Source organism: Phocoena sinus, chromosome 2 (assembly GCF_008692025.1).
Source record: "Phocoena sinus isolate mPhoSin1 chromosome 2, mPhoSin1.pri, whole genome shotgun sequence".
Taxonomy (NCBI): Eukaryota; Metazoa; Chordata; class Mammalia; order Artiodactyla; family Phocoenidae; genus Phocoena; species Phocoena sinus.
This window is the reverse complement of record NC_045764.1, coordinates 123,723,983-123,868,161: the sequence shown is the minus strand read 5'-3', so window position 1 is coordinate 123,868,161 and position 144,179 is coordinate 123,723,983.

Here is a 144,179-nt window from a genome sequence, read left to right as displayed (position 1 = left end):
TCTCTGAGACACAGTGAGTTATATTAAGATAACTATACCATAGGGCCTGCCCTTCAGGGGCTCAATATCTAGTTTTATGAAGACCATCATACAATGTCTGCATGTGACTCCTGAAGAAAGGTATTGGTTGAATGGGGGAGTGGAGCCCCTAGCCACCTCTATGATTTCTGATCTGTAAGGCATGGCTGGAGAAATGCTGTGGGGGGTATGTGCTAATTGCTTATAAAACAAAGCCTTCACTGAGACTAAGCACTCTGCCCATAATTCATCTATGGCTTCCTTTTAGCCTCTTACCTAGGATAGGCAGAGCTTACCAAGTGCAATGGAGAAAAAAAATCAAAAACAGCTGCTTCTATGTTATTTCATACTAGAACTCTAAATTATATCATACTAGAGTCGATGCATAGATATAGGTCCTCAGAAATCTTCCCCAAAAGTACTCTTCTATTTCTTTACATTAGTAACCATTACATTAGTAACATTAGTTACTAAATACATTAGTAACCATTACATTACATTAGTAACCATTACCATCAAATGCATATTTTGAGTTACATACTTGAGATGTACTTATGATTTACCTTAGTGCTATGAAAATCTGGATGATAATGTTGTCCCCTAGATTCTCATTCTGCATAGTTGCCTAATTTCTGGTCTATATGCATGGCAGTTTTCTCCATCATGTAACGAAAAGGCATTACACAAATTCCCTCTGGAAGTTAAATAGAAAAGCCGTGCTTCTACATACTTGGCATATTTCATGGAATTGATGTCTACTAACACACTGCATTTTAAGCCAATTATTCTAATGGTTCTCAAAGAATGTGTTTGAATATCATCACTCTGCATTATTCTCAAGAGCCAGTCTTTATGTACAGTGACTACATATATTCTTAAACAACAGATGCCTTAGGTGGAAGATGAGCTTGTCGAAAAGTATCTGCCACCTATTTTTGCCCACTATTATTCCCTTAACAGCTTACTGTCTGTGGGCACTGTGAGCCACCAAAGAAAAGTGTCATTCCCTAAAGTACCACCACAATAGCAATACTTATGAGGTTGGCGTCAGAAAGCCAGCTGAAAAGCATTTCCCAGTACACTGATGCAATATGTCATTTTTGAAAATCCCATGTTAGTGAATATGACTTTGGGAATTGACTTAATAACAATGATAACAATAAAAATGGTTAGCACTTAGCAAGGAAAGTGTTTTTCATCTCAAAGGGCCCACAAGTGCTTCAGACTCAAAAATGCAGTCATCTCTAAGAAGGGTGATGGCACTCAGCAGAGTAAAGCTCAGAAAATGATCATCAAGGAGAGCAGCACAAACTCTCATCTTAAAGGGATATCATAAGCTTTTTATTTTCCATGTGGAGTGATATAACCTTGGATTTCCATCTTGTAGAAGGGTGCCAATACATCAAAAGTAAGCTTTTGTGTCCCACTCTAGGCAGAAACTATTGAGTGGTAAGGAAAATTGACCTTGCAGCTATGGAACTCAGGTTTAGAAGGTAACAAAATGGATCCAAATCACCTTGGCATACATTTTTACTACATAGGATCTCAATGTAGCCATCCTATTATAGAGATGTACTGTTAAAATATGAGTCAAGTGGGTTTCTACTTTAAAGAAAGGTAATGAAGGTTGAATTGCTGGGTAATTCTGAGCCTTGCAGATCATGTTCACAGAAAAGGTTTCATCATGCTGGCAAATGGCTTTTTGATCTTGCTGAATGAAACTGCCATAGTTGAGACTGGCTGACTTCTTAGGCTCATCTATTATATTCATGTACAATACTGGCTCTGAGGATATTTCTCTGATACAAACCAAGAAATGTTTGTCTGTAAATGATTGTCAAGAATATGCTTTTCTTAAGCCATGAATAGTTATTTTCTTTTATTCAACATAAACTTGCCTTAAGTACTGATTTTTGCAGTACCTATTGGCAAATTTGATCTGAAATTACTTTGATTTAGTACATATCTTACTATTAAAATAACTTAGTTGGCCCTCTGACTTTGTTGATAACCACAAACTAACCATATTAAATGAATTTCTTTGGGTAGGTTTGACATTTGCCAATAGGTTTCCAAATTTCAGGAATATTCCATTATTCTGGCAAAATAAAACCTTATTTTTCTTTCCTGCCCAACCCCCATCTCGTAAAACTGAAAATCCATCCAATATTTTTTTCCTCCAAATACAAATTTTCATCTTGAAAATGTAGCTATTGACCCATTGGCGGTGGAACAGGAATGGTTTTTCTCTCTGAGTAATGCATACATGATGTTCCACACGCTAGTTCCTTTCACTGTCCCTCTGACACTTGACAGGAATTTGTCTCTGGAACTGACAAAGCTAATTTGTATCCTGGGAATAAAATTCCATGACCCAGAGACCTAAAGCATTATACTCTAGTAGAGTTGTTCCAAACTTAGTTGGCCTTGGACCTTGTCCAGTGAATGAAAATCTCTGGAGCTGGGGGCCTATATCTTCAAAGCTCTCCATAAGAGGTGATCTATCAGTTAAAATTTATATACAGCTTCTAGCAATAAAAACTTGAAATAACTGTGCTTAAACAATATGAAAGTTTACTTTTTTCTGTTTTTCTTTTAGAAGTTAGGAAAAAGGCAAGGCCAAGTTGGTATAGAAGCACCACCAAGTCAGCAGAGCCCCAGGCTCCTTCCTCCTGCTCTGCCATTTTTAATTATGGCTTCCATCCTCAAAGTCACTTAGAGGATCAAAATAGCAACTCAAACTCTTTCTCACTACAGGCAAGAAACAGGAGAGTAAGAGATGAGGAAAAAATGAAGCACTTCCAAGTTGAGGAATTTCCATTTAAGTATCCCTCCCAGTATTCCAGACAATATTTATACATACGTCTAATCACAGAATTTATAGAAGGTACTTTATCCAGGATACATTTTGTCACACCTGGCCACTCTTAAATCCCAAATAATATTGGGTCCTCTTTCTAGGGAAGACAAAGAGAATGAATACTGGATAGGCAATTAGTAATCACTCCTCCAAATTATTATCAGATTTGAAAATTAGAGGAGATTCCAGTCCAAGATGATGACAAAGGGGCTTCCTGAAATCACCTCCTCCCACGGATACACTGAATCTAAAGTTATACATGAAGCAATTCCCTCTGAAAGAAATCCAGAAACAAGCTGAGTGGACCCTCCAAAGCAAGTGAAAGAGAAAGTACACACATCACTCACAAAACAAAACCAGCAGGAAAAACTGAGACACATTCTCACCAAAAACGCCATCCCCAGCATATTGCCGTACAATTTGGAGGGAACTCCCAACTCCCAGCTTCTCCCTGAGGAGTAAAGGGGGTTTGAACCTCATATCTAGTATTCCAACTTTAAAGACTCCTCCTGAGTGATGGGTCCCCAAAACAACTAGCTCTGAAAGCCAATGGAGCTTGGAGTCCACAAGACTCACAAGACTATATCAAAAAAACAAAAAACAAAACAAAAATCAGTTCTAATTTAACAGGCATCTAAAGACTAACTGTGATCCTCCTTGGAGACTGGGGAAGGCAGCAGATACTATGTCCGCCTTTTTATTTAAGCACACTACAAATTGCCAATATCATCCTGAAAGGACCTTGTACAGACATCTGGGAACCAAGCTTTTTCGACTGCTGCAAAAGGACAGCACCTGGATTACCTGGCTCTAATAACAAAAAGGCTTACATTCATGAGTCCCACAGGAATATAACAAAAAAGAAGTTATTAACTGACACAGGAGCACCTCTCCATGTGCTCCTGGGTCCAGCACAGAGTTGCAAAAAAGCCCATCTCCCAGTTTCTCCTAGGAAGGGCACTAATTACATACTTTCCCTGCTGTTGCCTGAGGGTTCAGCTTCCATCAGCCTGTAGCAAAATGCTGACTGAAATCCTCCCCTTTGGGACACTGACAGGTCTTAGCATACCCTCCTCAGCTACTGGAAGCCACTAAGAACAAAGAAGGCATCTTTGACAATCATAGAGGTTTGAGAGATAACCAAGAGTTTGGGCTAGACTAATTGATAAGGTTCATCTCCTACACAAGGTTGCTCTATGAAGACTGAGAGAGATAGTTATGTTATCTAATGCACAGAAACCAACATAGAGAGTCAAGGAAAATGAAGAAACAGAAAAATATGTTCCCAAAAAAAGAACAAGATAAAATTCTAAAAACAAGACAATGAAATGGGAAAATCATTTACCTAATAAGAGTTCAAATAACAGTTATAAAGATACTCACTGAGGTCAGGAGAACAATGCATGAACAAAGTGAGAATTTCAACAAAGAGATGGAAAATATAAGAAAGTACCAAATGAAAACACTAAGCTGAAGAATAGAATAACTGAGCTGAAAAATTCAACAGAGGGATTCAGAGCAGACTAGATCAAGCAGAAGAAAGGAGCAGCAAACTCAAAGGCAGGGAAGTAGAATTCATTCAAGCAGAGAAGCAAAAAAAATCAACAAAAAGCAAATAACAAACGTTGGCGAGGACGTGGAGAAAAGGGAACACTTTGTACACTCTTGGTGGGAAGGTAAATTGGAGAGCCACTATGGAAAACAGTATGGATTTTTCCTCAAGAAACTAAAAATAGAATCATCACATGTTTCAGCAATTCCTCTCCTGGGTATGGCCAGAAAAAAATGAAAACACTGATTCAAAAAGATACATGTACCCCATTGTTCATAGCAGCACTATTTACAATAGCCAGGACATGGAAAGAACACAAGTACCAATGAACATATGACTGGATAAAAAGATGTGGTAAATATATACAAGGGTATATGACACAGCCGTAAAAATGAAATTTTGCCATTTGCGGCAACGTGGATGGACCTAAAGAATATTATGCTTAGTGAAGTAAATCAGACAGAAAAGAATACTGTATGATAATCACGTATATGTGGAATGTATATGCAAAACAGAATGTATATGCAAAACAGACACAGATTCACAGATATAGAAAATAAACTAGTGGTTACCAATGGGGATAGGGAAGAGAGGAGGGGCAAATTAGGGGTATGGGATTAAGAGATACAAACTACTATGTATAAAATAGATAAGCAACAGGAGATACTGTATAGCACTGGGAATTACAGCTATTATCTTATAATAAGTTTTAATTGAGTATAACCTGTAAATATACTGAATCACTATGCTGTATACCTGAAATTAATATAGTACTATAAATCAACTATACCTGAATAAAAAAATGAGTGAAACAGAATACAGAGGCCAAAAATAAACCCAATCATCAATTATTTTATGACAGAGGAACTAAGAACAAACAACAGGGAACGGAGAATCCCTTCAATAAATTGTGTTGGAAAAACAGGATAGCCACATGCAAAAGAATGAAACCCCATCTTACACCATACACAAAAATCAACCAAAAATGAATTAAAAACTTGAATGTGAGACATGAAACCATAAAACTCCTAGAAGAAAACATAGGTGGTAAGCTCCTTGACATCTGTCTTGGTGATGATTTTTGGATCTGACATCAAAATCAAAGGCAAAACAGAAAAAAGTACATGGGATTACATCCAACTAAAATGCTCTGCACAGCAAACAAAACCATCAACAGCAAAATAAAAAGGCAACCTACCAAGTGGGAGAAAATATTTTCAAATTGCATATATGATGTGGGTTAATATCCAAAAAATATAACAAAGTCGTAGAACTCAATAACAAAAACATAATCCAATTTAAAAATGGGCAGAGAACTGCACAGTTTTACAAATGGCCATTAGGTACATGAAAAGATGTTCAATGTAACTAATCATCATGGAAATGCATATCAAAGCCATAATGAGATATTACCTCATACCTGTTAGAATGGTTATTATCAGACAAGAAATAACAAATGTTGGGGAGGATGTGGAGAAAAGGGAACACTTGTGCACTCCTGGTAAATGTAAACTGGTGCAGCCACTGTGGAAAACTCTATGGAGGGTCCTTAAAATTTTTTAAATAAAATTACTCTATGAACCATCAAATCCCTTTTCTGGGTATATATCCAAAAGAAATGAAAACAGGAAACATACTGAAGAGATATCTGCACTCCCATGTTCACTACAGTGTTATTCACAGTAGACAAGATGTGGAAACAACCTAAATGTTGACAACAGATGAATAGATAAAGAAGATGTGCCACATACACACACACACACACACACACACACACACACACAATGGATTATTGTTCAGTCATGAGAAAAAAGATAATCCTGCCATTTACTACAACACAGATGGAACTTGTGGGCATTATGCTAAGTGAAATGAGCCAGAGATAAATACTGCATGGTATCATTCATATGTGGAATCTGGAAAAAAGCAAAATTCAAACTCATAGAAACAGAGAGTAGATTGGTGGTTACCAGGGGATGGAGGGTAGGGGAATTACGGGGAGGTTGGTAAAGGGTACTAACTTTCAGCTATAAGATAAATAAGGTCTAAGGATCTAATGTATAACATGGTGACTACTGATAACTTTTTATTGTAAAATTGAAATTTCCTGAGACAGAACTTAAATGTTTTCAGAAAAAAAAGATTAATATGTGAGGTGATACATGCATTAATAAACTAAATGGGAGGAATCCTTTCTCAGTGTACACATATGTCAAATCATCACAATGTACATTTTAAATATCTTACAATTGTTTGTCAATTATACCTCAGTAAAATTGGGGGGAGAAAAGAAAATTAGTGCTCTAGTTCACTTAGCTAATAGTGATTAGCTAATGGATTTTTCTATCATAAATTGTTATATTGTTGAATCAGACAATATTAAGTAGTAATGAACACTTACTAACTAGTACTGACCAGTTTGCCAAGTACTGGCCTAAGAACTTTACATGATGTCATTTAATCCTCACCCAAATCTTATGAAATAGCTTCCAATATTAGCCTCATTTACCTGCTGAGGAAACAGACACAGAGAGGTTTAGTAACATATCTCAGATACTCAGCTAGTAATTCGTAGAGGCCAGGGCCTCAGATATCCATCAAACTACGCAGCTTCACTTACTTTATTTCCAAATTACACACATTTTTCTTATGACAGGCATTGCAAAAGTTTTGAGTATTTTTCATATAACTAAGAGCAAGTTTACTGCTTTTCTAGTCACTGGCTATTTGCTGCCTTAAAACTTTCATTTTGAAATCTCAAAAAGGCAAAACTGTAATTTATCTTGATAGAGAAAATTCCCCTAAGAAAAACTGACAACTTTACAGAGTTATTAAGATATTTGCATGTCAAAATACTTTTTATCCCACAGAAATTGCCTTTTCTAGTAAAACCCCCAAGGTGAATCTGCCAGTTATTTAGGTTTCTAATGCATGCTTTCTTACTACTCCCCTATCTGTAAAACCTTTTTTTTCACAGCACTTAAGGATGGACCTGAATGTAGCAGAGTTAGATGTTACTGAAAAATTCAATGGATTCAGTCCACTGTGGCTAGAAAATGACTTTTTATAAATATAGGGAAGCACAATTCTATTATCACTCACATGGCAGTCTTTCACTATTGCAGTAGATGGAGCCCAGTGAATAATCTTGTTATATCAAGTCTGTCCATATGACCCATCACATACAACATGAGAAAACTAAATTCTTAGATATGTTTCTCTGTCATTAAAAACTTTGTGATCACAGGTAAACTGCCTAATCTCTTGAGACTCAGGGTAATCATTTATAAAAAATAGGTTAGGGTAAATGAGCCTCAAGATTTTTTTGAGTTCCACACTTCTGTGTTTTTGCGACCTTGCCATAAACACTATATTCTCCAGTGATCTGCACACCATCTTAGAGTTGTGAGGGCTCAGTATATATTGCATTGTTGGACAAATAGATGTTTGAATGCAAAAATAAATGAACAGAGGTGGACAGAGAGATGGAAACATATTTATTTACAAAGTAGTTTTCTTTCCCAGAATAAATGTATATTAACTTAGCTTTTATATTTTTTATCCCTTAACACATAACTTCCTCAAATACAGCTTTATATAGTTTTAACTTTTTATTATGGAATTTAAACACAGAGGGAAAAAAAAAAGAATACAATGAGTGTCCACATACCTATCACCCAAGTCAAAAGCACTACGTTGCTGCCATTCTTTATCTATCCTCATCACTTTTTACATTAAAACAAAGCAAAACTCAGCTATATCATGTCACTCATAAATAAAAGTTAAAATAAACCACATTGATGATAAATTCTGCTTTCCAGTTTACTATAGAAACTGGAATATTCTACCCCAGTTGAATTGTTGGTGGTTCACCTATTATTTTCTGCTTATTTTAAATGTAGTCAGAATCCTAATGAAAAAAAAATCCTTATCCACCTTTTATAATTGACCATATTTCTGTTTCTATTTATCTTCAAGGAAAACAGTAAAATTAACTAAACTCTGTGGGTACACTTTTTCCTTTCCCTACTCCTCCACATCCTTATCTATCTGTTCTTTCTTGGGGTGCTTTTATTTGCAGCCCCAAATTTGGTTTAATCATTAAAACATGCCTCAATCCCCCATAAACTCAGACACATCCTTTTCTTATTGATTTCTAAATTGTCTTTGATTAACTCATTTATTTCTTCCTGAACTGTGCAGATCAGCACAGTATCAAATGAAATGGACTTGAATTTATATTTCATTGTAAATCTAGCTTTCTGGCCCACCTGATATTAAATCTCCATTCCTAAGAATGTCTTCAGCATTTCCTCAAAGATCATTGCCAGAAGTCCTACTTTGTTTTTTCCTTTTTGGTTTTTTTTCATCAAACTCTTAGGTAAATAAGGATGGGGGAAGGACAATTTTAATTTGAAATGAATCAATTCCAGATGGATCAAAGGTAGAACCAAATAAGTACCTCAAAACTACAAAGTACTGGAAGATAATACAGGAGAGTATTTTCATAACATCTGTGTAGGGAAAGATTTCTAGACAAGACAAAAAAGTTATAAACCATAAACAAAACAATTAATAAATTTGGATAAAAATTAAGGACTTCTCATTAAAATACACTTTAAAGAAAAGTTAAAAATAAGCACCACAATGGGAAAAGAATGTTGCAAGATATATGTCTAACAAAGACCCTAGTAATCAGAAAACATAAAAATACTTTGTCAGTAAACAAAAAAAAAATCCAAACACCCCAAAAGAAAAATGCACAAAAGACATACACGGGAATATTTAAAAAGTGTAAATCTAGTGACCCATAAACACTTGAAATTGGGCTCAACCTCATTACTAATGAGGGAAACAATAATTTTGCTTGCAAAGAGATACTACTAGATGCTCACTCCGTTGGTGAAAATTTTTAAATATGATTACAACAAATGTTGGTGAAGATGTAAAGAAATTGGAACTTTGATAACGTTCTGGTAGGAGTACAAACTGGTACTACCAGCTTGGAAGGCAGTTTAGTAAAATAGTGGAGTTAAAGATAACTATTCTCTATGACCTTTAATCTCATTCCTAAGCATTTGCCTTAAAGAAACTCCTTCATGTGTACACTAGGATGCACACATATGTTTATACACTATATAAATTTGCTGAGCAGCATTCCTCATGTAGCCAAAACTGAAAACAACCCAAATGTCCATTAACAGGTGAGTGGATAAATACCATCTGGCAATAGAAATGAGATGACACCTAATGCAACATCATATAGATAATTGTACAAACACAAATATTGAACTAAAGCAGAAACAAAAGAATACATGTATATATAAATACATGTATATACACAAAAATATAATTTCATTAACAAAAAATTCAAAAATAGGAAAACCTAACCTCATTTTAATTCTAGCTGCTATAATGTTCTATTTCTTGACCTGAACAGTGATTTTCTGGGCATTTACTTAATAACTACTTGCTAACCTGTGCATATGTACTTTATGTTCTTTTCATTATACATACTTTATTTCACTGTAAAACTTTTAAATTATGTTGACTTCAGATGCTCCAGTATATGTCTTCCTTGTTATTCCTTAAGTAATAATACCCATGTGGTTATGAGTCAACATTTTTAATATAAGAATTTTCAAATGTACTTTAAAAAATATTTTAACGTACAGAATAGTATAAAGGGTACAAGATTAAATAGTGTTAATTTTTTATCGTATTTACTTCAGATTAATCTGTTTAAAAAATAAAATCATATGGACTTCCCTGGCACTCCAGTGGTTAAGACTCTGCGCTTCCAATGCAGGGGGTGGGGGTTCGATCCCTGGCTGGGGGACTAAGATACTACATGCCCTGGGGCACAGCCAAAAAATAAATAAATTTGCTTTTCTTTAAAAAATAAATAAATAAAATTATAAATATAGCTAAAGCCACTGCTTTATCCATTTCTCTTCCCTCCCTCCCCTAAGATAATCATTTTTCATTTTTCTGAAACTAGGGATAATCATTATAGCATGTAATTTTTAAAATTCATATATATAATTTTAACTATAAATAATATAGAATACTGTTTTTTGGGGTTTTTTTAGAATACTGTTTTTTAAATTTATATAAGCTATAATATTATAGCTACATTTTTGCATCTAACTTTACTTTGCTTCCAAATTATACTTTTAATATTTATGTATGTTAATGAATGCTCTAATTTCTTTTTTCCATTTGATTTGATGCAGAATATTCTATTGTACCAATAAAACAGTCTATTAATCCATTCCCTTATTGAGCAATAATTAGTTTTATTCTACTTGTTTGCTATGACAATGCAGCATCAAAATTTTTACATGTCTCTTGCATACATGTTAGAATACCTCAAAAATTAAAAAAAATAAACAGCACTAAAATAAAATTTAAATCACTCATAATCTTACTACAGATAATTGCTTTAAATATATCTATATAGCTTATTTTTTCAGACGTAATGAAATTGGGAAATTATATAACACATATACATACACATATGGTGATTTTATATCCTGCTTTTTACTTATTATGAATAATTTCAAATACCATAAAATAGCCTTCAGAAACATGTTCACTAGTGGCTACCTAGTGTTCTTTTATACAAATGGACCATAATTTATAAAACTGTTTCTCCTCATTAGACATGTAGCTGCTTTTAGTTATTCTATTGTCTCTCCTGTTTTCTAGGCCTATCTAGCTTTCTTCTAGACCTCACATATAACTGCTTCTTTCACACATCATAGCATTTATACATATGGTTCACTCTTCTTTCCTACACTTTTCACATGTCTGATTTTTCCTCGTCTTTGAGATCTCAATGTCAATATCCCCTGGCAAAAGGGACATTCTAATAGCTCTTTTGAAATTATTATTCTCTTTTTCATGTGCTTTTTTTTCTTCCCCCAAATAATTTAATCAGACCATATAACTATTTCTTTCTTTTTTTTTTTTTTTTTTTTTTTTTGGGGTACGCGGGCCTCTCACTGTTGTGGCCTCTTCCCCTTGCGGAGCACAGGCTCTGGACATGCAGGCTCAGCGGCCATGGCTCACGGGCCCAGCCGCTCCGCGGCATGCGTGATCTTCCCGGACTGGGGCACGAACCTGTGTCCCCTGCATCGGCAGGCGGACTCCCAACCACTGCGCTACCAGGGAGCGCAATTTCTTTATATATTTTTATTTTTGTGTCTCTCCAAGAGGGCAAGGACATAATTGTTCTTGATCACCTTCAGTGTTGAACAGGTTGTGCACTATACAATTATAGGAGAAACATTCATATCGTAGCTGTTATAAATTTGTGTATTTATTACAACAGTGTTCAAGCAGAAGGCTATAAAGTATCTTGAGGAAGATGTCCCTTTAAATTTCATTCAATGTTAGCTCTGTGATACTCAGTAAATAGCTATTCAATGAATAAATGAACTCATAACTTATTGGTTGTCCCTAGTATCAATGTTTTTCATGTCTTCTTTCTCTCTACAGTTTCCCAGAATTCCCTGTTGCTCTGATGTTCACCACACAAGATGTTCACCACAAAATCTTTGTGGCAATTAGCTCAAGGTCAGTAATTTGATATACGAAAAGACTGAATGCAACACCATGTATTTTTGATACTTAAAAAATATGAGGCATAAACCACCACAAATATTTAATTAACTCAGTAAAAAGAACTTAAGCAGGTGATCAACATGTAAAGAGAACTTAAGAATTCTGTTTAGCTTGCACAAGACTAAGAATATAGTGTTTTTTTTTTTTGAGGGCATTATTTTCACACTGCTTATCTAAAAATTAAATGTTATTATCTATAAAGAAAAATATCAAATATTTTTTGGTTAATATTGAAATTATAAATTCTCCCAATTCTGAAAAGACTATGCACTGACACTTTTTTAAACCACAAGAATCTACTCCACTTTCATTAAAGCAAACACCATACACTATGCTTGTAAACCAAGAACAGTGTAAGTATATGTGGCACACTAAGAATAAGATTCTTTCTACATCTGACAGTATGAAGAATAAACTTTGGCAGCTATATTTCAGCTATGATACAAGAACTTTCTGACAGCTTTCCTCTCTATTGCAGATAAGTAGAGGACTTAAATGAATTAATGTCAGGTGGATTAGTCAGATTCTGTTCAAACTGACAGAAGATCATGTCTGTACAGCTACTTTAAACTCTCAACATTAGTCTAAAGAACAGGAGAATGTCCTGTATTTAAAATTGAGTGAATGTTTTAATATCAAATGTATTTCTTTGAGAAAGTCAGCATTACCTCTAATTTGGGGGGAAAAATGGTACAGCTCAGTCAATTATAGCACTAGGTTTATCAGATAAAATCAGGTCAGAGTTTACATACTTATGCATTTGAGTTTTTACCTTATAGACTCATAATTGATTTGGATCAAATGCAAAAAAAATAGCAGTTTCAGTGATAAAAATGTAGTTTCAGTCATGAAAATGTAGTTTTTAAGAGTGACAAAGACCCTTTAAGATCGAATAAAGCAATTGCTTTATTTTATAGATAAGGGATGAGGCGAGGAACAGAGAAGTAAAGTGTTATCTGAAGAAATATGGCTAGTTAATTTCAGAGTCAGAAGAATAAAAAGTTTGATTATATACTAGTGAAGAAATTTTATTTATTTTGGAGCCTCTACAACAGCCAATGGGCACCAAAGTGCAAAGAATACCATACGTACAATTATGGAGTCATTTCATTATTTTTGAAATAGTTACTTTTAACAATTTGTGTGATGGTATTAAAACCTGAAGAGGAAAAATAAAGATAGGGAAAGGAATTGAAGGGAGTAAAAATAGTTTAAAATATTCCTTATCAACTTGACATATCACACTGTAATAGTAACTTTTTCCATAGAGAAAGTCCCTTACATATGAAAAGAAATAATAATGGAAGAGAGACTCCAAGATGGCCCCAATGATCCTCACCTCCTGGTATTTACGCCTTTGTGTAATCCCTTCCCTTTGAGAGTGGATAGGACATGTGACTTGATTCTAATGAATATAACTAAGCGGGACAGGATGTCACTTCTGTGATTACATTACACAAGACTGTAACTTCTATCATTCTAACAGTCTGTCTCTCTTGTTGGCATTAATGAAAAAAGCTACCATTTGGCGAGCTGCACTTTGGAGAGGCCCACTTGTTAAGGGTGGCCTCTTTCAGCTTATCAGTTATACTTCTTTGAAAATTATTTTAGTGGTTACTGTAGAGTTTACAGTATAGTTTTTAAACATCTTTATTGGAGTATAATTGCTTTACAATAGTGTGTTAGTTTCTGCTTTATAACAAAGTGAATCAGCTATATGTATACATATATCCCCATATCCCCTCCCTCTTGCGTCTCCCTCCCACCCTCCCTATCGCACCGCTCTAGGTAGTCACAAAGCACTGAGCTGATCTCCCTGTGCTATGTGGCTGCTTCCCACTATCTATTTTACATTTCGTAGTGTATATATGTCCATGACACTTTCTCACTTCTACCCAGCTTACCCTTCCCCCTCCCTGTGTCCTCAAGTCAGTTCTCTACATCTGCTTCTTTATTCCTGTCCTGGCCCTATGTTCGTCAGAACCTTTTTTTTTTTTAGATTCCATATATATGTGTTAGCATAAGGTATTTGTTTTTCTCTTTCTCACTTATTTCACTCTGTATGACAGACTCTAGTTCCATCCACCTCACTACAAATGATTCAATTTTGTTTCTTAAAATGACTCAATTTTGTTTCTTTTTATGGCTGAGTAACATTCCATTGTATATATGTGCCACATCTTCTTTATCCATTCATCTGTCAGTAGACACTTAGGTTGCTTCCATGTCCTGGCTATTGTAAATAGAGCTGCAATGAACATTGTGGTACATGACTCTTTGAATTATGGTTTTCTCAGGGTATATGCCCAGTAGTGGGATTGCTGGGTCATGGAACAGGATAGAAAGCCCAGAGATAAACCCACACACATATAGTCACCTTATTTTTGATAAAGGAGGCAAGAATATACAATGGAGAAAAGACAGCCTCTTCAATAAGTGGTGCTGGGAAAACTGGACAGCTACAGTATACATTTTTAACTAATGAAAGTCCACTTTCAAATAATGCTATTCCTCCCCACATGTAGTGCAAGTACCTAATACAGAGTGTTCCAGTTCCTCCCTCCTATCCCTTGCACTAATTACCCAATACATTGTTACTATTATTACTTTAAGTAAAGAGTTATCTTTCAGATTAATCAAGAATTAAAAACCCAAAAGATTTTATCATATCTCCATTTATTTCTTCTGATGCTTGTTTTGAGATCCAAGTTTGTAATATATCATTTTCCTTCTCCCTCAGGAACTTCTGTTTACAACACTTGCTGGGCAGCTCTGCTAGATATGAAGTCCCTCAATTTTTGTTTGAGAATGCCTTAATCCTCCTTCACTTTTGAAGGATTATTTCAGTGGATACAGAATTCTAGATAGGTAGTATTTTTTCTTTCATCACTTAAAATATTTCACTCCACTCTCCTCTCACTTGCATGGCTTCTGAATTAATTCTTGTCCCTCTATGAGTAAGGTATTATTTTCCTCTGACTTCTTTCAAGATCTTCTCGTCTCTGGTTTTCTGCAGTCTGAATATGATACATCTAGGTATAATTTTGTTTTGTTTTGTTGGTATGCAATCTTTTTGCTGTACTCTGAACTTCCTGGATCAGTGGTTTTATGTCGGCCATTAATTTTCAAAGTTCTCAGACCATACTACTTCAAATATTTCTTCTGCTCTTTTCCCTCTTCTCCACATGGTATACAGTTATGCATATGTTACACCTTTTGAAAATTTCCCACAGTTCTGGCATGTGTATTTTCTTTTTTTTTTATTCTTTTCCTCTTCGCATTTCATTTTGGGAAGTTTCTTAGACCCATCATTAAACACACTGATTCTTTCCTCAGCTGTATCATGTCTTCTAATGAACTCATCATAGGCATGATTCATTATATTTATATATATATATAATATATATTCATTTGTTTTATATGCATATTTTATACATACATATATAATTACTACCATTTTCCTTCAGATCCTTTCTGAGAATTTCCATTTATCTATTTACATTATCTGTTCTTGCATTTTGTATGTTTGTTTCCATTAGATCCCTTCATGTAATCATAGATTTTAAAATTTCCTGTCAATTCCAACATCTGTGTCATATCTGAGTCGGACTTCTCATGCTTGTTTTATGTCTTCTAACTTTGTTTTTTCTGGGCTTTTAGGGTGCCCTGTGGTTTTTTGTTGAAAGCTAGGCATGTTATTGAGCAATAGGAACTGAGGTAAACAGACCTCTAATGTAAAGATTTACATTCATCTGGCTAATAATTGGGCTTTGTTTAATTTTTTATATAGCTGTAGGTGCCAGAAGTTTCAATTTCCCTAGCATTTTTGTTTTTGTCTCCTGTTTGGGGGATTCCCTAAGTACTCTTCCTCAGAAACAGTCTGTGTCTCAGCTCAATCAAATATAATCTGTTATTATTATTCTGGAGCCCTATTGGGGTGATTATGGTAAAGTGTTGGGGAGAGGGCAATTCTGCAATCTTTCATTTAGATCTCAGTCTTTTCATGGGTGTGTATGTCTGGTCAGTGACCTTGACAAATGTTTCTTTTTGTGTAGCTTCCCCTCAGGTGAGACAGGAAGCTTTTGAGGGCTGGAATGAGGTAAATGCTCTTCATTCACAGCTCTGGGACATGCGTCTGCTAAAATTTTTTCCCTGGAGACTGGACCTCTATTATGGAGAAGGTTCGGATTGCTTTTCACAAAGATTACTCTTCCTTCTTCTCCCACTGCCAGATCAACAAGGGATATTTCTCAGATCTTCATCATGAAAATATGGTAGGCTTCCTGGAAGTAAAGTCCATGTAAGTTTGAGAACCCCTCTAAAACCAGAAGTTTCTCACTTTCATGCTGGTCCACACTAAACCTCTAGCAATTCAACAAAATCACCACTGTTCCTAACAGTTTATACCTTCTGTTCCAGGTAAAGCAGATCTTGGGTATGCCTCTCTGGATTCACCTGTCACTCCAAGTTTCTGAGTGGCAGTTTACTGAATGAACTCAGTTCTCTGAAAAGTCCAAAAAAAGTTGTTGGTTTTCAATTTGTACAGCTTTTTTCTTGTTGTAAATATAGGAGAGACAATTTCCAACCTTTTAGCATGTTGGAGAGGAATAGGAAGTCAATGTGTATTGTTTTAAGTCACTAAGTTTGCAGTAATTTGTTTTACAGCAGCAGATAACTAATACAGTGACATGCAAAAACTAAAAATAGACATATAAACCATAGTTTTCCAAGCACCCAATCACTGTGAAAGGCTAAATAATCTTTTAGACCTGACAAAAGATTACATGGTGCCATAATAGGACTCTATGAAATTTCATTTCCAGTGACAAGTAAAAAAGTCCACACATAACATCTTTTAGTGCTGGCCTGTAATTTGAAAAATATTCAAATTTAGATTCAGCTTGTAAAGCTGGCATTGGGGCACAGTCCCTCATATGTTGGTAATGTAAAGCCAGATAACAGAACTGGAGATTTATCACATACTTTCTACTAGCCAAATCCAAAGTCCTTTTCTCAGTTTTCATCCCCTTTATAGTATATGACATTTAACTCCCTTATTGAAATGTTCAACTCCCCTGGCTTATGTGCCATTTTTGTCCTTATTCTTTTCCAGTCATTCTAACTTCTCACTTCAACTGCATTTCACCTAGCTTCTATTGCTGTAAATAGACTACCTCTACTATTTAGTGAACTTTCAAAGTTAATATAAAATATTCTCGCTTTTAAAACACAAAATCAAGACAGTCCTACTGTAGAGCACAGGTAACTATACTCAACATCTTGTAATAACCTATAATGGAAGAGAATGAAAAAAAAGAATATATATATTTATAGAATACTTGAATCACTTTGCTGTACATCTGAAACTAACATAATATTGTATATCAACTATATTTCAATAAAAATTTTTAAAAACTCTGCTATAATATCAAGTAACAAGAAGAAAGCAAGAAAGCAAGAAAGCAAGAAAGAAAGAAAGAAAAGAAAGAAGAGAAAGAAAGAAAAGAAAGAAAAGAAAGAAAAGAAAAGAAAGAAAAGAAAGAAAAGGAAAGAAAGAAAGAAAGAAAGAAGGAAAGAAAGAAAGAAAAACACAAAAATCTAGTTAACATCTACATACTCCCTTCCTTTTGGTTTACTTCTCAAAAGGTAATTGAATTTAGTTTTTCTCTTAGGATTAAGACTTTAGAAATTTTTCTAGAATGTATTACCTATTTAGTATATTATCAGTAGAGTTGCACATTCTTCCAAGAGGGCTTAATGAAGCACTAAACTGCAGAATAAGCATTAACCTTCAAAATACCCCTAAGAAGTATATAAACTACTTTAGAATAAGATTCCTTCCAAGGTTTAGATCCACTAAAAAGGCAAACCAGGCAGTTCATTATTAAAAGCAATACTTATACATTATCACACAAGTTAAATCACTACACAAATCCAGGACTTCTAACAGCATTTATGGTTATGACTAATTTGACCCTCATTTCAACAAGGAATCATCTTTCCCTATAATCTGCCCCCAAATTACCCATCCACATACTTTCTTGAATTCTTTACACTAGACTTGGGGTATACACAGGATTTTTAATCTGATACTCCTTTCTTAACCTCACCTTAGCTGTTTTCTTTATCTCCCTTATAGATAATCAGTATTTCTTTTTGTTAGGTTCTACCTCCTGTGGTAATGATTTGACATCATTCAGTTTGGTTTTATTTGACAGAAATGCTTTAGCTATAAATGTTGGGAAGGAATATATTCTAATTTGGATAATTTTTTCCAGTAGGTATTCCCCTATTCCTCAAAAAATGGTACCCTCAGTGAGAATTCTGGCTACAGCCAAGTAATGAGAATAGCAATTTCATTTTCTAAAGGCACTATAAACCTAGTCAAATATGATCCCCCCACAAAAAAAAGAAAGAAAGAAAAAAAAAAAGAATGTAAGAAAACCAATGTTCCTGGAAACCAACCACAGGGATACAATAATCTAAGAAGCATTTATGTTTGAAAAACTGCTGAAATTCAGGTAAGAACCATAAAAATTTGTGACACTCTGGGGGAAGCTCTCATACACTCACTCCTCCCCAAGCTCTGTCAGAGTGAGTTTTAGCTCTGCTCTACTAGGTGAAGCTGTGGTACTGATTCAACTAAGTATTTTCCTGGATGAAGCTCTGCACATGCACAGTTGTGTCAGAGAGGCCCCAAGCTATTCTCACACTCCTGGTTTCCCATAAGGCTGTAAACATGCACATTGGGATTTGAAATGACTGAGCATAAGGTAAAACCCAGAACAGATACAAAAACAGCCTAAACTATTAATGTGTTATACCAACACACAAATCCATTGTCAGATGATGGAAACCTCACTGGCTGAAAGGTAGAAATGGCAGAAATCCACAGGAATGTGAAGAGCACCAAAAATGGTAAATATGTGGGTTAATTTAGAAGACTCTATAAATAGTTTTTTCATTTCTTCTCTTAACTTCAAGAAGAAACATAAGATTGTACAAAGCAACAATTATAATACTATAATGCCAAGTTTTAACAGATCTTGATGTAATATATATGATAATAACAGCATAAAAGAATGTGGAAGAAGCAGAATTATATTGGAGAAAAGTTCTCTATTTTACTGGAATTAAGTTAGTATCAATCTAAGGTAAATTGTATAAATTAAGATGCATATTGTATTCCACAGAATAACCACTAAAAATATTAAAATAATAACTAAAAAGTGTTTATAACACAAAAGAGAGCAGTCAAGAAGGAACACAGTAATACAAAAGAAAGAAGACATAAAGAAAACAAATAGCAAAATGGCAAAGGTAAATCTAGAGATATCAATAATAACATTAATGTGAGTGGTCTAAGCATTCCAAAGACAAAGCAGAGACATTCAGACTGGATTACAAATGCAATATCCAATTACATGCTGCCTACAAGAGAAAAGACTTTAGATTCAAGATACAAATTAGTTGACATCAAAAGGAAGAAAAAATATGTACTATGCAGATAGTAACAAGAACTACAGACTGGCTAGAGAAATGTAAGGCAAAAATAGAATTTACAGCAAAAAATAGAGACAAAAAGAGAATTTTATAACAGTAATAACATGATTCAATATATCAGGAAAATATAACAACTATAAATGTTTATTCACCCAATAATATCAACTTGAACACAGCAAAAACTGATAAAACAATTCAACAATTTTAATTTGAGATCTCAATACCTCACTCTCAATAATTAATAAAACACCTAGAGAGAACATTGCAAGTATAAGAAAACTGGAACAACACTATCACCTAACCTTGTTCTCCCTGCAGAATGCACTTTTTTGTAAAGTGCACATGGATTATTCTTTAGGATAGAACATATGTTAAGTTATAAAACAAGTCTCAGTTAACTTAAAAGGACTGGCATAATACAAAGTTTGTTCTTCAACCACAACAGAATTAAATTAAAAATCAACAACAGAAAGAAATCTGGAAAATCACCAAATATTTGAAAATTAAGCAACACACTTGCAAATAACTCATGGGTCAAGGAAGAAATCACAAAGAAAATTAGAAAATATTTTGGACTGAAAAAATGAAAGCACAGTACATAAACAAACACAATAAATAATAAATGAAAACACAATATATCAAAATTTATTGACTGCAGCTAAAGCAGTGCTTAGTGGAAAATTTATAGTTTTTCATACCTATATCAGAAAAGGAAGATCTTAAATCAATAACTGAGTTTCCACCTAAAAAGTTGAATAAGATGAGCAAATAAACCCAAAATAAATAGAAAAAGAAATATTAAAGATTAAGTCAGAAAGAAATAATAAAAAAACATAAAAGTAATAGAGACTATCAATAAAACCAAAAGTTGTCTCTCTGAAAAGATCAACAAAATTGGCAAGCCTTTAGCTAGACTGAAAAAAAAAGACAGAAGACATAAATTACCAAAATTAGGAGTGAATGAAAAGAACAGACCTAAAAGAAATAAATTGAATTAGGAATTATAAAATTTTCCATAAATATACTGGCACAAAAAAGACACAGCGATTAATGGACCAGAATAGAGAACCCAGAAATAAACCCACGTACCTATGGTCAATTAATCTATAACAAAGGAAGCAATAATATACAATGGAGAAAAGACTGTCTCTTCAACAAGTGATGCTGGGAAAACTGGACAGGCATAGTTAAGACAATGAGATTAGAACATTCCCTTACACCATATACAAAAATAAACTCAAAATGGGTTAAAGACCTACATGTAAGACATGAAACCATAAAATTCCTAGAAAAGAACATAGGAGGAACAATCTTTGACATAAATTGCAGCAATATTTTCTTGGATCAGTATCCCAAAAGAAATAAAAGCAAAAATAAACAAAGGGGACCTAATTAAACTTAAAAGCTTTTGCACAGCAAAGGAAATCATTGACAAAACAAAAATACAACCTACAGAATTGGAGAAGATATTTACAAATGATGTGACTGACAGGGGCTTAATATCCAAAATATATAAACAGCTCACACAACTCAATATAAAAAAAAATCCAATAAAAAAATGGACAGAAGATTTGAATAGATATTTCTCCAAAGAAGTCATATCAGTGGCTAAGAGGTACATGAAAAGATGCTCAACATCGCTAATTATTAAAGAAATGCAAATCAAAACCACAATGAGGTATCACCTCATACCTGTCAGAATGACTATCATCAAAAAAACCTACGAATAACAAATGTTGAAGAGGATGTGGAGAAAAGGGAACCTTTGTACACTGTTAGTGGGAATGTAAATTGGTACAGCCATTATGGAAAACAGTATGGAGGTTCCTCAAAAAACTAAAAGTAGGACTACCATAAGATCCAGCAACTTCATTCCTGGGTATATAGCCAGAAAAAAACAGAAACACTAATTTAAAAAGATACGTGCAGCCCAGTGTTCATAGAAGTACTATTTACAATAGCCAAGACATGGAAGCAACCCAAGTGCCATCAACAGATGACTGAATTAAGAAGATGTGGGGTGTGTGTGTGTGTGTGTGTGTGTGTGGCGTGTATATATATATATATATATATATATATATATAGGAATATATATATATAATGGAATATATATATATTCCATTATATATATATATAATGGAATATTACTCAGCCATAAAGAGAAATGAAATACTGCCATTTGCAGCAATATGGATGGACCTAGAGAATATTATGCATAGTGAAATAAGTCAGACAGAGTAAGACAAATACTATATATCACTTACATGTGGAATCTCAAAAATAGTACCAATGAATGTATATACAAAACAGAAACAGACTCACAGACGTAGAAAACAAACTCGTGGTCACCAAAGGAGAGAGGGAAGGGGGAAGGACAAAGTAGGGGTATAGGATTAACAGATACAAACTACTATATATAAAATAAATAAACAAAAAGGATATACTGTATAGCACAAGGAATTGTACCCATTATCTTGTAAAAACCTATAATGGAGTATAATCTGTAAAAATACTGAATTACTATGCTATACATCTGCTGTACACCTGAAACTAACACAACTATATGTCAGTAAAAAAATTCCATAAATTAAAGCCCAGACCCATATGGCTTTACTGGTGAATTCTATCAAATATTTAAAGGAAAAATAATATCAATTCTTCACAAACTCTCCCAAAGAATAGAGAAGGAGAAAACACTTTACAATTCATCCTAATAGTCCAGTATTACCTTAGTGCCAAAGCCTAACAAAGAGTTCACAAGAAAACTACAGACAAACATTCCTCATGAACATAGATACAAATATTCTTAACAAAATATCAACAAATAAAATCCAACAACATATAAAATTTATTATATACTATAACCACGAGGGCATTTTCCCAAAAGAACAAGGTTGGTTAACAACTGAAAATCAACTAATGTAGCACGCTAAGTTAATAAAGGACAAAAGCTGTATGATGGTATCAAAAGATGCAGAAAAGGCATTTGACAACATCCAATGCCCATTCACAAATAAAAACTCTCAAAAAGTCAAGGAATAGCAGGAAATATTCTCAATCTAATAAAAGACTTCTTTTTAAAAGAAAAAAATACCCACAACTAACCATGTATTTAATTATGAAAGATTGAGTTCTTTCTCCCATAAGATCAGGAAAAAAGCAAAGTTATACTCCTATAACTGCAATTTAACATTTTACTGAAAGTTCTAGTTAGTGCGGGACAGTAACAAAATCAGGAAGGAATAAGTAAAATTGTCTTTATTCATAGATGATGATCATCTATATAGAAAAGTCCAAGAAATCTACAAAACACTACTAGAACTAATAAAAGAATGCAGCAGATTGCAGGGTATAAGAACCATATGAGAAATTTCATTGTAATTCTATATTCCAGCAAAAACAAACAAAGACAAAAAAACAACAGAAATTGAAAGATTGGCCAAGATGTAGAAATACCCTAAGCTCACCTCCTCTCACAGGCACATCAAAATCCCAACTATTTACAGAATGACCATTGATGAAAAACTATGGAACTTACAAGAAAATATGTACAACTAAAGATATGATGAAGAAACCATGACAAGACAGCCTGGAGGGGCAAAGTCAGGTCCCATACACTCAGGTGGGCAACCCACAAATGGGGGAATAATTACAATTGCAGAGGTTCACCCAAATGAGTGAGAGGTCTGAGCCTTACATCAGGCTCTCCAGGCTGTGGGTCCTGCACTGGGAAGATGAGCCCCCAAGGCATTCAGTTTGAAGGCCAGAGGGACTTATTTTTGGGGGTCCCAAAGGGCTGAGGGAAATAGAGACTTCACTCTTAAAGGGCACACACAAACTCTCACATACTCCAGAACCCAGGGCAGAAGCGGCAATTTGAAAGAAGCCTGGGTCAGACCTGCCTGCTAACCTTGGAAAGCTTCCCAGAGAGGGAAAAGGCAACTGGAGGTCACCCTGGGGACACAGACACTGGCAGCAGGCATTTTGGGGAGCTCCTTCTACCACGTGGACACTGGTGCTGGCAAGCACAATTCTGGAATCCTCCCTCTAGCTTATTAGCCCCAAAACCCAGCACCATCCTATCCAATGGTCTGTAGGTGTCAGTGCTGGGATGCCTTAAGACTCCCTGAGGCCCCAGCCACTTCTTGATGTAGCCCTGCCCACTAGAGGACCAAGGCCCTGGCCTCACATACCAGTACACAGGCATTAGAACCGAGGACTCCAGGGCTCTCCAGCTAGAGACACTGGGACCCACCTCCACCCACTAGCAGCCCAGACTCTGAATGGGACTGGCTGGACCCTTGCCATGCCCACCAGCAAGCCAACTCACCCACAAGTGGGCAGACACGAGCCACAAGAAAACCATAGTCCTGCAGCCTGCAGAACCAGCCCACCCACTAGCACACCAGATCCTGCCCCAGGACAAGTTGGGCCACAGCCTTGTCTACTAGAAGGCCAATACAACTTTCAAGACACCCCAGGACTTATAGCCATGTCAGGAACCAGCCCCACCCACCAGCAATCCAGCACCAGCTCTGGGAACCCTGGGCCCTACAAACAAATCCCAGGACCCAGTTCTGCTGCCAGTAGGCCAGCACTAGCCCCAGTACCAAGCTTAACTCACCAGTGGGCAGGAAACAGCATTGGAATCTCCTGGACCTAGACTCCACCCACCAGTATCCTAGCACTAGACCTATAGCCCCCCAGGGTTCTGCACCCAGCTGACTCTTGACCTGGTCCTACCAACCAGCAGCTGGCAGCCTCCACACAAGGCAAGACCTGGCAACCAACCAGACTGGGGACCAACAAGCCTAAAAGATCCCTCCCTCCACCACACAATCAGCCTGCCACAACAGAAAGACCCAAGCAGCCTTCACTGGAGCAACCCCTAGAGCATATAGCTCTGGTGATGAGGGCAATGTGTGCTATAATACATAGGCCACAAAAGGCCACTTCTCCAAGGTCAGGAAACCTAACAAACCCGCCAGATACATAAAAATAAAAACAGCAAGTTAGGCAAAATGAGTTGACGGAGAAACATGTTCCAAACGAAGGAACAAGAAAAAAACCCAGAAAAAGAACTAAGTGAATAGGAGATAGGCAATCTACCCATGAGAGTTCAGGGCAGTGATTGTAAAGACGTTTAAAGAAATCAGGAGAAGAATGGATGCACAGAGTGAGAAGATAGAGGTTTTTAACAAAGAGTTAGAAAATAAAAAGAACAACCAAACAGAGGTGAAGAATACAATAACTGAAATGAAAAATACATTAGAAGGACTCAACGGTAGATAAAATGATACAGAGGAACGGATCAGTGAGCTGGAAGAAAGAGTAGTGGAAATCATTGATGTTGAACGTGAAAAAAGAAAAAAAGAATGAAAAGATATGAGGACAGTTTAAGAGACTTCTGAAGCAACATAGAGCACACTAATGTTAGCATTATAGGGATCCCAGAAGGAGAAGAGACAGAGAATGGGGCTGAGAACATAACTGAAGACATAATAGCTGAAAATTTCCCTAACCTAGGAAAGGAAACAGACGTCCAAGTCCAGGAAGTACAAGAGTTCCATATAGGATTAACCCAAAGAGGAACACACCAAGACACATTGTAATTAAAATGGCAGAAATTAAAGATAAAGAGAGATTATTCAAAGCAGCAAGGGAAAAGCAACATGCTACATACAAGGAAACTCCTGTAAGCCTATCAGCTGACTTTTCAGCAGAAACTCTGCAGGCCAGAAGGGAGTGACATGATATATTTAAAAGCCTACAACCAATAATACTCCACCCTGCAAGGTTCTCATTCAGATTTGATGGACAGATCAAAACCTTCACAAGCTAAAAGACTTCAGCACCACCAAACCACCTTTATGACAAATGTTAAAAGAACTTCTCTAAGTGAAAAAGAAAAGAACACAACAAGAAACATGAAAATCGCAACAGAGAAAACTCACTGGTAAATGCAAACATACAGTAAAGGTACAAAATCATCCATTCACAAAGCTAGTAGGAAGGTTAAAAAACAAAATAAGTAAAACCATCTATATCCACAATAAGCTGTTAAGAGATACAGAAACCAATTAGATGGAAAATATGATATCAAAAATAGCAATGATGAAGGGAGGAGAGTAAAAATGCATGTTTCTTAAAATGCATTTGAAATTAAGAGCAGCTTAAAACAATCACATATATATACAGATTGCTATATATAAACCTCATGGTAACAACAAACCAAAAATCTATAATATATACACATACAAAAAAGAAAAAGGAATCCAAGCATAACACTAAAGATAGTCATCAGATCCAAGGACAAAAGAAGAAAGAAACAAAAGAGACCTAAAAAAAAAACCTCAAAACAATTTTAAAAATGGCAATAAGAACATACGTATCAATAATTACTTTAAATGTAAATGGACTAAATGCTCCAATCAAAACATAAAGAGTGGGTGAATGGATATAAAAACAAGACCCATTCGTGCAATGCCTACAAGAGACTTCAGATGTAAAGAAACATACAGACTGAAAGTGAGGGGATGGAAAAATGTATTCCATAAAAATGGAAATCAAATAAAGCCAGGATAGCAATACTTATATCAGACAAAATAGACTTTATTTTTTTTTGATGGACACTTGATTTATTTTCAGTTTCTGGCTGTTATGAATAAGTCTGTTATGATTATTCTTATATATTTTCCTAAACCCCAATGCATTTATATTTTAAGTATAAAATATATACAGAACAGTTCAGGGATTATTACAGACATTCATGTATCACCACCCATATTTAATAAAAGTTAACATTTTGCCATATTCAGTTTTTTTCTAAAGAAAGTTTACAGATTTAGTTGAAAGTCACTCTGTAACCCTCCTCACTTCTATTCTTCACCTCTCATACTTCAGAAGTAACCACTCCGAAGTTTGAATCCTTTCTGTGCTTTTATGTGTTTGATAATATGTATGTATGAATGGATTTCTTTTCATTAATATGCTAGATATTTGTTGGGCATTTTCCATCTGGAAAGTCATGTCTTACTTCCAAGAATTCTTTCTTGGATTATTTAACTGAGAAGTTGCTCTCTTCAGTTTTCTCCATTCTCTCCTTCTGGAATTCCTGTTATTCAGATGTTGGACCTCCTGGATTCATCCTCTTATAAAATAGATTTTAAAATAAAGACTGTTACAAGAGACAAAGAAGGACATTACAAAACGATCAAGGGATCAACCCAAGAAGAAGATATAACAATTATAAATATATATATATATATATATATGTATCCAACAAAGGAACACCTAAATACATAAAGCAAATATTAATAGACATAAAGGGAGAGATAAATATGAACACAATAATAGCAGGCAACTTTAACACCCTACTTACATCAATGGACAGATGATCCAGAGAGAAAATCAATAAGGAAACTGGCCTTAAATGACATATTAGAACAAATGGAGTTAAAAGATATATAGAGAAAGAACACTGCACTTAAAAGCAGCATAATACACATCCTTTTTAAGAGCACATGCAACATTTTCCACGACAGATCACATGCTAGGCCACAGAATAAGCCTCAGTAAATTTAAATAATTTGAAATCATATTAAGCATTTTTTCTGACTACAATGAGACTAGAAATCAACTACAAGAAAAAAATGCAAAAATCACAAACATGTGGAGGCTAAACAATATGCTAGTAAACAACCAATGAATCACTGAAGAAATCAAAGTGGAAATCAAAAAATATCTGGAGACAAATGAAAACTAAAATACAATGATCCAAAATCTATGGAATGCAGCAAAAGCCATTCTAAGAAGGAAACTTATAGCAATACAAGGTTACCTCAGGAAACAAGAAAAATCTCAAATAAACAACCTAACCTTACACCTAAAGGAGCTAGAAAAAGAACAAAAAATCCCCAAAGTTAGTAGAAGGAAAGCAATCATAAAGATCAGAGCAGAAAGAAATGAAGTAGAGGGAAAAAAAAACCACACACACAATAGAAAAGATCAATGAAACTAAGAGGCGATTGTTTGAAATGATGAACAAAATTGATAAACCTTTAGCCAGACCCATCAATAAAAATAAAGAGAAGGCCACAATCAATAAAATCTGAAATGAAAAAAGAGAAGTGACAACTAACACCAAAGAAATACAAAGGATCATAAGAGTACTATGAACATCTATATGTCAATAAAATAGACAACCTAGAAGAAATGGAAAATTCCGAGAAATGTGCAATCTCCTAAGACTGAATCAGGAAGAAATAGAAAATATGAACAGACCAATTACCAGTAATGAAACTGAACCAGTAACAAAAAACTCCTAACAAACAAAAATCTAGGACCAGATGGCTTCACAGGTGAATTCTACCAAGCATTTAGAGGAGAGTTAACACCCGTCCTTCTCAAACTATTCCAAAAAATGGCAGAGGAAGGAACACTTCTGAACTCCTTCAGTGAGATCAGCATTACCCTGATACCAAAACCAAAGATATCACCAAAAAAAGGAAATTACAGGCCAATATCACTGATGAACATTGATTCAAAAATCCACTACAAACCAAATCCAAAAATAGATCAAAAGGATCATACACCATGTCAAGTGGGATTTATGCCAGGGATGCAAGGATTTTTTAATATCCACAAATAGATCAAGATCAATGTGATATACCACATTAAAAAATTGAAGAATAAAAGCCATATAATCACTTCAATAGATGCAGAAAAACGTTTTGACAAATTTCAGCATCAATTTTTGATAAAAACTCTCCAGAAAGTGGGCATAGAAGGAGCATACCTGAAATAATAAAGGCCATATGACAAGCCCACAGCTAACATCATACTTAATGGTGAAAATCTTAAAGCATTTCTTCTAACATCAGGAGAAAGACAAGGATGCCCACTCCTGCCACTTTAATTCAACATAGGATTGGAAACCCTGGCTACAGAAATTAGACAAGAAAAAGAAATAAATAGAATGCAAATTGTAAAGGAAGAAGTGGAATAGTCATTGTTTGCAGATGACATGATACTATACATAGAAAATACTAAAGACACCAGCAAAAAACTGCTACAGTTCATCAATGAATTAAAGTTGCAGGTTACAAAATTAATAAACAGAAATCTATTGTATTTCTATACACTAACAATGAACTATCAGAAAAAGAAATTAAGAAAATGATCTCATTTACAACTGCATCAAAAAGAATTAAATGCCTAGGAATGAACATTCCTAAGGTGGTAAATGACCTGCATTCAGAAAACTATAAGAAACATGAAAGAAATTAAAGGTGACACAAACAGAGGTAAAGCTACACTGTGTTCTTGAATTGGAAGAATTAATATCGTTAAAGTGACCAGACTTCCCAAGACTCAATACATCCCTATCAAAATACCAAGAGCATTTTTCACAGAACAAATAATTTTAAAATTTGTATGGAACCACAAAAGACCCTGAAGAGCCAAAACAATCCTGAGAAAGAAAAACAGCTGGAGGAATCATGCTCCCTGACTTCAGACTATACTACAAAGCTACAGTAATCAAGACAGTATAATACTGGCACAAAAACAGACACAGATCAATGGAACAGAATAGAGAGCCCAGAAATAAACCCATGCACTTATGGCCAATTAATCTACTACAAAGGAGGCAAGAATATACAATGGAGAAAAGACAGTCTCATCAATAAGTACTGCTGGTAAACCTGAACAGTTCCATGTAAAGGAATGAAATTAGAACATTCTCCAATAACATATACCAAAATAAACTAAAAATGAATTAAAGACCTAAATGTAATACCAGAAACCATGAAACTCCTAGAAGAAAACATAGGCATAACACTCGTGAAAAAAATCATAGCAATATTTTTTTGGATCTGTCTCCCAAGGCAAAAGAAATAAAAGCAAAAATAAACAAATGGGACCTAATTAAACTTAAAAGCTTTTGCACAGCAGAGGAAACCATCAACAAACAAAAAGACAACCTACAGAATGGGAGAAAATAATTTCAAATGATGCAACAAATAAGGGAATAATATCCAAAATATACAAACAGCTCTAACAACTCAACGTCAAAAAAACAAAGGACCCAATTTAAAAAATGGGCAGAAGTCCTCTATAGACATTTTTCCAAAGAATATGTACAGAGGGCTAACAGGCACATGGAAAGATGCTAAACATCATTAATGATCAAAGAACTGCAAAATAAAACCACAATGAGATATTACCTCACACCTATAAAAATGGCTATCTTCAAAAAGTGTACAAATAACAAATGTTGAAGAGGTTATGGAGAAAAGGGAACCCTCTTACACTGCTGGTGGGAATGTAAATTGGTGAAGCCACTGTGGAAAACAGTATGGAGGGTTCTCAAATACAATGAATAGAACTACCATACAACCCAGCAATTCCACTCCTGGTTATTTATCTGAAAAAACAAAAGCAGAAATTCAAAAAGAGACATGCACTCCATGTAATAAAGATACATAGCAGCATTATTTACAATTGCTAAGATATGAAGCAACCTCAGTGTCCATCAACAGATGAATGAATAAAGAAGATGTGGTAATATACATAGAATGGAATACTACTCAGCCATAAAAAAGAATGAAATAATGCCATTTTCAACAACATGGATGGACTTGGAGGGTATTATGCTAAGTGAAATAAGTCAGACAGAGAAGACAAACACTGTAGGATATCATTTATATGTGGAATCTAAAAAATAAAACTAGTGAATATAACAATAAAGAAACAGACTCACACATATAGTGAACATATTAGTGGTTACTAGTGGAGAGAAAGAAGGGCAGAGGGGCAAGTACAGGTAAGGAAATAAGGGGTACAAACTACTATGTATAAATTAAATAAGATACAAGGAGATATTGTACAACACAGGAATATAGCCAATACTTCATAATAACTACAGATGGAATATAACCTTTAAAAATTGTGAAACACTATGTTGTTCATCTGAAACTTATATAATATTGTATATCAACTATACTTCAATAAAAAAGTAAAATAAAAATAAACAGATATTGAAATTAAGAAAGCAATTCCATTTACAGTAACACTGAAAAATGTACTTAGGAAAAAAAATTTTAAAAACAAGTATAGGTTTCAACACTGAAACTATAAAATACCGCTGAAAGAAGTTAAAGAAGATCTACATAAATAAAGACTCATTTCATGTTCTTAGACTGGAAGACTCAATATAGTCAAAATGGCAATTCTTCTAAAACTGATCCATTAAAAAAACTACGTAATCTCTATCAAAATACCAGGTTTTTTTGGTAGAAATTGGAAGTTAATCCTAAAATTTATGTAGAAGTGCAAAGCACAGAATAGTCAAAAACTTTTGAAAAAGTATAATAAAGTTAGATGACAAACTATCCAAGTTCAAAATTAACTATAAAGTCACACTAATCAAAACAGTGTGGTATCGGCAAAAGAAAAGGCATACAGATCAATAGAACAGAAATGAGGGCATAGGTATGAGAGTCCAGGAATAGATTAATTGATCTTCAACAAAGATATCAAGTCAGTTCAATGCAGGAAATGATAATCTCGTCAACAAACAGTGCTGAGACAATTGCATGTCCATATGAAAGAACAAAGCGAACTTAATTAGACCCTTATGCATCATACAATATACATGTTAATTCAAAATGGATAATTACCTAAATGTAAGATATAAAACAAAAGCTTCTAGAAGAAAACACAGGAGAAAAGCTTTGTGAGCTTTGAGAAAAAGTTCTTAGGTAAGACACCAAAAACACAATTCATAACAAAAAAATTAATAAATTGGATTTCATAAAAATTAAAAACTTCTATACTTCAAAATACTCCATTTAGAAAATTAAAAGGTAAGTCAAAGACTGGAAAAAAATATTTGCAAATCAAATATTTAATCAAAAATCTGTACGAAAAATTTATAAAGAACTATTACAACTCAAGAATAAGAAAACAATTCAATTTTTTAAATGGGCAAATGATTTAAACAGACATTTCACCAGAAGAAGATATATGAATGGATAGTAAGCACAAGAAAAGATGTTAGCCATCATTAGTCATTAGAGAAATGCAAATTAAAACCACAGTGAAATATCATGGCACACCCACAATAATGGTTATAACAGAAAGACAGATAATACCCAGCGTCAGAAAGGATACAAAAAAACTAAATCCTTGTTCATTGCCGACATGATATTATGATGTAAGGAATGTAAAGTGGCATAGTCACTTTGGAAATCAGTATGTCAGTATCTTCCAGGATTTAAAAATACACTTACAGTATGACCCAGCAATTTCACTCCTAGGGATCTAGCCAAAGAATTAAAAACATATGTCCATAAAAGGACACGTACATGAATGTTCACAGCACCATTATTCAAAATAATCCCAACCTGGAAACTATCTAAATGTCCAACAACTTGTAAATGGATAAACAAAATACTATTCAGAGATATAAAGGTACAAAATACGGATACATGCTAAAACATGGGTTAACAGCCCATCCAAATTCATCAAATGCAAAAGACTACATTTTATATGATTCCCGTTATATAATGTCTAGAAAAGCCAAATCTGTAGAGACAGAAAGCAGAATATCATTGTCTACTGTACATTTTGATGTAATACCACTGACAAAAATTCTTTAAAATCCAACTTAATGTTATACGGTAGAAATGGCCACTTTGCACTTGCAACTGCCATTGTCATTGTGAAAAGGTATCAGATTAAAACATAAATCAGTATTTTCAGATGATTTGCCCAATAGAATGATATTTAAATAAAAGACAGTTTTTAGTTTTAAAAATAACATGTTTTTTACTACTTTCTACTATAGAACATTTTTCAAAAATTGAAAAGCTTTTTTAAAAATTCCTGTAATATTATCACTCTGAAAACTAGTATTTCCTTCCATGTCTTATGTTTTGAATAAAACTTGGTAATATTAATAACTAGAATTTAATCCTACTATATTTTTATCCTTAATATCATATTTTAAGCATTTTTCCCATGCCTTTAAACATGCTTCAAACCTTATTTTTAATAGTCATATAACAACATAGCAGGCTCTGATTTCATTGAAAAATTTCTAAAAGTGGGATTTCTATTATGAAGAGTGTGAATATTTGCAAAGTTATTCATACACATGGTCAGTCTCCAAAAATAAGTAGACAGATAGATAAATACAGACTGTAACAGTTTATATTCCCACCAGAAATTAAAGTATTCATTTCTCCTTAAAATTATGTTTTTTTAAATCACTGATAATTTAATAAGGGAAAGTTATTGCCTATTTTTAATTAACATTTAATTATTATATGATGGAATTTTGATGATCTAGCTAAGCAAGTATTACTCTGATGACAGTCTTGAAAACTTTCAAGTTTTAACTCTTGCCTGTTTAATTTTGTGACCGAGAATTTTAGATACATCTTTTGTTAAAAATTCTGCAAACACAGAAAGACAACTAAATGCACGAATGATTGAGCCTGGAAGAAAGTGTAAAATCCTTCTACTATACTCATAACTTCCCTTCAAGGCACAGTCAATTACTTTCTTGAAGACTCTGGAAGCAATCTGCTCTTCCACTTTATATATCCCTGAAATTTTTATCTGTTCCTTTCTTGTTATACCAGATTCACTTTAAAAAATACATATTTTAGAGGAAAAGTTGACATGAATTACCAGAAATGCAGACACTTGATGTGCTCTCTTTTAAGACTATCTTCCCTCTAAACTGTTCCCCACAAAGATATGTATTGAATTTCTGTGGTAAATACTGATCCAATTAGTAAGTCAGGGTTACATACCTAACAAAAGTAGAAAAGCAAATGTTTAACACAAATCTTAAGGTATGTAGAAATACAGATCCATCGCCATTTCAAAAGTCCCCAGATGGGGCTTCCCTGGTGGCGCAGTGGTTGAGAGTCCGCCTGCCGATGCAGGGGACACGGGTTCGTGCCCCGGTCTGGGAAGATCCCACATGCCGCGGAGCGGCTGGGCCCGTGAGCCATGGCCGCTGAGCCTGCGCGTCCGGAGCCTGTCCTCCGCAACGGGAGAGGCCACAACAGTGAGAGGCCCGCGTAACGCATAAAAAAAAAAAAAAAAAAAAAAAAAGTCCCCAGATGCATAAGCAAGGAAAACATGTGTTCAGGGGATAGTATGATGTATTTTTTTAGCTACTTCTTATATTGACTATCTTTTGCCTCTTATTGTTGCCAGTTGAGTGAAACTCGGTGAAATACAAGAGTTAGTGTACTTTTCAAAGGTAAGAAAATTTCCAGTGGTAATTTTCCATTATTCTATAATTCTCTTTTTAAAATAAGGGTTAGTATAGTACTATATATGATGCAGTTTTATTTCAATTATTCCACACAAACTTACTGAATATCAGGAACTGCCTGAAGCATTAAATACAAAGATAAGTAAGACATGGTTCCAGCCATTTAGGGAACTTATAGTCTATAAGTTTAATATTTATATTAGCAAATATCCTGCTGATTTCAAGAGGGTCTTGTCTGGGTCAAAAAAGAAAAAAAAAAGAAAGAAAAAGGATGTCATTCTGTTTCTTATTGCAATGTTCCTGTGAAAGGAGTCAGTTCACTTGCTCTTGGCTGCTTTATGCCAAGTTTCTTAAAATTGCAGCATATTATTCTATTTAGGTAATTTCTCATTGTAACTACACTAGTCAGATTATTTGCTTAATAATTATTTGACAATATTTTAAATTTGCTATTGGGAAATAGATTGAAGCAATATTTAAAACAAAATTTCAGAGAACATCATTACATTTTGTCTTATTAGTAATTGCTCTAAGTTCTACATTGCAGAAATAATTTTAGTACAACTAATTTAGTTTGCTACTCTTATTTTATTCTTTTCTTAGCAAAATTAAAACCAAAATTTTTCCAATATAGCTCCCCTTAGTAAATTTTTACTCTTAGTACAGCCAGATTTAAAATATATGTAAAAAATATATATATGTAAAATATATGTAACAATGTTAAGATGCAATGTCTTAAGAATAATTGAAATTTTCATGAATTTTGTATAGTTTAAATTTTTGCTTGATAGCTTTTGTTTATAAGTTGTATTTGTATTTTATAAGTTCATCTTGATGTTTTAAGTTTCCACCTTAACACCAAGGAAAGAATCTGAGTAAGTACAATCCCATTTGCTAAAAGTTTAGATAAACAATACTAATCTTGACAACTAAAAGTCTAAAGGAATAGACTCGTTGATTCACAAATATTTTCCTTCTTTCACTTAAGCCTTTTACCAATATCAAAAGGTTTTTTTTCTTACAAGAAAGAAAATTCTCCCAGAAAAATAAGTTATGACATAAAATAAGTATCAAGATAAGTATCATGAATAATTGACAGCTAAGCATTCTCTCAAAGGAAAATTCAATTATATATTTTAGTAAAGAGTTACTCTATTTATACATCTAATATCAATTCTAAACATGAATGTTTGCTTGAATCATCTACTTTTATTATTAATTAAACATTATGCAATTGAAATTCCCACATCTTACATTCTACAACAGAAAAGGACTGGTCATATTTTGAGCAGCCAAAATCAAGGTGCTAAGACTAATTTAAGCTAATAACTGAGAATAGTGATAAGATATTACTAGTTTCTGAATATGGAAATAACATGGCACTCCCTGGATACATGCTAAGAGTTAAGGAATTTCTGCTCTTTTAAATACTATAAGTGTTCTTAGGTAACAGTAATAAGAGAATATTGAGCAGGGAAAATGCTATTCTATTAAAAAGAAATAATTCGTTAGTTTCATTGGAATGTCCATTTAGATAAACTGTGAAATATTTACTGTAAAAGATTAGTGTATAACCTAAAAATAGAAATGGTTCCTTAATAATGCAAACAGAGGTAGCCAAAGTTTAAAAGGAATTAATATAGGAAACTTGATTTTTGAAATTTAAGTAATTCAGGCCATTACTTTTACATTTTCTTTTCAATGACGTAACTATCTTTTTCTTACCAAATATGAGAGGTGACTTGTGGTAAAGACATTAAGATCTGGAGTAGCCTGTCAGAGTTCAACCAGCTTGGTGAATTTGAGAAGCCACTTAATTCTCTATAACTCAGTTTCCTTCTTATTAACACTGAATGATAATAGCACCTATTCCATCTATTTGTGGTGAAGATGAAATATGTTATTACATGTAAAACATTTAGATTAGTGCCTCAGCACATAGTAAGTACTCAATAAAAATAGTATCAAACATATACATATACTGTTTTAGCTTGCTCAGGCTGCTGTAACAAAATATGACAGACTGGGTGGTTTAAACAGATGTGAGTTTATTTCTCACAGTTCCAGAGTCTGGGAAGTCCAAAATCAAGGTGCTCATAGGTTAAGGGTCTGGTAAGGGCCCTCTTCCTGGTTTGCAGAGGCCTGTCTTCTCCTTACATCCTCATGTATCCTTTCCTTGGTATGAGGGAAGAGACAGAGATCCCCTATCTCTTTCTCTTTTTACAAGGGCATTAATTTCATCATGAGGGCCCTACCTTCATGACCTAATCTAACCTTAACTACTTCTCAGAGGTCCCACCCGCAAATACAATTACATTGCTAATTAGGGCTTCAACATATGAATTTGAGGTGGCTAAACGTTCAGTCCATGGCATATACATATATGTGATGTATGTATATAACACATAAATAGTAAGATATGTAAATAAGAATGAAGGAATATTCCTTTGAACTAGAAAGTACAATTTCATTAATGTGTATGCACTTAGTACAATATGTAGAATAATTGTTATTCTTCAATAACAATTATTGAACAAAATGTATAACAAGTATATATTTGTATATAATTCTCATAATCTGACTCAGTTTTGCTCTTAAATTTTAGTTTAAAACTTTATTGGACTTCCCTGGTGGCACAGTGGTTAAGAATCCATCCACCAATGCAAGGGACACGGGTTTGAGCCCTGGTCTGGGAAGATTCCACGTTCCGTGGAGCAACTAAGCCTGTGCGCCACAACTACTGAGCCTGTGCTCTAGAGCCCACAAGCCACAACTACTGAGCCCGCGTGCCACAACTACTGAAGCCCGCGCACCTAGAGCCAGTGCTCCACAACAAGAGAAGTCACCACAATGAGAAGCCAGCACACCACAACAAAGAGTAGCCCCCACTCTCCACAACTAGAGAAAAGCCCACATGCAGCAATGAAGACCCAATGCAGCCAAAAATAAATAAATAAATTTATAAAACAAACCAAAAAGAAAACTTTATTAAAAATATTAATTTAACTGACTTAAAAATACTTCTATTGAATCATCCTCTTAAGGCTTATAAAAGATGATACCCACATGGTTGACCAAATATCTGACTTTCCACTGGATAATCTAAGTTCCATAAAAAGATAAAAAATATACACTTGTATCAAAATAACTGTACTTGCACAAGATAAGTATGATACATTGTGGCATCTTCTATACAGGACATTTCATTAATATGGTTACAAGTAAAATTCAATCTTCAAAGCACAAAAAAAGTTATAAATATATCATGACGGATTATGCTATTAAATCACACTTACAGAGCGTTCAGCAATCCACAGGCCAGACAGAAGTAATGACACTTGGCATCGAAGTGTCAAAAGATTCACCTGATAAGGAAAAAATAACTCCATTTTATTTAAGCAGGGGGTCAATGTTCAGCAAGCTTTTCCTCCCTGGAAGGGTAATGATTTCAATGCAATTACCCCTCAGCTGTCAGAATCCAAAGGTCAGATTTGACCATTTGCTATTTTTAAATGCACTTACTGGGCCTACCAGCTAGACTGAAATTTGCAGTAACTATACAACTAATTTTGAGTGCTGGTAAGAAAGGAGGAAATCATGAAACAGAAACTGTAAGTTAACCTGTGAAATGGAAGTCAGTAGCAAATGTAATAAGCTAGGTAGTTTTGAAATATTAAAGTTTGGAAACTAAAATTCTATTAATACTTATCTCCAGTTAATAAGAAGGCAAACAACTTTATCTAATCTACCAGAGAACCAGAAAAAATTATATTTTCCCCAAATTACTCTTAACTTTCAAAGAACTTTTGTTTTATTGTTTCATTGTCTTTTTCTTTCTGTAACCACAAGCAGATTGCTTATTCCTTCTCCTAGTTAATTTCTCTATGTAGCCCATAAAGAATTTCAATCTCCTTCACAAATTTCCTGAGGTATTAATTCCATAAGATACTTAGGTTATTAGGTTGTATCCAATTTTTTTCAACCAATAATTTGAAGGGTCCCTCCTCTTCAAGGGTTAAGGTGTAATTAGCCCTTCCACTGAGACACAAACATCTATCTGACCCAAACTTTTAGTTTCCCACAGGTGAAGGGGTTCCCTACCCTCTTTTTCTTGCTGGACTTATTTACAGCTTTATTGAGGTATAACTTACATTAGATAAAATTCACTTCTTATATGTGTATAAATTGATGGATTTAGGGAATTGCACACAGTTATGTAAACATCCTTATCAAGATACAGAATAATTCCAGCACCGTAAAACATTTCCTTTGTCCCTTAGAGTCAATCACCTCCCCTGACTGTGACCCCAGGTAAATAGGATGCAGATTGAAAATGGTATAATGTTAGTGGAAAAGGTATGATCTTAGCCTAAGGCTTCATGTTTTCTAACTCTTGCTTTACATTGGAAAGAGTGCATGTGTTTGTTAAATCCTTTGAGTTGAAATGAAGAGAAAGACTGGATAAATAATAGGGGTTTACTGAAAGGGTAAACAGCAGCTCTCCTCGAATATTTGGCCATCTGGGTATCTCCCTCTACATCCATCCCTCTCATGGTGCTTTGGTCAGTGACACTGCTAGCAGCATTGTCTTTTACTCCTCTCGATATGTATTGATGTTGAGGTTGCTTGGTTTCTTCTCTCATTACTGGTTCAGATGCTGTCAGGTCTTGGGTTTCTTTGGACTGACTGGCCAGTGGGAAGAGTGAGGAGAGTTTGCTGCAATCTTTGACTTTACATTAACTGCTTCCATTACATTCCTGGCTATTTCTCTCTACACTCTTCTCCACCAACCAGCCAGTCTTCTCTGCACTTTCCAGTCTTAATTCCAAGGGAAAATAGGCTGATTGATTTAACTAAATATGTTCCACACTTAAAATATTTGAAGGAATACAAATTCTTGATAGGTTAGGTGGTATTTCTAAAATAAAAAGAAATCTTTTCAACTACATTTTTCTTACAATGATTCTGTATAAGAAACATTTTTGCTTTTTCACATCTGGAAAGTTCTCAAACAATGTCATGTATCTAGAACCTGTCATACCAGGATACCTCACATATCACTGTCCAGTATATAGTCTGCCTTAAGGTAAAGTCCATATTCTTAGTCCACCAGTGACCAACACTGCCCAAATCATACTGTAGGACCTCTTCTCTGAACAAAGAGGCTGTTTGTGAGGAAGAGCACTGAGTACTATTGAATATCTGATACAATAAATATTTATGTGTGTTTGCACATGTACACACATATGACACCACACCACCACATGCTGGAAACTGATAGCACTTTGCCTGCTCATTTTAATGCATGGAGAAATGTTCTAAGTGAAAGTGGAGACCTAACCTACAGTAAGTGACAGTAATCTACACCTTCGTAAAGCCTGGACATTTGTCACCTTGATACTTCTATTCTGAATTATGAAAATCATGCCTGAAAAAATAAATCATGGTGTATATTCAATGGTAAACATATACAATAATATGTCAAAACCTAACTTTGTACAGTTCTAGTTAGAGAAATTGTGATATAGTAGGTACTAACCAGCGGTCTTGACAATCATTTCTTAATTAATAGATCTGTAGGTTCATGTCTAGCAGACTCTAAGAGAACTGTTCCCGGACATACAGTTTGGGTAAATGTAGAGTGGGGCCTGAGGTTCTATATTTGTAAAAATTTTCAAAGTGACTCAAGTGTGTAGCCATGTTTGCATATCACTGGCCTAGGAAATCATTGCCGTCACTTGGACTCATTTCATTCACTTTTACCTGGTTTGAACTCCCCAAATGAAGCTAAATCATGGCTTAATCTTTCTGGTGATCAGCCCCAGTCTAGGATCCCACCAAGAGTTGCCTCATTAGAACAAAAAATTCTATCACTCAGAAAATGTCAAGGGATTTACAAGCCCTGTGTCAGATGTGCCTATAATATAGGAAATTATAAGGGTTCTAGGAGCTCTATGTCAAGATCAAATATTAGAACAAAAGATTCTCCTAGTACCCCTACTCATAAGGTTTTAGGAGAGCTATATCAGAAATGAGGGGCAGAGATCAATAAATATTTATTATTTCACAGCTCATTAACTCTGGGCATTATAAATGAGAATAAGCTTAAAATAATTTAAACAGTATATGGATAAGCTACATTTGCCTAACTGTTTACTAATAATTACTTTCATTTATTTAATGATTTTACTATATTCAGGGCACTTTAATTAAGAGCTTTACTTATACTACCTTATTTAAATTTCACACAACCCTATGACTAAGCCATATTTATTATCTTTACATTACAGATGGAAAACAAAGACATGAAAAATTAAGAAACTGTCCCAAGGTCACATAACTAAGGCATGACAGGGCCAGGCAGTCTGACGCCAGGGCTCATACTCATACAAAGATGCTGCCTCAATTTATATAATACTTATTAACAATGTTACATACCTAACAATTAACTTGGGCACCGAGGTAATTAATTAAATTTACTACATAAAACTGAAAAGCAGTCTTGTTTCATCACAAAGCATAGCCCTCTTCACTAACAACTAATAAACACATCTAGTCAATATGGTTAGAGTGGAGTTTCTACCCAACGTCCTGGATCCCATACGCCTTCTGTCTCTGACTTGCACTGTCTGCTTATTGAACCACATGTTAACTTTTGATGATAGTCAACAGGAGCTTTCAGATCTCCTCTGCAGTGCTCACTTCAGATTATTAATGGGTAAGGTTTGCAATTCTTACCAAGAAAAGTTTCCACAACTGCTGCAATTACTGTCTTATTGTCATTATGGTTAATTTTGATTAAGTGTTGGTAAGGGTTAATAAAACCCATCCCCTTCTGCATGAAAATCTGATATTTGGTTAACTTTCTAGCTCAGTTTTTTTTTTAAAACTGATAAATATAGAATATTGACATTGTTATTAGGATATTTTACTTGTAGTAAAAATGATCTCTGACTGGTAGATTGCATCTGGACTTTATAAATACTTCGTGGAAAGCCATAATTTTAGGCATGTTCTGGTTCTCATAATTAGGCATGTCACATGTTCCACACGACACTCCAGTTCAGAGTCTCATCTGATCTAGAGAACTGCCCAACCCTGAAGGAATTTGGATTTGCCATTACAAGTTGTCTTTCATCCATGGTAGGGATTTTATTATACTATCTGACTTGAGATTGGAGTCAGACTTAGTGGAGCACTCTTATCAAAACTAGACCCCAAGAGAAAAAAAAAGTTTTAAGAAACTTTTTCTTTCCTTTCTCTTTTTTAGACATACATTTGCCATATCTAATGACTTCATTATCTTACACATATAAAGCTACAGCATGAACTTTAGAATGGTTTAGAATAGCAAGAATTGGTATAAATGGTCATATTAAAAAGTTAAAGTATAGCATGTTTCAAAGCTTTTAAAAATTACTTTGACATGTCTGAGATGAATTCAGTTACTTTTAATAAAATTTATTTTTCTCATAGTGAGTTCTCAATATAAATCCAGAATGAAATAGCAGTTAAACACATTTTTGTCTGATTTCATCAAATACTCCTAATAAATTTTAAATAAGAAGAAGCTTAGGGTTAGGACTAGTGAATTCAGCAAAATTACACTGAGTAGATCCAGTTACTCTCAATAGAACAGCATTTCAAGGGACAGAAGTAACAAAAAGTACCCTGCTATTTAGAGAACAGTATAAATTCATAGTGGAAAAAAATCAGACCCATCCATTCTATCAGTTGTTGTAATTCTATCACTTTGCATATATTCACCTAGTCTTAGACAACTGTAAGACTATTTATCTTAGAAATAGAATTCAAATTACTAAACAGAGTATTTCCCTCCAGTATAAATCAATTCAATACTTATGAACTCCATTTTAATAAGTAAATTTGTTCAATATGCAGATTAAATTCCAATGTTAACATCTTTCTAGAAAACCCTGAATAATACTATTCAGAGTTTAAATTATAATTTATATGAACACTGATTTCTATTTTGATAAATTATTTTCTCATAGCAACTTGCATTTTAATTGGGAGGGTAATGGTTTTATGTAACCAAGAATTTTAGCTGTGGAAAATTGAGCCACTAAAACTTAAAACATAAAAGGGAAGTACAAGGTTTGAGTTGAATTAACTAAGGGAGGCGATGACTGGCTAGAAGTAGAAGGATTAAAGAGAGAGAGAAACAGAAAGAGGTTTTTGGTAAGAGACAAAAAGAACCAGAGATGCATGCAGGTTGCCCAGCAGTGGGACTGTGAGAGGGGAATAGTTTTAAATTCCTTACTCCTGAGCAAAATATACACTATGGACAAAGCCAAGAGCATCATTAAATTGGCTAAGGCAATGGACTCTCTTTGGTCTGTCCTAGAATCTGGGCACAAGCAGCTAGTGATGAAGAACAGGAAGGAGAAAATATAAAAAAAAGAAAAAGTTGACTACTCCAGTTTAAACAATGGCCATAAAAAAGGGCTGAAATAATGCCATTTGCAGCAACATGGATTGACCTAGAGATAATCATACTAAGTGAAGTAAGTCAGACAGAGAAAGACAAACATCATATGATATCACTTATCTGTGGAATCTAAAAAAATGATATAAATGAACTTACAAAACAGAAACAGGCTCACAGACATAGAAAACAATCTTATGGTTACCAAAGGAGTAAAGCGGGGGAGAGGTAAATTAGGAGTCTAGGATTAAGAGATACACACTACTGTATACAAAATAGATAAACAAGAACTGACTGTATAGCACACCTGAAACTAACACAACATTGTAATTCAACTATTCATCAATAAAAAAAATTTAAAAGAATAAAATAAAAACAATGGCCCAGCTCAGAGGCTGCTTGCTTAAAATCAACAGAGGTGAAGCTGGCAGATTTTCAGCTAGGAAGCATCAGTGTTGGGGTTGATGATACTATGCTAAAGGCATCTTTCAGGCAGTTGCCTAGAGCATTGAGGAAAGTGGCCCTCAACTGGGGCAATAGCTAGAAGCTAAGAGTGGAAACAGCATTACGAGAGAAATAATATATTTATTAATAGTTAACACTGCAGCAGCACTCGCCAAATTAATGCAATTTATGGAATTTTTGTTATTTATGACTTTTCCCCACAGATTCCAGGTATAATCAATTAATTAGGTCAGAGATCTTTTTAATTCCCTGACTCCTAACATGCTAATAATTCCCAGCATGAGCAGATATGTAACATGAGACAGGCACAGGTTGATAATGGAGCATAGGAAGGCAAGGATAATAACAGATTTAGAGCAGCAGTTCCCAAACTTTAATATGCATAAGGATAAACTGGAGATCTTGGTGAAAAGCAGATTTTTTAATTTAATTTTTATTTTATATTGGAGTATAGCTGATTTACAATATTGTGTTAGTTTCAAGTATACAGCAAAGTGATTATTATACATGTACGTATATCCATTCTTTTCCAGAAACTTTTCACATATAGGTTATTACAGAATATTGAGTAGAGTTCCGTGTGTTATACAATAAGTCTTTGTTGATTATCTATTTTGTATATAGTAGTATGTATATGTTATTCCTGATCTACTAATTTATTCCTCCCACCACCAGCACATTTCCCCTTTGGTAACCTTAAGTTTGTTTTCAAAGTATGTGGCTCTGCTTCTGTTTTGTAAATAAGTTCATTTGTATCATTTTTAGATTCCACAAATAAGTGATATCAAATGATACTTGTCTTCTTCTGACTTACTCGACATAGTGTGATAATCTCTAGGTCCATCCATGTTGCCGCAAATGGCACTGCTTCATTTTCTATGGCTGTGTAGTATTCCATTGTATATATGTACCACATTTTCTTTATCCATTCCTCTGTCTATGGACATTTAGGTTGCTTCCATGTCTTGGCTACTGTAAACACTGCTGCATTAAACATTGGGGTGCAGGTATGTTTTCGAATTATGGCTTCTTCTGGATATATGCCTAGGAGTGGGATTGCTGGATCATTTGGTAGTTCTATTTTTAGCTTTTTAAGAAACCCCCATACTGTAGTGGTTGTACCAATTTACATTCCCACCAAAACTGTAGGCGGGTTCCCTTTTCTCTATACCCTCTTCAGCATTTATTGTTTGTAGAATTTTTGATGATGGCCATTATGACTCATGTGAGGTGATACCTCACTGCAGTTTTGACTTACATTTCTCTAATAATTAGCAATGTTAAGCATTTTTCATGTGCTTTTTGGCCATCTGTGCATCTTCTTTGGAGAAAGGTTTATTTAGAACTTCTACCCATTTTTTGATTGGGTTGCTTTGTTTTTTTTATATTGAGTTGTTTGTATATTTTGGAGACCAATTACTTGTCGGTCATTTCACTTTCAAATATTTTCTCCCATTCTGTGGGTTATCTTTTTGTTTTGTTTATAGTTTCCTTTTCTGTGCAAAATTTTTTAAGTTTAATTAAGCCCCATTTGTTTATTTTTGTTTTAATTTCGTTACTCAAGGATGTGGATCCAAAAGGCTGTTGCTGCGATTCATGTCAAAAAGTGTTATGCCTATGCTTTCCTCTAAGAGTTTTATAGTATCCAGACTTATATTTAGGTCTTTAATCCATTTTGAGTTTATTTCTGTATATGGTGTTTGGAAGTGTTCTAATTTCATTCGTTTCCATGTAGCTATCCAGTTTTCCCAGCACCACTTATTGAAGAGACTGTCTTTTCTCCATTGTATATTCTTGCCCCTTTGTCATAGATTAATTGACTAGATGTGTGTGAGTTTATCTCTGGACTTTCTATCCTGTTCCATTGATCTATATTTCTGTTTTTGTGCCAGTACCATAATATTTTGATGACTGTAGCTTTATAGTATAGTCTGACGTCAGGAGCCAGATACCTCCAGCTCTGTTTTTCTTTCTTGAGATTGCTTTGGCTATGTGTGTGTGGTCTTTTGTGGTTCCATACAAATTGTAAAATTTTTGTTCTAATTATGTGAAAAATGCCATTGGTTATTTGATAGGAATTGCACTGAATCTGAAGATTGCTTTGGTTAGTATAGTCATTTTCACAATATTTATTCTTCCAATCCAAGAACATGGTATATTTCTCCATATGTTTGTGTCATCTTTGATTTCTTTCATCCGTATCTTATAGTTTTCTGAGTACAGGTCTTTTGCCTCCTTAGGTAGGTTTATTACTAGGTATTTTATTATTTTTGGTGTGATGGTAAATGGGCTGGTTTCTTTTTTTTGTGTGTGTGGTACGCAGGCCTCTCACTGTTGTGGCCTCTCCTGTTGCAGAACACAGGCTCCAGATGCGCAGGCTCAGTGGCCATGGCTCACAGGCCCAGCCGCTCCACAGCACGTGGGATCTTCCCAGACCAGGGCACGAACCCGTGTCCACTGCACTGGCAGGCGGACTCTCGACCACTGCGCCACCAGGGAAGCCCGGGATGGTTTCTTTAATTTCTCTTTCTGAACTTTCATTGTTACTGTATAGATATGGAAGACATTTCTGTGTATTAATTTTATATCCTGCAACTTTACCAAATGCATTGAAGAGCTCTAGTAGTTTTCTGGTAGCATCTTTAGGATTTTCTAAGTATAATATCATGTCATCTGCAAACAGTGACAGTTTTACTTCTTTTCCAATTTGGATTCCTTTTATTTCTTTTTCTTCTCTGATTGCTGTGGCTAGGACTTCCAAAACTACGTTGAATAATAGTAGCAAGAGTGGACATCTTGTCTTGTTCCTGATCTTAGAGGAAATGCTTTCAATTTTTCACCATTGAGAATAATGTTTACTGTGGGTTTGTTGTATATGGCCTTTATTAAATTTGAGGTAGGTTCCCTCTATGCCCACTTACTGGAGAGTTTTTATCATAAATGGGTGTTGAATTCTGTCAATAGCTTTTTCTGCTTCTATTGAGATGATCGTATGGTTTTTATTCTTCAATTTGTTAATATGGTGTATCACATTGATTGATTTACGTATACTGAAGAATCCTTCCACCCATGGGATAAATCCCACTTGATCATGGTGTATGATCCTTTTAATGTGTTGTTGGATTCTGTTTGCAGGTATTTTGTTGAGAATTTTTGTATCTATATTCATCAGTGATATTGGTCTGTAATTTTCTTTTTTTGTAGTATCTCTGTCTGGTTTTGGTATCAGGGTGATGGTGGCCTCATAGAACGAGTTTGGGAGTGTTCCTTCCTCTGCAACTTTTTGGAAGACTTTGAGAAGGATGGGTGTTAGCTCTTCTCTAAATGTTTGATAGAATTCAACTGTGAAGCCATCTGGTCCTGGGCTTTTGTTTGTTGGAATATTTTTAATCACAGTTTTGTATACATTACTTGTGATTGGTCTGTTCATATTTTCTATTTCTTCCTGGTTCAATCTTGGAAGGTTGTACCTCTCTAAGAATTTGTCCATTTCTTCCAAGTTGTCCATTTTATTTGAATAGAGTTGGTTGTAGTAGTCTCGTAGGATGCTTTGTATTTCTGCGGTGTCTGTTGTAACTTTTCATTTCTAATTTTATTGATTTGGGTCTTCTCCCTCTTTTTGTTGATGAGTCTGGCTAATGGTTTATCAATTTTGTTTATCTTTTCAAAGAATAGCTTTTAGCTTTATTGATCTTTATTGATCTCTAGGTATTTTTTGACTTCCTCTTTGATTTCTTCAGTGATCTCTTGGTTATTTAGTAACGTATTGTTTAGCCTCCATGTGTCTGTGTGTTTTACGGTTTTTTCCCTGTAATTGATTTCTAATCTCATAGCACTGAGGTCAGAAAAGATGCTTGATATGATTTCAATTTTCTTAAATTTACTGAGGCTTGATTTATGACCCAAGATGTGACCTATCCTGGAGAATATTCCATGAGCACTTGAGAAGAAAGTGTAATCTGCTGTTTCTGGATGGAATGTCCTATAAATATCAATTAAATCTATCTGGTCTATTGTGTCATTGAAAGCTTGTGTTTCCTTATTAACTTTCTGTTTGGATGATCTGTCCATTGGTGTAAGTGAGGTGTTAAAATCCCCCATTCTTACTGTGTTACTGTCAATTTCCCCTTTCATAGCCGTTAGCAGTTGCCTTATGTATTGAGGTGCTCCTATGTTGGGTGCATATATATTTATGATTGTTATATCTTGTTCTTGGTTTGACCCCTTGATCATTATGTAATGTCCTGCTTTGTCTCTTGTAGCATACTTTATTTTAAAGTCTATTTTATCTGATGTGAGTATTGCTACCGCAGCTTTCTTCTGATTTCCATTTGCATGGAATATGTTTTTCCATCCCCTTGCTTTCATTCTGTATGTGTTCCTAGGTCTGAAGTGGGTATCTTGTAGATAGCATATATATGGGTCTTGGTTTTGTATCCATTCAGCAAGCCTGTGTCTTTTGATGGAGCATTTAATCCATTCACGTTTAAAGTAATTATCAATATGCATGTTCCTATTACCATTTTCTTAATTGTTTTTTTTTTTTTTTTTTTTTGCTGTACGTGGGCCTCTCACTGTTGTGGCCTCTCCCATTGCAGAGCATAGCCTCCGGATGCGCAGGCTCAGCGGACATGGCTCACGGGCCCAGCCACTCCGTGGCATGTGGGATCTTCCCAGACCGGGGCATGAACCTATATCCCCTGCATTGGAGGACAGACTCTCAACCACTCGCCACCAGGGAAGCCCTGGGTTTGTTTTTGTAGGTCCTTTTCTTCTCTTGTGTTTCCCAGCTAGAGAAGTTCCTTTAGCATTTGTTGTAAAGCTCATTTAGTGGTGCTGAATTCTCTTAGCTTGTCTGTAAAACTTTTGATTTCTCCATCAAATCTGAATGAGATCCTTGCCAGGTAGAGTAATCTTGGTTGTAGGTTCTTCCCTTTCATCACTTTTAGTATATCATGCCACTCCCTTCTGGTTTGTAGAGTTTCTGCTGAGAAATCAGCTGTTAACCTTATGGGAGTTCCCTTGTATGTTATTTGTCGTTTTTCCCTTGCTGCTTTCAATAATATTTCTTTGTCTCTAATTTTTGCCAATTTGATTACTATGTGTCTCAGTGTGTTTATCCTTGGGTTTATCCTGTATGGCACTCTCTGCACTTCCTGGACTTGGGTGGCTATTTCCTTTCCCATGTTAGGGAAGTTTTTGACTATAATCTCTTCAAATATTTTCTCAGGTCCTTTCTCTCTCTCTTCTCCTTCTGGGACCCCTATAATGCGAATGTTGTTGCGTTTAATGTTGTCCCAGAAGTCTCTTTGGCTGTCTCCATTTCTTTTCATTATTTTTTCTTTATTCTGTTCCACAGCAGTGAATTCCACCATTCTGTTTTCCAGGTCAGTTATCCGTTCTTCTGCCTCAGTTATTCTGCTATTGATTCCTTCCAGTGTAGTTTTCATTTCAGTTATTGTATTGTTCATCTCTGTTTGTTTGTTCTTTAATTCTTCTAGGTCTTTGTTAAACATTTCTTGCATCTTCTCGATGTTTGCCTCCATTCTTTTTCTGAGGTCCTGGATCATCTTCACTATCATTATTCTGAATTCTTTTTCTGGAAGGTTGCCTATCTCCACTTTATTTAGTTGTTTTTCTGGGGTTTTATCTTGTTCCTTCATCTCGTTCATAGCGCTCTGCCTTTTCATCTTGTCTATCTTTCTGTGAATGTAGTTTTAGTTCCACAGGCTGCAGGATTGTAGTTCTTCTTGCTTCTGCTGTCTGCACTCTGGTGGATGAGGCTATCTAAGAGCCTTGTGCAAGTTTCTTGATGGGAGGGCCTGGTCGTGGGTGTTGCTCTGATGGGCAGAGCTCAGTAAAACTTTAATCCAATTGACTGCTGATGGGTGGGGCTGGGTTCACTCCTTGTTGGTTGTTTGGCCTGAGGCAACCCAATACTGGAGCCTACCTGGGCTCTTTGGTGGTGCTAATGGCGGACTCTGGGAGGGCTCATGCCAAAGAGTACTTACCAGAACTTCTGCTGCCAGTGTCCTTGTTCTCATGGTGAGACAGAGCCACCCCCTGCCATTGCAGGAGACCCTCCAATACTAGAGGTAGGTCTGGTTCAGTCTCCTATGGGGTCACTGCTCTTTCCCCTGGGTCCCGATGTGCACACTACTTTGTGTGTGTCTTTCAAGAGTGGAGTCTCTGTTTCCCCCAGTCCTGTCGAAGTCCTGAAATCAAATCCCACTAGGCTTCAAAGTCTGATTCTCTAGGAATTCCTCCTCCTATTGCCGGACCCCCAGGTTCGGAAGCCTGACATGGGGCTCAGAACCTTCACTCCAGTGGGTGGACTTTTGTGGTATAAGTGTTCTCCAGTTTGTGAGTCACCTGCCCAACAATTACGGGATTTGATTTTATTGTGATTGCGCCCCTCCTACCATCTCATTTTGGTTTCTCCGTCGTCTTTGGATGTGGGGTATCTTTTTTGGTCAGTTCCAGTGTCTTCTTGTCAATGATTGTTCAGCAGTTAGCTGTGATTCCGGTGTTCTCCCAAGATGGTGTGAGAGCACGTCCTACTCCACCATCTTGAACCAATCCCCTCTCTTTGTCTTTAATTTTTGTCAATTTGATTAATATTTGTCTTGGCATGTTACTCCCTGGATTTATCCTGTATGGGATTCTCTGTGCTTCTTGGACTTGAGTGGCTGTTTCCTCTCTCATGATAGGGAAGTTTTTGGCTATTATCTCTTCAACTATTTTCTCAGGCCATTTCTCTCAGTCTTTTCCTCCTGCGATCCCTATAATGTGAATGTTCATGCATATAATGTTGTCCCAGAGGTCTCTGAGACTGTCTTTATTTCTTTTCATTCTTTTTTCTTTATTCTGTTTTGTGGCAGTGATTTCTTGCAGTCTGTCTTCCAGCTCACTTATTTGTTCTTCTGCCTCATTTACTCTGCTACTGATTCCTTCTAGTGTATTTTTCATTTCAGTTACTGTATTGTTCATCACCGTTTGTTTTTTTCTTTAAATCTTCTAGCTCTTTGTTAAACATGTCTTGTATCTTCTTGGTCTGTGCGTCCACTCTTTTTCTGAGATCTTAGATCATTTTTACTATCATTACTCTGAATTCATTTTCAGGTAGAATTGCTTATCTTTACTTCACTTAGATGTTCTTCTGGGGTTTTATCTTGTTCCTTGTTCTCGAACATATTTCTCTGCCACCTGATTTTGTCTAACTTTCTGTGTTTATGGTCTCCGTTCTGCAGGCTACAGAATTGTGGTTCATCTTACTTCTGGTGTCTGCTCCCTGGTGGGTGAGGTTGGTCCTGGGGCTTGTGCAGGCTTTCTGTTGGGATGGACTGATGTCTGCCCACTGGTGGGTGGAGCTGGGTCTTGTCCCTCTGGTGAGCAGGGCCATGTCAAGGGGTATGTTTAGAGGTGGATGTGGGCTCAGGACGACTTTAGCCAGACTGTCTGCTGATGGGTGGGGCTTGTTCCCACCCTGTTGGTTTTTTGGATTGAGGTGTCCCAGCACTGGGGCCTCCAGGCTGTTGAATGGGGCTAGGTCTTAGTGCCACAATGGTGACCTCTGGGAGAGGTCACACTAATGAACATTCCCTGGGGCCTCCACCACCAGTGTCCTTGCCCCACAGTGAGCCACAGACAACCCCTGTCAACAAAGGAGACTCTCCAAGACCCTCAGGTAGGTCTGTCCCAGGCTTCTATGTAGTCAGTGCTTTACCCTGAGTCCCAGTACATGTGAAAACTTGTGTGCACCATCCAAGAGTGAAGTCTCTATTTCCCCCAGTCCTGTGGAGCTCCTGCACTCAAGCCTCACTGCCCTTCAAAGCCAAATGCTCTGGGGGCTCCTCCTTCTGATGCCACACCCTCAGGCTGGGGAGCCTAATGTGGGGCTCAGAACTCTTACTCCTGTGGGAGAACCTCTGTGATATAATTATTTTCCAGTTTGTGGGTCACCCACCCGGTGGGTATGGGATTTGATTATATCACAAAAGCACAACTACTATTGTCTCATTGTGGCTTCTTCTTTGTCTTTGGATGTAGAATATCTTTTTTGCTAGGCTCCAGTCATTTTTGTAGATGATTGTTCAGCAGTTAGTTGTGATTTTGGTGTTTCCATGAGAGGAGATGAGCTCAAATCCTTCTACTCTGCCATTTTGTCTCCTCCTTTCCAATTAAATTTCCCCGTGATGAATGAATTATTTCACTGGAAAAGTGAGTTGCATGATCCTTCTTGCCTGATTCCAGTGGTGTCTCCGTGACCCTCAGCCAGGCAGCAGTGGAAACAGAAGGGACCCAAGCAGCAGCAAGTGCTGGGCATGGATGGCCTCGAGGATAAAGTGCAAACTGACCCAGATGCAGACCTATGACCCAGAGGGTTTCAAGAAGTGGGCAGTGTTGGTCTCCTCTTACATGGTTAATTTTTATATTAGACTGGGCTCATTCAGCTGCAAGTGATAGAATTCCAACATTTTCAGATAATCCAAATAAAGGGGATTGTGTCAGCATGAGGCATCCATGCTAGCTCCAGGCTCTCGGCACACACGGTCCACTTAAGCAGGTTCTTATTCAGCAGTTTTGGGGATAGGTCTCAGATTCTGTGTTTCTAACAAACTCCCAGGTAATCCCAATATTACTGGTTCATGGAACACATTTTCAATAATATGGGCTCAGAGAATAGAAACAATTTCTAGGAATAAAAAAGATAAAAAATTCTTGGCTTTGAGTATGGAGTAATACATAAGATAGGGCAATATACAAATTCTTTTGATAAAATACAGCAAGACCACAGCCAAACAACAGTCTGATGCATCACAGTTCTGGCCACCACAGCCTTCTAAGCAATTTCTATTAGTATGGGAAAATCAATGCACAACAATGCAACACTGGTCCAATAAAAGAAAAAATATGCCTGTGTACATTTCTTTACAGTGTAAGCTGTTACTAAATAATACATTTCCACACTATGATTATTTTAACTAACAATAATTCTTTATGATCTTTCATTAAATTTTATAACTTCCCATTAATATTATTTTTTAACTCCAATCGGAAATATTGTAAACTCTTGGTTGATTTATGCATTGTTAGGAAGGTAAATTACAACCTTACATAAAAAGGCATTTCAAAGTGAAGGATGATTTTCCCATTAACCTTCAAGGAAACTTAGATATGACATGAGATCAATATGTAGTAACTAGAGAAGAGATTAGAAGAAAGAATGGAACACAAGATATAATTCCACAAAATCCAAGCTTGGCCAAATATGTCCTGAAACAAGAGCACTGTTTGAAAAAGAATGAAAAACTATGATGACCCAAAAGTACAAAAAGTCAAGAGTCTGTGACACCATGTATAAATCAAATGACAGCCACACCTATACAGATAATAGGTTGCTTCAGAATATATTACATAAAGAATAAATTAGCACAAAGAACCAGGAAACAAAGGATGATCTATAAATTCTATTATTGCCACTGTGCAGAAGAGTTATACGTCCTTAGAAAGGCTTGCCTGTGAAGTTGACCCTTGGCTGGCACCTGGGAACTTGATTTAAAGAGGATATTTTTCCACCATTCTGAGAATTGATAAGAGTCACTCATTATGCCTAAACTCTGTTAAAACAATGTGGTTTATGCTGAATATCTACGTCACTCCTGGGAGACTAGAAATTTGGTACAGACTAGGCAGAGGGTGACAAAATGACCAGCTCCCAGTAAAAATTTTGGACACTGAGTCACTAATGAGTTTCCCTGGTAGACAGCATTTCAAACTTGTCATCACAATTCAGTGCTGGGGAATTAGATGCCTCCTCTGTGACTCTACTAGGACTCTTTAGAAGCTTCCATCTGGTTGCGTTGAGACTTTGACCCATGCACATTTCCCTTTGCTGTTTTTTTTAAATCCTTTTGCTGTAAGAAAATGTAGCTGTGCGTACAACTCTATGTTGAGTTCTGTGAGTCCTCCTAGAGAATCACCAAACTAGGGAATATTCTTGGGGATCCCTGACATGTCATTCACAGTCATAATGTATAAAATAATTATGGAGAAAAGCCAGGCACTGAGTTTGGTTAATGCAAACATCCTTCAGCTTTGCAGCCCAATAGCACTAGCAGTCATCTGTGTTTAACACAATTATAGCTTCTTGAGAGTCTTCACTTTTCTCACTACAAATCTCTGCTCTATTTTCAAACCCTGCCCTTCAAACACTGCCTATCTTCTTAACACCTTACATCATGGATCCCATTTCTAATTCAATCTAATTCCCTAAATCTCACCTAGTTAATCATTTTTACTGGGTTAGTTCTATCCTCATTGCTTACTAAAATACTCAGATTTGTTCTTTAAGTAAATACCTATTAGAAACATATTATATATGTTTATTAATTATACATTAATTGGATAAAGACTAAAGTATTTTTATTTTTTATTGAAATATAGTTGATTTACAATGTTTCAGATGTACAGCAAAGTGATTCATTTATATATTCTTTTTCAGGTTCTTTTCCATTATAAATTATTACAAGGTATTGAATATAGTTCCCTGTGCTATATAGTCAGTCCTTGTTTATATATTTTATATATAGTAGTGTGTACTTACTAATCCTAAATTTCTAATTGATCCCTTCCCACTTTTCCCCTTTGGTAACCATAAGTTTGTTTTCTATGTCTGTGAGTCTATTTCTGTTTGGTAAATAAGTTCATTTGTATCAGTTTTTTAGACTCCACATATAAGTGATATCATATGATATTTGTCTTTTTCTGTCTGACTTACTTCACTTAATGTGATAATCTCTAGATCCATCCATATTGCTGCAATGGCATTATTTCATTTTTTATGGCTGAGTAATATTCCATTGTGTGTATATATGAATATATATATATATATATCACATCTTCTTTATGCATTCATCTGTCAATGGACATTTAGGTTGCTTCCATGTCTTGGCTATTGTAAATAGTGCTGCTATGAACACTGGGGTGCATATATCTTTTTGAATTAGAGTTGTTCTTTCCAGATATATGCCCAGGAGTTGGACTGCAGGACCATATGGTAACTCTATTTTTAGCTTTTTAAGGAACCTCCATACTGTTCTCCATAGTGACTGTACCAATTTACTTTCCCACCAACAGTGTAGGATGGTCCCTTTTTCTCCACACTCTCTCCAGCATTTTTTATTTGTAGACTTTTTGAAAGACTAAAATCTTAACATGACTTATAAAGGCCCTAAATTGCCTAGAACTGGCCTACTGTCCCAGCTTTACCTTACATCTCCTTCTCTGGGCTCCAGCTATGTTGGCCTTCTTTCTATTGCTCAGATGCATCTAGTTGTTCCTGCCACAAGATCAATACATCTCTCTGCTTGAAATGTCTTCTCTCCCTTGTTTAAAGCTAATTCTTAGCTCAATAGGAAGACTATCTTATTATATGGTCTCATAGTACTATGGATGCTCTATGACATGGAGCCCATTACACTTATAGTTGGCATTAATTTGCATTTTTGTCAGATAAATGCCTTTATGGGATGAGACACTCTACAGAAGCAGGGATTATGTCTTTTGTTCTCGGTAGTTACTCTACAGTGCTTAAATAACCTGAAACATGTTAAGAGCTAAGTATCTGTAAATGAACAAATGAACCAATAAATGAATGAATGTAGTCACTGTCCTAGATAACATAGCAGATAAGAAGGTAAATAAAATACATAGTGTTTCCTTAAGAGAATTCTACTTCAGAGGTTAAATAAGTACATATACATTACTGAAACATAAATAGACAATATTTGTAAATGGAGAGAGAAGAAAATAGAAAAATTTTAGTAAGGTGATCAAAGGACGGAAATGGTGCAATGTAAATGGTCCCTTGTCCTAGTTCTTTCCAGATCAAACATTCTATTCAGAGCTGCAAGATTCTAGCCTGCACTCAAGCATCTTAACTAACCTTCTAACTTTCATTCTTGCCTCCCACCCCTTCAAAAATTTCCCCTAAGTTCAATAAGGGATATCTTAATAAAATGTGATTCTAATATTACCTCCTACTTACAAAAACTAACAGCTTTGTGGGCCAGAAGGCGACTAAGTTTGTAAGACTATGTTAAGTAGGTAAGAATTAAAAGAAAGATTAACACAGTCCCACAATTCTGCATTGTTACATGCTTATGTCCACAAATGACTGGCATTCTGTCAATTATAAGGACAAGAGCAATATGAGCAGAATCTATGACCCCTTTCAAGCTCTGTTGTACCATTAAAGTTCCACCTCCAGGAATAACAGTTTGAAGAGTGGAGAGAGAGGTTGTCTAACAGTCCTAGAGCCTGCTAGCAAATTGGGTGACAGATTTGAGGTAACCTACAGGCTTCTCTTTGCGCTCAGGACAAAATCCAAAAGTGTCATTATAACCTACAGGGCCTGCATTTGACTCTATGGTAATTTACCATCCCATCATTCACGACTTACTTGTTACTGTACTCTAGGCTCACTGGCTACTTTCGGTTACTGCAAAACCATGTTCCTTCCTTCCTTGGGGCTGTCTCTCAAGCTGTTCTTTCTGCCTAGAAAGATGTCCTCCACCTGTGTTTCATCCAGCTTACTTTTATTACTGCTTAGGTACTCAAATCTAATTCCCCAGGTAAATGCATTCTAAAGTCTAGGTGAAGGCTGCATAGTAAATACACTTAAGACACAGTGTACTTCTCTACTGTTGCTCCTAACACAAGCATAATTAATATTTATGTGAATTTTTCCTTCAATTTCTATCTTCTCCCCTCAATTTTAAGTTCTGTAATGTGATGGAAGCTGTCTAAACTATTCATTCCTGCAATCCTATAAATTAAAATGATGTCTGGCACACCTTAGGCACTTAATAAATATTTTTTGAAAAAAATAATTTTGAAGAATCAAAGCCTTCTATGTAAGATAAATAATATAAGCAAACTAAGGAATCACACATTCTAGCAACTATGGTATATATGTGGGAATTGTAGTAGAAAAAGCTGAAATATCACATAGAGATAATTTGAGGAAGAACTGAGTTTTCTGATTAAACAGTATAGATTAAGTAATTAGTAAAGAATTTATGTTAAAAAATGATATAATTAAAGCCATATCAACTGTACGAGACTAGTTAGAAAGATATAGATGTCATAGAAGTTTGGGGAATTGATGGTGTCAGGATGGTAGACAATGATCACAGAAATGATTGGATAGACATAAACAGTTTTGAGAAGGAAGAATTAAAGGATTTAGTTTGGATTGGAAGCCTGAATATGAGAAAGGAGTCAAAAAAGATTTTAAGGTTTTAAGACTTCTGGCTTTGATGGAATAACTATTACCAAACTAGCCCTCCTCCTATAAACTACCTCTTCCTGTAAAACTGTAGTATTAGAAAAATACATACAACTCTTTTCAGACACTGGACAATAGTCAGTTCAATCCTATGATTCCTGAGAGATGGGAAACTACACTTGCCCTCTCTCTGTCTAGGGACAATTTCCCAATCACAACATAATGAGCTAGAGGCCAAGCAGAGTACAGCAATTCCACTGAGCTAAGGATAAAGATCAGAGTTCATGGCAGCTGGGGAGTGGCCAGAATTTGTGGGACAGGGCATCTGAGAGGAGGGACCTGTGCATAAAATGGAACACAGCATTCCATGTGGGACTCCCACACAGTCCTTGGCTGAAGAATGGGCGGCACATACAGAGGGAAAGACTAAAGTTTATCAGAGTACCTCTGCCATGGGTTAAAAGTGAAGAGAGGTACGAGAGATCAAGCAATGCAAGGGGACACTGGAGTTCAAGTCAACCATAAAGGAATGACCAGGGCTTCCCTGGTGGTGCAGTGGTTAAGAATCCACCTGCCAGTGCAGGGGACATGCATTCGAGCCCTGGTCCGGGAAGATCCCACATGCCGCGGAGCAACTAAGCCTGTGTGCCACAACTATTAAGCCTGTGCTCTAGAGCCCGCGAGCCACAACTACTGAGCCCACGTGCTGCAACTACTGAAGCCTGCACACCTAGAACCCATGCTCCACAACAAGAGAAGCCACTGCAATGAGAAGCCCAAGCACCGCAACTAAGAGGAGCCCACACTCGCCACAACTACAGGCCTGCATGCAGCAACGAGGAACCAACACAGCCAAAAATGAATAAATAAAATAAAGAAAATTTTTTAAAAAAGTGTTACCCTTGTAGTTCTATTATACTAGGAAAGAACTCAGACATATCAACTGCATAAAACAAGTGTTAAGGCCTACAATCCAAACCTTACAAAACTGTCTGCAGTGTATAGCACAGTTTTAAAAAATAATAAAAAATTTTAAAAATTAAAAAAAATAAAGGAATGACCAAGTTGATACTTCATTAACACCTTGAACAAACCAATGAGACATGAGAAAACTTGTGCTTCAAGAGTAAGAACCACACCATAAAGTAGATCCTACTTGCAGCATGCCATAACAAATCTTAAAACCAAGCCATGAAAGATCTTCAGGAGAAAGAGTTTAGAGGTTAGTTCTGCCAAGATATAGAGGCTTGGGAAACAACTTGGACTTTTCATAAATCCGTACTAACAAAGTGTAAAATAAATCCTACACAAGTTTAAAGTGATCATCCAGTAATTAAATCACCTAATAGAAAAAAAAGCAACACTTTTCAGAGGAATATAGATATATAATATATAGTTCACAATGTCAAGTATAAAATAAAAGTCACATATAGAGAAATAGGAAATGTGCCCCAGGGTCAAGCAAAACAAAACGAATCAAAACAATGAATAAAATCTAAACCTATCATGGTCCAGGTTTCAGACTTAACACTCAAGGATTTTAAACAGCTGTTAAAATTTTGTTCAAAGAATTAAATATAACCATAATGAATGAGAAGACAGGGACTCTGTAAGAAATGGAAATTATTTTAAAACATTGTATAAAAATTAAATAACTGAAAATTAAAATTTAAATAAAAATTCACTGGATGGGCTTATCAACCAAAAGAATCAACAAATTTAAACATAGATCAATACAAATTGTCCAATTTGAAGAACAGAGTGAAAATAGAATGAAAGATAAAAATCGTTGAATGAATTTAAATGGGGGAAATGGTAAACATTAACAGAAACAACATCAAAAGGAATGAATAGTATTTTTGAGAAGACAGTTAAAAAGTTTAAAAAAAAACAGGAAAAAATATACTTAACAGTATGTTGGAAAGATACAGAAGTCAGCACATTGATCAGAAGTGAGACAGGAATATTTGAATATTTGAAGTATGTCTAAACTAAGGCAAGTCTTTATGTGAGTAAATTAGTTCCCAGAGAGATAAAGAAAAAATAATGAGAGGAAAGAACAGAATCTTGGGGAATTCCCTTTATAAAAACATCTAAAGAGTGAGAAGAGACAAAAGAATTAAGCAAAGAAACAGGAGGCAAATCACATAAAACAAAGCATCAAGTACACTAAGGAAGGCTAGGGTGTCAAGAAAAAGAAAGCTCCTGACAAGCCAGGAAAAAGAAAGAGGGTTACTAATAAGAAGAATTAATATTGGTTTTAAAAGTGAGGAAGTCATTGATGACATCTGAATAGTTAAGTAAAGGGGGAAAAAGGTAAGAAGTAGGAAGATTTTAAGGGAGTAAAACAGTAAGAGAGTAAAATGCAGCAAATAGAGTATAAAGAATTCTACAGATGAAACTGGAGAGGATTATAATTTAAGACGTTCACAGGAATGATAGAAAATTTGGGAATTTGTTGGTTATAAGAATTCTGAACATACTAGTTGTCTGAGAAGAAGGAATGAGTTTATGAGAATGAAAATTCAAAAGAAAAAGGATTTATTAATGAAACAATATTTGGTAGTAAACAAGTGACTGGATGACTAAAAGCAGAGCAAGGCAATTAGTTTTATAAAGGAAGAGAGGTCCTTCTTTAATACAGAGAATGAGAAGCAGAGAATGAGTGAAGATAAAAATTTGAAATATAAGGAAGAGAAATTGAGAACTTTCATATCAAGTGGCCTGAATATTCTCAAAAATGTTAAATATAAAGTCCTCTTCTGGATCCTTCTTAAGGAGGCTGAAAAGATTTTAAAACTGTTGCTATAATGAATAGTAAGAGTTGAATAAAATGATTTTTAAATAGAAAAGGAAACAAGTCGACATTAGAAAGCATGACTCAGCAGTAACCAAAAAGCAGTACAATTACACAGCTTTCTTCAGTAATGTTTAGCAGACTACCTATAAAATAGGAGAAACAGTGAGAGTGATCCAGAATAGCATGTTACCACAGCATTGAGTAATGTTGTATTAGTGGAGACACCTACAAAAGATCCAGATCAGACAGAAAACAGAAAACCAGAAGGAAGATGCTTAACACACAACTATGTTGGCACTCAGTGAATAGAGGGAATACAAAAAAAGAGAAGTTTCTGTAAGTGGAACTAAGAGTGTGAAGCTATTGGGAAATAAGAAGGCTGTGATCACAGACAGCAATGTCAAGTCTAAGATCTCAAAAGGGGAGTTATTCGAGTAATGAAGGCTGAAGACTACAGATGAAGGAAATAAATAACGTGTCTGATCAACTGTCAGATGGATCCATCAGTTCAACAATAATCTTTTTTGTCCTGTTTACTTACTATGTGCCAGACTAAAATGTACAAGACACAGTTTCTTTCCCAATTAACTTGAATATTGCAGATACTGAGGGACATAACAAGAAATTACGTAAACAGAAATACTATGAGTCATCCCAGCTTCCCTAAGACTTACAGTTTCTGGCCCAAAATAAACCCTTGATGAATCTTGAAGAAATTAAATAATACAAGATATTGTGCTAGGCACAGGAAATGCCAAATAAATTAAGTCTTTGTCTTATGCACGGGAAAGGGACTATACGAGTTCAAGGAGAGAACTTTTCACTACAGAGTGAAAATATCAGTACTTTCATGCTCAATATCTGTAAATTTTCTTACCACTGCCCAGTCTCTATTTTGAAACTTTCTTTCTTGGATTCCAGCACACTACACTCTAATTGTTGTTCCCTTCTTCAATCTCAGATTAGGCTTTTCTCAGTCGTTTAATCTAATTCTGTTACCTTCCCCCTTACCCTAAAAAATAGGTGTCCCCCAGTTTTTAATCTTAGAAGCTATTTCTCAACTTTACAATTTTACAAATTTTCTCTGGCTGTTATTTCAAGTATCGAATGTCTATAGTCATTTCTATTTGATTGACACCTAAATTTGCCTGCCTATCTAGCTGTGAGCTCCAGAATAATACCTTCAAATATCTCCAGAGAGACAGCTCACTAAGCCCTCAAGTGTTAACTAAAACCAAATTTAAATTACCAAAAAAGAAAAAGTAGTTCTTGTATTTTTTATACTGATTAATATCAGGCCAACTGATTCATTGTCAACTTAAGCTGTATGTGGGAATGAAAAGGCAGTGGTGAACTTATATCATTCTTTTGCCCATTGAAATTTTCCCAAGGATAAATGAGACCATCATTTTTAAAGTATTTTAATCCTCTGGCTAATCAACTGTTCTCCTTTTAATATAATAATATTGACTTATAGAAATGGTAATCACACCATATGATCCATTTCTATAACAGTGTTTCTCAAGCTTTAGTGTACACAGGAATTTCAATAACACCAATGACTAATACAGTATTTACTGAACACTTACTTATGCTAGGCACTATTATAAGTAAGAACTTTCTACAGTTATATTTCATTTAAGCATCACAAAGGTAAAGTTATTCTCATGTAAGCATGTTAAAAATGGAGATTTTGATATAGTAAGTCTGGTTTAAGGCCCAAGAATCTATATTTTTTAAAAATATTTGAAATTTTTTGATGCATGTAGGCATTAGATTCACTGTTTTATAGAATCTCTTTAACGTGCCACTAATTTTCAATTCCTGTTATTACTATGTTACTTCATGACCCAACTCCCTCTCTATATATTTCTACTTTTCTTTACAACTGCAATCCTTCCCCACTGTTAAAATTCTGTACTTTCTGTTGAGAAAGTTTTTTCAGCTCCTTCAGTTCACTAGAATAGAACGTTGGTAACACATAGCCATACTATTTCCAAATATACTCAACTAGTTAAGCTGTATTACAGTGGATAATGCAACACTGTCCATATATTCTTACATATTTAAAAACTCTAGCCTTTTAATTTAAAATATAGCTTATAAGTGATATCGGTTGTATTGTAACTATAGTATGTTTTAAATTCTGAGAAAATCCTTCTAAATCATTCTGAACATAGAGACAACCAATTTTAAACAAGTAGAGACTCATTAAGTTAAATAAAATCAACAACCCCAAAATATCAGTAGCTTAATATATTAATAGTTTCTTTCTCCTTCTCATATCATAGTTAATAGACATACACATGAAACATGTCATAGCTAACTGCATGTTGGGGGCAGGGTGTGGTAATCTGCTTTGCATGGTCACTTCACATGGGGACCCAGGAGCCTTCCTGGGTCAACCGTCTTCTAGGAGTCTCTTTTTATAGAAGCAGTGTATGTATTCAATTCTTTAAATGAGTCCCTACAGCCCTCAGACTCTATGTCCATTTCATACGAAGTATTAAGATTGCATCTTTCTGAAAAAGAAAATCACTGAATCTAAATAAAATAGAAAAACTTTAATAGAAAACCTCTTTATAGAATAACTTCTTAGTATGCAAATAAGGTAAACATAGGCATAGATGTATAAAACTGTAGTCTAAATTTTGACAGTAATTCACATTTAAGGGATAAAAGAGGGCTATTATCTATAGCACAAAAACATGTACATCCTTGCAGGAAAGGAACAATACTTTATTTCACCATACCACAGAGGCCAAAAATAATTAACTGTATAAAGTGTAATCATAGTTATTAATCCCTCAAATTTCCTAACTTTGTATACAAAGCTAGTGAAGTCTGATACACTAGTATGAATGTCCAGATAGCACAGCAATACTTTAACTCACATAGTCCTTTAATGTGAGCTATGATGTTTGGATACAGATAAAGATGAGTTAGGAAGTATTTTTTTCAGCCTTATGAATTAGGACAGACACAGTGCACTCTATTGCCATTCGGTTCCTAAAGCTTATCTAAATTATCCGACCTACTGGAGACCTTACAAAGTAAATGCAACTCTTGTGATTCAATTCCTATACAAGCGCTCAATGTTTTCCACTAGACTTTTGTTTTCTTATAGTAGTTATTTCAAACAACTTTTTCCTCACTCTAGTAAATAATCCAAAATCTACACGAAATTGCATTTGGCAAGCTAAACCACGGTTTTCTAATTAACAAGAGAATTGGTCATAATGAAATGGGATAATTCCCAATGCTGTAACTGAATTCTCTGAAAGAACCTGCCTATCACTGGTTCTTGAGGAGGTGTGAAGAGGAGACACTCCAGGCAAATGCACATGTAATAGAATATTAAAATATTAAGTCCTTCTGTTTCAATTTCAATTGAGACAAAAGATATGATACACATCAAGTATAGAAATGAGTGCAGGACAGATGACCATATACAACATTTATAAAGAAAATGGCAATAGCAACAATTCTTGGACTCCTCAAGCAAATCAGAAATAATAAACTGAGGCAAGGTATGGAGAGAGTAGATTTCTGAGAAGACCCATTGGTAGAAATCCCCAGCCTCCCCCAAGAGGGATAGGATAAGTGTGGAAGGTCCTAACTCTTTCATCTGAAGCCTTAGAATGGGCATTTCTATTGCTCTACTCCCAGATCCTAGAATGTCCATTCCCTAAAGTTTGAAGTTACAGAGAATGCCTCAGGGTCTTAAGGGGGTTTGTGGCAGCAGAATAAATGTGGCTCTGTTGGGACTGGCCTTCATATCCAGAGACTGTCAGTTTCAAGGTGGTGAGCCATACCAGAACGAGAAAAAGCAAGACTGGAGCCATTTTAAGTCCAAGTTTTAAGTCCAGGAGAAAAGGTAGGAAACACCAATAGCTTATTTGTGGAGTGGACTACCAGAAAACCAGGGGCTAAAGGAAGAGCAGTAGATTGGGAAATGGATTGCACTGCACATATCCTGAGAGACAGAGCTGGACAAGTCTTTAGTGATGGAATCTTCAGGAAACACAAACACACACAGGCACCCATAAGAAAAAGAAATCAGCATGTAACATCTACCAGGCCCTAAAAGCTTAAAGTCAGCTTATGACATCACCAGATATCGCCCAAGTAAGATACTTCTCTGTTCTACGTCATTTTTTCCCTTCTCTCCACCTATTTCCATTTGTTGAAGTTAGAGAGTGGGAGAAGTGAGGTAGGAAGGGGGATGGCAAAAAAAGAAGCTGAGCATACTATCTTCTCCTTATTAGATCAAAGGATTCCATCTGCTACAGGTCTTAGGTAAGGAAGGGAGACACTATGAACAGCTAGCTGGACCTTCCTGTAGAGGGAGACAGAGTTATAATCTTCATCAAAGCTTAATATATATTTATACCGAATTAGATTTTTACTTAATGAATTAACACTGTATTTGTAACTTATAAGACTTAGAATCATAAGACTTTTGTTACCAGAGATTAGCAAGAAATGTCTCGGGCCTGCCAAGATTTAATCAAGGGTCAAGAACACTGTCCCTCTGAATAAATTTTCATAGAAGATAAAACTAAAATTATTCTTTGATTACAAATGAATCACATATGCAAAACATCCAAGTGAAACAATATTTATGATTAAAAAGAACTTGGCCCTAAATGACATTGGGGCCCACCAGCTTTGATAAGTGAGTTAAACTACCTGTAAATCATGGATCATCTTCTTGTTTATTCAGGCCAAATTCCGTCAAGTCAGACCCTAAGGCTACAATGTTCTTTTGTTATCAGTATTCCATCTTTCTAATGGTAGTAACACATTAAGGAGAAAACCTGTTTTTCCCCAAAGCATAAAGCATTTGACTAAAGCTTTTCAAACCTAGAGCAGGTAAGAGATAGCCACAATGCCTACGTTCTCAGGAGGCATCCATAAGATAGTCTTATTGAAACAATTAATTGGGAAATAATATTCCAAAAATGTACATCATAGAACAACCACAAAAAGGGCCACTGAATAGATAAAACATCCCAGCCATGTCTGGTTCTGATGCTTGCTCTGTTTCTTCAAATTGTGTTTTTTGCCTTTTAATATGCCTTGCAATTTTTTCTTGACAGCCAGATATAAGGTACCGAGTAAAAGAAAATGATATAAAAAGGCCCTTAGTAACATGGTGGTGAGGTGTCCATGGGAGGGAAAGCATTTTTTGGTCTTATGATTAAGTCTCAGTCTTTCAGTGAGCCTATACCTCTGCACTTCAGGAGTGTTTCTTGGCCACAGCTCCTATCCAACCCTCAGGTGGGACAGGATAGCTAGAAGATACTGACGTTGGGTATTTCCCTTCCCCCAAGTCAGTTAGTCTCTAGTTATCTAGTTTCCCCTGAGGGCAGGCCTTGTTAAGAAGAACAGAATGCTCTGGGTATTTCAAAATGATTCCTCCCACTCCCCCCCACCCTCCTGCCAGAAGCCTGAGCATATTTTTCTCCCATATTTACTGTGGGAACCTGATCAAACTCCTGGAGGTAAATCTCCCTAGTGAAGTCTTAAAATAGATTTTAATCTCTTCCAGCATTATACAAAAAACTTAACTCCTCAAAACTGTAAATTAATAGTACCCTTGTCTTTGACCCATTAGCACTCCTCTCAAAGGGTATAGTGAGAGTGAGGAAGGATGAATGCCTTTAAAATGTATCAAAAAGATGTCTTCTAAACTGCAGTTTACTGGAAGAGATATGGGCTTGAACAAAAGCCAGATGTTGCAACTTTCTCCATTTTACTAAATTGATTAAACTGCAACAAATTAGGTTATATTTGCTATGATCAGGTTCAGGGTACAAGTTCAAAGGGCTCAAAAACTGAAATTAAAAATGAGCATATTGATCTAAGGATAACTTTTCATCAAAGGCTTCTATCTTCACCATATGTGTAAATGTAAATTCTTACTTCAAGAATACAAGAAACTGCAAATTTTAGTCATTTATTTTCTAATACCTGGTCCAACATTCAAAAAGCAATCAGCTTAGGAAACTGGTTTTGGACCCAATGTCTCCATGGCCATGAACAATGTCCCAGTATTCTTACAATTCTGAGGCCATCCCCCTAATCATTCTGAACAGAGAGGCAGCCAACTCCAAGCAGGCAGAGATTCACTAAATTACCTAAGCATGTAAGGAAAACAGATAACTCTACTGTCATTGTGGTGATTGAAGATGTTCCTTAGAATCAGAAATTCAGTGTGACACAATGGCAAATGACTTTGCAGTTCTCCCCACACCCACAAATTAGGAAGTCAGTTTCTTGTTAGTGGACATTATGCTATCAGATACAAGGAGAATAATAATACATTCAACATGTGATAGATGATTACAGGTAACCCAGTGCCTGAGACAAAGAAAATAATGGCCACCCAGTGGTCATGGCCACTGAGGAATTTCATGGCAATATAAAATATCATTGTTAGCTTAGTTGCTGTCATCCTTCAGGCTGTTGAGACAATGTTCTCTCATTAGTTTTAGGCTCATAAATAGCTTGTAAGGATTTCTAGTTAACAAATATCTTCTTTACTGACCAGCTAACTCTTCAGAATTACATCCTTAAGAATCCATGGTTTTTGGCTTAAGACAGTGATGCTTAACCAAGGCTTTACATTAGACTCACCTGGTGAGTCTTTAAACCTATATGTTCTCTAAGCTACATCCTCAGAGTTTCTGATTTAATTGGTTTGGGGTAGGGTGCAAAAAATATTTTTTTTAGTAACAAAGACTTCAAATGCGGCTGATTTGGGCTCAGGCAGTCTTTATGGAGAAATGTAGAATTATATCTGGTCCTATGTATGTCGGAGTAAACAAAACACGAAATCCATAGGCACATTATAGAGATAGGGAGGAGAAAAATGCAAAAGGACAAGGTAGAAATTTAAACTGTTCACTGAAATATTTTGCCTAGAATCAGTTCTGACTCATCATCATGGCTTAATTAGAGTGCAAAAGCCTGATGAAGAGTAGATGGACTTGGAAAAGTTTGGTATAGGTGAATTTTAGAAAACTTGTTCTGAAAGTGTTTTTCATGGTTGACTTCTTTCTGAGAAGTAGCACAAAAAATGTTTGACAAGCATTGTCTCCACCATAGTCCTTAGCTCAGCAGGTATTTTCTCTACCTCAGATGGAGAAAATTTTCATGAAGACAATAAGTAAACCTGCAAAGGTCAGCCAGCATTCACTGTCACTCCAATAGGGAAAAAAATAAGTTAAATTTAAGCAATGCCTTCTTTTCAAAGAGAACTAACACACATTTCCAAGTTGAGGAAGGTGGAAGAATTACCACTCTCTGAGGTAGGTCACTTAAACCCCCAGATTTAACAAAATACAAAAGAGTTTATGGCAGACCCTACTTCTACATTTCAATTTCAAAAACTATGGCACTAGTAAATAAAATTTAAAACCTTTTCAGAGTGCTATAAATGTTTGTGGAGTAAATATTTATTTAAAAAATATAGCAAAACTGCTTCCACAACGAAAGGACAATATTGGCTTTCTAAAATATTACAACCAGTATTGTTAAAAAATCAGGGCCATTTAAAGAGATAAGTTGAGTAAAAGAATTTTTCTTTCTAAACTCCAAAAGCAAAACTTTACTCCTCTGTAACTTATTATATTGAGACGCCAATAAAATAGAATGTGTTCTTTGTAATTTGCAAGTGGAAATTCTTCACTTACTAGGGCATATAAGTGCTGTGTATTTAAAGCAATCAGGTGTGTTTTAGATATTACACCAATGCCAGGAGATTATAATGACAACATGTTACAAATTAAGTAGCTCTGAAATAAAGATTTTATTTAATTTTTCTTTTTTTTTTAACAGAAATTAGATTTTGGAGTTAAATTATTTAGCAACCAAATGGAGAATAAGCATAAATATAAGATTGTATTACCTCTAGATGATGTTGTTAGCAACCAAGACTAATTACTGGGGACGGAGTCAAGATGGTGGTGTGGGAAGACACTGAGTTAGTGTCTCCACACAACTAGGGTGCCTGCCTGCCGCTGGTGGGAGACCCTGACACCCAAGGAGATGGGAGAAACGCCCAAGTGAGCAGGTAGGATGTAGGGGGACAGAGGGGGAGGAGAAGTGGAGACCAGACAGGATCCACACCCCTGATCCTGGGGAGATCAGGAGAGGTAGGTGGGCGGGGCCCTCCAGGAGGAGCAGGAGAGGAGCAGAGAGTAATCTCCCAGCCCACTCCGGCTGAGAAGCCTGCTGAGCTCCCAGACCAGTCCCCTGCCCTCCAAAGCCCCCTTCAGGCTGCGTGGGTCATGGGGGCATAGGAAGAGGGCTGGGGAGATCAGGAGAGGCAGGTGGGAGGGGCCCTCTGGGACCAGAGGAGCAGGAGAGGAGGGCATTTGCCCTGCCCACTGGAGCCCAGGAAGCCTGCTGGGCTCCCACATGAGGTCGCCCCTCTGAGACCACTGCGGGGCATGCCTGGGTCCCTTCTGCTCCTTCAGCCTAAGCCCTACTTCTCACAGCCCCCAGGGCCTTTTCCAGCCCTGTGGGTCCTAAGCATAGGCACCGTCCACCACCTACACCTGCCCTTGCATAGGCCCCACCCTCTACAGCCAAGGACTTTTCCCTGTTATTTTTTTCCTCCTTTTCCTCCATCTCTTTTTAACTATTGTGGTACTGTTATAATTTCTGGTTCTTCACTCATTTATATTTTTATATTCTTTCTAACATATGTTTTCTACTGTAATTTTATTTTTCATTTTGTTATTGTTCTCTCCTTTTTTTTTCTTTTGCCACCCCACTCCAGTGTTGGAAGCCTCAGGCCAAACAACCAGTAAGACAGGAACACAATTCCACTTAAAAAAAAAAAAAAAAAAAAAGAGAGACAGAAAAATATGTCACAGATGAAGGAGCAAGGTAAAAACCTACAAGACCAAATAAATGAAGAGGATATAGGCAGCCTACCTGAAAAACAATTCAGAGTAATGATAGTAAAGATGATCCAGAATCTCAGAAATAGAATGGAGGCATGGATTGAAAAACACAAGAAATGTTTAACAAAGATCTAGAAGAACTAAAGAACAAACAAACAGAGATGAACAACACAATAACTGAAATGAAAAATACACTAGAAGGAATCAATAACAGAATAAATGATGCATAAGAACAAATAAATGAGCTGGAAGACAAAATGGTGGAAACAACTGCCAAGGAGCAGAATAAAGTAAAAAGAATGAAAAGAATTGAAGACAATCTCATAGACCTCTGGGATAACACTACATGCACCAATATTCGAATTACAGGGGTCCAGAAGAAGAAAAGAAAAAGAAAGGGACTGAGAAAATATTTGAAGAGATTATAGTTGAAAACTTCCCTAACATAGGAAAGGAAATAGTCACCCAAATCCAGGAAGCACAGAGAGTCCCATACAGGATAAACCCTAGGAAAAATACAACAAGACACATATTAATCAAACTAACAAAAATTAAATTCAAAGAAAATATTTTAAAAGCAGCAAGGGGAAAACAAAAAATAACATACAAAGGAATCCCCATAAGGTTATCAGCTGATTTTTCAGCGGAAACTCTGCAGGCCAGAAGGGAGTGGCAGTATATACTTAAAGTGATGAAAGGGAAAAATCTACAACCAAGATTACTCTACCCAGCAAGGATCTCATGTAGATTTGATGGAGAAGTCAAAAGCTTTTAAGACAAGCAAAAGCTAACAGAATTCTGCACCACCAAACCAGCTTTACAACAAATGCTAAAGAAATTTCTCTAGGTGGGAAACACAAGAGAAGAAAAAGACCCACAAAAACAAACCCAAAACAATTAAGAAAATGGTAATAGGAACATACATATCGATAATAACCTTGAATGTAAATGGATTAAATGCCCCAACCAAAAGACACAGACTGGCTGACTGGATACAAAAACAAGACCCATATATATGCTGTCTACAAGAGACCCACTTCAAGCCTAGGGACACATACAGACTGAAAGTGAGGGGACAGAAAAAGATATTCCATGCAAATGGAAATCAAAGGAAAGCTGGAGTAGCAATTCCCAAATCACACAAAATAGACTCTAAAATAAAGATTATTACAAGAGTCAAAGAAGAACACCACATAATGATCAAGGGATCAATCTAAGAGAAGATATAGCAATTGTAAATTTTCATGCACCCAACACAGGAGCACTTCAATACAAGAGGCAAATGCTAACAGCCATAAAAGGGGAAAACGACAGTAACACAATCATAGTAGGAGACTTTGACACCCCACTTTCACCAATGGACAGATCATCCAAAATGAAAATAAATAAGGAAACACCAGCTTTAAATGATACATTAAACATGATGGACTTAACTGGTATTTATAGGACATTCCATCCAACAACAACAGAATACACTTTCTTCTCAAGTGCTCAGGGAACATTCTCCAGGATAGATCATATCTTGGTTCACAAATCAAGCCTTGGTAAATTTAAGAAAATGGAAATCATATCAAGCAACTTTCTGACCACAACGCTATGAGACTGGAAATCAACTACAGGAAAAACACTGTAAAAAACCACAAATACATGGTGGCTAAACAGTGTATTACTAAATAACCAAGAGATCACTGACAAAATCAAAGAAGAAATTTAAAAAATAGCTAGAAACAAATGACAACAAAAACACAAAACCTATGGGATGCAGCAAAAGCAGTTCCAAGGGTGAAGTTTATAGCAATTCAATTTCACCTCAGAAAACAAGAAACATCTCAAATAAACAATGTAACCTGACACTTAAAACAAATAGAGAAAGAAGAAAAAAGAAAATCCAAATTCAGTAGAAGGAAATAAATCATAAAATCAGAGCAGAAATAAATGAAATAGACATGAAGAAAACAATAGCAAACATCAATAAAACTAAAAGCTGGTTCTTCGAGAAAATAAAAAAAACTGATAAACCCTTAGCCAGACTCATCAAGAAAAAAAGGGAGAGGATGCAAATCAATAAAATTAGAAATGAAAAAGGAGAAATCACAACTGACACCGCAGAAATACAAAGGATTATAAGAGAGTATTACAAACAACTCTATGCCAATAAAATGGACAACCATGAAGAAATGGACAAATTCTTGGAAAGGTACAATTTTCCAAGAATGAACCAGGAAGAATTAGAAAATATAAACAGACCTATCAAAAGAAATGAAATTGAAACTGCAGTTAAAAATCTTCCAACAAACAAAAGTCCAGGACTAGATGGCTTCACAGGCGAATTCTATCAAACATTTAGAGAAGAGCTAACACCAATCCTTCTCAAACTCTTCCAAAAAATTGCAGAGGGAGAAACACTCCCAAATTCATTCTAAAAAGCTACCATCACCCTAATACCCAAACCAGAAAAAGATACCACAAAAAAAGAAAATTATAGACCAATATCACTGATGAACATAGATGCAAAAATCCTAACAAAATACTAGCAAACAGAATTCAAAAACACATTAAAAGGATCATACACCGTGATCAAGTGGGATTTATCCCAGGGATGCAAGGATTCTTCAATATATGCAGATCAAACCATGTGATACACCACATTAAGAAATTAAGTAATAAAAACCATAAGATCATCTCAATAGATACAGAAAAAGCTTTTGACAAAATTCAACCCCCATTTATGATAAAAACTCTCCAGAAAATGGGCATAGAGGGTACCTACCTCAACATCATAAAGGCCATATATGACAAACGCACAGCAAGCATCATACTCTATGGTGAAAAACTGAAAGTATTCCTACTAAGATCAGGAACAAGACAAGGATGCACACACTCACCACTCTTATTTAACACAGTTTTGGAAGTCCTAGACACAGCAATCACAGAAGAAAAAGAAATAAAATGAATACAAATTGGAAAAGAAGAAGTAAAACTGCCCCTCTTTGCAGATGACATGATACGGTACATAGAAATTCCTAAAGATTCCAAGAGAAAGCTGCTAGAACTAATCAATGAATTTGGTAAGGTTGCAGGATACAAAATTAATGCACAGAAATCTCTGGCATTCCTATATACCAACAATGAAAAATCAGAAAGATAAATTAAGGAAACAATCCCATTTACCACTGCAACAAAAAGAATAAAATATCTAGGAATAAACCTGCCTAAGGAGGCAAAAGACTTGTACTCAGAAAACAATAAAACACTGATGAAAGAAATCAAAGATGACATAAGCAGATGGAGAAATATACAATGTTCTTCGATTGGAAGAATCAATATTGTGAAAATGACTATACTACCCAAAGCAATCTACAGATTCAATGCAATCCCTATCAAATTACCAGTGGCATTCTTCACAGAATTAGAACAAAAAATTATACAGTTCATATGGAAACACAAAAGACCCTGAATAGCCAAAGAAAACTTGAGAAAAAAAACAGTGTTGGAGGAATCAGGCTCCCCAGCTTCAAATTATACCACAAAGCTACAGTGATCAAGAAAGCATGGTACTGGCACAAAAACAGAAATATAGATCAATGGTACAGGATAGCATGCCCAGAGATAAACCCACACACATATGGTCACCTAATTTACGACAAGGGAGGCAAGAATATACAATGGAGAAAGGACAGTTTCTTCAATAAGTGGTGCTGTGAAAACTGGAAAGCTACATGTAAAAGAATGAAATTAGAACACTACCTAACACCATACACAAAAATAAACTCCAAATGGATTAAGGACCTAAATGTAAGACCAGACACTATAAAAGTCTTAGAGGAAAACAGGAAAAATACTCTTTGACGTAAACCACAGCAAGATCTTTTTTGACCCACCTCCTAGAGTAACGGAAATAAAAACAAAAATAAACAAACAGGACTTAATTAAACTTAATAGCTTTTGCACAGCAAAAGAAACCATAAACAAGACAAAAAGACAACCCTCAGAATGGGAGGAAATATTTGCAAATGAAACAACAGACAAAGGATTAATCTCCAAAATATATAAACAGCTCATGGAGCTCAATATCAAATAAACAAACAATCCAATTAATAAATGGGCAGAAGACCTAAACAGACATTTCACCAAGGAAGACTTACAGATGGCCAAGAGGCACATGAAAAGATGCTCAACATCACTAATTATTGGAGAAATGCAAATCAAAACTACAATGAGGTATCACCTCACACCAGTCAGAATGGCCATCATCAAAAAATCTAGAAACAATAAATGCTGGAAAGGGTGTAGTGAAAAGGGAATCCTTCTGCACTGTTGGTGGGAATGTAAATTGATACACCCACTATGGAAAACAGTATGGAGCTTCCTTAGAAAAGTAAAAATAGAACTACCATACGACCCAGCAATCCCACTACTGGGCATATACCCTGAGAAAACCATAATTCAAAAAGAGACATGTACCACAGTGTTTATTACAGCACTATTTACAATAACCAGGACATGGAACTAATCTAAATGTCCACCAACAGATGAATGGATAAAGAAGATGTGGCACATATATACAATGGAATATTATTCAGCCATAAAAAGAAAGGAAACAGTTATTTGTAGTGAGGTGGATGGACCTAGAGTCTGTCATACAGAGTGAAGTAAGTCAGAGAAAAACAAATACCATATTCTAACACATGTATATGGAATCTAAAAAAAAAATGGTACTGATGAACCTAGTTGAAGGGCAGGAATAAAGATGTAGACATAGAGAATGGACTTGAGGACACAGGGTGGGAGGGGGAAGCTGGGGCAAAGTGAGAGTAGCATCAACATATATACACTACTGAATGTAAAATAGTTAGCTAGCGGGAAGCAGTAGCATAGCACAGGGAGATTGCTGGGTGCTTTGCAATGCCCTAGAGGGGTGGGATAGGGAGAATGGGAGGGCAGTTCAAGAGGGAGCGGATATGGGGACATATGTATGCATATGGCTGATTCACTTTGGCTTCACAACAGTATTGTGAAGCAATTATATTCCAATAAAGATCTATTTTAAAAAAAAGACTATGGGTGGGATATACAAATTACTGCCCCAAGGTGAGCTGCAACTACATCTGCTCTTCCCTATGCAATTTCTTGAAGCAATTCTCACTGCTAATTAACCATGAAAAGTTGTGCTGTGAACCTTTCACCTGACTTTCGGAAAGAGTAAAAGTTCTTAAGGAGTGCTCAGAGCAATGTATTTGGAATCAATTGCCATTTCACAGGGTCTCAAACTGTGTTTTTTCTGCTCTTGGGGAGGAAACTTTTTTACTTTTTCCTGGCTAATATACACAAACACATCTACTAGACTGTTTTGAGTCATTTGGTTTGCTTCTCGCATAAACCTTAGTTCATTAGATGATCAGACACAGGAGGAAGGCAGATCTGACTCCATCCTTATATGCAGACAGTGCTGGAGGGGATCTATCTTACCATGCAGAGCCCAGGCTCCAGAGTCAAAACTTCTTGCTGGGGCTTCCCTGGTGGCGCAGTGGTTGAGAGTCCTCCTGCTGATGCAGGGGACACGGGTGCGTGCCCCGGTCCAGAAAGATCCCACATGCCGTGTAGCGGCTGGGCCCGTGAGCCATGGCCGCTGAGCCTGCGCATCCGGAGCCTGTGCTCTGCAACGGGAGGGGCCACAACAGTAAGAGGCCCGTGTATCGAAAAAAAAAACACACCAACTTCTTGCTGCTTCTTCTGGTCTCACAAATTAGAAAACTGACTCTCAGCCTTCGTGGTAGATTGGAGTCATCTGGAGAACTTTAAAAAATGCTGACATCTGGGTCCCACCTCCAGAGATTTTAGTTTAATTGGTTTCGGGTGAAGCCTGAGCGCTGGATATTTTTAAGTTCTCCCAGGTGATTCTAATGTGCAGCCAAGGCTGAGAACAACTGACTTAGAAGGAGGCTCTAATTAGATCTGATTATCGATTGGAAAGACACTATTAAGACTAGTTCCTTAGGTCCTGGTTGCCTTCAGAAATTACAAGAAGCCTATGACTGTGAGTCCTAACTGTAATCCCTGTAATACAGTTCCATACAATCCCTCAACTAACACATTTACCCACTCCTCTCTCACTTCCAAATATTCTTGCACTTTGCCCGGGGAAACTCACAGTCTGTCATCAGCAAAATCACCTGACTCAGTAACCACAACTTGTTACTACCAATAACCTCAGGCATTCCAGTCTCAGTTTCTAATATCCCCCTGGCCACAACTAAGATATTGTTGGACCCCTTTTATCCCAACTCCAACAATTATTTGCTTCACTGGAACCTCTAATCTATTGATTTTTCCCCCATCACTCCCTTCATAATATTTTTTCATCCTTACTCTATTTAGATTCCATAGTTCATCAAAATACTCGCTTCTTTCTTCATCTTTCCCCTCAGTATACTAACTTGGCAAGATTCCAACTCTGGTTAACTTCTAGTTCTCACCTACTTCCTAACTACCTGAGCAGCTCAATCTTGCTAAGGAAAATCTTAGAGCCATGTTGGTCTCAGCTTAAGTACATGACCACAGACCTCAAGGGGAGAGGTAATGTTGCCTGGAATTCCATGAAAGTACCATAGTAAAATTATCCTCCCATTCTCTTTGATGACAAGTTCTCACCTGTGATAACATCCAAAACCCCATCTTCCCTCCTAACTCTTACCTAATTTCTTTGCACTTAATTCTATAGGGAAAACAGGAACACCAGAGATAACTTCATCTCTCCACCATCTCATCAAGGTCAAAAATGACCTCCACATTGCAAATCCAAATGTCAATGCTCAGTTTTTTTAACTGACATCTCCACTTAAATATCTAACACAAATTGCATACTTAGCATACTTCAAAGAAAAGTCGTGATCGAATTATACCCTAAAACATGCATTTTCCCTAATCTTAATAAAATGGCACTTTCATTTTTTAAAAATATCCAGATCAAAGTCATTGAACCCGTCTATAACTCATCTCTTGCTCTCTATATTTAAAATAAACCTAGGACCCAACCACTTTTCATATCATCCAACATTATTAACCTAGTGAGTCTCTTGCCTATACTACTGACATTCGTCTTAGCAGGCTACCTATTTCCATCATTGTTTCTACTACAGTCAATGAGAATGATATTTTTAAAATGTAAATCAGAGTATGTCACTGCTCTGCTCCAAATCCTCCAGTGGCTTCCATCTCATTCAGAATTATCCCATCGGCAATCTTCACCAAAGCCTTCAGAGGCCTGACATACTTAACCCCACTCCTGTACCTTCCTAATACTCTGCGCCTTCTTGCAGCTGTTTCCTATCACTCTCACCCACAGTCATGCCTTTCCAACCAGACTGTCCTTTCTACCCCAAGCAAAATAGTTTCAAAACTTTTTAGGGTCTTTGAATTTATTCCCCCTTGCTAGAATACTCTTTCCCCAAATATTATCCTGGCTCTCTCATTCTTTTCATTCAGGTAGAAAAGCCACATAACCAGAGAGGTGTTCTTCAGTTATACTATATAAAGGGATCCCAAGACCTCCATCCCCAGTCTCACCACTATCTACCTCATTACTATACTTTATATTGTCTTTATTGCCCTAAAATGATACTTGTTTATTTGCTATCTACCTCCAAATTAAGTTCCATTATAGCAGATATTGTTTCTTTTATTATTTTATCCTCATAGTATGTTCTTAATAATATTAAATGATAGAAAAGTAAACATTTTTCAGTTTTCCCATTTATAAAATGAGAAATAATACCTGATTATTATGAATACTAAATTTATATATGTAGAATGCCAGGCATACAATTAGCCCTTGATAGAAGTAAAAATAAAACTATGGGAAGGAATATGCCAACTTGTGACAAAGATGACTAACATTAGTTATTCATTTTTAAGTAACATCATCCTGTGGAGTTTCATACAACTTCAGTTTGCAGTTGAATTCCTGCATTGCACTTCAGCATCATTTCTCTGGGTTGATATTTCCCCCTTGTGAGTATCTCAGAAATTATTAAAAAAGATAAAATCATGTAGTAGCTCAATTTTGTAATAAAAATAATATAAAAATTTTGCTACTCTTCATCTCATGACTTTATCCCTTGAATGTTTACATTTTTAAAAGGAAATATACAAATGAAACTAACAGAAAAGTATAAATACCAAATTCACACATTAAAAACAGAAAATATTTCAGTGACATCACCACAATGGACAAATAAGATATCTCTTTCTCATATCCCACCCACCCCCACCAACACCAGTAATTTGGTACCCATCCATGGACTAATATGCTTTGTAGGAAACGTGAGACCCAGATAGGTGACTATGAAACCCTAGTGCAGACCAAGAGCAAGGAGGGCTGCTTTGAGAAGACAGGCCTGAACCAAACAAATAAATCACCGAACATGGCCCCAGCCATAGTCCCAGAAACAACTCTGTACTCCTGAAATATCAGCTACAGACCCATTTGGCTTTGGTTCTGCTGTCAGCACCAAACCCAAAGACATAGAAATCTGCAACTTACCCAGTAAATAATACAAATTAGCTGTTTTAAGGAAGTTCAATGAGCTACAAGAAAACACAGAGACAATTCAATGAAACCAGAAAAATATATACGAACAAAATGAGAAGTTTAACAAAGAAGTGAAAATTATAAAAAGATATCAAACAGAAATCCTGGAGCTGAAGAATACAATGAATGAATAAATATGTGTGTATGTGTGTGTGTGTGTGTGTGTGTGTGTGTATCTTAGTATCAACATCAGAATGAACAAGCAGAGGAGACCTTCATGATGGTGGAGGAGTAAGATGTGGAGATCACCTTCCTCCCCACAAATACATCAGAAATACATCTACATGTGGAACAACTCCTACAGAACACCTACTGAATGCTGGCAGAAGACCTCAGACTTCCCAAAAGGCAAGAAACTCCCCACGTACCTGGGTAGGGCAAAAGAAAAACAGACGTAAAAGAATAGGAACAGGACCTGCACCTCTGAGACGGAGCTGTGAAGGAGGAAAAGTTTCCACACAATAAGAAGCCCCTTAACTGGTGGAGACAGGGTGTGGTGGTAGGGAAGCTTTGGAACCACAGAGGAGAGCACAGCAATAGGGGTTCAGAGGGCAAATTGGAGAGATTCCCGCACAGAGGATTGGTGCTGACCAGCACTCACCAGCCTGAGAAGCTTGTCTGCTCCCCTGCTGGGGTGGGTGGGGGTTGGGAGCTGAGGCTTGGGCTTTGGAGGTCAGATCCCAGGGAGAGGACTGGGATTGGCTGTGTGAACACAGCCTGAAGGGGCTAGTGCACCACAGCCTGTCGGGAGGGAGTCTGGGAAAAAGCCTTGAACTGCCTATGAGGCAAGAGACCATTGTTTCAGGGTGCATGAGAAGAGGGGATTCAGAGCACCGCCTAAACGAGCTTCAGAGACCAGCACTAGTCATGCTATCAGCCCGGACACCACAGATGGGCATGAAACGCTAAGGCTGCTGCAGCAGCCACCAAGAAGCCTGTGTGCAAGCACAGGTCACTATCCACACCTCCCCTCCCAGAAGCCTGTGCAGCCCACCACTGCTAGGGTCCTGTGATCCAGGGACAACTTCCCCAGGAGAACACACAGCACACCTCAGGCTGTTGCAAAGTCATGGTGGCCTCTGCCGCTGCAGTCTCACCCCACATTCCATATGTCTCCCTCCCCCCAGCCTGAGTGACCCAGAGCCCCCCAATCAGCTGCTACTTTAACTCCATCCTGTCTTGGCATGGAACAGACACCCTCAGGCATCCTACCTGCAGAGGCAGGGCCAAATCCAAAGCTGAACACCAGGAGCTGTGCAAACAAAGAAGAGAAAGGGAAATCTCTCCCAGTAGCCTCAGGAGCAGCAGATTAAATCTCCACAATCAACTTGATGTACCCTGCATCTCTGGAATACCTGAATAGACAATGAATCATCCCAAAATTGAGTGGTAGATTTTGGGAGCAACTGTAAACTTTGGGTTTGCTTTCTGCATCTAATTGGTTTCTGTTTTTATGTTTGTCTGAGTTTAGTAATTAGAGTTTATTATCATTGGTAGATTTGTTTATTGATTTGATTGTTCTCTTCCTTTTTATTCTTTATATATATATATTTTTTCCTTTTCCTCTTTCTGTGAGTGTGTATGTGTATGCTTCTTTGTGTGATTTGTCTATATAGCTTTGCTTTTACCATTTGCCCTGGCGGTCTGTCAACCGGTGTTTTTTTTCTCTTTTTGTTTTTTGTTTATTTCTGTTTTTCTTAGCATAGTTTTTAGCACTTGTTATCATTGGTGAATTTGTTATTTGGTTTGGTTGCTCTCTTCTGTCTTGCTTGCTTTTTTTATTACTTTTTAATTTTTTTTTGTTTCTAATAATTAAAAAATTTTTATTTAATAACTTTATTTAATTTTTTCTTTATTTCTTTTTTTCTCCCTTTTCTTCTGAGCCATGTGTCTGACAGGGTCTTTGTGCTCTGGGTGGGGGTCAGGCCTGTGCCTCTGAGGTGGGAGAGCCGAGTTCATGATATTGGTCCACCAGAGACCTCCCAGCTCCATGTAATATCAAATGGCAAAAGCTCTCCCAGAGATCTCCTTCTCAATGCCAAGACCCAGCTCCAGGCAATGACCAGCAAGCTACAGTGCTGGACACCCTATGCCAAACAACTAGCAAGAGAGGAACACAACCCCACCCATTAGCAGAGAGGCTGCCGAAAATCATAATAAGGTCACAGACACCCCAAAACACATGAGCGGAAGTGGTCCTGCCCACCAGAAAGACAAGATCCAGCTTCATCCACCAGAACACAGGTACCAGTCCCTTCCACCAAGAAGCCTGCACAACCCACTGAACCAAACTTAGCCACTGGGGGCAGACACCAAAAACAACAGGAACTACGAACCTGCAGCCAGGGAAAAGGAGACCCAAAACACAGTAGGTTAAGCAAAATGAGAAGACAGAGAAACACACAGCAGATGAAGGAGTAAGGTAAAAACCCACCAGACCAAACAAATGAAGAGGAAATAGGCATTCTACCTGAAAAAGAATTCGGAGTAATGATAGTAAAGATGATCCAAAATCTTGGAAATAGAATGGATAAAATGCAAGAAACTTTTAACAAGGACCTAGAAGAACTAAAGAGCAAACAAACAATGATGAACTACACAATAAATGAAATTAAAAATTCTCTAGAAAGAATCAATAGCAGAATAACTGAGGCAGAAGAACAGATAAGTGACCTGGAAGATAAAACAGTGGAAATAACTACTTCACAGCAAAATAAAGAAAAAAGAAAGAAAAGAATTGAAGACAGTCTTAGAGACCTCTGGGACAATATTAAATGCACCAAATTAGAATTATAGGGGTCCCAGAAGAAGAAGAGAATAGAAAGGGACTGAAAAAATATTTGAAGAGATTATAGTTGAAAACTTAACTAATATGGGAAATAGTCAATCAAGTCCAGGAAGCGCAGAGAGTCCCACATGAAAAATCCAAGGAGAAACATGCCAAGATACATATTAATCAAACTATTAAAAACTAAATACAAAGAAAAAATATAAAAAGCAGCAAGGGAATAACAACAAATAACATACAAGGGAATCCCCATAAGGATAACAGCTGATCTTTCAGCAAGCCAGAAGGGAGTGGCAGGACATATGTAAAGTGATGAAAGGGAAAAACCTACAACAAAGATTACTCTACCCAGCAAAGATCTCATTCAGATTTGATGGAGAAATTAAAACTTTACAGACAAGCAAAAGCTAAGAGAATTCAGCACCACTAAACCAGGGTTACAACAAATGCTAAAGGAACTTCTTTAGGCAGGAAACACAAGACCTACAATAACAAACCCAAAACAATTAAGAAAATGGGAATAGGAATATACATATTGATAATTACCTTAAATGTGAATGGATTAAGTGCTCCAACCAAAAGACACAGGTTTGCTGAATGGATACAAAAACAAGACCTATATATATGCTGTCTACAAGAGACCCACTTCACACCTAGGGACACATACAGACTGAAAGTGAGGGGATGGAAAAATATATTCCATACAAATGGAGATCAAAAGAAAACTTGAGTAGCAATTCTCAAATCAGACAAAATGGACTTCAAAAGAAAGACTATTACAAGAGACAAAGAAGGACACTACATAATGATCAAGGGATCAATCCAAGAAGATATTACAATCATAAATATTTATGTACCCAACATAGGAGCACCTCAATACATGCAGTAAATGCTAACAGCCATAAAAGGAGAAATCAACAGTAACACATTCACAGTAGGGGACGTTAACACCCCACTTTCATCAATGGACAGATCATCCAAAATGAAAATAAATAAGGAAACACAAGCTTTAAATGATACATTAAACATGATGGACTTAATTTATATTTATAGGACATTCCATCCAAAAACAACAGACTACACTTTCTTCTCAAGTGCTCATGGAACAGTCTTCAGGATAGATCACATCTTGGGTCACAAATCAAGCCTTGGTAAATTTAAGAAAATTGAAATCATATCAAGTATCTTTTCCAACCATAACACTATGAGAGTAGATACCAATTACAGGAAAAATCTATAAAAAATACAAACACATGGAGGCTAAAGAATACACTACTAAATAAGCAAGAGATCCCTGAAGAAATCAAAGAGGAAATTAAAAAATACCTAGAAACAAATGACAATGAAAACACGATGACCCAAAACCTATAGGATGCAGCAAAAGCAGTTCTAAGAGGGAAGTTTATAGCAATAGAATCCTACCTCAAGAAACAAGAAACATCTCAATTAAACAACCTGTTCTTACACCTAAAGCAATTAAAGAAAGAAAAACAAAAACCCCAAAGTTAGCAGAAGAAAAGAAATCACAAAGATTAGATCAGAAATTAATTAAAAAGGAAATGAAGGAAATGATAGCAAAGATCAATAAAACTAAAATCCGGTTCTTTGAGAAGACAAACAAAATTGATCAACCATTAGCCACACGCATCAAGAAAAAAAGGGAGAAGACTCAAATCAACAGAAGTGGAAATGAAAAAGGAGAAGTAACAACTGACACTGCAGAAATACAATGGATCATGAGAGATTACTACAAGCAACTCTATGCCAATAAAAAGGACAACCTGAAGAAATAGACAAATTCTTAGAAAAACACAACTTTCTGAGACTGAACCAGGAGGAAATAGAAAATATAAACAGACCAATTCCAAGCACTCAAATTGAGACTGTGATTAAAAATCTTCCAACAAACAAAAGCCCAGGACCAGATGGCTTCACAGGTGAATTCTATCAAACATTTAGAGGAGAGCTAATACCTATCGTTCTGAAACTCTTCCAAATTATAGCAGAGGAAAGAACACTCCCAAAGTCATTCTACGAGGCCACCATCATCCTGACACCAAAACCAAAGATGTCACAAAGAAAGAAAACTACAGGCCAATATCACTGATGAACATAGATGCAAAAATTCTGAACAAAATACTAGCAAACAGAATGCAACAGTACATTAAAAGTATCATACACCATGATCAAGGGGTGTTTATCCCAGGAATGCAAGGATTCTTCAATATACACAAATCAATCACTGTGAAACACCATATTAACAAACTGAAGGAGAAAAACCATATGATCATCTCAATAGATGGAGAAAAAGGTTTTGACAACATTCAACACCCATTATGATAAAAACCTGCCAGAATGTAGGCATACAGGGAACTTACCTTGACGTAATAAAGCCATATATGACAAACACACAGCCAACATCGTTCTCAAGTGAAAAACTGAAACCATTTCCTCTAAGATCAGGAACAAGAGAAGAATGTCCACTCTCACAACTATTATTCAACATAGTTTTGAAAGTTTTAGCCACAGCAATCTGAGAAGAAAAAGAAATAAAAGGAATCCAAATCAGAATAGAAGAAGTAAAACTGTCACTGTTTGCAGATGACATGATACTATACATAGAGAATCCTAAAGATGCTACCAGAAAACTACTAGAGCTAATCAATGAATTTGGTAAAGTTGCAGGACACAAAATTAATGCACAAAAATCTCTTGCATTCCTATACACTAATGATGAAAAATCTGAGAGAGAAATTAAAGAAACACTCCCATTTACCCTTGCAACAAAAAGAATAAAATACCTGGGAATAAACCTACCTAAGGAGACAAAAGGCCTGCATACAGAAAACTATAAGACACTGCTGAAAGAAATTTAAAATGATACCAACAGATAGAGATATATACCATGTTCTTGGATTGGAAGAAACAACATTGTGAAAATGATTATACTACCCAAGGCAACCTACAGACTCAGTGTGATTCCTATCAAACTACCACTGGCATTTTGCACAGAACTAGAACAAAAAATTTCACAATTTGTATGGAAACACAAAGGACCCCAAACAGCCAAAGCACTCTTGAGAAAGAAAAACGAAGCTGGAGGAATCGGGCTCCCTGACTTCTGACTATACTACAAAGCTACAGTAATCAACACAGTATGGTACTGGCACAAAAACAGAAATATAGATCAATGGAACAGGAAAGAAAGCCCAGAGAAAAACCCATGGACATATCGTCACCGTATTCTTTTAAAGGAGTCAAGAACATACATTGGAGAAAAGACAGCCTCTTCAATAAGTGGTGCTGGGAAAACTGGACAGCTACATGTAAAACAATGAAATTAGAACACTCCCTAACACCATGCACAGAAAAAACTCAAAATTGATTGAAGACCTAAATGTAAGACCAGACACTATAAACCTCTTAGAGGAAATCATATGCAGAACACTGTATGACGTAAATTGCAGCAAGATCCTTTTTGCCCCAACTTCTAGAGAAATGGAAATAAAAACAAAAATAAACAAATGGGACCTAATGAAACTTCAAAGCTTTTGCACAACAAAGGAAACCATAAACAAGACGAAAAGACAACCCTCAGAATGAGAGAAAATATTTGCAAATGAAGCAACTGACAAAGGATTAATCTCCAAAATATACAAGCAGCTCACACAGCTCAATATCAAAAAAAAAAAAAAAGACCCAATCCAAAAATGGGCAGAAGACCTAAATAGACATTTCTCCAAAGAAGATACACAGATTGCCAACAAACACCTGTAAGGATGGTCAACATCACTAGTCAGTAGAGAAATGCAAATCAAAACTACAATGATGTATCACCTCACAGCAGTCAGAATGGCCATCACCAAAAAATCTACAAACAGTAAATGCTGTAGAGGGTGCGGAGAAAAGGGAACCCTCTGGCACTGTTGGTGGGAATGTAAATTGATACACCCACTATGGAGAACAGTATGGAGGATCCTTAAAAAACTAAAAATAGAACTACTATACAACCCAACAATCCCACTACTGGGCATATTCCCTGAGAAAACCATAATTCAAAAAGTGTCATGTATCACAATGTTCATTGCAGCTCTATTTATAACAGCCAGGACATGGAAGCAACCTAGGTGTCCATCGACAGATGAATTCATAAAGAAGATGTGGCACATATATACAATAGAATATTACTGGGCCATAAAAAGAAACAAAATTGAGTTATTTGTAATGAGGTGGATAGACCTAGAGTCTGTCATACAGAGTGAAGTAAGTCAGAAAAAGAAAAACAAATACTATATGCTAACACATATATATGGAATCTAAAAAAATATATATGGTTCTGACGAACCTAGGGCCAGGACAGGAATAAAGACACAGACCTAGAGAATGGACTTGAGGACACAGGGAGTGGGAATGGTAAGCTGGGACGAAGTGAGAGTGGCATGGACATATATACACTACTAAATGTAAAACAGATAGCTAGTCGGAAGAAGCCTCATAGCACAGGAAGATCAGCTCGGTGCTTTGTGATCACCTTGAGGGGTGGGATAGGGAGGATGGGAGGGATATGCAAGAGAGAGGAGATATGGGGATATATGTATAGCTGATTCACTTTCTTATACAGCAGAAACTAACACACCATTGTAAAGCAATTATACTCCAATAAAGATGTTAAAAAAAACTATAAGAAAAAGAAAACAAAAATGAACAAGCAGAGAAAGAACGTATGAAATAGAAGACAGGACCTTTGAAATTGTATAGTCATAGGAGAACAAAGGAAAAAAAAAAGGTGTGAAGGAAGCTTATATGAACTATGGGATGCCATTAAGAAAAGCATCTCTGAATTTTTGAAGACCCAGAAGGAGAAGCCAGGGAGAAGGGGACAGAAAGCTTATTTACAAAAACAATGGCTAAGAACTACCCAAACATGAGGAGAAATCTGCATATCTAAGTTCATGAAACTAACAGGTCACCTCAAAATTTCAATCCAAATCAGTCTTCTTTAAGACACATTAAAATAAAACTGTTTAAACTTAAAGCAAGGATCGAATTTTGAAAGTAGCAAGAAACCAAAATTCTCTCCTACAGGGAACTCACATAAGACTATCTGTGGATTTCTCAGCAGAATTCTTACAGGCCAGGAGAGAGTTGGATGATATATTAATATAATAATTTGTGAATGTACACTAATAGAAAAAGAGGTGAACTTTAACATCAAAAACATAAAGAAGGGAGTAAAACGATAGAGCTTTATATGTGATCAAAGTTACGTGTGGGCTTCCCTGGTGGCACAGTGGTTGGAAGTCCGCCTGCCAATGCAGGGGGCGCAGGTTCGTGCCCCGGTCCGGGAGGATCCCACGTGCCACGGGGCGGCTGGGCCCATGAGCCATGGCCACTGGGCCTGCGCGTCCGGAGCCTGTGCTCGGCGGTGGGAGAGGCCACAGTTGTGGGAGGCCCGCGTACCGCAAAAAAAAAAATGTTAAGTGGTTACCAGCATAAAATAGACTATTATATCTATAAAATGTTTCATGTAAGCCTCATGGTAACCACAAATAAGTAGATGTATGAAAGATAAAAGGAAATCAAAGCGTACTACTACAGAAAATCATCAGTTCACAAATGAAGACAGCACAAAAGGAAGAAAAGAACAAGGGAAGTACAAAACAGAGAAACACCGATTAATAAGATGGCATTAGTAAGTCCTTACCTATTAATAGTCATTAATAATTACTTCAGATGTAAATGGAGTAATTCCCAATCAAAATGCATAGTGGCTCAATGGATGAAAAAAATAAAATATACCCTACCATATGTTGCCTACAAGAGATTCACTTCTGCTTTAAAGATAGACATATGCTTAAAGTGAAGGAATGGAAAAAGATATTGCAGCCAAGTGGAAACTAAGAGATCAGGGGTAGCTCTACTTGTATCAGACAGACTTTAAATCAAAAGCTTGTAACAAGAGGCAAATTACCTTACATAATGATAAAGGGGTAAATTCATCAAGAGGATATAACAATTGTAAATATGCATGTACCTATCATCAGAACACCTAGATATATTAAGCAAATGCTAACAGATCTGAAGAGAGAAGTAGACAACAATACAATAGTAACAGAAAAGTTCTATAGCTCACTTTCAACAATGGATAGATATTCCAGACACAAAAACAATAAGGAAACATTGGACTTGAGCTATACTCTGAACCAAATAGACCTAACAGACATATACAGAACTTTCCATCTATCAGTATCAGATCACACATTTTTCTCAAGTGCACACAAAACATTCTCCAGGATAGACCATATGTTAGGTCACAAAACAAGTTTTAGCAAATTTAAGATTGAAATCATACCAAGTATCTTTTCCAACCACAATGGCATGAAACTAGAAATCAATAACAGGAATAAAACTGTAAAATTCACAAATATGTGGAAATTAAACCACTCCTAACAACCAATAGGTGAAGGAAGAAGTAAAAAGGGAAATCAAAAAATATCTTGGAGCAAACCAAAATGAAAACACAACATATCAAAACTTATGGGATGCAACAAAAGCAGTTCTAAGAGGGAAGTTTATAGAAATAAACACCTACATTAAGAAAAAAGATCTCAAATAAACAACCTAACCTTGCACTTCAAGAAACTAGAAAAGGAAGAACTAATTTTGCCCAAAGTTAGCAGAAGGAAGGAAATAACAAAGATCAGAGAATAAATAAATTAGAGACCAGAAAAAAATAGAAAAGATCAACAAAACAAAGAGATGTTTTTTGAAAAAATAAACAAAATTGACAAAACTTTAGCTAGCCTAAGAAAGAGAAGACTCAAATAAATGAAACTGGAAATAAAGAGAAGACATTATAAATGATACTGAAGAAGTACAAAGAATCATGAGACCACTGTGAACAATTATATGCCAACAGATTGGATAACATAGAAGAAATGAATAAATTCCTAGAAACATACAATCTAGAAAAACTGAGTCATGAAGAAATAGAAAAATTGAGCAGATCAATTACTTCTAGGGAGATTGAATCAGTAATCAAACCATCCCGACAAAGAAAAGCCCAGGACCAGATGGCTTCTCTGGTGAATTCTACAAAACATTTAAGGAAGAGTAACACCAATTCTTCTCAAACTCTTCCAAAAATTGAAGAGGAGGAAACACTCACAAAGTCATTTTACAAGGCCAGCATTACCCTGACACCAGAGTCAGATAAAGACACTACAAGAAAAGAAAATTATCAGCTAACATTCCTGATGAATATAGATTTTAAAAATTCTACAAAAGTTACTAGCTAACAGAATTCATGAGCACATTAAGAGGAATGAGTGGAATTTGTCTCTGAGATGCAAGAATGGCTCAATATACCAATATACTTCAGCTGTGTTTCTCTACACTAACAATTAAATATCTGAAAAAGAAATAAAGAAAACAATCTCATTTACAATGGCATCAAAAAGAATAAAATATTTAGGAATAAATATAACTTAGTAAGTGAAAGACCTGTACACTGAAAAATATGACTTTGATGAGAGAAATTAAAGATTAAGCAAATAAATGCAACAATATCCTTGGTTCATGGATTGGAAGAAGTAATATTATTTAAAATGTCCATACTACTCAAAGTTATCTATATATTCAATGCAGTCCCTATAAAAATTCCAATGGCATTTTTCACAGAAATAGAAAAAAACCCTAAAATTTATATGAACCCACAAAAGACCCTGAAAACCCAAAGCAGACCTAAGAAAGTAGAACTAAACTGGAGGCATCACATTCCTGATTTCAAAGTATTACAAAGCTATAGTAATTAAAACAATATGATACAACTGTATGGTATGTCTAAAAACAGATGTGTAGACCAAAGGAACAGAATCAAGAGCCCACGTATAAACACTTATATACATGATCAACTAGTATTTGACAAGAGAGCAAAACATACTTAATGGGGAAAGATCGTCTCTTTAGTGCATAGTGTTGGGAAAACTAGATAATCTAATGCAAAATAACAAAATTGGACCTCTATCTTACATCATACACAGAAATTAACTTGAGATGGATTAAAGATTTAAACATAAGACCTGAAACCACAGAACTCCTAGAAGAAAAGATAGGGAAAAGCTCTTTGATACTCATCTTGGTAACAACTTTTTGGAAATGACATGAAAAGCACAAGCAAAAAAATCAAAAGTAAACAAGTGGGACTACATCAAACTAAAAAGCTTCTGCACAGCTGAGTAAACCATCAACAAAATGAAAAGGCAACCTATGGAATGGGAGAAAATATTTGCAAATTATATATTTGATAAGGAGTTCATATCAAAATTATGTAAGGAAAGTCTACTACTCAATAACAAAAAACAAACAATCCAATTAAAAAATGGGGAGAGGACCTGAAAGGTCCTCTGAAAGGTGTTCAACACCACTAATCATCAGTGAAATGCAAGTCAAAACCACAATGATACATCACCTTACACCTGCTAGAATGGCTATTATCAAAAAGACAGAAGATAAGTGTTGGTGAAGATGTGGAAATAAGGGAACTTATGTGCACTGTTCCTGGAAGTGTAAATTGGTGCAGCCACTATGCAAAACAGTATGGAGATTCCTCAAAAAACTACAAATAGAGTACTATATGATCTAGCAATCTCACTTCTGGGTATATATGCAAAGGAAATAAAATCAGGATCTCAAAGAAATACCTAAACTTACTTGTTCAATGCAGCGTTATTCAAAATAGCCAAGATATGTGAACAACATAAGTGTTTATCGATAAAGAGATGTATTACACATATACAATGGAATATTATTCAGCCAAGAGAAAGAAGGAAATATTACCATTTGAGACAACACAGATGAACCTGAGAGCATTATGCTAAGTGAAATAAGTCAGAGAAAGACAAATATTGCATGATCACACTTACATGTGGAATCTAAAAAAGTTGAGCTGATAGAAACAGAGTAGAATGGTGGTTGCTATGGGTGTGGGGTCAGAGTGATGAGGAGATATTGGTCAAAAGGCACAAACTTCCAGCTATAAGATTAATAATGTCTGGTGATCTAATGTAAAACATGGTGAATTTAGTTAACAATACTATATACTCGAAAGTTGCTAAGAGAATATGTATTAAACTTTCTCACCTCACAAACACAAAAGAGGTAATTTTTATGTGCGGTGATGGAGGTGTTAATTAATTATACTGCGGAAATCATACATACATATGTATGTACGTTTGATATATATATATGTAACAAATCATCACATTATACACCTTGAATTTATACAATTTTAAATGTCAATTATATTGCAGCGAAGCTGGAAAAAAAATAAAATAGCAAATATCTAGCATATGCTTGGGTCTCAAATTATTAGGTATAACATGAGAGGCTGTATATATTGCAAATACTTAAATATTACATCTCAAAACCAAAGACTCAAAGATCCCAATTTAAAGACACACACAAAAAAACCACGAAGCAAGATAAAACATTTTGTAGATAAATTTCACGTTATGCATTTAAAATGAAATGTTGAAGATTCTCATTGTTCCCATAACCATAGTAAAAGTCTCATTTTGTATGATTTTGTACAAAACAACCAATCAATTGAATTCAAACCTGAGAAAATTTTATAAAAATGTATTTTGCTCTTGACATTTTAAAGAATCTATCTATGGACTAAATGTTTCACTTTAAAATTAGTTCCTTTTGCATTTTTTTACCACAACCAGGCCTACACTCACAGGTCTGGCTTCTAATTTAACATAGTCATTCTACTAAATTGTCTACAATTAAATTGTTAAACTAGACTATAAGATAAGTTGGCTGTTAAACTGAACAAAGTTTAACATGTATGTTTGTAATCAAGGGCTTTAACAGAGAGATTTTTAAATCTGATGAAAGCAATATACCCTCTCAGAAATAAGCACATACTTAAAATTTGGCATAGAACTTAGGGAGTTCTCTAAATGGAGAACATCCATTAAATGTCAGTGAATCCCAGATGAAACCCATGGTTAAACAGAAAGAAGACATACAAATATCTGTATAAAATAGTATTTACTGAATCTGCAAAAAAATACCAGGTACTGTCCCAGGCACTTTATATATTTAATTCAATTCTCACAATAATTCTTGTAATACACAGTAGTATCACTACTTTATAGATAAAAAAAGTAAAGAGAGTAAATGACACAGGCAGTGTCACACACCTGAAAAGATAAAATTTGACAGTCTTTCCATCATACTGTCCTGCTAACAACTTTTCTAGGATTATGTAAATATTAACTGAAAACCATGATCTGAATTTATACCCCCTTACTTTTTGGACTTTACCTGAATTACACAATAGCACCAAGTTTTTTTATATGGCACAACCATTCCCATAAAACTGACTACACTGGAACTCACAATGGGTCCAATTTCCCACCCCGACTCCCAAGAGAGTATTTAAAGCATACTAAGTAGGTTACTGTGTTTTTAGATGTTTCTTCTCTATCACCAAGATCCTCAGAGCAAATATAAATGACAAAGACATTAAAAATGCATTTGAAGCCATTTTAAGTCCATTGTAAAATGCAGCAGTCACTCAACAATGTTTTGTTTTGTTTTCTATTTTAAAGAAGGAGCTACTTATTTTTACTCGCAGATTCTTAAAAAAAAATGAAAAAAAACAAAGCAAAGCAAAAAAACAGGATTGTTCAGCAATGTAGAGTTTACACCGTTAGCTTTTTTATGTGAACAACCTCATATGTTTTCATAAACACTGTACTCAAAGCCAACTAATCCTCAGGGAATAAGTACCTAGGCCTTCAAGAAAGATGAAATTATCTAACCAGCCAGCTCCCAGCATTCACCTATTAAAATGAACCATAACTGAGTCTCTAACTTTCTGATAAAGTAAGCAGCAACCTGGATTTCAAACTCTTTCCATCCTCCCATTGAAAACTGATGATTACCCATTGAATGATAACAGCATTTGCAGCTTAAGTGAAGCAACATATACTTCTCTTCCACCCTAGTACATGTTGCTGAGTTGGTAGCTATCTACTGCCTTGTAATTTTAATGCATTCATCATGTTGTACTTTCAGATATAAATTATAAACTTGAACTAATAAAACATATCTACATTTTCATTAAGATCAATCATGAATGAAAATTTGTCACCATGTATACTGCAACAAGAATGGGCAAAACAAACTCCTGAAATTGAAAAAGATTCATCGTTCAGGTCAGGGTGATTTAAAACTATCCCTAACACTATAATGGAAAACTAATTTATGAAATTAATATAACATTCCAAGATTATTTTTCTTGATATACAGAAAATTCATACAAATCTATGAAACAAAAACTGAAGTTTCAGTAAAAAAATAAGAGCCATGACTATAAGTAGATCATGCCCTGCCCTGCAAGTATAAGAGTAAATGCTCAATGTTAAGAATTTGGGAAATACATATATATGCAGAGAAAATTTTCAACAAATTATGACTTAATAACCCCCCACAAGCATTGTGATATATGCCCTGAAATTCATTTTTATATATTTGTTTAATTAATGTAATTACAGAATGGAAATGATATTGTATTTATAATTTTGTTTCTACTTTCCATTCACCTTGTGATCATTTGAAAACATCCTGTAGACATATTTAAATAAACAGATCCTTTAGGGAATATGTAGGAAGTATTATAACACAATATTCAAATGACTTTCTATCACACAGATTTTAGAACATAAGGGATTCCCTGTAGGGAGTAAGGACAAAGACTTTGTCCTCTAAAATACTTTCCCAGTCTTTATATTTATAATCTTTCCAGCTGATAACTGTTTTTCTCAACTTTTGTCCTAGATTTAATTTTTCTGGGTAAATGTCACACTACCTATGCAGAATTCTGTTATTTAACATTACTTTCCTCAGAGAGTTCCCTCTGTGATTCCAGAAAAATAAGAATTTCATAAATTATATATAGACAATTACCAGAATTTTCTTAAGCTAATCAGATTTTTAAAAATCCTTTATTAATTATGTAGATATTGGCGAAAACCTCCAGTTTATTTTTACTTATAGAGCTCTGACAACAGTATGCATGTTATTTTTCAAATACATACATCCACACTGACAAGAAAACAAATTCCCATTCTTAATATAGAGACCATCTCAGGATTATATTTTACAGTTCTGGGGTCAAAATCTGGTGATCTTCAATCATCCTGGAAAACTGCATTTTTATCCAAATTATAAACATCCAAAAGTTCTAATTTTAGCACATATTCTTTTAAAAATGAAAATATTATAAGACTTACATAAAGGCTATACACTTATCTCAGAATTTTTATAAAATGTTAGACTAAGAAGAAATTCCAGTTAAACAGTATCCAAACTCAGAATTTCTTGTCGTTTAAATATTTGTTTGGATCAGGGTAAATACACATGTGGATTTATTTAAAGTTATTTGCACACGTTATGAAAAAAATTTTTCAGGACTATAACTGTCTTGTACTCGAAAACGTTATTGACTTCCCACTCCATAATGGATAGAGCTCAGACTCCTTCTTGGACAAGGATATGCACGGCAGGTCAGGCATCATCAGGTCCCAGTAATGGTTGAAGCTTCCCTCTCCTATAGCTTCTCTATAGCCCAGCTGACCTCTTCAGTTTCTTACAATAATCACACTAGTTCAGTACTCACAGTTTCACTTATGATTTTATTAACCATTTTGTCTATTCCATTTTATCAAGTTCTAGAGAAGAGCCAGGCCTTTAAGATCTGTTTTTGGATTAAAATGTTCTATTAAACCTTCCCTGAACGTTTACTGTACTAGTCATACACGTTGGTGCTTGGTTAAATTCAAGTGGTCATTCTTCTTGGACTGTATTCTAATTGCCTGATATACGCAAATTCCCCCTCTCTAACAAGATTGTAAGATCATAGAAGGCAATTATAAAATACCCCATGTGCAGCACACTAAGATGCAGTCTAGTAAGAACGCAATGAATACTTCTTTATTTGACCTTTTCTTCTTAAGTAATTAATGAGACTATTGCTGCAAATACTACAACAGTTGTGAAACGTGCCACTATCAATGTGACCAGAAGTAGAAATGGAAAGGTTTTGAAAGGTTTTTTTTGACTGATATGTAAATACAGTCAAAATGCTTGTAATAAAATTTCATCATATCCCTGCACTTCAAAGAAGTTATATAAATAAAATAATAAGTAAATCATTAGTAAGAATTTAATACTTTCAGTACCCATCCTCATGGTAAGCATAGTATATAAATATGCTTAAAAATTAAAATACAAATATATTTATCTAAATCCAAATAATTTAGGATTTAATATTAATAAGATGAAAAGAATGGGCCCCAAATAATAGGTTTGGGGTACGTAATGTTATAATAATATGCCTTAGAAAATCTCTAAATTTGATTATATAATATTTATTCAGCCCCCTTTCTTTTGAATCTTATTTCCAACCAGTCCTGTATTTCCTGGGCATATCTCACATCCTAATTAGTCTATTCAAATTTTGATATAATGTTCTCTCTTAGTTAATGGAAAATATTCACAAAATAAGCAAGTTTGTATCATTTTAGGATATTGTAACAAAAACATGAAAAGATTGAGTGCTTGCTAGACAAACTCACTTAGCTGAGTAAATCAAATTTCTTTCAGTGAAATATTAAGAATTTTCCACATCATTGGCAAAGTTAAAACCATGAATCTTAAATCTATAAATGTCTAGAATTTATTGTATTCATGATCTTGCTATGCAGAGAAGGCTACCATCACTATAGAAACTTCAACTATTTTAAACATGAATCCTTTACCTCAGATGAAGTGAAAATACTATCTGAAGCTTTGCCTCCCAAGAAACAGCAAGGCAAATGAAAATATAGAGTCACTGGAAGTACTAATGAGCATTTGATTTACTCAATAACCTAGTCCCCTTGATTTCAAATCTAGTGACCTGTCTGTAAACATCAAAGATGTTCATCAGTCATCTTGAATCTCTTCTTTAACATGCATATGGGTACGTTTACTTAGTTTATTTTAAGTGAAGACTCCCTTCCCTCAATTAGCAGCAGTTCCTTAAGAATAAAGTCTTTAATTTCTTTATTTAGTTATTCAAGTAGCCAATTCTATGCTTTAAAAGCAACAGATGCTTGCAAAATACAAATTGGAAAAAATATCATTATATTTAAATTCACTCATGGTAGATTTACAAAGTGGGAAATTTGGTAGAGGTCACTGAAGAAACTTTGCCCAAGTTAAACTTCATTTTAAATAGTAACTAATAATTACTACAGGCAGAGATATTTTGTTTGTTTGTTTTGTTCATTCATGTATCTCTAGTGCCTCATGCATTGTAGGTACACTTATATTTGCTGAATGAATAAATGGACAATTTTCTTAAATTAATGGGGGACACTAATCATGTGATGTATATTACAAATACCATGTACTATAAATGTTTAAAAATCTATTATGTCAAAATCTTCATGCCTTTTCTTGACTCCATTTAACTTATTATCCATGGTAACAGGAAGTGGGAATAGTTTTGGTATTTTAAATTTACAAACACCTTCTAAACTTTTCCCACATTCTTCAGTGCAGAGTGGCTAACTTTATAGTATAAAACTCAAAAGTTAGTCCCAAAGACCCTATAAGTGAAATGGTCAATCCTAAAAAGCAAAGAGTTTTATATATCTTCTATCTTAAGTCTAACTGCCAGCTAAACACCAAAGATGAATAATTTTTTAATCCTTTAGTCCAATTCTACTGAAGTTATTTATGAAAAACTTTTCCTTGTTTTACACTGCACCAACTACAAGAGGTATCAAAGAAATATGTTCTTGCACTAGGAGAAGTCACAAGGATGATAGAAAATAAGACACAACAGCACAGACTCTATTGTGAAATTGTGGTCTTATGACTATAAAACTATGACTTAGTCTTTGGATTTTAAAAGTAAGTAATATTTTGATTACTAGTAACCTATCTTGTTTGTTAACATGAAGTGCAGGACTCATGATTTTAAAACTCTAAATGCATTTTTATTTTTAATAGTCACTAGCTAATAATTACGGTACAAAATTAAAATTAAAAATTAAAGTTTATAATTGAGGTATAACAAATGAGTGTGAGCAGATCTTACCTGATATTTGCTAACTGTTCTCATCTACCACTGCTATACTCTTCAAAATTCAAAACTTTTATTTTATACTTTTAAAGAGAATATGTTAATTCAAGAAGCCATTGATAAAGAACTTAATTCCTAATAGTGTTCTTTTTCTCTAGAAATAGCTTTTAGCAGCACAGGGCTTGTTATCCATAGAAATAAATGCTGTCAGTCATTCAAAAATTTTTGAGTATCTCTATATGTGAGGCATTGTTACAGGGACTGGGATAGAACAGTTAAGCAGAGAGACAAAGTCCTTCCTTTACAGGTTCTTTTCTATAACTTATATTCCAGTAAGGATGACAAAGATAAATAAGTAAACAAATAATTTAAGTGCTAATTAGTATAGGAGGATAAAAAGCAACTAGGACACTACTGAGGGGAACTGCCGCTAGATATGATAACAAAGTAAAGCATGTCTAAGGAAATGGCACTGATACTGAAACTTCATTAAAAATACTCTGTGACTATGCGAGCGAGTGAGCCACTCAACGAATTTGTTGAAGAGTTTTTGTAGATAAAAGAAAAAACAAGTTTAGAGATCCCTGGAGGGAGGATGCTTAGCATCATCCAGTTATAGCAAGAAGCCCAGGGTGACTAGAAATATGGACTATAGGGAAAGAGTTGTGCAAGAAGGCACTAAGACAAGTGGAGGACAGATTTTGTAAGGCGTTGTAGGCCATCTTAAGTGGTAAGGGGCAGTTTTGATTCTAAGTGCAATGGGAAGCAATTAGAGAGTTCTAAACAGAGAAGTAATATTATATGATTTAATACCACTTAATGTGTGTTTACTATTGCTAGCCAATTTGCTAAGTGATTTACAAATATTAATCATTATATCAATCCAATAAAGTCAATCTTACTATTCCCATTTTACAGAATAGAAAACTGAGGTAGAAGGGAATTATGGGACTCAAATTACAAAAATACCAAGTGCTGGGACAGATATTCTAACCTAAGTTCTCCATTATAGACCCTGGACTCACAACTGTCCTACCCTCCTAATGGCGTTAGGTTCCTCAGGACACAACACCACAGTTGAATAGGGCCAAAGGGGAAAGTGGTAATTTTCACACAGTTCACAGAAGAGAAATCAAATGTATAGCTAGAATAAAATATTCCTTGAAACTAAAGCTCTGGGATATTTTAGTTCTCATTACATGTCATCAGTTTGGTTTAAATTAATTTTTATAAGCTTTCTTAAAGGTGTCAGCAATTGTTACTTTCTACGACTTTTTTCTTCTCCTTAAGGGCATAATAATTACCTCAAACATCTTTGAATCCTCTACATTCCCTAGCACACAGTGCCTTGCAGGAAGTGGGAGCTTTAGAGTACTTGTTGAACAAATGATACATTACAAAATTACAAAAAAATTCTTCTTCAGTACCTGGCACCATGGGAAACCTTAGACCTAACAATCAGCTGATGCTGGTTCTCAGTGAAACCAGTTTTCAGGGAATTTATATTGAACTTGAAATTGTACTTTAAGAAATCTTCAAAGTGTCTTTAAAGGTTTTTCAAAATCTGGCCCTAGACATTTTTTACTTTAACCATTTTTAGATGTTTCCCTGATTTTTAAAACATCAGTTACCCAGTAGCTATATTAAAGCTCTTGCTTTTTGTTTGAATTAACTAGAAAATTTCACAGGACCATTGTCAGTTGGATAAATACATCACCTCCCCTGAAAATTTCCTACACTCTTCTGAAATTCTCAGGAGGATTTGTAACAGTAACCCCTTTCCATTAAGTTCTGATCCTTCCGGGTAATTTCTTGTTTCTTTCAGGATAAAATGTATTGGCAACAGCTTTGATGTCTTTATGTTGTTTTAGCCTTTCTTCTTTAAGAAGCAGTTTTTGTTCATTCTTGGCTCTAAGGACATGCTTTATGTAACATCAGCATGAAAAGAATTAGAATGGAAATGTATATCCCTGTTTGGAACTGTGTCTATTTACTTAATATAAAAGATACAGCAGTTTTTCAAAAGCCTAGCGGAACAATGCTGTACTCTTCTCAATTTCACAGTAACAGCTGAGCTGTGACCAAACTCTTTGACAAGAATGAATATTAAGTCAGGAAAAGAAGATAGATAATATAGACTTTCCTTATTGAAATAAAAAATCAATGACAGATGTATTAAAAAATAAAAACTGATAAATAACTAAAACATGGCTTAAAAGATGAGATATAAATGATCGGAAAAAAATTTTGAAATGGTTTGATTCTCCAATCTTTAAACGAATGACTTCATTTTCTCAATGGTAATGACACATACTTTCATGTCATCCATCTTTTTTTTTCCCTTTCCACACCAACCTCTCAGGAATTATAATCAACCAATATTTATGGAATATCTACTACGGGTCTAGAATTATGCTAGTCAAAATTATCCATAATGCAGAACTTCCCCTCAAAAGACATCTTGTTGTTGAAACAATAGTAACATAACAGAAGTGGTAAAAACAAAATGATTAAGGGCTAGATCATATGCCATGGTGAAAAGTGTAATAGGATTTCCAACACAGGAGATATCCATATGAACTGGAATAGTCTGGGGTAGAATTATGAAAGAAAACATTATATTGAACTAAATATTTAAATATAAAGAAAGACAGATTCACAATTCAACTCCTTAACTAGGCCTAGAGACCATATATAACCTGCTCCCTCCTACTTCTCAGTCCTTATCTCCCGGCACTCTCCCCTCTCCAGCCACAACTGCCTTTGTTATTCATTGGTGGACTCATACACATGGCTCAGGTCAATGTACACAAAAAGTTCAAAAAACGAGTCTGAACCCTCCTTAAGAACTACTATAAACAACATTTTATTGGTGTCCATAAAAACCCTGGATCATAAATTAAGTGTGATTAAAACCCAAACTAAGGGCAAAAATGTTTCACAGAGATTAAACAAAATATTAGAGAAAGCAGTCTCTTAGATCACTTGCTTTCAAATGATCATATTGGCATATTTTCAGATATACCTGACTCATATAAAAATATTCTGATTCAGAAAATCTGTAGCAATGAAAGCATAGAAAACATAAGCCAAATATTTGTGGAGGTTTGCAGCATGGCCTTTCCCCACATTTTTCAGTGTATTCACTGGCCTATCACAGCACCTTGAACTTATTAATTACTCAGTAAATATCTATTAAGTAAATTGATGCATAAATGAAGAAATGAATGAGTCATGTCATTTGCTTTTTAACTAGGCTGAGCTATGATAGCCTGGGAAAATGCCCTAGCCTTGTACACTCACACTCATATGGTTTTAATATGTATAATTACTATTTGCTAAAAGAGGTTCACAAATTGGGCCTTGTGGGATTTTTAATGTTCTCGATATTTCAAATACCCTATCACATTAACTTAGGTTTTAGGAAATGTACTATTGTTGTTCACTTCTGAGTCTCCACCTGACAAAATCTTATTCTTTAAAAGCCAGCTCAAAAACAAAATTCTCGGGCTTCCCTGGTGGCGCAGTGGTTGGGAGTCCGCCTGCCAATGGAGGGGACGCCGGTTCGTGCCCCAGTCCGGGAGGATGCCACATGCCGCGGGGCGGCTGGGCCCGTGGGCCATGGCCGCTGGGCCTGCGCGTCCGGAGCCTGTGCTCCACAGCGGGAGAGGCCGCGGCAGTGAGAGGCCCGCATACCGCAAAAAAAACCCAAAAAAACCCCCCAAAACACAAAATTCTCTGTAAAATCTTATCTAGATCCAGCAATTCCCGTTTTAAACTTTATCCCAAGGAAATAATTGGTCAGGTGTGTAGAGATGTACAAGGGTGTTCATCACAGCATTGTCTGTAAAAAGAAAAATAAACCTGAGTCAAAAAGAATTATAATGGTAAATAAATTGTGACTTATTCGTTCATGACCACTGTAGAGTCAGCAAAAATAATGATTGATATCCTTTAGAAAAATAGTCACAAAATATTGGTAAGTGAAAAGAGTATGGGAAATATAATTATATTTTCAATGTAGATTTATATAAATGGAGGTCAGGAAAAATGAATGTTTTCCAACATCAAATCACATTGAAATGTTAAAAGTGATTAATTCTGAGTGGAGGGATTATATATGATTCATAAAGAATTGTTATCCATTTTTAAATTTTTCTATAATAAACATGTTTTACTTGTGTTACTTCAGAAAGGGACAAATAAAAAAAAAAGAACTGTTATTAATCCTTAGCTTATCATGTTTTCCCACTTGGATTTGACTTCTAAGAAGCACAGACTCAAATTTAAAGCCTGTCACTAGCAATATATCAGATCCTATGGCGTACAGTTTGCGTACTAACCTTATATCTGGCTTCATATTATCTTTAAACTTTGTTTTCATCCTGGTTCCTTCAACTCATTTTATCTTCTTATCTTTTTTATGCTTGTATAAGTGCTGTGGTTTCAAATATCATGGCACTTCATCAATAGTGTGGTTTAGGGAAGACAGGGTACCAGCTCCAACAGGGTACAATGAGAGCAGCATTTATCTCAGTGAATCCAACACAATTTATTCTAGTCTTCAGCCTCATCAATTCATAAAACTGATTTTTATCAGTCCACTAAAAATGGATTTGTCTCTCCAGGACAAGTTCCCAGATATCAATGTAAAGTAGAACGGCAGTGTATTGATTCACAGTAAGAAATAAATCTATCATTTATACCAAATGTTCTTATTAATATGACCAGCTGACTCCCATCCTGTAGGAAAACTACAGAGGGAACCAAATTATCAAAAGCTTGCTTGGTTGTCATGGAATCAGAAAAAGGAACACTTTTAATATTAAGGAATGGCTCTCAGTTAAGGTATCTTTAGGCATTCTTATACACTGTAAGAAAGAAATAGCCTTGCCAAGGATCTCAGAATTTTAGAGAAACAGTGAGCCATAGCGAAGTGGTTAAGAACATGTGCTTTTGAGAAAGGCAAAGTGATCAGATCCTATTTTGACCATGTTCTCTCAATGTGAACTTGAACTCTAAGCCTCAGTTTTCTGAAAATTATGTTTTTAGGTAACAACTGAGTTGGCTTTAATTTAAAACACTTTAAGCTGAGGATTTGCTATACCAAGTGTAATTGTTTTAGTAGGAAGTATTAACTAATTAGGCTGCAAAAATAAAATGGTTATTTTTGAAATAACTGAAATCTGTCATATCTCTGTATTCCAACTAGATACTGGGCTCTCTTAGTGACATCTCAAATAACTTTCAGTCTCTTTTAGTTATTTAAACAGTCTCATTTTCATATTAAGATTTAATCCTTTCATTTTGAAGTTTCAAACACATAGGTATTTGAAGGCTTTCTGTATACCCATAATAATATACTGGTGACTCCAGAACAGATACTAAAAATGTGATCTATATACTGGTGTTTATCTGATAACTGATTGTAACCACACTGTAATAGGATAAGGAGTTTGTACCAGAATGAAAGCCAATTTCATTACTAAGCACAGTTTGTAGTTTGAATGAAAAAGAAAGAGACAAATCCAAAATTACAGTTAGAATTTCCGTACACTTCTCTCAGTAATTAAGAGAATAAGTAGAAAACCAATAAAAATGTAGAACACTTTAAAATACTATGATACAAATTGACCTAATTGGTGTTTACAGGGCATGCCACTCAACAAAAGCAAAATGAAAATTCCTCCAAGTATGCATGGATAATATTTTGAACTGGATGATAATTAAGACATAATAATTACAATGTATAGGATGCAACTAAGATTGTGTTTAGAGAAGAATTTATAGCTATAATTGCTTATGTTAGTAAAAAATAAAGATCTAAAAGCTTTAATCTCCTACTTTAAAAAAACTTTAAAGAGAAAAGCAAATCAAAAGTAAGTAGAAGGAGGAATTAAAATAAGAGAAGAAATTAGTTAAATAGAATAAAAATAGAGAAAAAAATTCCAAAACTTCTTCTTTGAAAATAATCAAGAGATATAAAACTCTAGTTAGAATAAGAAAAAAAGAGAAGACACGAATTTTCAATGTCAATTTTAAAAAGACAGCAAATCACTAGTCAACCTACAAACTGACAAAAGATAATCAGGGGATATTATGAATAGCTTTGTACCAATAAATTCAACAGTTTAGATAAAATGGGTATCACTAAAGATGCAGCCAATATTAAAAGAAAAGACAAATTTATGAACAACTTCATGGCAATAGTTTCAAAAATCTACATGAAATAGGAAAATTTCATGAAAGGCACAAGTCACCAAAACTAACACAGGACATCCAGATGGCTTACCTGGTGAATTCTCACAAGCATTTAAAGAAGAATAATAATACAATTTTATAGCAACTTTTCCAAAATTTCAAAGAAGGGGAAAATTCCCAACTAATTTTATGAAGACAATGTTACCCTGAAACCAAAACCAGACAAAGACATCATAAGAGAGAAAACTGTAGAGAAACACCCCCAATATAGATGCAAATACAGACATAAGAGTCCTTAAAATATTAACAAATCAAATTCAACAATATATAAAAAGAATAATACATTGCCAGTTGGGGTTTATTCCAAGAAATAAAGGCTACCTCAACCTTTGAAAATCAATCAATATAATTCACTCTATCAACATACTGAAAAAGAATTGCATGATCATCTAATAGATACAAAAAAGTCATACAACGAATTATAATAAGCATTCATTATAAAAATTCTAGAAAACTAGTAATAAATGGAAAATTCCACAACCTGATAAAGAGCATTTACAAGAAAACCTACAGCTAACATTATACTTAATATGAAATACTGAATCTTTTCCCCTAAAATTAGGAAGAAAGCAAGAGTGTCTACTCTCATCACTACTATTCATGATGTGCTCAAAGTACTAACCAGTGTAATTTAGTAAGGTAAAGACAAGGCAAACTGATTAGAAAGAAAGAGGTAAAGTTCTGTTTATTTGCAAACAAAATGATGGTGTATGTAGAAAACCATATGGAACAAAAAGTTACTAGAACCAATAACCGTGTTTGGCAAGGTCACAGGAAATAAGGTGATCTTGAGAAATGAAACATTTTTCCACAAAAAGACTTGTATATAAATGTTCTTAGCGGCTTTATTTAAAATTACCAAAAACTAGCAACAATTCAAATTTCTATCAAGAGTTGAATGGATAAACAAAATGCAGTATATCCACACATTAGCATATAACATAAAAAGCATATAACATATCAAGCAAACTGTGGACACATTCAACAACATTATGCAGAGAAAAAAAATCTAGGCACAAAAGTATACATACATTATAATTCCATTTTTATTAAATGCTATAAAAGACAAATCTAATCTATCATGACAGAATGCTGATCAGTGTTTTCTTGAGGCTGGAGTAGAGACTGACCAAGAAGATATTCACCTGGAAGAAATTCACCTTTCATGTATTAAGAAAATTGATTTCAATTTGAAAACAGTCCCCAAAAAGTAACTCCAGGCCCACGTGGCTTACCTGGTAAATTTTATTCAGCAACAAACAGAAATGAACTACTAATACATGCAGCAACAGGGATGAATCTCAAGGATATTTTGCTAAGTGAAAAAAGCCAGCAATAAAGGCTACATATTGATTCCACTTATATGAAATGTTTATAAAAGGATAATTTACAGAGACAGAAAGCAGAACAACAATGAAACCAGAGTTCACCTGCATGAGGGAACTTTTGGGACTGATCAAATTGCTCTAAAAGTGGATTGTGGTGATGGCTGCAGAACTTATAAATTCACTAGAATTCACTGAATTGTATACTTATAATAGATGACTTTTATAGTGTGAAAATTAAAGCTAAAAAAATTATGGGAACAAAAATGATTAAAAGTAAAATCTTAGGGAAAAATAACTATATACCAGGAAAATACTATACCAAAAGAAATCTCAGATCACAGTATTAATATCTAAACAAACACAGTATGTGTAAATAATGGTTTTTCTATAATTTTCAAAAAAAGTATCAAAACTTTGATACACTGTATTCAAACACTATTTTAGAATATATTACATCTCCTTTATGATTATTATTATTTTTTTTGCGGTATGCGGGCCTCTCACTGTTGTGGCCTCTCCCGTTGCGGAGCACAGGCTCTGGACGCGCAGGCTCAGCGGCCATGGCTCATGGTCCCAGCCACTCCGCGGCATGTGGGATCTTCCCAGAGCGGGGCACGAACCCGTGTCCCCTGAATTGGTAGGCGGATTTTCAACCACTGCGCCACCAGGGAAGCCCTGTATGATCATTATTTATTGAAACTACTCGTAAAATATTGGTGCTAAGCTCCAGTCATTTCCCTAATTTTATTCTTATTTTCCTCTATCACAGTTCTTCCTCATTAGTTTTCACAAAGTCAAATGATAAATACTTCTAGCACTTTTGTTTTGGAAGCAGGAAACTAAAGCTCAGAGAAGTGGAACAAATTTCCAAACATGACTCTAGTGGGTTTCTTAATTAAGAATATCAAACCCAATATCCCTTAGTACATTGCCTTTCTGCTGCTGAATTAGGTACATTTTCATTTCAGATACAAATACAAACATTTATTGCCCATCCTCTCCTTACCAGTAAAAAAAACCAGAATATACCCTCATATACAAAATGAAAATTAAATCATAATCTATTCTGATAGCTATGTTACCTTCAGTTTTTCTGGACTCTGTGTGTGTGTGTGTGTGTGTGTGTGTGTGTGTTATTTTAAAGTTGTAAACAACCACTCTTGGATGTCATAGTAGATAACCAAATGCATCCTTGTCCAGGTCTATAAACATTAGATGACACCAAGGGGAACCAACCTGCCTAAGATAACAATTCAGTAGGGCAGCATTTTCTGTCAAGTCATAATTATGAATATTTTTATGATCCTGTTTGAAACTTCAGCACCTCTCCTAATCGGTCTCAAAAGTTATCCATGGGACCTGAACAAAGCAGCAGAGGAAACAATATGAACACTTTATGATGGTTGCTTTCTTCCAGAATGCATAATTAAAGTTAACCTTCCCACTCTCCAGTCAATTGAAAGATGGTCAGAAAGAGAGATAACCACTGACAGTGGTGGATTCATACAAGTTATATAATTATCCATGGATTTTGTGGGGAAAGGATTTTAGTTTATGTATGGCATAAGAAAAAAAATAATCTGATTTACCTTCCTGATATCCTAGAAAAGCAGCACTAGATCTTACATTAGAGAGAGAGAGAGAAGTAACAGAGAAGGAAACAGATCTTGTAACTTTTAAGTTATTATCCCCTTGGTCTTGATACTTGCACTAAAATAAAGTATCTTCTTGCACAGAATAAACTCCTTAACAAAAAGGAGGGGAGGGCTTCCCTGGTGGCGCAGTGGTTGAGAGACCACCAGCCGATGCAGGGGACACGGGTTCATGCCCCGGTCCGAGAAGATCCCACGTGCCGCGGTACGGCTGGGCCCGTGAGCCATGGCCGCTGAGCCTGCGCGTCCGGAGCCTGTGCTCCGCAATGGGAGAGGCCACAGCAGTGAGAGGCCCGCGTACAGCAAAAAAAAAAAAAAAAAAAGGAGGGGAAAGGCAACGGAAAGCTTCTATGAATAATCAATAGCTGCTATAGGGCTTCCCTGGTGGCACAGTGGTTGAGAGTTCGCCTGCCGATGCAGGGGACACGGGTTCGTGCCCCGGTCCAAGAAGATCCCACATGCCGCGGAGCAGCTGGGCCCATGAGCCATGGCCACTAAGCCTGCGCGTCCAGAGCCTATGCTCCGCAATGGGAGAGGCCACAACAGTGACAAGCCTGCATACAGCAAAAAAAAAAAAAAAAAAAGCTGCTATAAATACTTGAATCACTATGGTTTTAGTGAAGTTTTTTCCTTTTGTGAAAAGTAAATAACATTGGTATGGATTGCATACAGCAAAATGTAGAATTAGGGAGAAATTTTCAAAGGATTAAAATTATATGCATTTATAGGAATATATATATATATATATATATATAAGTAGATTTTGACTGAATCTAAGTCTATCAAAGTAATAAATACTGGGGGAAGGGGCTAAATTTTCATTTAATCCTACTTTACTCCTGTACAAATGTATACATTGACTTGGGTCACCATAAACTGAGATGAAAGAAATGAACTCATAACCTCACTAGGTCAGACAGGTATCTTGGCTGAGTGAGCATCAAGAAAGAAAAGCTGTATAAAAAAGCATTTTCTCTATAAGCAAACCTATATAAATCACCTTTCATGAAACTACCCAGAATATCATGGAGAGAAAATACTTTAGGTGAAGGCCTTCCTCAGAAAATGGTACTTAGAAACACCGAATAACTTATGAAGACAACTTTTCCTTCCCTCACCAAAATAACTGAAATTGTATCAAGGAGCTGTGAGAGGTTAAGCATGATCATGTCACAAAATATCTTGGTTGCCCAGCATGGTTCACAGAGCTCCAGAAAGGGACAGTCCAGATCTGAAAATAAAAGAAAAACTACCAACATCGCATTTTCTCAGAGTAGTGGGCCTCTCTTAAAACTATTGTGGCAAATTAAGAGAGTACTATATAATTTGACAGGAGGCTTAGCATAAAATAAATAATTTGCCCCATGAGGTACCATTGCCTTAATGGGGTAAAAATTCATTAGTAACATTATTAACATCTTGGCCACCATAAGATATGTTAAGAGAATGTGAGAATCTATGTGTCATACTAACAAAAATCTCCTCATCTCAATTTTTCAGATACCACTAGATTAGTTTTCACAGTCATAATTTCTAGACAAGAAAAGAATGTCCAACCGGACATTTTGAAAAACACAACAGCTTCAGTATGGCTTATTATTATAGTCACATCCCTAGTCCATGTCAAACTCTGCACCAAACCAGCCAAAGCCAGTAAGTTCCTAGTGCAATTCCAGTATTGTTGATCAAGGACAAGTGCCTAATAGTTTTCATTCCAGGACATCTTTTTATCAACAGCTTTATATACACAGAAAATACTAACTGAAATTTACACACTGAAAGTTCAAACGTAACTGTGAATAAGAATTATCTAAACAGAATTCATCAACTCTCCCTACAATGAAGGCCCTTTCCCAGCCTTCCAATTACCATCTGCAGCAGACTCCCTTCTCCTCCAGCTTGATTGCCCTTCATAGTTAATCAAACACCTGTCTATTAAACCTCTGAAAGTAACTGTGGTCTGTGAATGACCTGCATCTGAATCATCTTGAGTCCTTGTTTAGATGTATATTGCTATGCCCCACTCCAGACCTATCAAATCTGAACATGTGAAATCCCTGGAATTTGCATTTTAGAACACTCTTCTAGTACTCATCTATACTCCAGAGTTTCAAAATAATCCATCTGAATCTTGCTTTTAAGTTCCCCCTGCTCTTCTCTAGTATGGATTCTTTTTTTTTTAACATCTTTATTAGAGTATAATTGCTTTATAATATTGTGTTAGTTTCTGCTGTATAACAAAGTGAATCAGCTATATGTATATATATATATATATATCCCCATATACCCTCCCTCTTGCGTCTCCCTCTCACCCTCCCTATCCCACCCCTCTAGGTGGTCACAAAGCACAGAGCTGATCTCCCTGTGTGATGCAGCTGCTTCCCACTAGCTATCTATTTTACATTTAGTAGTGTATATATGTCAATGCTACTCTTTCACCTTGTTGAGGCTTACACTTCCCCATTTGTTTATTTTTGTTTTTATTTCCATTTCTCTAGGAGATGGGTCAAAGAGGATCTTGCTGTGATTTATGTCATAGAGTGTTCTGCCTATGTTTTCCTCTAAGAGTTTTATAGTGTCTGGACTTACATTTAGGTCTTTAATCCATTTTGATTTTATTTTTGTGTATGGTGTTAGGGAGAGTTCTAATTTCATTGTTTTACATGTAGCTGTCCAGTTTTCCCAGCACCACTTATTGAAGAGGCTGTCTTTTATCCATTGTATATTCTTGCCTCCTTTATCAAAGATAAGGTGACCATATGCATGTGGGTTTATCTCTGGGCTTTCTATCCTGTTCCATTGATCTATATTTCTGTTTTTGTGCCAGTACCATACTGTCTTGATTACTGTAGCTTTGTAGCATAGTCTGAAGTCAGGGAGCCTGATTCCTCCCGCTCTGTTTTTCTTTCTCAAGATTGCTTTGGCTGATCAGATTAAGGACAACCTTATTCCCTGCATGTCCTCCTCTTTTCCATCTCCACTTATCATCCACCTAATGCTCTCCCTAGTCTTCCAAAATCTGATACTTCTTCCAAGAAGGAAATTCAGAATCATCTTCTTTAAAGTGGTAGGGAATATACTTAAATGCCATGAGTTACTAGACAGATTTTAAAAATCCTAGTAGTACCACTCACTACTGTGATTTAGAACAAATTTATTTGATAAATGTGAAATAATATACCAGATAACTGGAACTTTACAGGAACTCAATAAAGACTTATTTATTTTCTTCACTCTATCATTTATTGTGTAGTGTGGTAGTTATGGTCTTTGTCTGCATTATTTTCCTGTGTAAACTATTTCTGCTGGAAGTAGGTTCTCATTTTTATGTGAAACACATTCCATGTTGTCCAGATGGAGCTGACCTCTTCCTATCATCACAACCACTGGGATAGCCAGCAATTTAGAGTACTCCATCTACCCCACCATCACCTCCAACACACACACTCACACCCCACAGCAAACTGCAGCAACTGGTTCAGGGATGGGCATTTTCCCCAAGTCAGTCAGATGAACCCCTGGAAATTTTGTTGAACCCTAAAGAAGTGGACACTAATCATGGGAATTGCTGGCTGTGCCATTGAGGTAAGCCTAGAGAGACTAGTGGTCAGTTTTGCTACCATTTAAGAAAAATTTTCCCTCAAATTAAAACAACTATGAGTAAAATGAGGCTCAAGTGGGGAAAGATGATGTCCTGATAGCATCACTTTAATCCCTGAATCCATTATGCCTGAGATCCAACTGTAAACTTTTCATTTATAAGCATCAATGAATTTCTTTTGGGTTAACATAGTTTCCACTATTTTTCTGTCACTTTTATACAAGAGAGCCCTGACTAATCCAGAAATATCAGGAAGTAGAATGTTGCAAGTGATAAAATTTAAAATGTAAAGGGATTAAGTTAACACAGGTGAGGACAGGGGAGATGAAGACAGCACCTGAATGAGACATTAACTTTCTTCTCTTTGCTTTGGGAATGAGTGCATTATTGATTTTAAGTCTAATACTCCCATTGTCATGCAGTGGCATTTTGAAATGATGCATATGGGAAGAAAGTTTGTTATTGAGTAGTCAAGAAATAAATGGTAGTCGACTGTAGTAACCATAGTTTTTGTCTGTTCATTCTGCTTTTTCTCATCCTCTTCTTGTAATACAGCCTTTTTCATGGAAATCTACGTTTATGACCCCTTACATCCCATCTTCACTTTCCACAGGGATAACTACATGATCCAAGATGAGCCAATCGAGCACCCTAATACTGGGCGACAAGGATATTCAGGGATGGCACATGATCTAGTTCAGAACAATCACAACCTTTCTTGGGACTCTAGCTGCACGTATCAGAAAAGTGGCATATTCTTTTGATGGGAACTGCTAGCTATAAAGATAATTGAGTTTATAATTTCATCCAATAGCCAACTCTACCACAGATTAGGAAGACATTGCCTGAGATTAAAGCCAACACAGAAGAAAGAAGAGATGATGAATGGGGAGAGAATAAGTGACCTAATGGCATCCATTTAACCAAAAGATAGCTCTATTCCCTATACTTCTCAGTTATGTGGACCAATAAATCCATTTTATGTAATCTCATTAAGCTAAGGTTTCTGTCATCTGCAACTAAGTATCCTGAGTAACACATTTGGTCAGTGCTTACATATCGCCTTACAAATGTTTTCTAGTTTTTTCATACATACATTCCTTCTGACTAAACAGTAATACCTTTGAGGCAAAGATGTGTCATTGATCTCTTTTTTAATTCCTATAGTTGCAATAGAAACTACAATTCATTAGATGGAAATTTGAGGGAACAGTCAACAAATTAATTCATAAGTATAATAAAAATCCACAATCATCTATTTCTTTCAGTTTTATGGCCATATCTAATTACTCTTCTCTGAAAGTATTTAAGGGTGCACGATCCCAGTCAAAATATCATACAAAAAACTAAATAGATCTGTCTTCCATTCTCTTATGTAGCTTTTCAGAGGTTTTCAGCTTCTGTGTTAAAAGCTCATTTCAAATAGCACAATTCTTGACACATGCAAAGTGTTTCAAACTCACAAAATAACTAAACTAGCCAGCAGTAATTATAGCACAATCTCCAGTGTCACATGACAACATTTTTCCGTATTTTTAAAAGCATGTATTCCACCAGCAGTATTTATAGTTCACCTCTCATACCTGTGTCATGATTTGAGAAGAATTTACTCCTGTGACTCTGCTCTCCTATATACTCTTGGTTTAATTATTATTAATAACAAAAGGTGCAATACTAAATATTTGTGAACCTAGTGAGGGCAAAATATTCCAATTTAATTTCCCAAACCATTTACTGATGAACATACCACATTAAGGCAGAATGACTTAAGAAGACCTAGAATCTGCCCAATGCCTCTTTTTTCCCTTTTTTACCTATTTAATTGAATCAAAACAATAGTTTTATGATACAGGCTCCTATAAGCAAGGATATAATTAGAACAATGAAAAATTCATATTTTTTCTTCATATAGAAACTAAAGAATAAAAGACCTTCCAGGTTGGATATTGTACCAGTCAGGTCCCCAAGCAGGAAACAGAATTTACCTCCAGGTGATTCAAATAAAGAGACTTTGGGAACGGGACTCCTTAAGAAGGTGAGAAATGTGAGCAGAGTTAAGAGAATAAACAAGGAATGGAGAGGTGCTCAGAGTCCAACTTAATGGAAAGTCATCACTACCACTAGGACTGAAGGGACTGAAAGAAGAGCATCACCGGAACCCATGGAGAGCTAGAACTGTAGAGGAGAGGCCACCTGAGGAGGCAGTGGTGGGGAAACAACAATTGCCAGAGATGGTGAGGGAGGGAGGAGGGGAGAAATATCCTAGTCTCTCTCCCTCTGCTCTTTAGTGTCCTGCCAATGCCTCTCATTGGTGAAATACAGTTGGAAGCATCCAACAAGGAAACCCCGGAAGGGAAGCAGTACACACAGAGGTCATTCTTGGTGGGGCACAGAGATGGGCAGAAAAATGTAAAATGGATCAAGGCTGTGGGAACAAAGAGAGAATAACCAGATATTGAGTGTAGTCTTGACCTACTGGAATATCCAAGGAGAAAGAGTTGTGTTCAAATTTTTCCCACTAAGTTTCACCTCACTGCGCCCTCTTCCATCATAGGAAGATGACTAGATGTGTTAGAAAGGAGATGGAGCCTTTCAGAGAACTACAACTCTGGAGATTATAAATTTTTTGTGGAAAACCTCTAGCTCAGGCTGGCATTGGGATGTTACCTCCCATTCATGGGATGCAACAGAGTTCCAATAAAATCTCTTAAAACTCTTCCAAAGAGAATTCATTTGTTACCACAGGACCTTAGCAGTCAGGATTGAGGGCCGGGCTGTGGCAGCTTGTGGGGTAAGTTTCACATGTTTCAGTGGCCATGTTATACTTCTTTGGTTGTTGCTTGTCTCTTTCAGCCTTTCTTTCCTGCTCAATTACAGCCAGTTGTGCCGTTCACTCTCCGCACTGTATCACATGGCTCATCTCACTTGTCTCACCCAAGGTCCATCTGTCAGATATTGCCACAATAGATTTTACTCCTCATTGTTCCAAAAATTTAATTTTACCTATTGATTGATATTCGACAATATTAGTGCTCCCTTTTCCTTTCAATTGTATGAGAAGATTGGAAAATTTGACTCTTGTGTGTTGTTATGCAACTTCCTTTCCCTTCTCACTTATATTTGCAAAGACAATTCTGACTTCTGATTTTTAATATTTTAATCTCTCAAAGTTTGCTACTTTGCTTTATGTCTTAGACTACTTTGTAAGGTAGAATATTTGCCTTCTTTAAATCAATGCAGTGGCTATTTACCTCCCCTCTTTCTTGATAAAATAAAACAGACTCCATCCTAAGGTGAAAACTTTGGACAGAGCATTTGTATTAGGGAACTGACTAAGAACTCCAAGGCTAAACAGTCTGTGCCCAGGAATCTTTAGGGATTTTTTACTCAGTGCAATTCATTAAACATTTACTCAACACTATTTAACAGACACAGAATGCTGCCCTTAAACCAGATATGCTTCTGAAGAGGGTACAAGTGATCCACAGTGCAATAATAGTGAGGGATGATGGTTACTTGAAGTGTAGAAGTAAAAAGGACATTAGCCAGTAGGTTGCTAGAGAAATGACTGAAGGAAAAAGGGGGAGAGGGGAAAAGCTTAGACAATGAAATTTCTTTCTTTTCTATGGAATTTTCCTTAAATTCCAACATTGTCCTCACTTCCTGGATTACACTGTCTTGGCATCTTGATTTTCTCTTCAGATCATATCCCTGGGCCTACTAGAGCAAACAAAATAATTCTTCTGATATAACAAGGCAGACAAAAAATGTGATGAAATAGGGAGGACAGACACTAAGATGTGAAATAGCAATGCCGGTGGCTCAAAGGTTTACAAATTGCTTCCCAGAGTTTGCATCACAGCAATTTTCACTCACTTTGAAGGTTTCTCAAGGGCAAAGAATGTTTTCCTCTCCTAGCAAACAATTCCACTTGCAGCAGGAATAAGGTATACTGGGTATACCCAGACACCAAAGCTAATAAGGCAAACCTGATAAGAGGAGGTTTGGAATTGAATCTCTTCCAAATGATCTTGTTCTCTACACTGGGGAAGAAACACTTAGTGAATTAGTCACACATTAGCCGACTATGCATGCAGAACTCATCAGTGAAGAAAAGGTGGCTTTAAATGAAAGTCGGAAAACAGAGATTAAAAAAGAAACATTGACAAAGGTCCTGGATTCTTTCCTCACTCATTTCAACATTATTATGGAAAATGTTTGACTTGCTCTTGCCTGTTTCATTTCAAACTTTAGGATCCCAGTTCTATAAAAAAAAGGATAATAAGGACACCTACCAGTTAATGCCACTGAAGCACTGTGAGGATTTTATTGAAAGACAATTCTAAAGTGAACATTACTGTTATTTGGACAATGGCCCATGTCACTCTCTAACATTATCCATAGAGAACTCCCTCATAAAGATGATCATGTTAAAGCAGACAAGGCCCCACTTCAGCAAACGTGGAAAAGGAAAGTTGGCCAAGTTTAACTCCTGCTGGGAAACAGAGCTATGGCAAAGTGAAAATGGTCAGATCACTAGAAATATGCCACACATATTTCTGTCATAGTACCCCTACTAGCAAAACAGAATAAAACAGAAAACCCAAAATTAGATCAATTTGGCTTAAGGATATAAAGCATAGATTCAGAATCCTTTTTATTTTAGAGATCATATATTAGACCACTACCAAATAACATAGTTTAAAAGTATTTCTTCTTCTTCATATAAAATAACACATACACAGGAACATACTTAGCATGGACTCACTACTTTTGCTACAAAGGAGTTGATAATGGCATTTCTTGAAAAAGAATATGATAATCTATGGTATAATACTGCCTGCTACACATGGCCAAAACCATAAGAAAATATTTTCAGATTCATTATTAACCAATGAAATGCAAACGAACACATCCATTAGATGCTATTTTCACCCAATAGATTAGGAAACATTTAAAAGATCAGTAAATCCAGTTGTTGGTGAGGGTATACATAAAAAAGTCTTCTCATCCCTGTACCTACCTGTGGGAGGGACAAAGGGAAACGGAAAATGAAATACATGACCAAACCCTTAAAAATATGCGCATTCTTCCTCAAGAATTTCATTTCTAAAAATTTATCTAAAGGAAATGATCATTCACATTTCCAGATGTCCAATGTTATAAGATTTTTATAATACAAAAATCAGAAACAACATAAATGCCCAATGTGAAAATATGGGCTTCTTTTTATTCTTAGTATTTATTTTTGCAACAAACATGTTATTCTCCTATCCAGAAAAAAATAGATATTGATTTCTTTGAGAAAGTATGATGGAAATATAGAGCTAATGCAAAAATTACAACAAAAGAAAGTAGAAGGAAGGAAGGAAGGGAGCAAAGAAAAACAAAAACAAAAAGCATCCTGCATGAGTTCTTCCTCAAATCTTAGATTTGTTACCAGGGCATAATATTTATAAATGTGCCTTCAAAAATATGTAGTCCTTCTTCATTTAGAATCATGTGGTATTGGGTCACATGAACCAAGAAGCTCGTACTACAGCAGAGGGAGACTTAAGAGACTTAGGTTACAAGATACAGAACCTGGGTCTCCCAACCCTCACTGAATGATCTGTTCACTCTATACCATACAGACTCTTTCACCATACTCCTGTCCTACCCTCCAGCTCCTATTCTCTCTAATTCATTTCACCTATCATCTATCTAGCTATCATCAAAATACCTACTTATCTACCTACTACTATCCACTGGGCTTTTTACCTATATTCCAAACTGTGCACCTTTCCTATCCATCTTCATTCTCTCCCAGTCCTCTCCCATCCTCCCCTGCAACCCCCACAAGTAAGACTTTAAAGTTTTGGTGAAATGGAATTGTACATCTTAAAAAATTGTAAGCACAATATGAAGCCATTGCAGATATCCGATGGGGGACTGTCATGATAAAAATTAGTATGTGAGCAGTATGTGGGCTGGAATGAGGACAGGAGTAGGAGAGACCAAAAGATCTGTACTGCAACTGATTAAGCACAAGGTAATATGAAGAATGTATGATGTCCAAGAGTTGAAAGTCTGTATGTGGCTCACATATTTCAGGATATGAAGAGTGCCACAGGGGTTACACACATACATCAGGAGATGAGCATTGTCATGTGGGCTGTATCAATTGTCCACCCCATTGGCATTCTGCCTCTAACAAAGTAGCAATACAAAATAACCACTTTCTTGTGTTTGCTAAGTACCAGAGCATGTAGCTAGACATTTTACTTTTTCATCTCTAATCTTTACAACAAGCTAAAATGCTAGATATATTATCTCCAATTTACAGAGAAAGCAGCCTAAACTACTAGAAATTAAACTATTTGCTCAAGATCACACATCTAGCAAATGGCAAAGTTGGATTAAATTCCTGGCTTAAACCCAAAGTCTTTCTACTGTGCCACATTTCCTTCCCATGACCTAGTCCAAAGGCTTAGAGATATTTATCTCCTTACTTCCTTTGACAATCTACCTTTGATGAATTAATTTAACAAGTCAAACAATTTTTTATTTTATATTTTCATTAATGTATTCATGTTAAAGACATATTTGAGCACATACTATGCCCATGAGCCTCAGGGTATGCAAATTCATTTTCTAATGGTAAAAATTCCCACAGGGCACGGTCAGTTCTGCCTACATAGTAAGAATGAAATGACACGTGTTGGTCGGCTGAGTACCACCTCCTTGTATTTATCTTAAAATCACCTATTCAAAGTGATTTCAAACCAAATGCTAGTTTTGTCTTTTTTTCCTATCCATTCCTTCAAGTTTACAGTTGCCAAAAACAATGTCTGTTCACCTTTCCCAGACTGAGGAGTCCTAGATTTTCAATGCAACCTTTTCTGAAACCGCTCTATTCTTCTCAGCACATTTTCCTGCATAAGCTTTGCTTGCCTTTTATTACATATTAGGGCCCAAACTGCATATAATATTCTGCCACATTTTATACAAGGGTAAACCTAAAAGAAGGTAGGTACAAGAAAACCATAAAAAACATTTTGAGTCTCAAATATTTATTTGAGACACTATATAATTCAGCATTCCAAGGGTTACATTTTATCCAGATAATGATAAAATTAATCCTAAAAATTCATTTATTATTTTTATTGCCATAATTTTCACTGTAAAAAATATGCCTAACTCCCTTGCAGCTAGTGTTTTCCATTAGACACACTTACAAGAGACTTGATTTCTGAACTGAGTTGGAGAAAGGCAGGCAGAACACATTCATTTGCTGGGGTGGACTATAGTAGAGATGACAGGAAACCACTTGACAGAAGCAGAAACAGCTGCAACTTCGCAGCCCATTTCTGTGGTGTGACTCTGGGAGTCTATTCCTCCCAATAATTTTGTAAGCTATTTAATATTCAGTAATAAATCTCTTTATAAACTAGAACTGTTGATTCAGTTCTCTGCAACTGAATTTTGTATCTGTATATTTAACCATTAGGGTAGGATATAAAGACCATCTCTGAAATATTTTTAAACATGGTTAACTTCCTATGTTGCTAGCTGCTTTTCCAAAACTCAAAATGAAACTGACAGAAATCTTCTACATTCAGGAGCTTATTTTTCTTCCCAGAAGATAATCATTTCATACTGAGAGTTCTCTCTTACAAACAGAATCGCCTTGAATTTTTTTCAAGAGCATGTTGAGATGGAACAGGAAAGGTGTCAGTCAGTCTGCGCACCAGAGGTGGGAAAGTAGAATGCAGAAGAATCTTGTATCCCCTCAGGGTAGTCTCTGGCATTATTATTATACAGTTAGGCAGCTTTCAAAGCTACTATTTGCTATTGATACTGAGATACCCCTTTTCAGTGGCTGTGCCTCCATGTAGTGGCTGGGGAGCCAAAACAACTTGGCTTGCAGCATCTTAAAAAATATTGCCCTCATGGTGCCCATAAGCATTTTGGGAGCAGTACGTATAACAGCTCAAATTCAGCTCGCATAAATAAACTTCCCCCCAAGTGTGTATCAGTTATAAACACAAGCCTCCACCTAACCACCTAACTCAATCACTTTTTGGGTTCAGATACCCCCACCTAACACCATAAAAACCAAATCCCATGATTAACAGTCCCAACATTATGAGATAACAAATTCCTCATCATCAGTTGAGAGATGCTTGCCATCAGTAATCCAGTAATTCTTTTTTCTTATGAGTTTTGGCATCTTGTAATATAAACAATCTCCCATTAGCATTAGTAAATTTCAGGTGAATTCAGGCTGAAGCATAATCTTAGCAACAAGATTATCACTTAGATATAATGATTTTCAAAATTATGTATATCCTACTTGTCAAATGAAGGAACTGTCTAACTGTCTAATTTAGCTTCTAATTTTCTAATTTTGAAAGGTGACTTCAAAAAACAAATGCCATTTATCCCCAGATGACCCTATCCATAGATAAAGAAATGCAAAACATTAAAGAATATAAAAGCCTGATCTGGGGCTTCCCTGGTGGCGCAGTGGTTGCGAGTCCGCCTGCCGATGCAGGGGACGCGGGTTCGTGCCCCGGTCGGGGAGGATCCCACATGCCGCGGAGCGGCTGGGCCCGTGAGCCATGGCCGCTGAGCCTGCGCGTCCGGAGCCTGTGCTCCGCAACGGGAGAGGCCACAACAGTGAGAGGCCCGCGTACAGCATAAAAAAAAAAAAAAAAAAAAAAAAAAGCCTGATCTATGATAACAAAAAGAAGACAAATATAAACTCAGGCAAGATTTGAAACAGGTGCTAACTTCAAACCTCTGTCTCTTAGGCTATAACTCAGAGTAGCTCATTCGAATGTGGCTCCAGTAACCTCACCTCCTTTGTTAGGCTGTGGAAGTATAATGGTTTCTTAGAGGTTTCTCTTTGGTGAGTCACTAACAGTTGCAGTACTACTAGCATGGGGTGGTGGGGGGAAGGAAGGAAGGAAGGGAGGGAAGGAGAAAGAAAGAGAGAAAGAGAAAGAGAGAGAGAGAGAAAGGGGGAGGAGGGGGGAGGGAGGAGGAAAGGAAGGAATAAAGGAAGAACAAGAGTTTGCTTCCCTAAGGATTCCAACAACAACAGTGTATCATCCAGAGCATATCAAACCTTTAACAAGTAAAACCCAATCATTTAAGTATTTATAGGGGCAAGCCTGGTGATGGACAGGACTAACTGCTGCTCACTGCTTGCCACACACCCATGTGGTCAGAACCTCTGAAATATCAAGATGTGAAGTTCCGTCTGTAAAAGACTGCATCCCAGCTCATCTCTGACCCTCATGAATAAAATAAAGGAGGCAGTACTTTCCTGAGTGGTTATGAATGACCTCAAATTAGAGTTATAAAACAAGAAAGTGGTTCTCTACCTGAGGAGTATTGTAAACCCCATGCAATCCATTGTTTCATTACTTCGGTTTAACAGAAGCTATAAATAGCAAGAGGAAGAACTGGACCCTGCACTGTGTGAGTATTATTTGCATCAGTGATCAGAAAACAGTATTTGTGCTTAACCTAGTTACACGATTTAAAATAATTCTAGCTACCCCACCAGGCACATATTCTAAAATGCTCTGAAATTCTGCCATCTTGTGGGAATTTGGAAATATAACAAATGATTAGGTTCAAAGTTTCATGCTTTACATAATTTAAAATGCTCTTGCAATTGTAAGCATGAGTACAGTGTCTATAACAGCATCTAACATGCCAAAGAAATTTTTATTTTCCTTTTATTCCATATTTCACATAAAAATAAATTCAAGTAACCCTTAACCTCTTGATCTGGACCAATCAAATCCATAATTTGAAATAATTTAGACCTGACAGAAATTTGAATAAATTGTAACATTTTCTTTCTATTTTTCTCAAATGTAGAATAATGAAGGCTTATTTTAAAATTTATTGTTTACATTTACTAATCAGATTTTTTAGTTTTCTTATAGTATAAAAACCCAAAAGTGATACATTTTTATATCAATTATTTGAACATTTTAGTCTTTTTCACTCTGTTCCTCTCTCCCTTATACTAAAATTAATTTAAATAATTATCATCCTATTATTCTTATCTACTTACCTAGGTATTATACTTTATATAAATCTATTTTTCCTAGCTGCATATTATTTGAGATTCACATCATATTTTGGGAAATAGAAAACAGTGAAAATTAAATATCTACTTGTTGTATATAAAACAAAGTCACACAGGATGTTTTTCCAGAGGCTGTGCTGAAGATGAGACTGAGCATAGTCTACTGGTTGCCTGCTCATGTCACTGCAGGGAAATGAAGCATGGAATATGAACACTACAAATGCAGAGTTTACTTTCTAGTACAGGAAGAGGCTCCAAAAAGAACATGAAGCGAAGAATTTTGTGTCTACTCAAATTAAATTATGGCTATCTGTAGTCTCCTCTACAGGTAGTTTTCAGTACAGTGTTTTTATGAAACTAGGTCTTGGATAAAAGCATCTTCAAATCAAATCCAGTTTGTAGGGGCAGCAGCTCAAAATGAGCATAAACTATCCAATGAGGGCATGAAGGTAATGAGGGATAAAATACAGGTCCTTAAAGTGATATCTTTAAAAGGGACTGAACAACAGAATTTTTAAATGGGATTAGTAATGAGGAGAACTACCTCTACCCTCTCTTGGATTCTAGAATGGTGTTCTGTTCATATTCGCTGCCAAAAATAAAATAAAGCTTAAAACACTAAAAAAGTACATATGTTTGCTAAGTAGTATCTTTTTCTCTCATTTTAGGACTATAGACAATTGTCCTTTTAAAGGAAACTTCAGACAATCTTAAAGTCACTTTACATTTGCCTTTGAAATACATTTTAGTTATTTAATGAGATAAATTTTCAAAATGTACATTGATTAAACTAATAATCATATTAGGCTATGTGATCCAAACCTAAAATAGGAGCCCCAATGTGGAAGAGAAAAGAAACTTGAGCAAGATTTAAAATAAGCCACTGAGGACCTGGTCACTTATAAAAATAACTGACTGATGTGATAAAGTGGTACCTTGTTTTCAAAGCAACATCAACACACATCCAGACCAGGAGTGCTCTCACTTTACCAGAAGTAAATTTGCAAGTCTGGATCCCTCCACAAAAAAAGATAAAGTGGGTCACTGAGCTTTCACTCTAAGAAATATCAAAAAGCATGCAGCTTTGTTTTTCCTTGTTTCTCCTGATGTCTTCTACAAGTCTAGATGTACAAGAGTTTAGGAAACAGTCTGGAATATAGTAAGCACCCAATAAATGTTGTTTATTATTTCTTCAGAGTGCACATGAATCAAAAATTCAGATTCTGCTAATGTGCAGGAACTGAGGGGGAGGGCAGAGAGAGAAAGGAGTGGTGAGCATTTAACAACATAATTATTTGAATACTGGCACTTTATGTTACCTTTCCCAAAAGGTCAAAGAGAATCCTTTATACAACTTGATACACAGAAACCCAAGATTTGATAGTTCTCATTTTCTTTTCCAACTACAACTATTTAAATAAATGAAAGAGAATAAATATCAACATAGACAACTGACAAATCTGTGTATTTCTGTTGTTGTTAATGAGAAAAACTTCCTTTGGGATAAATGTTTATTTAAAAGAGAAAGAACTTGAATTCCATCACAGGTGAACCTTAGGAACTGAAAAATATTTGCACAATGCATGTAGGTTGCTAAGAAGGAAGCAGCAGATGATTAAATTCTCCACCACATTCATATTTGCTTGGTTAGTTCCTTTTCTCTCCTAAGGTGGCTATAAAATCCATGTTAATTACCCGTCTACCTCCCAGGGATGAAGCCAAGAGTAAATGGCAAGGAAGCAGCTGGAAACCCTCGAGTGTTGCATATTCATGGGGACAGGAGACTCTGTCTCACTTGATCTGGCAAGGCTGAGTTAAAGCCCTAGACCCAAACCCTGTATCCTCAAGAGACTGCCAACAGGAGCACCAGGTGCACTGCAAAGCAGCGAGTCTAGAACAAGAGCCCTCTGGGAGCAAAGTGCATTGAAGCAAACATCCAGCCTACCAGGGAGCTGCATTTATCCAGCACTGTTCTGCAGAAGGCTAAAAGATCAGAAACTTCTTGTGAAACCAGGTAATTCAGCCACAGATTTTTGTCATTCATGGTATTCTTTGATCTTTTTTCCTCAATGTTAGCAAACACAGCTAACATATTGAATGCTTATTATGTAATAGTTATTTTGCATTCATTGTCTGATTTAATTCTCACAACAATTCTATGAGATAGTTATTTTTGTTATTCCTTGTTTATGGATGGAGTAACTGAGACTGCCTTCAAAATCATGGTGGCTCCTAGCTTTTTCTGTGACCTTTTTTTTTTTTTTTACACCTTTATTGGTGTATAATTGCTTTACAATGGTGTGTTAGTTTCTGCTTTATAAAAAAGTGTATCAGCTATACATATGTTCCCATATCTCTTCCTGGTACAGCCACTATGCAGAACAGTATGGAGGTTCCTTAAAAAACTACAAATAGAACTACCATATGACCCAGCAATCCCACTACTGGGCATATACCCTAAGAAAACCATAATTCAAAATGTGACCTTTTTTTAATTTCCAAATATTTAATTATTATCTTTTGTCCTTCTCTTTAAGCTACTACCTGCTCTCTGACTGGTACAAGGGTAGAACAAGACACACACACACACACACACACACACACACACACACACACACAACCATGCAACTATTAACTGGTTCCCAACCCTGGGTTCAGTTGATACCAGGCAAACACTCTAGGAGGGCAATAATTTCCTGTCTGAACTTGGAAAGATGTGAGCCACAGATCTTTTTAAACATAATCTAAAGGGAAATTTCAATATATGCCCACCGGAAAAAGAGAGTCTTTTTGAGTTATCTCTGAAGGACTTGGCAAAAATCTAAATACTTGAATTTATTTTATGTTTCCATTCTGAGACTAAAATGCTTTTAAGTGTCTGCTAAATTTTACTCTAATGTAGAACAGTAGGGAGGTGCTCTGCCTCCTGGGAATCACTTGAAAAGCTCACTGAAGCTGTTTACCCATGAAGTAAGTTTAAGAAACAAACCTGAAAAGGGCCACAAGTCCAGCTGTCTCTCTTCAGAGGTGCTGGCAGGCTATGGACTGTGCTGACAGAGAAAGTAGCAGCCCACACAACTTCAGAGCAACTTCTCAAATGAATTTTACATCTACCCTGTGACCAGCGAGAACGAGGAAAGCCGAAAAATAATTAATTGGCCTTTACCTGGCCTCTCACATTTCTTTTTAGCATGAACGTTCATAGACTTGTTTAGCTATCAAAGCAATGTATGCTGGGTTTCAACTTAAAACAAAAATCGTATCTTTAGAGGGAAAAAAATCTTCCAGCAAATATCTCTCCCCTTAATGCTTTTAACTCTGTAGAAATGCTAGAGTCCGTATAGGATTATCAAAGAATCATGAAGTGAGAATGTATATTCACATGAAAGGATTTAAGTTTGTCTCTATTCACGCTTTTAAAAAAAGAAATAAGTAGGGACTCCTAACCGTTCTCAGCTGACTCTTATAATGTTTAATCACAATTTGGGCCAAAAATAGATTTCTAAATGAATTCTTCCTCTTGCCGCAAATTAATCTCCCTGCTTTTCTTTCAATCCCCAGTACAGATGAAGGATAACTGAATACAATCCTTTTCATAATTTCCTTTCAAATGCTTGAAGACAGTTACGAATCTTCTCCACCCTACTAAAAAATACTCTCAATATATTGCCTCTTTTGGAATATTTTTTCAAAATGTGCATTACTATATTTCACATATATTACTGACTCTCTCTCACCTCTCTAAAAGTTTAGTAAAACCCAAAGATCAAAATTAGAGCAATTCCCTAATAAAAGCTTGAATAATAATAAATATCCTAGAATAGTTACTTCTAGCTCTCTAATATCAACTATTTCTGATACCTTTAAAAAATCAATACTGTTAATTACTCATCTTGAACTTATGATTCTGGTTAAGTGACTAAGTTTTTCTAGTCAAGGTTTTTTGGATATTTTATATAAACATAAATTAAAAGTATCTTTGATACATTACATCATATTCCCTTAAATATTAATATTAATCTCAATTTGGTGAAACACTAATTTATCATGTGACACAAGGAATTCTCTCTTTACCAAAGTATTAGAAACCTAATTAAAATAGGGCCACCTATAACTTAGTGGAAACAATATCAAGTCTATCATTTGCCAAATTATAAAAAACAAGATGTGAAATAGCCCTTTAAAGGCAACTAGGTCCAAATCACCCACTCTGGAAATGAATCAATGGGAGGACAGAAGATGAAATGTCTTGCCCAACTCTTGGTAATCTAGGCCTGATCTCCAGGCTCAGTTCTTCCCATATATTGTCCCCTCCCCTCTGCTACTCAGCCATTGTCATTCAGAACACCATGAAAAATACTCTATGTATGACCTGTTCTACACCCCTTCCCTACTATTTCAGATGCAGAAACACTCTTCCCCTTTTCCTGCTTCTCTTTCTTCACCTAGGTAACCTCTGACCATAAACTAATTCAGCAACTATTTATTGTCACTCAATGAATGTCAAGAGCATTGCCATGCCAAAGAGTAATACAGTAAGTCAGTACTGGTGTAATTACATGCTAGGGAGTTCTCAGACTCTTCCACCCTTTCAAAAGAGGACTAAGTACGTGGCCTTGACAATCAAGATATCCAAGATGTTGATAGGTGGAGCAAGAGAAGAGTGGAGATGCTGCCTGAGGAAGAGTGGTCTGCTACTAAGGATGAGTGGACACAAGTCTGGATGAAGGCATATCAGAGACAGGAGAAAACTGTGAAGTTTGGTGAAATGGCATCAAAGAGAAGTCCATTTAACAGTTCCTTATTGTTTCTGGATATTTTTAAGTTTTTTCTTCAATCTCCTTCCTATTATTTATGTCACATCACAGACCAGTTAACATAAAAAATACATGCACATAGTAATACATTCACAAAATAGAAGCTTGTCACCCGCTAAGAAGTTATACTTAAAATATATAAGCTTTGGGCTTCCCTGGTGGTGCAGTGGTTGAGAATCTGCCTGCTGATGCAGGGGACACAGGTTCGTGCCCCGGTCCGGGAAGATGCCGCGGAGCGGCTGGGCCCATGAGCCATGGCCGCTGAGCCTGCGTGTCCGTAGCCTGTGCTCTGCAATGGGAGAGGCCACAACAGTGAGACGCCCGTGTACCGCAAAAAATAAATAAATAAGAAATATATATATAAACTTTGATCTACCAGGGAATTATTTATTTAATAAATATGTATTTAGTCTATGTCCTGTGTTAATTTTTTTTTGTTTCCTTCTAGTATCAAATGTGATCATTATGATGATTCAGTACTTTTTTTACATTAATCAGCCATATGTGATATTTCCTGACACTGGGGCTCTTTCTATGTGTGTAATTTACTCATATTCATTAAAACCTTACTAAAAGCAACACTCATTTATGGAAAACATTGACTGCCCTTTAGAATATGTATATATACATCTAGAAATACAGCAGACATCTACATATTCAAGCATCTGAATAACATGCACAGAATCATGAAAAATTCAACAAGGTAAACTATTTCTATTTTTAATGCTATATGAATGAGTTATATTTCTAATTGCTTGGACTAGTTCTAGCATACTTCTTATTTTTCAAATGTTACCATCCATGTATTTTATCAATCATTATCCAGTAGAGGATATCCTGTCACTTTTATATATTACTGAAATCTTTCCCTGCTTGCTAACAAGTGTGCTAAAAAAAAAATTAAGACATTCATGTACAATAAGAGATCTGCACTTTTCATTTATCTCCCTTCAAATAATTTGTGTTCACCTTTTAAATCATGTCAAAAATTAGATCAAATAATGACAGACAGAGTATACTAAGGAGCTCTCTCTCGCTCTCTCGCTCTCTCTCTCTCTCACTACTGCATGATTCAGTGTAGACTCTCTTACAAATAAAACCCTGGAATTACAGAGGCATCCAATTCCCAAATCACTGTGTCATTGCCCAGAGCCACCACTGAAGTGTCAGAATGGGAAATGAACAGTACCTATCCCTGAATGGGCATTAATGATGATGATGATGTCACTGGCTACCATGCACTATGCAGTGACCACCTACTGCATCTCAAGGGCTATGAAAAGTGCTCGGCACATATGCATTACCTCAGTTCACCCTTTCACAAATCCTGAAAAGCAAGCACAATATAGGAGATTGGTCCCCTCCTGAATACTGATCTCAGCACCACCTGGAAACATAGGACATTCTGGAAAAACATCCACACTGACTTCATGCCTAGCTTCTAGCAACTCTGTAGTGAATTAACAGAAGCTCTTCAAAATTTCATTATTTAGAGAAATAACGTTCATTGCCTATGTGCCTGACATATACAAATTACACTCAGTCTTTTCAATAACCCCTTTAATATATGAATTATTATCCACATTTTACAGATAAGGAAACCAAATCAAAAAAGTAAAGTGAATTTAATAAGAGCAAGTGGCAGAGCCAGGATTTAAGCCTCAGTCTGTCCATATTTTTCCACTGCTACAAATAAAAGGTGTAATGCTGTAGAATAGTAGTACTTTTTTTCAAGGTCACAAGTTGTAAAAAAAAATGTTTTCATTTCTTGCAAAGTGGGGAAATAGCAGTATTTTTTGAGATGGTATGTGTACTCAAAACATTTTTTTCTTTTTGAGAGCATGTCACTCAAATTAAAAACTATTCCATCTCAGCTGACTTATCTGTCAAGAATAAAAAATAAACATTCCAATGAATTGGAAGAAAGGTGAGAGTAGTGTTTTTAATTTACAAACACATGATGACTAACAACTGTTTAGCTCTTAACCAAAAAGGTACTGGAAAATAGAATATGTGAAGTTTTGCTTTCTCTTAATAAAAATAAATGGTGTGGACTTCCCTGGTGGCAAAGTGGTTGAGAGTCCGCCTTCTGATGCGGGGGACGCGGGTTCATGCCCCGGTCCAGGAAGATCCCACATGCCGCGGAGCGGCTGGGCCTGTGAGCCATGGCCGATGGGCCTGAGCGTCCGGAGCCTGTGCTCCGCAACGGGAGAGGCCACAGCAGTGAGAGGCCCGCGTACCGCAAAAAAAATAAATAAATAAATGGTGAAATAAATATATTTAATGTGAGGAGGGAGATAATATACTTCCCATACCCTTCCCATAGAATTATGCACATTAAAATACGTGAACCCTCTTCAAAGATAAAAAAGGCACAAAAGTCTGAACAGTACTTGCAGGCCAGTGCTAAGATTAGGATCATATCACACAGCTCTGAAACCATTTAGAAACACTAGCCTACAAAAATATGATATAAAATGGTGAACTTTCCTCTGAAGTAATCATAAAATTTATGAATCAATATATATTAAAAACAATAATTCATATAAAATTAAAGTTTCGAAAAACAAGAGGCTGCTCAGTTGATCACTGCATTATTTTCCCTGAGTATTTACACTGTATCCATAATAAAGCAAGCTTCATAATAAAGCAACCACATACAGGGAGCCAGTCGAGACCTAGTCTCTTGGCCTAGGTCTTCAATGCATTTACAATCTAATCTCCAAGACCCCTACACAAGGACATCAAAACATATGATCACAAAATATTTAATTTAATCCAGTCGACTCTCCCACTTTGGTACTGTATTAGTCTGCTCAGGCTGCCATGACACAATACTACAGACTGGGTGACTTAAACAACAGAAATTTATTTTCTCACAGTTTTGGAGACTAGAAGTCCAAGATCAAGGTGTCTTCAGGTTGGGTTTCTTGTGAGACCTCTCTTCCTGGCTTGTAGATCGTTGCCTTCTCATTATAGCCTCACCTGGTCTCTTCTCTGTTTGCATAGGGAGAAAGGGAGGAGGGGGGAGAGAGAGAAATAGAGGGAGAGGCAGGAAGAGAGAGAGATAGAGGGATTGACTGATTTCTGGTGTCTCTTTTTTCTTATAAAGACACTAGTCCTATAGGATTAGGGTCCTACCCTTATGACCTCATTTAACCTTAATTACCTGCCTAAAGGCACTATCTCCAAATACAGTCACATTGGGGGTTAGGGCTTCAACATATAAATTTTAGAGGGACACAGTTCAGTCCATGACAAATACACAATTCCACATGAGCAAAGAATGTTGGTTGCATAAAAATGTCTCTTTTTGAATTATGGTTTTCTCAGGGTATATGCCTAGTAGTGGGATTGCTGTGTCACATGGTTAGTTCTATTTTTAGTTTTTTAAGAAACCTACACACTCTTTTCCATAGTGGTTGTATCAATTTACTTTGCCACCAACAGTGCAGGAGGGTTCCATTTTCACCACACCCTCTCCAGCATCTATTGTTTCTAGATTTTTAAATAATGACCATTCTGACTGGTGTGAGGTGATACCTGATTGTAGTTTTGATTTGCAGTTCTCTAATAATTAGTGATGTTGAGCATCTTTTCATGTGCCTCTTGGCCATCTGTATGTCTTCCTTGGTGAAATGTCTATTTAGGTCTTCTGCTCATTTTTTAATTGGATTGTTTGTTTTTTTGATATTGAGCTCCATGAGCTGTTTGTATATTTTGGAGATTAATCCTTTGTTGTTTCATTTGCAAATATTTCCTCCCATTCTGAGGGTTGTCTTTTTGTCTTGTTTATGGTTTCCTTTGCTGTGCAAAAGCTTTTAAGTTTAATTAAGTCCCACTTGTTTTTTATTTTTTGTTTTTATTTCCATTATTCTAGCAGGTGGGTCAAAAAAGATCTTGCTGTGGTTTATGTCAAAGAGTGTTTTTCCTATGTTTTCCTCTAAGAGTTTTATAGTATCTGGTCTTACATTTACATCTTTAATCCATTTGGGGTTTATTTTTGTGTTTGGTGTTAGGTAGTGTTCTAATTTCATTCTTTTCCATGTAGCTGTCCAGTTTTCCCAGCACCACTTATTGAAGAGACTGTCCTTTCTCTGTTGTATGTTCTTGCCTCCCTTATCGTAAATTAGGTGACCATATGTGCGTGGGTTTATCTCTGGGCATTTTATCCTGTACCATTGATCTATTTTTTTGTTTTTGTGTCAGTAACATACTGTCCTGATTACTGTAGCTTTGTGATATAGTAAGCTATACCACAAAGTTTACTAGAAGTCTGGGAACCTGATTCCTCCAGCTCCATTTTTCTTTCTCAAGATTGCTTTGGTTATTTGGGGTCTTTTGTGTTTCCATACGAGTTGTAAAATTTTTTGTTCTAATTCTGTGAAGAATGCCATTGGTAGTCTGATAAGGATTGCACTGAATCTGTAGATTGCTTTGGATAGTATAGTCATTTCCACAATATTGATTCTTCCAATCCAAGAACATGGTATATTTCTCCATCTGTTTATGTCATCTTTGATTTCTTTCATCAGTGTTTTATAGTTTTCTGAATACAAGTTTTTCCCCTCTTAGGTAGGTTTATTCCTAGGTATTTTATTCTTTATGTTGTGATGGTAAATGGGATTGTTTCCTTAATTTCTCTTTCTGATTTTTCATTGTTGGTGTATAGGAATGCCAGAGGTTTCTGTGCATTCATTTTGTACCATGAAACCCCTCCAAATTCATTGATTAGTTCTAGTATTTTTCTGGTGGCATCTTTAGGATTTTCTATGTATGGTATTCTGTCATCCACAAATGGTGACAGTTTTACTTCTTTTCCAATTTGGATTCATTTAATTTCTTTTACTTCTCGGATTGCCGTGGCTATGACTTCCAAAACTATGTAGAATAAGAGTGGTGAGGGTGGACATCCTTGTCCGATTTTAGTGGAAATGCTTTCAGTTTTTCACCACTGAGAATGATACTTGCTGTGTGTTTGCCATATATGGCCTTTATTATGTTGAGGCAGTTTCCCTCTACGCCCATTTTCTGGAGAGTTTCTATCATAAATGGGTGTTGAATTTTTTCAAAAGTTTTTCTGCTTCTATTGAGATGATCACATGGTTTTTATTCCTTAAGTTGCTAATGTAGTGTATCACATTCATTGATTTGCATATATTGAAGAATCCTTGCATCCCTGGGATAAATCTCACTTGATCGTGGTGTATGATCCTTTTAATGTGTTGTTGGATTCTGTTTGCTAGTATTTTGTGAGGATTTTTGCATCTATGTTCATCAGTGATATTGGTCTATAATTTTCTTTTTTTGTGATATCTTTTTCTGGTTTGGGTATTACGGTGATGGTGGCTTTTTAGAATGAATTTGGGAGTGTTTCTCCCTCTGCAATTTTTTGGAAGAGTTTGAGAAGGATCAGTGTTAGCTCTTCTCTAAATGTTTGATAGAATTCGCCTGTGAAGCCATCTGGTCCTGGACTTTTGTTTGTTGGGAGATTTTTAACTACAGCTTCAATTTCATTTCTTTTGATAGGTCTATTTATATTTTCTAATTCTTCCTGGTTCAGTCTTGGAAAATTGTACCTTTCCAAGAATTTGTCCATTTCTTCATGGTTGTCCATTTTATTGGCATAGAGTTGTTTGTAGTAGTCTCTTATAATCCTTTGTATTTCTGCAGTGTCAGTTGTGATTTCTCCTTTTTCATTTCTAGTTTTATTGATGTGAGTCTTCTCCCTTTTATTCTTGATGAGTCTGGCTAAGAGTTTGTCAATTTTGTTTATTTTCTTAAACAACCAGCTTTTAGTTTTATTGATATTTGCTACTGTTTTCTTCATTTCTATTTCATTTATTTCTGCTCTGATTTTATGATTTCTTTCCTTCCACTGCCTTTGGATTTTCTTTGTTCTTCTTCCTCTAGTTGTTTTAAGTGTTGGGTTAGATTGTTTCTTTGAGATTTTTCTTGTTTCTTGAGGTGAGATTGAATTGCTATAAACTTCCTTCTTAGAACTGCTTTTGCTGTATCCCATAGGTTTTCGGTTTTCGTGTTTTTGTTGTCATTTGTCTCTATGTATTTTTTATTTCTTCTTTGATTTCTTCAGTGATCTCTTGGTTATTTAGTAGTGCACTGCTTAGCCTCCATGTATTTGTGTTTTTTAGGGGTTTTTTTCCTGTAATTGATCTCCAATCTCATAGCAATGTGGTCATAAAAGGTGCTTCATACGATTTCAATTTTATGAAATTTTCCAAGGCTTGTTTTGTGACCCATGATGTGATCTCTCCTGGAGAATGTTCCATGTGCACTTGAGAAGAAAGCGTATTCTGCCATTTTCAGGTAGAATGTTCTATAAATATCAATTAAATCTATCTTGTCTATTGTGTCATTTAAAGCTTGTGTTCCCTTATTTTTTTTCTGTTTGGATGATCTGTCCATTGGTGAAAGTGGCATGTTAAAGTCCCCTACTATTATTGTGTTACTGTCAGTTTCTCCTTTCATGGTTGTTAGCATTTGCCTTATGTATTGAGGTGCTCCTATGTTGAGTGCATAAACATTTATAATTGTTATATCTTCTTCTTGGATTGATCCTTTGATCATTATGTAGTGTCCTTCTTTGTCTCTTGTAATGGTCTCTATTCTAAAGTCTATTTTATTGGATATGAGTATTGCTGCTCCAGCTTTCTTTTGATTTCCATTTGCATAGAATACCTTTTTCCATCCCCTCACTTTCACTCTATATGTGTCCCTAGGTCTGAAGTGGGTCCCTTGTAGACAGCATATATATGGGTCTTGTTTTTGTATCCATTCAGCCAGTCTGTGTCTTTTGGTTGGGGCATTTAATCCATTTACATTCAAGGTTATTATCGATATGTATATTCCTTTTCCCATTTTCTTAATCATTTTGGGTTTATTTTTGTGGGTGTTTTTCTCCTCTTGTGTTTCCCACCTACAGAAGTTTCTTTAGCATTTGTTGTAAAGCTGGTTTGGTGGTGGTTAATTCTCTTAGCTTTTGCTTGTCTGAAAATCTTTTGATTCTCTGTCAAATCTGAATGAGATCCTTGCTGGGTAGAGTAAACTTGGTTGTAGGTTTTTCTCTTTCATCACTTTAAGTACATCCTGTCACTCCCTTCTGGCCTGCAGAGTTTCTGCTGAAAAACCAGCTGATAACCATATGGGGATTCCTTTGTATGTTATTTTTTGTTTTAACCATAATTCAAAAAGAGACATGTACCACAATGTTCATTGCAGCACTATTTTCAATAGCCAGGACATGGAACCAACCTAAATGTTCATCAACAGATGAATGGATAAAGAAGATGTGGCACATATATACAATGGAATATTACTCAGCCATAAAAAGAAATGAAATTGAGTTATTTGTAGTGAGGTGGATGGACCTAGTGTCTGTCATACAGAGTGAAGTAAGTCAGAAAAGTAAAAACAAATACAGTATTCTAACGCATACATATGTAATCTAAAAAAAAAAATGGTACTGATGAACCTAGTTTCAGGGCAGGAATGAAGATGTAGACATAGAGAATGGACTTTAGGACATGGGTGGGAGGGGGAAGCTGGGGCGAGCTGAGAGTAGCATCAACATATATACACTACCAAATGTAAAAGTTAGCTAGTGGGAAGCAGCAGCATAGCACAGGGAGATCAGCTCAGTGCTTTGCGATTACCTAGAGGGGTGGAATATGGAGGATGGGAGGGAGGCTCAAGAGGGAGCAGATATGGGGACATATGGATGCATATGGATGATTCACTTTGGTGTACAACAAAAACTAACAGAGTATGGTGAACCAATTATACTCTAATAAAGATCTATTAAAAAAATAATATACTAAATGTCAATATCTGGCAAACAAGAAGCCAGGGAGCCTTTGAGAGGCATCTAAGAATACTAACCAAGCCCACTGGCCGTCTATGTAGTGAACTGGTGAACTGAATTAGAATTTTTAGTTGACAGTCTGAGTTGAGCTGGTCAAGTAAATGTCAGTATCAATTGCCTTGAAATATAATATAATATATTAAAATAATTGTTCCTAAGAGTCCTTTTGAGATATAACTATTCCCTCAGGGACAGAACAGTTACTAAACAATCTAAGAATTACTTTTGGTCAAATCTATCAATGATGCTCATTCACAGAAAGCAACTTTTGATCTCTCTGAACCTTGCACTGGCTAAGGTTGTAGCTCACCCCAAATTATGCGCTTGACCCTTCTGTGATGGTTCAGAAACCATGTGCATGTATCAGCCTGAGTTATCAGCTACCTGACTTTAAGACTGTTGTAGGTATTCACTACATATAAAGACTGAAAGAATAGATTCTGATTGTTGTATTTTTTACCTTATTTCGTTAAGATATTTTTTAAATCATAATAACCCTACTGTGAAAACAGCAACACTACATAACAAAAAATGTACTTCCTCATAAATTAAGAACAATCAAATTCATATATAGACAAACAGCCCATCAGAATTCTCACAAATACTAATAATTTTGTTAGCCCCAAAGAGAAAAAGAAAAAGTTTAACTTCATGTTGCTTTTCCAAAAAGCCTTGGAGAGAATCATTGGTGCTCAAACCCCTTGAGCTTCACAAATGTTTTAAGCATATCTTTGTATTTCACTTGAATATTTAGAATATTCAAAACTTTGCTGTGATCAGTTTTGAAAATGAAACCATGAATTAATTAAAAATTTAGTCATTGTTATTTCAAGATAGAAAAGATTTTTTCCCCCTTTCAGGTAACTACTTATAATTAATGTTTTTCCTGCTTCCCTTTCATGAAATATTTTATGTTATCAGGACCTTTAAGAACTTAATTCTTTTCTAATTTTACTCTGCTAAACTAATTACAAAATAAATTTTTAATTTCATAATTCTTTACCATTTGTATTCACCCTCTGGGTACTGTATTATAATTAATTCTGCTTTTCTTTCTCTAACAGATTTATGTGTATTATCATATATATTAAATTTTCAGTTCTGTAACTTTTTTCATTTTATTGCTTTGCACATTGACAATGTGCACTTCATTAAAAGCATGTAATCCCTTTACTTCTATCAAGGCATAATTGCAAACCTTTATAATATAATAGCATGCATGTTCTTCATATTTTATTACAAGAACACCCTATTCCAATAGAAAATTCCGGAGTTCCTCTCCTCTTAAATTGCAATAGGAGAATAGGATTTAAGAATTCCAAGTTCTTAATGCAAAACTACTTATAAGCACATCTGTCTGTGTGTTCGCCTCCCACCACTCTAAGATAAAATGTACAGATGGCATTCCACATCTGCAGGTTTCGCATCACAGATACAACAAATCTTAGATCAAAAATATTTTTTAAAAAGTTCAAGAAAGTCCCCCAAAGCAAAACTTGAATTTGGCACCTGCCAGCAACCATTTATATAACATTTACATTGCATTAAGTATTATAAGTAACCTAGAGATTATTTAAAGTATACAGGAGGATGTATGTACATTGTATGCAAATACTACACCATTTTATATAAGGGACTTGAACGTCCTCGGATTTTGGTATCCATGGAGGTGCTGGAACCAATCCCCCTCAGATACCAAGAAACTACTTACTCATCTATTTATTTTTGTCAATATGATATTTAGATTAATTTAGGTAATTAACACAGCATACAAAAGGACTCAGGTTTTTTATCTGAAAGCGATAGACATCTTGTGATAGGATGAAGCAATAACACTCTGCTGTTCTTTGACCCAATCCACTTTTTCTAGAAGATGTTTTAGTACAAATAAGTCAAGTCAGAAGTCCAGACTTGAAAGAAGTACAAAATGCAGTATAACAGGACAGGTAATAGTGGGACTAAAAAAAGGGGTTCTCTTTCCAGATAAATGCTATCATGCTCTCCATCCCACATGAATTTCAGTAACATTCTCCTAACTTGTCCAGAATTCACACAGTCCCTTTGAGTTTGCAGGATAATGTTACCATCCAAATTTGCCAGTTTTACTTAAGGAGGAGAAAAGGCAGGAAGGGGATCTAGGAAACAGCTAAAAACATTCTGCAAAAGTTTGCTGAGAATTGCAGTGACAAGTGATCACTGCAATCAGGTCATAAACTGCTTAGTACCATAATCCATAAAATCTAAAATAAGGCTTTTAAGTGGGCACTTCCAAACATCTTCTTACATTCTTGACTGTCAACCCTCTTAACCACCTCAGTTCTTTTCCACTCTTTCTCTGTCCTGACTTGTTCTACCTTTGATTTGTAAAGGTTTTCACTCCTGCTAAGTGTTAGATTAGGACACTAAATTCATTAGGTTTGGACTATCCCTTTCTTTTGAGCTCCATGAAAGCAGAAGTCTTGTCTATTTCTTGTAATGCCATTATCTCCAGAATGTAGCAGTAAATAAATGAAAATGTAATGGTCATAAACCTCTACAATTCCACACACAGTCCTTTTTTCCAAAGGACTCAGAACAGCTTAGATGTTATTCTCTCTGGGACATTTTGCTTGAAATTTCAGTGTTGTGGAGGGTATCCTGTCTCACTCCTCTGGCATTGTGTAATTGTCTTTTACTCTACTGTAACATCTTTGAGAACAGAGCCTCTGTCTTTAACTTTTATTTCCTCAGTACCTAGCACAGTATGTGGAACACAATAAAAATTCTTTATTTGCCAAACCCATGGAAATACAAAACAAAGCAATAGCTCTTGTGGTATGGTGACAATGCTTCCAGCAAAACAGTATAGGAACTATGCTGCAGAAATGAGATTATACCTGGAACTCAGTCTACATCCCTGCTTTGCCAGAAAACTCAAGGTTAGAACCTGTGATACGGAGAATGGTCCTCAAAGATATTCACATCCTAATCCCCAGGAGTTTTTAATATGTCACTTTACATGGCAAAGGGGACTTTTTATACATTATTAAGTTTAAGGACCTTGAGAATAGGGTATTAGTCTGGATTATCCAGGTTGGCCCAATCTAACTACAAGATCATTAAAAGGAGAGACTCTTTCCTGTCACAAAGAGATGCAACAATGGAAGCTGGATCCAAAAGATGCTACACTGGTGGCTTTAAAGATGGAGGAAGACGTTCCAAAAGAATGTCCAAAAGAGTTTGGACAGCCTTGAGAAGCTGGAAGACAGGAAAATGGACTCATGTAGAGCCTCAAGAAAGGAACACAGCCCTGCAGACACCTACATTTTGACCCAGTGAGACCGATGTAGGACTTTTACAGAACTGTAAGATAATAAATTTTTGTTGTTTTAAGCCTCTAAATTTGAAATAATTTGTTACGGCAGCAATAGGAAACTAATACAGAGCCTGAGGTTGCCTTCTCAGAGGCTGCATCTCTAGATACTTCTGGTGTTCCTTATAATAAAATGACTTCAAAAGTTTGGGTTTTTTTTTTAAGAAAACAACCAAAATAGGCACACTGATATAGGTACTGATTCTTTATTTTGGTAAATATCTTGGCATATTAAACAACAAATTCAAATAATGACTGAAGATTTTTCCTCAGAATAAGATATCTCTACCTATACCTGCTGATCTTACTTACTTTAGAGGGAGATTAATTTAGATTGAAAAAATAAATTGTTTAAAGTTGTTTTGAGATTTAGTAGACTACAAAGTACATTGATCCATCTTCCTTCTTCTATAAATGACATGATATTTCGTTTGTTTTTAGTGTGGATAATACATATTACTAAAATATAATTACTATTATATTTATATTATTTATATTACTAAAATATAAAATAATATTACTGAAATATAAAGAAATATATCTTCTCTATCACCCTGGTTCAAATCAGAATTTCCCAATTTCTCCTTACAACTCCTGCTGGATGTGTGCTGATTTAGATAGAGTGTCAATGTGGTGTGAAATCTCATCCTACTCTTACAAAAACTCTGTACTATTATGTCAACTTTATGATAGCCTATAAATGTTATCATTCCACTGTTCTAGTAATATCAAGTTCCCAAAATATATTCTAATATTTTGTTTCATGAGAATAAGATACCACAGGAGTTTTGCCTAGTAATTACCTTCTTCTAATAACTGTCACCATAAGAAAAAACTGAGCCATATATTCCAAGTTCAATAGGAAAGTATCATGTGTTATACCATTTTCTACTCAAATCAAGGTAAAGAAATTTTCTGCTGAAGGAGTCACATGGACAACACCAAAATACCTGAATACTGGATATCATCGTTAAGCAAAAGTATTTCTTTAAAATATCTACTCAATGAATTCAGAGGTTGATTTTAATAAGCCTGTCACTAATATATGACAAAGGTTACACTTTAACCAAATATTTTTCATTTTTGTTCATATATTTGCCCATATTTGTTACATCATGTAAAATAATTTGCAAGTTCCTAAGTTCGCAAAACATGATTATTCAGAGACATTTGGAGGGAAACTCCCTCTCTCTCTCCACTTGAAGTGTCATGGAGCCACAAGGTACCACAGGAAGCGAGGATGAGGCACAGGATGACAAAGGTCAAAGTTCTAGAATTCTGCCTCCCTCCCCACAGACCAGCAACTAGCCTACAGTCAGAATGTCCAGCTCCACCGCAGAAATGGGAGGTTTGTTCTGGATAAACTGAGCTGAGAGGATCTAAACTTGGGACCCCAAGAACTTTTGGCTTGGGAGAGGAGTTGAGACTCAAGATTGGAAATAGGGGCATTAAAGAGAAATCTGCATACTGAATGCTGGGGACCCAGCCTCCTTCCCCTTGTCCAACTTCAAGAAGGCTGATGTATAGAATTACTCTCTTTAGGCAAGGGCCCAAATGACTTCAGGAGGGAAATATTCTCCCAGACATTGATACCGGAGGTTACCAAAGTGAAAATGCCAGATGCAATCATTCTACAATTAAACTCACTTGTCAAAAGAAACTGTTTCCCCACAAAGAACTCCTAACCAACATTTTAGTGACTTGCTTTTAAAGATGAACAAAGATGAGTGTCACCAGACCTTTGTGAAAATATCTAAAAATAAAAAGCAAATAATTTTTAGCAGTGGTTACCTGCAAAGAATAGAGGGGGGAATGAAGTATACTTCCTTTATCTTTCAATATGCAATTCTGTATTCTTTGGATATTATTTCAGTAAGCATACATTCATTTAGTTTAAAATTTAAGGGGTATATAATTGCTTAAAAGAAATCTGCTTTTGCTCTCTTGTATGGGTGACCACAATGCGAGAAAGAGGCAAGTCGAGCTTCAGGAAAGAAGTTCTCTCCATATAACTAGGGCCAGACACTGTGAACTCTCTAACATCTGTCAGAATCTGAGATCTCACAGAAATCCACTGACTCCAAAACCACCACCATTCAGACCCTTGGCTATTTCATAACATACCAATTAGTACACCATATTTTCTTTTTTTGTGCAGCAGATGGTGTAAGAGACAGTTTGCAAGACTTTTGCCTTCCAGAAAGATTTGATTCAGCTTGATTAGCTTCATGAATTGGTTATCAAGGGACAAAATGAAGACAAAAAGGATATTATTACTAGGCTTTCCAGTTGGTGAACATACAGTAATCAAATTATTCCAACCAATCATATAATCTTTTCCTACATGCATGTAGAATGTTCCACAGTAGAATAACCAAATTAACCATCCCTGTGGGAACAGGCAGTCCAGACTCAATTTATTATGACTCTGAGTTGATTTTTACTAACAACACTGACATTATAAAACAAATCATGAAATATTGGAATATCATACCTGATTTGATTCAGTAAGCCTTTGAAAATAATGTATAATTAGAAAGTTAAATTGTACTTGTATCAGTAAAAAATAAGCATCTATACTTCCTAATTTATATTTTCTGAATACTACCAATTTGACTTTTAGATTTCTGCATTAGTTAGGGTACTCTAATTGCACAAATCTAAAAATGTATAACAGCTTAAGCACAAAATAAATTCTTTTCTTGCTCTAAGTCTAAAGTGGGCAGATTGGCAGCTCTCTCCCAAGTGGTGACTCAAGTATCCAGGACCCTTCCTTCTTGCAGCTACACAATCTGTAATGTGTGACTTCCAGAGTCACAGGACTTGTCTGCCATGTGCTACGGAAGAGGAAAAAGCCTACCGTGCCATGCATAGCTATAGCATCTATAAAACTTGTTGAAACTGGGATACTTTAGGGAGTAGAAGAGCCACTAATCAGACTTGACAACAATAAGTGTAACCAATAACTATCCTAGACACCCTAAGATGATGGTAACCCTATGCATGAGAAATTTTATGGACCAGGCCTGGGGGTGATATACTTCACTCCTGCTCACATCCCAATTTCTCACATGACCACTCCCAAATGCAAGGTAAAGACTGAGAAATATGGACTCAGCATATCCCAGGAAGAGAAGGACATAGGCTTGATCAAAGCTGGTCAGGCAGCCTGTCTTTGCTATTCTTTATTTACCACACTTAAGTTCCATAGCAAATACTACCTAAAAAGATTCACTTATAAATAATATTGTTACAAATTCCTTGTTCTCATGGAGCTTATATTTTGGTGTGGGAAATAGTGATAAACAAATAAACCAATATATAAAGAGTACAGTGTGAGGTAGTTATACATTCCATGGAGCAAACAGTAAGTCAGGAAGAAGGTAAAAAGTAAGTATCTTTTTAGATAGAAGAATCAGGGAGAGCGTGACTGTGAAATGAAGCAGAGGGAGCTGTTTTGAGTATTTGGAGGAAGAGCTTTCCAAGCAGAAGTGACAAAAATAATATGTTTTTATAAAGGTGTCAAATTACTCAGCCAAAAATAGTTTTCCCTTATGTTTTAGATAATTCTCATAAATAGTGAATCATGACTATCACTACCTGCTAAGTCATATTTTCAAGAAATCCTTAAAATAAAAGGATACTTCATTTCTCAGCCTCTCTGAGAAATCTGAGAAATAACTGAATTTTTTTCATATAATTAATGTTTTCCTCTTTAAGTACAAAATTATTTTATTTTAAACCCTTATAGTAGAAGCTCATTACAATAGAGAACACTTTTTTTCTGTATTTCTAAAAGAAATAACTGATGACATTTTATACTTTCTTTTTTACTTTCAGCTGTAAGTAACAGAAATAGAACTCAAATTAGTTCACACAAATGAGGGAGTTGTATTGGCTCACTGAACTATATGAAATTTGATTCAGAAACTTTTTCTATCATCAAGACTTTTTCTTCATTCCTCATTTAGTTTCTCTCTGTATTAACCTCATTTTTCTTACTTCAGATGACTTTCTCCAAGTCTGTAGAGCAGGCATGACCTGGCTTACATTATCAGTTACTATTCAGCCTCCAGGATATTAAATTATCCTACTATAGCAATCCTAAAGGAACTAGAAGACATCTCACTACCTTGTACATAACACAAGGACATGTTCTGATTAGCCTTACTTAAGTCACATGCCCACCCTTTGCACTAATTCCTGTGGCTAGTTCACAGTTCCATCATTTGAAATGACTAAGAACTAGTTTTCCAACAAAAGGGAAGTGCTGTTAACAGAAGAAGGGGGAAAGTGTCTCTGGACAAATCAAAACAACAGATGTCCACTCCAGCCATCATTACAAATGTTGATCATTATAGGAAAGGTACCAAGTATTAAGTACTATGTAGCACAGACATCAGAATCAGGTGGACTTGGGTATGCACCCTGGTTCCAAAGATTACTAACTGTGTAACTTTGGGTATGTTGGTAAACTTATTTAGGCTTAGTTTTTTCATCTATTAAATTCTGATAACAATAATACCTATCCCATGGTTGTAGGTACAGATTAAGGGAACATTAATTAGTGGTCAGTAAATGGTTGCTATTATTTTAATTTCACATGTTTTTCAATGAATTCTCACAACAGTTCTATGAAACAAGAATTTGCTGGAAGTCACATAGCTAGTAGGTGACAGATCTGGAATTAGACTCAAATCCCATGTATTCAGGATTTCAAAGCCCATTTTCTTTCCACCATACTACATTGCCTTAATTATTATACATTCCTTGTAATAGTCTTTAGAGCCTACTGAAGTACAGAGGGTTATTGTTCCCTAAATTAAATGACATTTCCTTTGTCCTCTTTACGTTGGATTTTTATGCCTTCAGCCCAGTCATCTGTCAGCTCCTGTTACTGTCTCCATGAGCTGTGATCATGGAGAGAATGAAATGGTTAAGCAGAGAAAGTCAGTTCACCCTCCGGTGACAAGTGACACCAGAAATTCTACAATCAGAAACTCATTTTACTAGCTTTTGCAGAGTTTTTTATCTCTGCAAACATGTCATGTCTTCATAAGACAGCTAAAACTATGGAAAGTCAGAGTTTAGAGACCTGAACTTAAAGTCCAGTTTCAGTATCTGAGTTTTGGTTTCATCATTCATAAAGTTAAGATGCTGTCTATTTTATAGAGTTGTAGTGGTGATTAAATGCTACAGAGTATATGAAAGTGTTTTTGCAAGGTATAAAATGCTAAATAAATAGCAGATATATTATTAAGAATAAAACATTTTTTGTAAAACAACTATACCCCCATAAAAAAATTTTACAAAAAGAATAAAACATTTTTAACAGTTCTTTAAATCTTAGTATGAACAGGTTTTATATACTATACTAAGAGTAGCTTTTAAAAGAAGAAAGAGTCTGGGCCCTGAACATTTAAAGCAGTGAAAAGGAAAGTAAGCTCTGCAGTAAATAAAATGCAAGGAAAGGGAAGTCTGAAGACACCAGAAGACAAGTAATCCTTCACAATTCTGCCTATGGCCCTGGCAGTGTCTACTTTCCTAGATATAAAACATAAATACTCAGTTATGCAAGGTTAAGAGGGAAAGGTTCTCTCCAGCACTCTCACAAATTTAACTAAACTAGAGCTAATTTTTTTAAATGTGCAAGTTCAGAAACAATTTATAGTATAGATTAAAACATCCATTTCAATGGGTGAACTTTGTACTTCTGCAAATGAAGAAATTAACACCAATAAATTGCTTTGGATATGGTATTATCACCTGTGTGCTCTACTAATTTACTACACTAATTATCTTACTGTCTCACATCAAATCAACATGCCCACTCTTGGATTAATTCATATTAACATGGACTATATATGACCCGCCTATACTCTTTAAAAATATTCTTCAATATACAACAGATATTTCCAAGAATTTGTCTATGGGGCAAAAAAATTTCCATTATATGAACCATTATTCCAATGTGTATATGATTTTGTTTTAATTTTTGTATGTCTAACTTAAGTGCTGTCAGTCCTATGTTTGGAACCTCTCTTCTTTACCTGGATGTTTTCTTCATCTTATTAGGCAATTTCTTTTTCAAATTCTTTTCCCATTTAGGTTATTACAGATTACTGAGCAGCGTTCCCTGTGTTATACAGTTGGTCCTTGGTGGTTATCTATTTTAAATATAGCAGTGTGTACATACATGTCAATCCCAAACTCCCAATCTACCCCTCCCTCCCACCCTTTCCCCCTAGTAACCATCAGTTCATTCGCTGTCTGTGAGTCTGTTTCTGTTTTGTAAATAAGTTCATTTGTATCATTCATTTTTTAGATTCTGCATATAAGCAATATCACATGATATTTGTCTTTCTTTGTCTGACTTACTTCACTTAGGATGATAATCTCCAGGTCCATTCATGTTGATGCAAATGGAATTATTTCATTCTTTTTAATGGCTAAGTAATATTCCACTGTATATAGGTACCACATCTTCTTTATCCATTCATCTGTTGATGGACATCTAGGTTGCTTCCACATATTGGCTATTGTAAACAGTGCTGCAATGAACATTGGGGTGTGTGTATCCTTTGGAACCGTGTTTTTCCCCAAATATATGCCCAGGAGTGGGATTGTTGGATCATATGGTAGCTCTATTTTTAGTTTCTTATGGAACCTCCATACTGTTTTCCATAGTGGCTGTACCAATTTACATTCCCACCAACAGGGAAGAAGGGTTCCATTTTCTCCACACCCTCTCCAGCATTTACTGTTTACAGATTTTTTGATGATGGACATTCTGACTGGTGTGAGGTGATATCTCATAGTAGTTTCGATTTGCATTTCTCTAATAATTAGTGATGTTGAGCATCTTTTCATGTGCCTCTTGGTCATCTGTATGTCTTCTTTGGAGAAATGCCTCTTTAGGTCTTCTGCCCATTTTTTGATTGGGTTGTTTGTCTTTTTGATATTGAGCCGCATGTTGTAAATTTTGGAGACTAATCCCTTGTCAGTTGCATTGTTTGCAAATATTTTCTTCCATTCTGTGGGTCGTCTTTTCGTTTTGTTTATGGTTTCCTTTGTTGTGAAAAAGCTTTTGAGTTTAATTAGGTCCCATTTATTTACTTTTGGTTTTATTTCCATTATTCTAGGAGGTGGCTCAGAAAAGATCTTGCTGCGATTTATGTCAAAGAGTGCTCTGCCTGTTTTCCTCTAAGAGTTTTATAGTATCCAATCTTACACTTAGTTCTTTAATCCATTTTGAGTTTATTTTTGTGTATGGTGTTAAAGAATGTTCTAATTTCACTTTTTTACATATAAAAAAGATCAATGAAACTAAAAGCTGGTTCTTTGAAAAGATAAACAAAATTGATAAACCTTTAGCCAGACTCATCAAGACAAAAAGAGAGAAGGCTCAAATCAATAAAATTCGAAATGAAAAAGGAGAAGTTACAGTGGACAGCACAGAAATACAAAGGATCATATGAGACTACTATAAGCAGCTATATGCCAATAAAATGGACAACTTTTATCTTTTCCTTGGTTGCAAACAGCAAAAACATACTGAACTTACCACACAAGTCAAGGGTGGTATAGTAGAAAAACAGAGATCTCACAGAATTGAAGAGTAGCACATACTGGAGCCAGGCCACATGGGAACAGAAAAGGGACTAGAAATAGGATGCTTTTACTATCTCTTAGAAATCACAGGGTTTCTTTGATATTACTTCTCTTTTCCATTGTTTCTCCACTTTGCTCTACATTCATGTTCCATCCTTCTCTCAACTTACTTATCTGAGTTTTAGCTCAGTATGGCTACCTCAGCTGCATCTCTATGACCCTTCATCTCAAGTGCCTGTGACAAACTAATTGCAGTCTTAGTTCAAATTCTTGGAAAATCTGACTTACTCAACCCATTCTAATTGATTTGTTTGCCTTAGGTAAGTTGTTTGTCCCAAATCCAACCAATTAAAAGTAGGGAAAACATGTGGTAGAAACATGACCACCCAGATTTCCCCTTCATCACAGGTTGAAAACAGAGTCAGTTCATTCATAAGGGGGTATGAGACCCTTCCAATTTCCAAAGGCAAAATAAACTTAGAGCATCTCCCTTCACCTCTCAGAAGTCCCTTAGGAGCAACAAGAAGAATAAGAAATAGAAATGCATATCTGTATTCAACAAAAATCAGAGACAACTAAAATCACAAGTCAAAAAATAGATGAAATCACTATTAAAAGCAGTAAAGATCAAATAGGAGTTCATAAAAGTGTGGAGGGAAAATACATGGTGCTGTTGATCTCAGAAAATCGAGGAATCCAAGATTAAAGTCCTCTCTTTTCAGTTAAAAACTAAAATCCCTTATTTACAACAATGGAAAGGGCTGAACAGACTGGCAGAAAGAGCTTTCAAGAAAGCAATTGGTTTTGAGAATAAGAAGATACAGTTCAGGGAGAGGAATCACACAGATAAGGCACATTTGCACAAATTTATCTATCGGTGATCAGCAAGGGAAAAAAGAAACAGCATTAAAAGCCCACAGCTTCATCTTTCCTGTGGTTGGGAAGAAGTCAAGGCTAAAAGCACACACATAACAAATCTCTAAGCATAACAAATCTCTAAGCAACAGAGAAAAAAAATCCCCTTCTGGCTTGCAACCCAGCCCTAGCATCTTCCCTATAGAAAAATCCTACAAATAACTAGTCCAGGAAGAACTCTCTCCACTCAAAGATGTGTAATAAAAAAAGACACAGGGGGCTTCCCTGGTGGCGCAGTGGTTGAGAGTCCACCTGCCAATGCAGGGGACATGGGTTCGTGTCCCGGTCCGGGAAGATCCCACATGCCGCGGAGCAGCTGAGCCCGTGAGCCATGGCTGCTGAGCCTGCGCATCCGGAGCCTGTACTCTGCAACAGGAGAGGCTACAACAGTGAGAGCCCCGCATACCACAAAAAAAAAAAAAAAAAAGACACAGGATAGGATACTTACAAAGACAGTACATGACAGAAAAACGGGGATAGGTAAGCAAAAAAGTTACTCATGAGACAAATGTTTCCAGAGAGCAAATAAAGGTTATGAAAAAACACAGCACTAAGATACCATTAACAACAAAAATAAAGGAAACATCACTGACAATGCTTAAGAAAAAGGGAAGAATTAAAGTATCACAGAAATGATGGTGAATTTGCAAGTAAAGCACACAAATATATATAAACAGAAAATGCAGATATGCTGAAATAACAGTAAAGGGATTAGAATATAAGAAAAATATATCAAGATGCAAGGGAAATAAAGTTTAAAATGTTGTTAATGTTATTTATGTCTAGGATCAATAATACAATTTAAAGCTGGCAAATTAAGTATAAAAGTTATAAACATGGACAAATATGATAACAGAGAAAGAAAGAAAGAAAGGGGATGGTAATAAAAAAACAACATTAATCTTCTCATTGATCAAGAGAAACCAACAGAAACTATCTAAAAAGCAGAGGATTGAAAAGACTATATGAAATTATAGGGGTTTTTTTGTTTTGTTTTGTTTTGGAAATTATAGTTTTAAAGATGACCACTAAAACAAAAATATAAAACTTTCAAATTAACAAAATAAACACTCCCTCAAAATTTTAAAAATGTACATCATATAGTGAAAGATCTCAAAAATTAAGGCTAAAATATATAAATTATAACAAAGTAAAAGACAGACATAATGCCAAACATATCCATAATTATAAACATAAAAGGCTAAGTTAATCTATTGAAAGAAAAATACTTTCAGAAAGAATCAGGAAAAACTTATGCATTAGACAACAAGACATACTTCAAAAACAATGACTCTAAAAATGGCTGAAAATAAAAGCCTGGGCAGAGGTTAAAAAAAAATATATTAAATAAGGTTTAATTCAGAGCCAAAAATTATTAAATGAAAATTTAAAAGACAGTTTTATTCCTAAAGAACACAATTTGCAATGAATATAAAAGTTATGATTATCTGTATATCATATAAAATAGCATCAACATACATAAAGAAAAAGCTACAAATACACTAGGAAAAAATAGAGAGCAACATATTAATAATAGCAAGCTTTAATTCATCTTTCTCAGTCCATGACAGATTAAATGGACAGTCTTCAATAGATCAAAATAATAATGCATGAGGTAGATTTAAATAATAGATATCAACCTCTGTATTCTGAAAACAGCTTACATTTTATGAGGCTAGCATCACCCTGATACCAAAACCAGACAAGGACACCACAAAAAACAAACAAAGAAACAAAAACTACAGGCCAATATCCCTAATGAACATAGATGAAAAAAATCCTCAATAAAATATTAGCAAACCAAATTCAACAATACATTAAAAGTATCATACACCATGATCAAGTGGAATTTACTCCAGGGATGCAAGGATAGTTCAATATCCACAAACCAATCTATGTGATACACCACATTAAAAAATGGAGGATAAAAATGATATGATAATCTCAATAGATGCAGGAAAAACATTTAACAAAATTCAATATTTATGACAAAAAAAAACCTCTCAACAAAGTTGAGAGAACATACCTCAACATAGTAAGGGCTATATACGACAAGCCCGCAGCTAATAACATACTCAGCAGTGAAAAGCTGAAAGCTTTTCCTCAAAATCAGGAAAAAGAGAAGTATACTCACTCTTACCACTTATATTCAACGTAGTATTGGAAGTCCTACAGAGTAATTAGACAAGAAAAAGAGTAAAAGGCATACAAGTCAGAAGAAAAGTAAAACTGTCACTACTTGTAGATGACACAATACATATAGAAAATCCTGAAGACTCCACTAGAACTACTGTTAGGAAAAAAAATAAAATTCAGTAAAGTTGCAGAATATAAAATCAATATCCAAAAATCAGTTACATTTC